A 144,179-nucleotide genomic window follows, 5' to 3' on the forward strand; every position below is an offset into this window, starting at 1 on the left:
TTAAACCCTCTTCAGAGTATGTTTGATTGCAGAGGGGGTCAGCGCCGTGACCGGCTTCGGATTTAACAGGAATCAGAAACTAATAACCAGTGACAAAAAACCATTCATAATTGCTCGAGAAAAAAATAAAAAGTTTATGCTCATAATTGATCCTACACAGCTATACCTGAAGATCTGTGGTGGGGGACTAGATTTCCTCAGCAAATGGAAGCCCAGGGCGATCGCATAGGAAGGATAAGAGAGCGTCCTGGCTGATAAACTCTTCCAAAGAGGGTGAGATTCTTCCCAACAATGAGAGGGCATACAGGAAGATCTTCTCTGGAAACATATGGGTCAATTTCTCGTTAGAGCGAGAGGAATAAATGCCCAGCACTAAAAGACCAAGAACTCTAGGCCTCCCAAGCTTGAATTCCTATGGTCCCGGCTGTTCGATCTACATAGAGACAGAGAGAGAGAGAGAGAGAGAGAGAGAACTGTCCCGCACGCGCCCTCCCCCGCTGTCGCCGCCCCGGCCCTTCCCCGCCGTCTGTGCCCCCTTCCCGCCGCTGCGCCGCCCCCCTGGTCCCCCCCCCCTTCTTTCCCCCTCCCCTGGGGTGGCTCCGCCGGCTCGAGTGGCTCGACCTCTGCCCGACTCGAGAGGCGGCGGGGAGGGGGAGGGGGGGGCGGCGGGGAAGGAGGTGGCGGCGGGGAGGAAGCGGGCGGTAGGGGGAGGGGCAGGGCGGCGGCGGGGAGGGGGCGCGGGAGGCCGTGGGAGGAGGGCGAAACGGTGGCTGGGAGGGGGCCCTCTCACTTTCTCACTCTCTTCTCTCTCACTCTCTCTCTCTTCTCTCACTCTCTTTCTTTCTCTTTTCTCTGAGCCAATCAGAGGCCAGAAGCGCACATGTATTTGCTTTATAGTCGTATAGATGATAACGGCCCTAATTTAAACTCTTTAAATGCATAAAATTGTGCTTATTACGTGAATTAAGTACACAATTTAAGGTGTTATCAGATCGGATCAAACTAAAATTTCAAATTAATATTTTTTAAAAAATATGTATAATGAATAAATAAAAAAAGAGAGCCAGAGAGAGTGAGAGAGAGAGCGAAGGAGAGAACAAGAGATGGAGTGAGAGAGGAAGGACAGAGCAAGATGAGAGAATGGGATAGAGAAAACAAAATATAGAGAGAGATGGAGAGAGAACCAAATATTAAGAGACAAAGAGAAGGAAAGATGGAGAGAGAGATAGAACTAAGGAGAGAACAAAATGTGAGAGAGAGAGCAAGATGAGAGAACAAGAGAGAGAAAAATGTTCTCTGTTACCTGATCCCCCATCAGATTGAACGAATTGTTCAAATTAAAATATATTTTCAAATAAACGTATAATGAATAAAATGAAAAAAGAGAGCCAAAGAGAGAGAAAGAACAAAAGATAAAGACAGAGAGAGCAAAAGAGAGAACAAAAGATGGAGAGACAAAAGAGAGAGAAAGATGGGAGAATGGGAGAGAGAGAGAGAGAAAAAAAAAACAAAATATGGAGAGAGATGGAGAGAGAACGAAAGATGGAGAAAGAAAGAGGAGAGATGGAGAGAGAGATAGAACTAAGGAGAAAACAAAAGATGGAGAGAGAAATGAAAGAGAGAGCGAGATGAGAGAACAAGAGAGAAAAAAATAGATGGAGAATCAGAGAATGAGAGATGGAGAAAGAGAAAGAACTAAAGATGGAGAAAGAGAGAGAACAAGAGAGAGCGTGAGAGAGAGAGAGAACAAGAACCCAAAAGATGGAGAGAGAGAACAATGGAGAGAAAGAGAGACAATGGATAAATCTTTTTGGTTTTCCAATACAAAATAGGTCAAATGTTTCCCTTCTGTACGTACCAAAAGGTAAGAAAATTTATGATACTTGTTTCAAGGATCTGCATGGGAGTGTTGGGTTCTAGGGCCTTGATATGAACGAAAGGTGAGAATGATTCACTTCTAGAGACTTAAAATAAAATCATTACGACAATAACATAACATTGAATCAAATCACTTGAGCACATATCGCGTTTGTGATTCCTTTGATCCCTGAGTGAGTTGTGTGGAGCTGCTTATGTGTGCAACCTCTAGACATTTCCACACGATTCTCGGCATGTAAAATCTCCTCCTTCACTTTGACAAGCTATGTTCATGCTCCGTCGTCATCGTCATGTCGCCTTGATTGCATCAGGAATGGAGATGAGCTAAAGGCTGGAGAATAAGGGAAAGAGTCTTGAATAATTCTGGTCCGCATGAAATTTGTTGAGGGCCTTCCCCTATTTTTCCTAAGAAGGTATTTTTCATAAAAAAACCCCAAACTTAACAAATATCTTTCAATGTCCAAATTACCATTAGCATGTGACCCTCTAGGCCAACTTATCAATCTAGTTAATGACTCTAGTGGCTCAATAACCTTTATTGCCTTCTAAATTAATTAACTATATCATATATAGATTAATTAATGTCGGATCAATAGGATGAGTCTCCAACTTGTGGGATGCCAAGCTACACCTCTCGTCTCGTAGATACAAAGGAGTGTGTATCAACTCACTCGTAAATCATGTTCATCATCGGTTATCATATATGTATTGTCCCTCATCCACTTCATGCTCCTAGGATGACTTAGGGTATTGGTCAACTTTCAAACCCTAAACAGTCATCCGAGTTAGTACTGATATATCGTGAAATCATCGAAGAACTCTTCTCTTATATTTCATTACCTTAGCCAAGGACTTTATGGTATCGTCTTCCTTGAGCTAACACCTATTATACCGAGGGTGGACGATCCCATCTAGACCATTCAATCATCTTCATGAACTTCTTGATGCACCCAAATTAAGACTGTTTAGAATCTCACGATCGAAGACTCGTAGGTCATAGTCAAAGTACAACTCTCCATCCACAATATATCTTTTGTGTCTCAGGTCTATGGACTACTTACACAACTATGAGGTGAATCAACCTGATTGACAGTTTGGTATCATATCCTTCAAGAATTCGTACAAATCAATTCAATGAACTCTTTAAACTAAAGAACATCTACTATCTATCCTCAATGTCTCCACACTAATGGCTATGAGACTGGTTGTATTCATCATATGAGTGAGGCTAGATAGTAGCATTCTATCTAGATACTTTGTTCTCGAGTATCCTGCGAAGAGGAATATTTAGAATACATGCTTAAAGACTAGTGTGATCATGTATTCACCAAGTTCATTATAAACATCACACATGTAATATAATGAACATGGAACAAGATATGAAATGTGTGATTAGTTTGCCATTCACATATATTTCCATCAGGCTATAATGTGGTTCTCCCAATAAACAAAAAATGTATCATCCTCAAATCTAATTAGGGTTCGAAGTGGTGGACCTATTGGGTCGAAAAAAGAGGAATTCTGATTGTGAGATGTCTAATGAAACCATACATGGAATTAATATCTTATTCAAAGAGAAGGATAAAAAATACCTGGAATTTCTCTTTTATTCATATACATATCATCTACTCTACAAGGAACCTGACAATGAAATATTTTATCATCCTCATCTAAGGAATATAAAAAACATAATTGACTTTAATTCAATGAAATATTTTATCATCCTCATCTAAGGAATATAAAAAACATAATTGACTTTAATTCAATAAAGCTATTCAAAATCTTAGGGAAAAACTTGATTTGTTATCTCATGTTTGCTTTTTGTGAGAAAAAAGAACAAAGAACAAGTAGATGAGGCAACTATTCAATCAGATGATGTTCAGGATATTTTTCCTTTCTTTCTCTTTTAAAAAAGGAAGTGTGATACCTATTTCCAAATCTGTGATCAATTTCAAACATGACAATTTTGCTGAGATCTTTCATAAGTTGGGGAAGAATTGACATGAATTGGATTTTTTTAGGCATATAAATACAGAGAGAGTTTAACCTGGTTAGACAAAGTGTGGTTGGTAAACAAGGATTGTTGATCCCTCCCCGAAGCTATGGTTAATTGACCATGAGTACCATAATGAGGTCATATCTTACATGCACACACTATAACATCTGTTAGGCATCACCACTCATTAGAACATTTAAGGGACAATTCTTCTGCAGGTTTTTTGTTGGGCTTGGATGACCCAAGACTTCTTTAATGAAGCATTTGATGTGCTATTGTTTGAGATTAAGAAGACACCCATCATTGATTTTGGGCATGAGTGGCCGGAATCGAGCGGCTCGTGCTACACCATAGGGGATGGATGCAGGTATGTGATGCAAATGGCTAATTGATGCGTACGGTTGAAACCAATGAGAAGCACGACGGAATCCGGGTGACTCGCGGCATAAGCACAGTTGACGACACGAGGGGTCGGGACACGGACATGCTCCTAAAGATCCGAGTGCTCGGTTTGAAGGCCGACGGGGTGGAGGACGTTCACCGTCTATGAGCGTCCACGTCCGTCAAAGCGAACAAAGCTGACCCGACACCGATGAAGAAAACCCTAACATGTTTGCAGTGGCTAAAACCTATAACACGTATTGAAATCACTCAAGGCAGAGTAAGCGATGACGGCACTGACGCCGGTAATTATATTTCAAAGAAAACATATGAAGGAAAAGGCGGAGGAACAAATTGACCTGAGGCCCGGAGTCGAGATGACGAAGCTTGCGCCTTTCGCTCGAGGACAGTGGAACACGGTTGACACATATCATCTGTGCTCGGGCATAATAACCATCAGGGGTGACCAAAAGACTAGGGGCTGTATTCGCCACTACCCCCTTTCCCCTCGATGGGCTTACTCAAGGCAAGTCAAAGAGCTCATCGTTTGATGTGGGGGGCGACCAATAGAACAAAGGGAGAAGCCATCCCGAGTGATACGACTCCTCGACAGCGCCCTGGCTGCGACCGTGTTATAGTGGAGTAGAAGTTGTCTAGGAATCAGTCCATAGGTCGTCCGCAAACACGGTGGGTCGTAGCTTGGCGATACGGGGTTGAGAGTTGAAACGTGTATCAGGCTTGGCGGAACAAACTGGAAGTCGGGAAGGTTCCGCGGGGTCTGCTAAGGAACGTTGATGATGTCGAACAATCACAAACTTTGGCGCACTTGACTGAGTACCGACAGTACCGTACAAGCAGCCCTCCCATTGACTGCTGCATAAAATCGACCTGAACCAAGCATGCGGAAGAGCCCGGTGGGGCTGCTGGCGGAGCTCTCGAGCCTCCTCCAGGCAAATGATGACCTAGGTGGAACACGAGAAATGAGCTAGTCTCCTCCCAAGGGAAAGTGAAGGCGGTGGAAAAACCCTAAAATGAACAAGGCATATCTCTCTTCTTCATGCAAAAGTTTCTTTCAAACAAAAGTCCTAAGCAAGTCATGAGCAGCCCCCTCTCCTTTATAGTAAAAAAAAGGGGGGGTGCTTATAGGTGCCCTAATGGGCCCCTTTAGGGGAAGAAGCGAAGCATGAACTTCCCCCCTGAAGTTTTTGAACAAAACAACATAGAAACACAAAAAAACACATGGGGGAGGCCCGTACACGTGCAGGAGGGAGCCTCCTACCGTCAAAAGGGACAACTATACAATACCAAAACAACACGAAGAAGGGGCCTGTGCATGGAAAGGGCCTCCATAAAACCAAAAGAGGACACAAACACGTAATAAAATGAGGCGAATGTGGTTTCTCAAACCTGGTAGCAGAAACTTGGGTTCTTCACGTCGGCTCTGGCTCCGCGACGTGGCTGATGACGAGTTTGGACGTGCTCAACTGGATAGCCCTCCATCAATGTGTTCATCAGGTCGCCTCATATGAAGGGGGCAGAGCTGTTGTAATGGTGGGATATAATATGTAAATGCTCACATCTAGGGTTAGCAAGGATAACAAATGAACTCCTATTGTTGTTGTGGGGTGTGCACCCTCGGTGCGATTCTTCTTAGTAAGTTGTGCTGTCATGAACTACAAGCACTCCCTGTTGACGATAGAGAGCATTGAGCCACTGATGGCATTGAAGTGGGGGTAGCGAGCTGAGAACAAAGTCATTGATGATACCATGCGAAAGGACGAGGATAGCCACGATGACGTGACGGTTGATTTGGCCAAATTTATTATCTGTTCTCATGGCTTGTGCACCATTTACACACTCATCTGTTGATAGATGAAATACTTCACCAAAAATATCTATTTCTTGGTAGTTTATTCGAGAACATTCCTTTTAAAAAAAAAAATTGGCAAAAAACATGGTGTCGGGTATGGCCAACCCTTCGGTTGTGCCCGTAGACCGATCCATCCGTGCCTAGATGCTAACCAGAGGGATTTTATTTATAAAGTGAAGTGTTTATCAATGTTTATAGGCGTGGAGCGAGTATAAATATCCCAATTACACTCGGATCCCACTCATCCACGCCCATGTGCAGAAAAGGAAAAGATACATAAGTGATCCTGGCAGGCGCTCGGAGAAGTGCTCGCGTTGTCTCACCGGAGCCCCCTTGGCGACGATGATAGAGCAGTGTTGGAGTTGTCCTCGCCTCCGACAAGTGGCAACGATGAAGTACGTGGCGAGGCTCCATTCGAGGTGGGCGTAGTCCACCCCGCTAGCTTGAGATGATACGGCTTCGAATTAGTTGGAGGGATGAGCGCTTCCACCTCGAGTGTTCCACGGAATCCGCCAATCCCGCGGGACTGTCGGCGAGAGTCTACGACGCGTGAGGAGAGTCGGCAAGCTGAGACGGTCGACGGGATAACAGCCCCTAGTTGTCAGAGGGAGCGCCTGCCAAGAAAGAAAAAGAGAAGAAGGGGTTCGTGTGTGTACTGCGTGGTTGGTGAGGGCATCTGCTGTCTGGTTGCCTTTGCGCAATTGATGACGAATGCTAATTGTGCGAGGTCGGCACCGCACGATGTCTTGCCATACACGGTGTAGTCTCCACTGAGAGCATGTACCTGCACGGAGCATGTCACCTAACACTTGTGAGTCCGATTCTACGATGATATTATGAAGGTTTTGTTCCTCATATAGAAGTAAACCATCACGTATCGCCGTAGCTTCGGCTATTGTGTTAGTTTGTACACCATAGAAAGAGGAGAAAGCGAAAAGAATACTCCCTGTATGATCGCGAAGGATACCACCTCCCCCTGTTGGGCCTGGGTTCCCTTTGGACGCACCATCCACATTCAATTTAAGGATGTCGATTGGCGGTGGGAGCCAATAGATGACTTGTAGTTGAATGCGAATGGGAGCAAGGGTCACCGAAATGCCCTAGGAGCGGAGGAAGTCGCATGCAAGTGGTGAGCTGCAGGCTCGAGGGGGAATGAGTTGATGGGTACGTCTTAGCCACATCTTGACCTGACGCATAATATCCACTGCTCGCATGGGTGTACCCAAAAAAAGCGAAGAATTTCACCCCTTCCATATCTCCCATAGTGAGTAAGCTATGGTGATGTGTAGGATGAGGCTCTGTTTGGATCATGTTGGCGAGAGGAAGAGCTTGCCAAAACACTCTAACGGGGTCAGTGGACTATGAGAGAGTGTACGCCAAAGGTGTGTAATTTGGCGCCAACAATTTAAGACTGTCTCACTATGGAAGAAAAGATGTTCCATAGTTTCAATATGGGGGGATGCTGGTGATGGCAAAGCCCTCAAGCTATCTACGTCTTTTTTTCCTTAGGTATAGTTAACTTTTTCATTTTTAGGTTAAGTGTTTTTCCCCTAATTTTCCTCATAGGTCCTATATAAGGAACCCCCATGTAATAGAACGAGAGAGTTTTCCCTTTTGAGTGAAACCAATTTTTGGAAAGAAGAAGAGGTCGAGAGTGACCTAGAAGAAGGCGGCTCCGCGAGCACCTCGGCCCGCGTGCCGCGCCCCGCGCCCACGCGCACGCGCTGCGGCGCCTCGCGGCGCCACCCGCATGCCCTCGCGTGCGCCGCTGCGCGCGCGTCGCCCCGTGGCCTCGCGCACCACCAGCGGCGCCCGCGCGCCCTCCCACGCCGCCAGGGCCGCCCGTCACCCTCGCGCGTTGCCAGCGCCGCCTGCGCGCCCCGCGCGCCGCCGTGCCATCTCGCGCTGTTCCGCGCTGCCCTGCACCGCCCAGCGCTGCGCTCCGCCGTGCCAAGCTGCCCGCGCCACCCGCGCCGCCCGCGCCACCGCGCCGCCCGCGCCGCCTCCGCCATGCCAAGCTGTCCCACGCTGCCCCGTGCTACCTCGCGCGCTGCTTCGCCGCGCCTAGCTGCCCGGCACCGCCCCACGCCGCCCAGTCGCACCTGCCGCGTCTGGCCGGTGAGCTAGGCCACGCCACCGCGCGCCCAGGCTCAGCCGACTGGCCCACTGGGCCAAACGGCCTAATGGGCCGCCGCCAACTGGCCAGGCCTGTCAGGCCCATCCATCGAATCTGCGCCCCGAGGCACCGCAAACCCGTGCCTCGAGGCGCCGTTTACCCTAGCCACCCCGGCTCGCGCCCCGAGGCGCCGCTTCTTTGACCGCCGGGCTTGAGGCTGCCACGTCAGCCCTAAGCCCTTATAGGGCCATCTTATTGGGCCGCAGTCGCTGTTGGCCCAGTAGGCCACTGGACCAGGCCGCCCTGGCTCGCGGCCCAGAACCGCGGCCCAAATCCGGCCAACCACGGCCCAAGCCACGGCCCAGCCGTGGCTCAAGCCCGGCCCAGCCTGCGGCCCCGACTGCGGCCCAGCACGCGACCCACTACGGCCCAACCATGGCCCCCGCCCCTACGGCGCCGCCGCCGTCTCGCCGCGCCGCTTCTCGGCTGCCTCTATCGCCTCCGGCCGCCGCCTCCGGCCGCTGACTCCGGCCGCCGATTCCGACCGCCGCCTCCGGCCGCTGCCGCCTCTTCTGGCCGCCGCTGCCATTGTTGGCCGTCACTGCCATTGTCGGCCGCCACTACCGCCGACGCCGCCGCTGCCGCCGCCGCCACTCGACACTATTGCCGCCGCCACGCCGCCGCCGCCACCGCTCGATGCTCGCCACCGCCGCTCGGACGCCGCGCCGCCACCATCGCTCGACGCCGCCGCCGGTGCCTCCACCGCTCGACGCTGCCGCCACCGTCGCTCGACGCCGCCGCCGCCACCATCGCTCGACGCCGCCGCCGCCGCCGCTCGCCGACCCCGCTTGCCGACACGGCCACCGCTGCTCGACGCCGCCGCCGCTTGACACCGCCACTACACTATTTGCCACCGTTCTCGTCATCCAACCGGTTGAACCGCCCCGCCCATCGGTAGTCGGGTCCACCAGCGCCTCAACGACTATCCGTGGAGCGCCGATCACGTAAAGATAGAGACATCCTTCGGCCCCAACAAATTGAGGACCCACGCAGAACCATTCCGGGACACCCCACCTAGAGCAGGACGTGCCGTCCAAGATCACTGTCCTCAGAGAACAACGAACGGACCACGCTCCCGCTGTAGGACGTCGACGACGTCCGTCTTGCATCAGCTGGACAGCAATGGCAACAGGAACTGATAGAATGACCAAGACGAATCAGTCGGTCATCAGTTGGAAGGCCATGGTGTAGGAGTCTCCAGATGAAAAAGGAGACACGAGTAAGGATCGCTGGATGCCAGATGCGGCGTCCCCAGTGCTGGATGGGGGCTTTCTCATGGAAATGCTCCCAGGAATAACTGCATGAGTACGCTCCATCGAGCGTGAGCGTCCAAATGGCGCGATCGGGATTGGACCCGATTGGAGTACTCAAGACCTGGGATAACGTGGGGGGGGGGAAGGCCATGCTGCTCACACATGTGTTACGTGTTGCCCATAAGCAGTTGGGCCACTATGAGCCGCACTCTATGTGGTACGAAGTGGGGATGGCTAGCGAAGGGCTCATCAGCCTGCCAAGTATCAAACCAGGCGCTTATCTCACCTCGGCTAATATGCCAGCGCGTGACCTTGGCAATCTCAAGCCAGTGTCGTAGCCATGTCCGCCATCTCCAATGGCCTCGGATATCCATCTCTCGTCAAGCCCACTTGCCATACTTGGCGGAGATAAAATTGCCCAATGGCGAGTGTGTGGTGCGCATACGCCATACGAGCTTCTTCTGAAGCATGTCCTGGACGTCCGTGAGGCATTTGATCCCTAGACCCCCCTCGGCTGTCGGCCGACATGCTTTTGCCCAAGAAACCCAATGATGGCGACTCTCTCCCTCAAGGTGACCGGACCATAAGAAACGTGCGCAATCCTTAGACCAATTTTAGTTATCGCTCATCATATTATACTAATTGATTGCATCAATTTCAAAAATATGTTGAACCTTTTACTAAAAAAATTAAGATATAATACTAAAATTTCCTTTAGAAAGACATTTTTGAAAATTCACGTCTGTCTAATATCTATAAACAGATACATATAAAGATTTATGTAGGTATTTTGAAAGTTATAAAGCTATAACTAAGATACATACCAAGATATATAAAGTTTAAAAATCATGTCTACCCAATACCTAATATCTATAAATTACTAGAATATCAAGATTCCAAGAAAATCAAATGGATTATCTAAAAGAATAGAATATCCAAGAGAGTGTACAATTTTAGTTAAAGATTAATAATAATAAAAATAGGATAATCTATATATAGGCAAGTGACAGTATATGATATAAAGTAAGATCGAAGAGGAAGAAAGAGCAGGAGAAGCCATGGTAGGTTCTGGAGGGCAGAAGCTAATGCAGTTGCTTCCTCATCTGGTGAAGACCGCCGGAAGTAGGGCTTCTTCTCCGGCTGCTAATCTTCCCAATCGGACTCTCCCTTCTTTGAGGTGATGCACAAATTCATCCAAATATCCTTGTTTTTCGTTTGATTTTGCTTATTTTTTGATGATATTGAGTATTCAGCTCCTCCTACGATTGTTTCTAAGTTTTTCTGTAGATTTTTTTTGTTTTTTTGATGATATTGAGTATTCAACTCCTCCTACGATTGTTTCTAATTTTTTTCCGCCGATTTTTTTATGTTTTTTGGATGATCTCTAGTATTCAACCCCCCTACGATTGTTTCCAAAATTTCCCGTTTATTTTTTCGATGATCTTGAGAGTATTCAGCCTCCCTACGATTGTTTCCAAAAATTTCCGTTGATTTTTTTATTCTGTCTAATTTTTTCCGCAGAATTTATATGTTTTTTATGATCTCGAATATTGAGCTCCCCCTAACGATTTTTTCTTAAATTTTCGTCAGAATTTGCTTGTTTTTTGATGATCATAGGTATTCACCTCCCGCTAACGATTGTTTCTAACATTTTCGTAGAATTTGTTTGTTTTTTATGATCTTGAATATTCAGCTCCCCCAAACGATTGTTTCTATAATTTTCCGTAGAATTTGCTTGTTATTGATGATCTTGAGTATTCGCTGCCCCCGAACGATTGTTTCTAATATATTCCGTAGAATTAGCTTGTTTTTTGATGTTCTTGAGTATTCAATGGGCGCTGAATACTCAAGAACCATTGTTTATAATTCGTCTGTAGAAATTTTTTTTTTTAATGGTCTTGAGTATTCACCTCCCCCAACGATGGCTTCTAATTTTATCCGTAGAATTTGTTTGTTTCTTGATGATCTTGAGTATTCAGCTCCCCCGACGATTGTTTCTGAATTTTTAGGGGGGCATGATGCAGGCGGGCGTTTTCGCTTTATGACCAGATAAATCTCATCGACAGCGTTCCGGAAGACCAGCTACGATTCCAGAAGTGAGAGAATTTTCCAGCAACTTGACCTTTTGGGCCTCTATGGTCATCTCATAATTATTAAACGGTTCCTGTTTTTTCCCAAAGTTCTTATTTTAAAAATTGCCCCTTGTGTCATTATGAGGCGACACATAATCACGGAAGTTGCTGCATGCGAAAATCGTTTGTCACCATTACCTATTGATTAATCGATAATTCATGGAGATATAAATCCCCGTAGATTTGATGATTCTGATTGAGTGGTGGCAATGGGTGGTGAAATTAAGATTCAGAGAAATGGTAGAACGTTCCTTTTAGAGTTAATAGTTATGGCCCTCAGATGGAACAGGAATGGGAGGGTAATTTCAACATGCCTTTTCCCCCGGTACTTAATCAAAATTTCAGATTTTTAGTTTGCAGGCGATGGTTTACTCGTGGTGATTGAATTTTGTTTTGACGGAAGCAGATTTTTGATAAATAGTTTTTTTTTTTTGAAAACATATGAGGTGGTCACCCAAACAAATCGGTAACCACCTGATTTGATAAATAGTTTATGAAAACATATATTGCTAAAAATAGAGAGTAGTTCAGAACCGGAAATATTGGGGAAACAAGATGGAGTCAGACAGCTGAGAATAATTATTACCTCACCAATCATAGTTTCCTGAAAATTAATGCTAGACTTCACTGAGGTGTTTCGTTCTGTAGTCTGTCCTCTAGTTTTGTATGTAAAAGAATGTTAAATCGTCATCGGGAGGTTCACCGATTCATCGGGTGTTCATCCCTAGTTATAGTTCAAAAAAAAAAAAGAATGTTAAATCGTCAGATTTGACAACTACATTATCGAAAACGTCAATTTTTTCATAGCTTGGTTATTTTTTTCTAAATTGTAATGGGCCAAAAATGCCATGCAGTTGCGTATCACATCACGAAGTCACCGGAGAATATATTATTGTAATGCTCGTTACTAATGGTTACAAGACATCATGTTTCATCGTAATACTTGTCAAAATTTACACCGCTATCAACATTTTTCTCACTAGCTCACACTGTGGTGACAAGAACTGTAAATTATTTTGACAATCTATTAATTATTTTTCGAATGATAATTTCGTAGATTCTGAAATCATGCTACTAGTTATTAGATAAGAACTTTTATTCATCATTCTGTGGTTTCTTATTTTCCTTTCTGAATTGACTATATTTCTAGGTACACTGACACTGGATTCACTGTTAATGGCATAGACTATGAAGGCAGCCTGCTTATAGTTGGTAATGTCGTGACATCTTGGTCCCCCAAGAGCTTTTCTGAGATAACATCTGCGAGGTACTTCTAATTCTTTGACAGTACCGATTCTAATCTTGAGAGCTTTTCACTTTTCGCTGATAACATTTAAGAATCATGTGTTTCTGGCATGCTCACCCTAAAACCGTCAAATATCTTTCCATTCTGTATTGAAACTCTATTATGAATAGGCACTAAATCCTGTCTTTAATTCTGAATGATCTTAGCCTTTTTTTGAGTATGTTTTGAAACTCTGCACCATTCCATCACAGTACTTGTTAGTCAGATTGTTAATTTGTTCTTTCATTGAGGGAATTCTTGAAAGTTTTCTATTTCCACCTTTGTAACATGCATCACGAAATGTATATTGTCAAGCTAAATTCAAGTCTAAATTCAAGTGTAATGTATTGTTAATTTATCACGCGTCCATGTTAACTTAACCATAATTTGAGGGTATGTGACCGTAATAGGCGAGCAAACCTGTTTTTGCTCTCTCGGTGAGAGCTGTGCGACTTACCTCAACGTGAGGACAGTTTTCCTGAATTAAAAGCCACTTGCACATCTACTTCTTGTCCTATGGCTCTAATTTAAGTATCGTATGATTATGTAGATTTTTTTCTTTCTGTTTCTTGTTCGTCGATTTATGATGAAGGATCATTTTTTTGAATGAATTATGATGAAGAATCATAAGGTCAAATGTTCAGCAAGACTAAGCTGGTTAATGCCATTTTTAAATCGTGCAGTCTATCTATGCTCAAACTGATACGCCCTGTACCAGGTACGTTCCTGTTGACATAGCTTGGCCTAACCGTCTATGAGATTTACATTCCCTGTGAACCATAACACTCATGGGAGTTTTTTGTTTCAGAGCTTCGGTTGATTATTTTCATTCTGATTTAAAATGAAGAATTGAGGAGAACATCTTCCTTATTCATGGTGGATGGCGTTCCGCAAGTTATGAAATTGATCTTTGGATGGTACTTGTAAAAAAGGGTTTGCGGATGAGTAACTGATACGATCCTTGATCTAGGCTCGTATCGGAAGGAGGGTAGAGGATGAGGTGAGGTAGAAATTCCCGGGGTAGGGAGGTGAAACGGGAAGGATCAGAGAGGAGGCCGAGCAGAGGGGGTAGGGATCGGCCGGGGACGAGCCGCCTGAAGACGCGGTAGGTAGAGACGATCACGAGGGGAGGGGATCGTTGAGGGAGAGAGAAAGACCAGAATCAGACGAGAAGAGGGAAGACAAGAAGATCTTACTTCAATCAACTTCTTCTTGGCTGCCCTCCTAAAGGGAGGGCATCCCTATTTAAAGGAAATACAGCAATCTCTAAAAGACTGAAATGCCCCTGTGGGCTAATGACAAAGGCACTTCTACTATGTAAAGAAATCATTGACCCAAAACAAAACAAACATACAGAGGATATAAGAATGAGGGGAAATTTTTTACATTGTCGAACTCTCTACCTCAAGTTTGGTATGCATATCTGTCATGCACTTCTTGGACACAAATTTTAGAATCGCTGGACAAGGAATCCCCCACTGCAAAGATGTCAGCAATTTGATCTGCTGGGGGAGCAAACACCGAGCTTACTATGGCTTTTTCTATCGTTTTCTTAACAAAGTGGGCTGAGTTTCTAATTATCTATCCTGTGTTGCTGAATCCTCTCAGGTTGACAAGCCATTTGGTGTGTGTTGGATTCAAATCCTTACCAACTGTGCTAAAAGCTATAGCTGATAGCAAGGTTGCTACTTTTCATCTTTAAGCAGGGTGTTGTTCTTCAACACTCTCCCACAACACCTGCCACTGGCTTATTTATGGCCCTAGTATGCAGTGTGTGGCTTCTGGGATTTGAACCTGCATCCTGGCTTGATACCATGTAGGGAAATATTGCTTCAGCTAGAAGTGAGAGGAGCGAGATGCTCTGTATAGCAGCTCAAGATAATGAGGCCCCCAATTGTGAAGCGATCATGGAGTAGCTCTGAGGAGCTTTGTGGAGGAAAGAGCATGAAAAAGATGGTGTTTCTCCATGGACGAGAGCCCTAGTTTTTATACAGCAAGATAGGGTCCACTTGCCGGCAAATTTAGGATCGATTTTGGAGCAGGAACAAGAAATTCAGATTCAGATGATAAGAAGTATGGTTACAAAGACAGAAAAGGATATAGACACGATATACAAACTTGTAGGGTAAAATAGCAACAAAAGAAATAGTGCTCTGGCGAGAGTGTGGCTTCTGCATCAATGGTTCAGTCATTCATCCATCATTCTTAATTGCATTTCCTGTTATATTTAAGTATACACATTAAGATTCCCAAACTTTTGATGTGCGTTAACTATTTAAATACCTGCATGTCTCCCATCTAGCTTATGCTGACGTTTGGGGCCTATATTTAATTTACCGCTTGCCTGGATCTGACATGATTATTTGTGTTATGAGCATTTACATAATCTATATGTTGATCAGTTAATCCTTTCATCGACTCTAGAGAAAGAATAATCATTTTTTTGGCATCTAATTGTTCATAATAATAACAATTTATAGTTATCCTCTCCCGGTTCCCAGTACTCATTGCTTACTCTCTTGAGCAACTCTTCAACACTGTTATTATCATCACCCTTGTCATAATCGGGAATATAATCGGCCTCTTGTCCCTCTCGAAGTTTGTCCTCTAGAATGATCGTCCAGTAACCAAAATCATCATGGCCAAAGTGCCCATCCCGAGCACAATTCACTGTAGGTGACCATTCGTTGAAATCTGCCAGAGATTTGAAGGCTTGATGAGACGCTTCCTCTGGAAAGGCACTGGTATCGACCAGAGTCGAGGGCTCGCACTGGTTGCATGGGATGCCGTATGCAGGCCCATCAAACATGGCAGACTAGGAGTATTGCATATCCAAAGCATGAATATAGCATTATTAGCAAAGTGAGTGACAAGGATCATGCAACCAAGGGATGACCTCACCATACAGATTTTGGGAGAAAAGTATGGTCGGGGATTGAACTGGGATAAGAAAATAGCCCCAATCAAGGGGGCGTCCGCATTCTGGCAAGGCCTTAGATAAATCTTCCCCAAGGTCCGGGAGTTCTATTCTGTCCGACTAGACGATGGCTCCCTCTTTAAATTCTGGACAGACCCCTGGTCGTAACATGGCCCCTTGCGAGAAGCATTCCCTCGGCTATTTGCACTCGCGCAATGCCTCGAGGCTACAGGAGTTGAATGCTGGGACAGTACCTGGAATCCGAGGATTGAAGGTGCCTTGTCAGACCAACGACTAACTGATTTCTTGGGCTTGCAACAAGCTCTAAATCAGATCCGACCTATCCCGGGGGAATCAGATGGTTGGGATTGGACAAGAGCTCCTTTCTCAGTGGGGAAAGCCTATGCATGGATCCAATAGGACAAGGAGGAAGACAAAAATATGATCCAGGCGAGTAGAACCATCTGGCATCTTTAGGTTCCGCTTAAGGTCAAGATTTTTGGGTGGCTTTTGCTACGAAAGAGACTGATGACCCGCGTCTTTCTCAAGAGGATGTATCCAGATGCCCCGACAGTATGCGTGTTGTGCACGAGAGACGACGAGGATTGCAATCATTTATTTTTTGGATGCCCTTTGGCACGTGCAGTTTGGGCCACCCAAACACAGTTGGCGGTGAACGCGTTATCAGAGGAGGCCTTTTGGGAGTCCATGCAGAGGACCGGTCCCAAATGTAGAGAAGTGGGGGCCTGAGCGCTGACAGTACTCTGGGGAGTCTGGCTACGCAGAAATGAGGTGATCTTCCAAGGAGGGAAGGCCTCTACAAACGGGCTCACCCATGAGATAGAAGGTCTCATAGCATCATGGTTTTCCTCGTGACGGGGATGGAGAGGGAAGAGGAAAATGTATACATGTAATAGATCCCTAGGGCTCGAACCATGTACTTGTCAGGTGGTTACCAATTTGTTCAGGTGACCGCCTCCTATGTTTTTCAAAAAAAAAATGATTTAAGTTTTTTTTCTTATTATAACAATAGTGACTTTAAGACAGTAGCAGCCAGGCCACATTGCAACAAGATTGGACGTACCTTTATCCGTCTTTTTTGTTGTTTGTGCTCGGTTCTTTTAAGGATCCATGAGCTTTATTTACTCCATAAATTGATTTCACATTCTATGCAGAAAACTAGAGAACCATGTTTGAGTTTTAATTCAACTGTTTGGTTACCACCCCTCTATGACGCTTGAGTTTATGCTGGAGTAATATGGGCAGTTTGTGTTTTTTTTTGGGATTTCACCTCACGAAAATAATTTACCCCGACAACAAGATTCCCAAATTGGTGTGCAAAACCTCTGTAACACGAGATGCCGCAAGGATGAGTTCTGCTCCATTATAGGGTTTAGCATTTAGGGTTTGCATTCTACTTATGTTCTTCCCTCATCTCTGAATGGCAATCTCGTCGTTCTCTTATTTCTTCTATTTCAGATATTATAAACATTTTGGGAACTCATATTTGAACGATGAGTCACCGAATGCACCTAATTATTATTTTTTCTTCTACTTCAGAGATTTTAATTTTAGGTTGTGGGAGGCATATCCAACCAGTCAGCCCTGATCTTCTTCAGTTCATCCGGTCTGCTGGAATGAAGTTGGAAACTATTGACTCGGTGGGTTAAAAAGAAATGCTCATCTCATGTATTTTCCAAATTATTGTTCTCAATTATACTTTTTTTTTAAAGCAGCTTCCCTTTTTCTCCATTGGCAGAGAAATGCGGTCTCGACATATAATATCCTGAACGAAGAAGGAAGGGTGGTTGCAGCTGCAGTCCTCCCCTATGGAGTTACTTCCTAATTAAGCATTATACCGGCTTATAATCCTCATCTTTTTTTCCGAATGTCAGTCGTAAATAAACGTTATACTTCGTTTATTTTAATATCTTCCATTTGTTAACCACCTCCGTCGTTGTTCGATGAAACCACTGCAAATTTAATCTGATCATCTTAGCAGTGACCTGGAAATAGGGTTTGAAGATCTGATTGGATCACGCAGATCTAGAACTGAAGATTAGGTCAATGGTACGCTTTTTGATTTATAGTTCTTACTGAAGATTCACTTTATTCATACTTCTTTGCAGTACTCCTTTGTGGAGGGAAATACAAGTGATTCTACCTGCAGGTTAACTGCATGGATGAAGACACGACGAAGATTCCGTCCCAGGATGAATGATTCTACCTGTCCAGGTTCTTCGGACGTTGGATGGGATGGAAGTCCATACCGAGACGGTTTTTTTCATCCCGGAACGAAAAAATCATCCTATCTGAATGCGCTGGATGGCGGACCGAGACGAATGGACAAAATATAGCATTTTTGGGGGAATTCTCTTTTCGGAGAGAGAAAAAATAGGAAGTGAGGGAAAAAGATGGAAGTTTGAGAGAGAAGAAGATAGGCAGGGAGAGTGATAAAAGTTTGAGATGGAATATACAAAAAGAGAGTGAGGTGGAGGTTTTAGAGAGAAGAAGATAAGCAGAGAGAGAGAGAGATATTGAGGTTCTGTCCAAGAGTGACGACGGAGCAGAAAGCTACGGCCGCCAAGAGCGAGAGCCCCTTTAGATAAACAAATTCAAATTTACAATCCCAAATTTTTTACATTTCGGATTTTGTGGATTTTGCGCGGCGTGAGGATGCTCCAGGCAAGACGAAACAAGGAAGAAAACCCATTTTATATTTTTTATATATTAATATACATTTTTCTAAGTTTTTTAGGGAATTACGGAGGAGAGAGAATGCAAAGGGCCATATGTACAATTATTTCTGAGCTGCGTCCGTTTGCAAATTGTCATTGCAAGGCCACATGGCTACATTCAACGTCCGAGACCTTTGGACGGATGGTTTTTTCCTCCCATGGGACAAAAACTGTCCCGTCCGGTGGTCCCCGGGACAAATTTGGACGGGACGATTTTTCCGTCCCGGAACAAAAAACTTGTCCCGTCCGCGTCCCTGCACTATAGTGAGGATGCTCGAGGCGGGATGAAATAAGGACGGGACAGTTTCCAGATGGGACGGTTTTGTAGGACAAGGACGATAATCGTCCCAAAATTCTCTATCATCCCCTCCCAGATGATCATGCAATTTAGCTGCAGGGTCTTGACTGGATCAGTTGATTTGATCAGATCAATCTATTTTATGGACCAGAAGAGAGTTAGATAGATAGAGCGTGAGAGGGGACCAGATAAAATAACATATTTTTATGGCCACAAATAGATATAATTTTCTATGCCAAGGAGGCTTTTAGAAAAGCAGCCTTTCTAGTTGACTTTTGATGTAGGATGGATGACAGATGACGGTTACATACTGGTGGGACATAGGACAGATGACGGAAATCTTGTCACTGCACCACCGCACCTAAGGTTATCCACCTGGTCAAATAATCATTAGTCATCCTCCGTCATCCATGCCGTCATTTGTGACAGATGACTGATGAATCAATCGTCCCTTTCAGTCATCCATCAATCAATTGCTCCGGATTACAGCCGGCGACAAACTCGGACGGAATGGATGCCGGTCCATCATCCGTCCAACGTAATGGATGACGGTTACGTACTTCATTTCGTAGCAATGTAGGACGAATGATAGATGACAGTGGATAGAAATGCCGCTGCCACCTTTGGTAATCCACCAGACTAAATTGTCATCTCTCGTCCATCGCCTGGGACAGATGACTGTTGACTTGAAACCAATCGCTCTAGACGACGACGGATGACAAACTGGGACAGAGCGGATGTTGATCCGTCATCCACCCAACAACCCCACTCCATTTGATATGATCCTAGCCTGGGATCATTTCGTAAAGGGCTGGCCCTGGCAGAATAGACAACGCCAAGGGGGATGAGGGGGGCAAAGAAGCACCAGAGTGCGTATCACCTGATGGAATGGGACTCAAAGAGTGGACTTTGTCGAGAGAGAGAGAGAGAGAGAGAGAGAGAGAGAGAGAGAGAGAGAGAGAGAGAGAGAGAGAGAGAGAGAGAGAGAGAGAGAGAGAGAGAGAGAGACGAAGCACTAACTTGTAAATTCATGTCCTGCCCTCCACCGAGGAGCATAGAGCAGGAACGCAGAGGGGACATGTCATAGCGGGACCACCGGGGATGGGACGGTTTTCATCACGTGGGACGAAAAAACCGTCCGTCCGGAGGTCTCGGACGATGGACGGAGGAATCTGGACGAAAAAACCACCCGATTCACATCTGACGGTCGAGATGTAGCCACATGGCCCCGCTATGACATTTTGCATCAAAGTCCCTGCATTTTTACTTGCATGCCAATTGACGCCGCTCAGATTTAAGTGTACATATGTCCCTTTGCATTCTCTCTCCTCCGTATTTTCCTAAAAAATTTAGAAAAATCTATATTAATATATTAAAAATATAAAACGGGTTTTTTTTCGTCCGGGACGAGGGACGGGACGGTTTTTCCCCTGATGAGACAGTTTTTGTACCGTCAGACGAAAATTAGTCCCATCCTTGGTCCTGCACGGAATCCGGACGTCGGACGGGATGAAATTCTTCCCGTCCCGTCCATCGTCCGCGTCCGGGACGATACGGAACTATATACCAAGGAGGGCTACATATTTAAAAGGAAATGCAAGGTGGAAAGACGATAATGCCCCGAGTGGGTTTACTAGAGAGAATTTATCTTAACACCATTTTGTAGGGATGCGACACCGATGATAGATGACCGATGACGGATGACGGAAATGCCGCGGCTATCAGACCTCAGCTCTTGCTCTGCTTCTGCAATGGGGGTGGTGTGAAATGACGAAATTGCCCCGATTGCATAGCAAAAGATGAGCCGCTTATTTTTGTGCGATTCGTCTGAGTTCTTAGCTCTGGTCCCATCATCCTTAGCCGAGATTCTTTGCTCACCACTACTTTCGCTGCCATTCTGCCAATACCCACTACTTCTCTCTCCCTCTATCTTCATTAAAAGCTCAGTTTCTCAGATTTCCAGCCGGCTTGGAGCCTGAGAAGACTCCATCCGCAACCCGCGGCCTCCCCGGCGACTCAAGTTCCTCGTACGCCCCCTCTCTCTTACCCATCAAGTTTTTTTTTTGAATTTTGCGTTTTTAATCTCGAACACTCGCTTCCTCCGATCTCGGAGCTTTCTGGGTATCCTTGTTTGGTTCTTTTCTTGTTCACGTCGTTCTGTAGTTGTGTCCTTGCATTGATCGGTCTTAATATCGGGAAACTTGCACAATGTGGATGTAATGCAGCCGTTTCGTGCGAATAAGTTGCTGAAATGACTGAATCTTTCGGTTTATTCGTCGAAGATGGCGGCTTACGTTGCATTATTTCTGATTTTTAACCAGATTTAGGCTTCTTGTAGACTTTCAAATCTTATTTTTTGGTCTTAAAATCCAGAGCTCGGATCAGCAGTCTTATAATTTCCACTATTTCCTCCGTTTTATCGAAGTTATGCATTCGTTTAATTTAGGCTGAGCCATGTAAACCTTGAGGGCGTGTGATTGTTGTGGTTTTCTGTCATGAACTTGGGCCCCCATTTCAGCTGTTTTAATTTTCGCCTGTTTTAACGTAGTGGAGAGTGATGATATACTTGAAAAGAGATGATCGAGTGGGACAAGAAGAAGATTGAGAAGAAGCTCTAAATCGAACCGATCGATTTTTTCTTCATTTCATTTTTTGAAAAAATTTATTGAGTTTATATTTTATTATTCTTCTTAGAGTAGACTTAAATATAGAAAAAGGGTCCCTTCATTTTTTATGTAAGGTTTCTTCAATTAAAGATAAATCCAACGCTGATATAATAATGGGATAGTAAAATACTCATTATAACTTAAAAATGTGTTTTTTTTTGAAAAAAAGTTATAGCTCAAAACATGAATAAAAAAAATTAAGATGAAAGTTTCTGTCATACATCCATATGAACTGACATACTCCGTTATTGTTCTTTCCTAAGTTCCGAAGTCTTCCGAGATGGCCGACGTGGTCAAGGATCTGGCGGCAGGAACGGTCGGTGGGGTGGCACAGCTAGTCGTTGGCCACCCGTTTGACACCATCAAGGTGAAGCTTCAGAGCCAGCCGGCACCATTGCCGGGGCAGCCACCAAAGTTTGCTGGCGCCATGGATGCAGTAAAGCAAACACTGTCGGCCGAGGGGCCGAGGGGCCTCTACAAAGGAATGGGAGCGCCTCTTGCCACGGTGGCCGCCTTTAATGCTCTTCTCTTCACCGTCCGGGGCCAGATGGAGGGCCTAGTCCGGTCTGAACCCGGTTCACCACTCTCAGTGAACCAGCAAGTCGTCTGTGGTGCCGGCGCTGGTGTCGCCGTCTCCTTCCTCGCCTGCCCGACTGAGCTCATCAAATGCAGGTAGTTCCCTCAAACACATCGTTCAACTAGCATCTTAGATAAATCTGTTTCATCATTGAATAGCACCTCTCTGAAACCCCCAAAGTAGTGGTTGGAGTATTTATAGATCATAGTGGATAGAATTCTTCAAAAAATAATGGTAGATAGAAACAATGCTGTGAAGAGTCCTATTGAAACTTAGATATGAGACCTGCTTGCCATCCACACCAGAATGCACAGAGTTTTCCAAATAGAACCTGAAAGTGGAGGAAGACCTTCTGGGGGTATAAGACTCAGGGCTAAAGAGAGAGCCAAAAAGGATCTTTGTATATTATCCTGAATAATCTGAAATGTAATCTATTCTGCTTAATGATCTGTTCTATCCATCCTGTCGGAGCAATCCATTCGGGCCTCTTGATCATATCTAATTTGATGTAGCCATGGTCAAGGCACGATCTATCTGAATTTTGGTTGGATTTGAACCTGACCCTTACATCAGTGATTGAAACAAGTTTTTGCAGGTGGCAGGTGCGCATTCTGGATCATAGTCAACCCAAACATTTATTAATAAATTGCTTATAAAATCCATCACCGGAACTAAACGAAATAACTTTAAACAACAAAGATGGAAACTTTTTCTGAGAATCTCAAGTTCTTGGGTGTGTTTCACAGGCTGCAGGCACAGAGCGCGCTTTCTGGGGCCTCGTCCTCGGCGGCCAAATACTCTGGCCCGATGGACGTGGCAAGGCAGGTGATGAGATCAGAGGGCGGCATAAGGGGCCTGTACAAGGGGCTGGTGCCCACGCTGGCGAGGGAGGTGCCTGGAAACGCCGTCATGTTCGGTGTTTACGAAGCAGTAAAGCAGCAGCTGGCGGGCGGCACGGACACTTCGTCGCTGGGCCGAGGGTCATTGATTGCAGCTGGAGGCGTGGCAGGGGCCTCGTTCTGGGGCGCCGTTTATCCGACTGACGTGGTGAAGAGCATGCTACAGGTGGATGATCACAAAAACCCCAAATTTTCAGGCTCATTGGATGCTTTTAGGAAGATCTTTGCCTCTGAGGGGGTGAAGGGTCTGTACAGAGGCTTCGGCCCTGCCATGGCCCGCAGCGTCCCTGCCAATGCAGCATGCTTCCTCGCGTACGAGGTGACTCGAGCCAGCCTCTGATAACAATGCTGATGATGAAAACGATCTCTGCCCATTTCTTTCATACCCATTTGGCCACTAATTGACGTTCGGATATGATTCATCCCAAATGTGATATTGATGTTAAGATCACGATGCCATTAGTCAGCTGGTTTTATGTGTCATTTTCTTCTCCAATACCATATTGATTTAATGTATAGGGATGACCAAAGACTCTGATGATGATGAAATGGGTATCTCTTAATTTTCTCACTCTTTAATCCAAATGATTAACATATGGATAATGCTTTACATCCTCAACCTATCTAGGGGGAGTCTCGTCACGCTAGCTGACAAGGGCGTTTTAGTCATTTGACATATATATATGCTTTAAGTAGGACAGCTCTGCCTTTAGTAGTCTCGTCACGTTAGCTAACAAGGGCATTTTAGTCATTTGGCATATATATATACTTTAAGTAGGACAGCTCTGCCTTTAGTAGTCTCGTCACGTTAGCTGACAAGGGCATTTTAGTCGTTTGGCATATATATATGCTTTAAATAGGGCAGCTCTGCCTTTAGTAGTCTCGTCACGTTAGCTGACAAGGGCGTTTTAGTCATTTGGCATATATATATGCTTTAAGTAGGACAGCTCTGCCTTTAGTAGTCTCGTCACGTTAGCTGACAAGGGCGTTTTAGTCATTTGGCATATATATATGCTTTAAGTAGGACAGCTCTGCCTTTAGTAGTCTCGTCACGTTAGCTAACAAGGGCATTTTAGTCATTTGGCATATATATATGCTTTAAGTAGGACAGCTCTGCCTTTAGTAGTCTCGTCACGTTAGCCGACAAGGGCATTTTAATCATTTGACATATATGCTTTAAATAGCGCAGCTCTGCCTTTAGTAGTCTCGTCACGTTAGCTGACAAGGGCATTTTAGTCATTTGGCATATATATATGCTTTAAATAGGGCAGCTCTGCCTTTAGAACTCTCGTCATGTTAGCTGACAAGGGCGTTTTAGTCATTTGGCATATATATGGCAGATCCACAGCCCGTCCAGTCAGGTTTAGCGGGCCCGTCACGTCCGTGTGCGCCAATAGTATTTCGCCATGTGTGCCACATGGGTCGACAAGTGGACAAGAGAGGGCGGCCACCTCAGCGCGAGTTATGAAGGCAGGGGATCGAGGCGACGTGGCACGATCTGGTTCAACGGAGGGGGAGTTCGATTTCCGATCGGACGGCTGTAAGGGCTTAGAAAAGTCAAGAATGGTAGGCGTCGACAGCGGTGAAGTTACCACCTTCGCAGTTATTGCGTTGCCAACTGTGCTGGCGTCGCTTTCCACGTGAACAGTGTCGTCAGATCCAACGGCCAGGGGTAGATGATGTGGATCGAGGCGTTGAAGGACGGCCGTTGGATTTGACGTGGCCATGGGACGAGGCTCGAGATGGGAGGCATTAGATGTCGGCATTAAAGTCGTGGAATGGTCAAATAAGGCGGGCGGGGGCGGTAAGCTGACCGCCAACGGGTCTTTTTTTTGAATTTTTTCTGAGTCTTTCAAGAATCCGACGGCTCTGATTGAATCCTTGTTAATAAAAGATTCGATCCTCGCCGTTGGACGTGACATATATATATGTATGCTTATATATAGTCTCGTCACGTTAGCTGACAAGGGCATTTTAGTCATTTGGCATATATATATGCTTTAAATAGGGCAGCTCTGCCTTTAGTAGTCTCGTCACGTTAGCTAACAAGGGCATTTTAGTCATTTGGCATATATATATGCTTTAAGTAGGACAGCTCTGCCTTTAGTAGTCTCGTCACGTTAGCCGACAAGGGCATTTTAATCATTTGACATATATGCTTTAAATAGAGCAGCTCTGCCTTTAGTAGTCTCGTCACGTTAGCTGACAAGGGCATTTTAGTCATTTGTCATATATATGCTTTAAATATGGCAGCTCTGCCTTTAGTAATCTCGTCATGTTAGCTGACAAGGGCATTTTAATCACTTGGCATATATACATATATATATATATATATGCTTTAAATAGGGCAGCTCTACCTTTAGTGTGGCAGCCAAGAAGTATCAATACATGTTGTTAGGCTCTCTGGCAATGCCCATTCTGCTACTATCTTCCCTCGGCTAACGTCCAACCTGCAGTACCTCCTTCAAGGCGACATCTCGCCAACACCGTCGACCATTCCGGCGTCTTCTCCCTCAATTCTGCTCCTCTCCCCTAGGGAATGGCACGTCCGGGGCGTGACACCCCGGACGTCATGGGACGGATGACCTCATCACAAACACCTCGTCACACATCACCACCACCGTCACTACCCCTGAATTCTGTCACTGTCAGTGATAACACCTTAAATTAGGTTTTTATTTCAAGCAATTTCCCACAATTTTATGCATTTAATGAGATTAAAAAGGGTTATTATCATATATTTACATGAAATTCATGTTTTCAAGTGATTTCTGATTTTCACTAATTTTCTGTTAATTTTATGAATTTTTAGGGATTTATTCGAGCTTGAAATAATTATTTTTAAATGAAAATGTCAGGTTTAATATTTAATTTCGAGGTTAATTAGTATGGGGATGAATTACTGAATTTTCTATAATTTTCTGGGATTTTCTAGGATTTTACTGGATTTTTTTGAGATTTATTCGAGGAAGAAATGAATTTTTAATGAGGAAAAAGATATATTTAGAAGGGACAAATGAGTGTCAAAGTTATTTTCAAACTTCGGGGGAGTTTTCTTCAATTGGTGTTGCAATTATGCCCTTAAAAACAGCTCTCGGTCGTGCGTGCAGGCGTAAATATATTATTTAAATAGTTACACGGTTTTATTGCAATTATTCAGCATTTTTAATGGTTTTTATGAAGAGGAGAGAGCTAATAGGATATATATGTAAATATTTGTGGACAGTGTCCCTTTGCATATGAGCATTTAATGAGGGACTTGATTGCAAAATTCATGGCCAGTCTCTCTCCAGGAGGTAAGCTCACCTGCCGTGCTATGCATGCAAAGTGCATGCAGGGGAGGTGACGTGGCATCTTATGAATGGCTTAAATTATAAAGAGTGTAGAGGTACGTTCAACTCGCTAAGCATTACATTGCTTTTTTTATTGTTTTCTTTATTTTTGATTCCAGGCCAAGGGGTCCGTAGCGCAACGTGAACAAACCTGCCATTTGAAGTTCAAACGTCATCAGCCAATGAGAAATCGACACATCATTGCTTGTTTTAAAATAACATAATTAAATAAATGGATTTAAATCCAATGGTTAAAATTGGTTTAAATTCATTTATTCATAACTTTTGATCTTGAGGTCCGAGTGAGATGATTTGTTTATGGATTTTCTCGTCTTGACCACCTCTTTCGATCTGTACGGTCAGATCAAGCTACATTGATAGCCAAATTAATTACTAAATTGGGGTTAAATGGTGATTTACACCATGTAACCTAAGTATAAAAGCTGGATTTCGAGAGGGGGAGCTCATTCTGGATGGTGCTCTATCACAGCTGCAAGACAGAGAGGAGCTCCAGCTTGGATCAACTTGTCTGATATTTTTTCCTTCTTTTTATTTGAACTTTTGGTGTATTTTGGATGTTGTTAGTTGAATTTCTTAATCTTTCTTCTTGATCCTTGTCTGAACTTCTAAATCGCTTGGCTTGAGCGGCATGTACAAGCCCTGACTAGGATTAATAGGAGAAATTAAAAGATTTACCTATCTATTTCAAGCGCATATCAAGAAAACTATTAAAAAAAACTTATAAAAAAGGGCTAACTTTCTAGGAGATAAGGTTTCTCATTTTATTATCTAATAGAGTAGTTATTCCTGCATTATCAAACTTACAGAACCAACCAAAACAAATCAAAATTTTTGTCTTAATCTTTCTAATTGAATTCTTTGATCCTTTCAATTGGATCAATTAATTCAACTTAGAGCCCCTTATTTCTTCTACTCCTCTCGTTTCTTCTACCTCCCTCTCTAACCTCCTTGTCTAATTAGGTTGATTTGATCTTCATTGATGATCAGATTAACTCTAATTAGGGTTGAATTATCAAGAAAATCATCAAATTGAATTCCTTACTAGCGGACCTGAGGCCTTTAAAGAATAACGAGCCGTTGGCATTTAATGCCAGCGGCTCCGTTAACCTCCCTGCTTGCCCCGAGGTCGCCTACCCTGCCATGTCAGATCCAACGGCGAGGATCGAATCTTTTATTAACAAGGATTCAATCAGAGCCGTCGGATTCTTGAAAGACTCAGAAAAAATTCAAAAAAAAGACCCGTTGGCGGTCAGCTTACCGCCCCCGCCCGCCTTATTTGACCATTCCACGACTTTAATGCCGACATCTAATGCCTCCCATCTCGAGCCTCGTCCCATGGCCACGTCAAATCCAACGGCCGTCCTTCAACGCCTCGATCCACATCATCTACCCCTGGCCGTTGGATCTGACGACACTGCTCACGTGGAAAGCGGCGCCAGCACAGTTGGCAACGCAATAACTGCGAAGGTGGTAACTTCACCGCTGTCGACGCCTACCATTCTTGACTTTTCTAAGCCCTTACAGCCGTCCGATCGGAAATCGAACTCCCCCTCCGTTGAACCAGATCGTGCCACGTCGCCTCGATCCCCTGCCTTCATAACTCGCGCTGAGGTGGCTGCCCTCTCTTGTCCACTTGTCGACCCATGTGGCACACATGGCGAAATACTATTGGCGCACATGGACGTGACGGGCCCGCTAAACCTGACTGGACGGGCTGAGGTAGCCAGGTCAGACCGCGTCGACTTGGCTACACCAGCAGATGTGGCCGAGTCCTATCGCCACGACTCAACTGAGTCGACTGCCGTCGACTCGGTGAGTCATCACCGCGTCGACTCGGTTGGACTCAGCCGAGTCGAGTGGTTCGACTCGGTCCCTTTAGGCCACGTCGACTTGGTCGACAATGGCCGAGTCGGACTGCCCGACTCGGCCGATTTTGACTGAGTCGACTCGGTCGATTCTGACCGGGTCCAACCGGTCGACTCGGCCGAAACTGACCGGGTCGAACTGGTCGATCCGACAGAGATGGACCGGGTCAAACTGGTCGACCCGGCCAAATCTGATCGGGTCGAACTGGTCGACCCGGTTGAATCTGAACGGGTCGAACCGGTCAAACCTGGTCCAGCTGACCGAATCGACCTGGTCGGCCCGGTCACCTGTGACCGGGTTGACCTTGTCAACGCAGTCAACACTGACCATGTTGACCGAGGTGGAGTTAGTCAATGTTGACCAACCCAACTCGGTTAACGTTGCCCAGATTGACCAAATGATCAACAACGACCAAGTTGCTCCAGGCGACTTGGTCAACCCTTCATTGAGCGATTCATTGGTCACCTTTGACTTGACTGTCCTGGTTAATATTGACCAAGCTCACCATGCTGACTCGGTCAGCATTGACCGCGCCGGCTCGGATAGCATGGGACGTGCGGAGTTGGTTGACCCCAAGGTCAACCACGCCCATGTTGACTCTTTAGTCAACATTGACCAAGTTTAGTCCTCGGTCAACATCGATCAAGTTGACCCATTGGTCAATTCTAGATCGCATTTGACTACTACCCTTGCAGACTTCACCCCAGCGCAGAGTGACCAGTTGGTCAACCCTACACAGCTTGACCCGCCGGAGCCCACCCGAGTCAAATTAAATTCCTTGGCCAATCCTGACCAAGCCAACCAAAGTGACTCGGGAGACGCGCATCGACTGAACACGAGACCCCGTGACCGTCCCACCCCGGCTCCATAATCCCCACTCACACAGTCCGCACCGACCTCACGAGGTGTGGAAACACCTCCCACGACGACTTGGGCAGCGAGAGTGGCAGGCACCTTACCCATCCCATCTTCTACCTCACTCCCCAAACCCACACTTCACCCTCGTTATGCTGATACGATCCCGACGCGGGGTTACACCGACTCTGAGGGTATACGCTTGGTTACCTTCTCTAAGGAGGAGGTAACACGAATGGCAGTGCCATTCACCTACACATTGATCGGGCGGTTCACTACGAAGCGGTCGCTCATCGATGACATCATGAGAGTCTATACAGCACCAGGGCATTTCCTTGGACAGGTGGTTATTGGAGCAAGGAATCATAGGAGCGTCTTCATTCGATTCCAGCTTGAATCTGACTTCCGGAAGGCCTGGAGCCGCACCACTTGGACGATCAACGACTCCACGATGCATACCTACCGGTGGACAGCCGAACAGACGGGGAGCTCACGCAACCATCTTCCCCACTCCGTCCCGGTGTGGATAGGATTTCCTGGCCTACGACCACATTTATTCACACCTATTGCATTGGAATCCCTTGCTAGTGCGGTCGGCACTTTCATACGTGTGGACAAGGATGGCCATCTCTTTAGCCGCCCCGGCTATGCGAGAGTGTGTGTCAAGGTTGATCTACTTGCCCCCATACACCGCATGATACTCGTTCACAATGGCAATGAGTTGATTTATCAGTCCGTTGTGTACGAAAACCTCCCGCGGTTTTGTACACACTGCAGTGTATTAGGCCATACCCTTCACACATGTCGCCAAAAGGCGATGCAGACTCCCTCCACTACGGAGGAGGTATTTCTCCCCCCCTTAGCCTACGATGACTACATTGCCGCAACGACTTGAGCTACCCAGGGGCGACGGCCTACTGAGAGACAGTCATTTGGGCCGCGCCATGGGGCCACACCGGTGCAACCCACCGTTGTATCCCCTTCTACCTCATGAGCCTTAGTGGCAGCTAAGCCTCCAACTGCTAAGCCTACGCCTTCTACCTCACACTGGGTGAAGAAGGGTGCTGAGAAGCGCACAAAATCCCCACCACGGGCTCGAGAAGCCCCCTCCCGTAAGGGAAAGGAGGTCAGTGTCGCCCCACTGACCTCGAATACCTTTGCCCTACTGACGGTACCTGAGGGCCTCGACACTAGCGCTCCCATTACGGCTACACGTTCCATTCGTACCATCCAACCCACCGCCTCATCTCCTCATCCACCTCGCGGGTCTGGCCCTTCCCTCCCATTACCTCCTTCCTCGCGCCACTCACTTTCACCAGTCCCATCATCCCCTCATACCTCACCCTCTCCACCCGCTCCATCATCCCGTCCCGACTTACTTTCTCTCTCTTCACCATCACCCCACGACTCACCCCCCTCTCCTCTCTCTCCACCATCCCATGGTGATGCACCTCTCCCCACCTCCCCTCCCCTCTCATCCGTCCCCATCCTCACACCATTCCTCACCCCCCCACACCCCATCCCTGCCCTCCCACCCGACCCCACCCCTGCTCTTCCACCCGACCCCACCCCTGCTCTTCCACCCGACCCCACCCCCTTGCACCCACCCCCTGTCCCCACCTCCTCACACCCACCCCTTGTCTCCACCCCCGCCCACACCACCTCACACCTATCCCCCACACCCGACTCCACACCCGCACTCCACCCATCGCATATTCCTTCTGAACAAAGGGAATGCTTGACACACTGTCAAGCCACTTTCACTAGTTTGGAGGACAGGGGTCGCAGCACTAGCGGTCAGGATTCCACCGACGAGGAGGATGATGCCTCCCTCTTGGAGGACTCGGATGTGGATACCCCTCCTTGCTTGTGACACCGTTCGAATGCATCACCACCACCTCCGCGCCGCACGTACTACACCCGATCTCGGGTGCGTCACGCGAGCCGATAGACTTTTATGATCCCAAGTCTTGTCTGGAACTGTAGAGGGATAGGTAACCCTCTCACCCAAACCCATCTACTCTCCCTTATCACTAGGCATAGATTAGGCATCGTGGGGCTACTCGAGCCGATGATTACATCGGATCAATCCCCTACCATCGCGAGGAAACTTGGGATGGACCATGCTTACTGCCATCCATCGAATAAGCTCTGGCTTCTCTGGAAGCGAGACTATTCGATCACACTCTTGGCCGAAGGGACATAGTACATCACCTTTGACGTGCTGTGTTGCCCAAAGCCCTACCTACTTACCATTGTGTATGCTCCGCATAGACACATCGAGCAGGAGGCCCTCTGGGAGGAACTCGCCCACCATATCCACTCCCACTCGCAGCTAGTTGAACTACCTTGGCTTATAGCCGGAGATTTCAACTGCATACTGGACACTAGTGAGCGCCAAGGGGGCCGCCCACCTCGGCTACGCTCTATGTAAGCCTTCAATGATTTCATCCACACCACTTCATTAGTGGAACCACCTACCACCGGAGAGAAGTGGACTTGGTGCAATGAACGTCAAGCGGATGCACGTATATACGAACGGCTTGACCGCTGTTTCACTAATAGCACCGCATTGATGCAGTGCACCCTCACTGTAGAGATCCTTCCGAGATTTTACTCGGACCACACACCGATTCTCCTCCTCCCGGATTTGAGTCATCGGGTCCGTCGTCCCCCATTTCGATTCCAAACCATGTGGTTGGAACATAGTGATTTACATAGATATGTACGTAGTCATTGGCATGACTCAATTTCTACATCGCCTATGGAGACCTTCAGCTATCGTCTCAGGAACCTCAAGCTCCACCTCAAATGGTGGAACCGTCATGTCTTTGGAGATGTCCATTCACCAGTCGAGGAGCTAAAAATAAATTGGTTGATGCCGACCGCCACCTATAGGAGTACTGGACAGATGACATGGGAGAGCATCAGCTCTGCCTCAGAGAGCAGCTGGAGGATGCCATGCGACGACAGGAGATTTTTTATCTCCAGAAATCGCGCATCCAATGGCTGCGAGAGGGTGATAGGAACACACGTTTCTTTCACGCCTCGATCCATCATAGAGCGCGCCCAAACTATACGACCCTCCTAGAGACGCACGGACAGGACCCTGCCCAGCTAGCAGGTGCAAGAGTGGAGTATTATCACTCCCTCCTCTCCTCGCAGCCCATTGTTATGAGCGAGGACATTCTCTCCTCCATCCCTTCCTTGGTGACCGACCAAGAAAATGCACTTTTGTTAGCCCCCCCGTCACGAGCGGAGATCAAAGAGATAGTCTTTACCTTGGGCCGTAACAAGGCCCCAGGTCTGGATGGCTTCACTGCTGAATTCTATACGGTGTGCTAGGATGTTGTAGGCACTGACTTGGTACTAGCTATCAAGGAGGCGTTCCAACATAAAGTCTTCGCAAGGAGTTGGAAATCCACTTTTTTGGCGCTCAGTCCAAAAGTGGACACCCCAACTTCCTTCCGTGACTTTCGTCCGATCAGTCTTTGTAATGTATGCTATAAAGTCGCATCAAAGATCATTACAAACCGACTTGGACGTTTCCTTGATAGACTTATCTCGCCAGAACAGTGTGGCTTTGTCAAGGGTTGACAGATCCATGACAGCATCACACTAGTACATGAGCTAGCCCAGTCGATAGCCACTCGTATTCCGGGCTCCAATGTCATCATCAAGCTTGATATGGAGAGGGCCTTTGATCGAGTTGAGTGGAAATTCCTCCTCGAAGTGTTGCGGCGCTTCGGATTCATGGATGCGTTCATCGCACTTGTCGATGATTGCATTAGGGAGAATTACTTCTCCCTCTTGATGGATGGAAATTCCACTGGCTTTTTCACGGCTACGCGGGGACTCAGGCAGGGTGACCCTATTTCACCTACCCTCTTTATATTGATGGAGGAGGCCTTTAGCCGTCCGCTCACACGAGCGATCAACGAAGGCCTCATCCAACCATACTTCACGAAGAGGGGTTGCCCGATTCTTTCGCACTCCTTATTTGCTGATGATGCCATCTTGTTCCTCAATGGATCTAAAAAATCCCTTAAGGAATTTATGAGTGTCCTTACATCGTACGAGCAAGCCTCCGGCCAGCTCGTCAACGCTTCGAAGAGCAGCTATATTGTGGGCCCCTCCACCACTACGAGGCGCTCTGAGATCATCCAACATTACACACGATACTCACAAGGCCAGCTTCCATTCGACTACCTTGGATGCCCTATCTTTCTTGGCCCTACTCGCCACCATTACTTTGATGCCATGCTAGGCAAGCTCAGAAAGAAATTGGCGGGATGGAAACTTCGTTTCCTATCCCCAGGAGGCTGCATTCAACTTATCCGGCATGTCCTCATGAGTATCCCGCTACACACTCTGGCGGTCCACTCGCTATCTCTTACGGTTCTCCGCTCTGTGGAGAGCCTATGCGCGCGTTTCTTATGGTCTGGTCACCTCGAGGGAGAGAGGCGTCACCATTGGGTTTCTTGGGAGAAAGTGTGCCGGCCGACAGTCGAAGGGGGTCTAGGGATCAGACGCCTCTTGGACGTCCAAGACACGCTTCAAAAGAAACTTGTATGGCGTATGCGTTCCACTCACTCCCCATTGGGGAGTTTCATCTTAGCCAAATACGGAGACTGGGCCCGGTGCAAGCTTGATATTTCGGGGCCCCAAGCGATGGCGGACGTGGCAACGCCACTGGCTTGAGATGATTCATGTGACCCGTTGGCATTTCGGCCGAGGAGACGTTAGCGCGTGGTATGATACTTGGCATGCTGATGCGCCACTAGCTTGTCATCCTCAGTTTGTACCACACTGCGTGCGCCTCACTGTGGCCCAGTTGCTTACAGGCAACACACCACACTTATGGGAGCAGCACGGTTTCCCCTTGGATACCCTATCCGAGGTCCAGACTACACCCCTCGATTCTAGTGCTGATTGTGCCATCTGGACACTCACATCCCATGGAGCACACACACGTGTCGTTCCTCTTGGGAGCATTTCCGTGTGAAATCTCCCTCACAGCATTGGGGTCAGCGCATCTGGCATCCGGCGATCCATACACGCGTCTCCTTTTTCCTTTGGAGACTCCTACATCGAGGCCTACCGACTGACGACCAAGTGACTCGGATAGGCTATTCTATTGGTTCACAGTGCCATTGCTGTCCCACCCTCCCGCACACGGAGACGATCAACCACCTTTTCTTCCATAGTGAGACGACAGTGGAATGCTGGCGTCTCATCACTGACTGCCTTCATCCTCTGACCCCGTCTGAGTGTTTTGGCAAGTTTATCCTCTCGCCAACTCGCTCTGCACAGAGCCCCATCCTCCCCATCACCATAGCTTATCTTCTATGGGAGATTTGGAAAGGGCGAAATTCTTCTCGATTTGCAAGTACACCCATGCGTGCTGTGGACATCAAGCGTCGAATTCAGTTGTGGCTTTGGCGCATTCACCCTCTACTCCCACCCCGAGATGGTCGATCAGCGCTCACGTGCGAGCTCCTCCGCTCCATTGGCATCTCGGTGACCCCCACCGCCACCCGCATCCAGTATCGAGTTGTTTATTAGCTCCCACTGCCAATAGGCTTTCTCAAACTGAATGTGGATGGTGCGGCGAAAGGGAACCCGGAGCCAACAGGGGGAGGAGGTATCCTTAGAGACCACACAGGGAGTTTACTTTTTGCCTTCTCCTCTTTTTATGGCATACAAACTAATACAATAGACGAGGCCATGGCGATACATGACGGTCTACTCCTCTGTGAGGAACGAAACCTTCACAATATCGTTGTGGAATTGGACTCACAAATATTGGTTGATATGCTTCGTTCAGGCACATGCTCCTTGTGGTGACTACATCGTGCGTGGAAAGACATCATGCGGTGCCGCTCACGCATAGCGTGCTTTCGTCACCAGCTGAGAGAGGGTAATCAGACAGCCGATGCCCTCGCCAACCACGCGGTACATGCTCGCACCCCCTCCTCTCTTTTCCACTCTTGGCAGGCGCTCCCCACTACGGCCCGAGGATGCCATCGGCTCGATCGTCTTGGCATGCCCTCCCTCCGCACACGCTGCCTCCTCACGAAGCCAGCCCCGCGGGATTGGAGGATTGCGTGGAGTGCTGGCGTTCGCGGCGTGGACAGCGCCTTCCCCGACTAGAGCGTCACCAGGCACTACTTCGAGCACACTTGACGGCGGAGAGGACACACCCCCCGATTAGAGCGTCACCACGCACTACATCGACATCGCGGAGCAGCTCTGGAGGAATGACGGCAAACACACTTCCTCGAGCGTCTGCGAGGTATCACTCATGTATCTTTTCTTTTTCCTACATATGGGTGTGGACGAGTGGGATCTAAGTGTAATTGGGACATATATACTCGTTCCACGCCTATAAACATTGGAAAACACTACATCCTATAAATAAAATCCCCCTGGGTGGCATCCAGGGCACGGCTGGATCGGACTACGGGCACAACCCTGGGGTTGGCCGTACACAGCACCGTGTATTTTGCCAAAAAAAAAAGCTTCCCTTGGACGATACCTTTACTTATCTCTATACATCTTAAGTTAAGGTTTTATAAATTTTATTGTATAAGCTGAAATTGACAACGACAAGGGATAAAATTTAGTAAAATTCACCCCTATTTTTGGCTTATCAGTCACGTCATCCATCACGTTTCTGTCACGGTGACGTGTGACGTGATGCGTGTTATCTATCAGATAATGAGGATTATACTGCGATGCATTTTCCTTGATCTTCAACTAATATTTCATTTTTACATATTCTTCTTCATCCAATGTCAATTTTATGAGAATGTAGGGTACATATAGTGCAGCGACGTGGACGGGACGGTTTTTTCGTCCGGGGATGAAAAATTAGTCCCGTCCAGGGGGTGTGGACGAATTTGCAAACAAAAACTCGTCCACCGGACGATGGGACAGGATGAATTTCATCCTGCCAGATGAAAAATTCATCCGTCCAAAAGTCTTGGACGGTGGACGGACGATGTGGGATGAAAAAAAATGGTGAAATTTGTATTAAATTCCCAAAAAATGTATGGACTTGCAATAAAATATGTAAAAGTCATTATTGAATCCCTAATTAATAAATAATATAATAAATCTTAGTAAATGCCAATTTCATCTTAAATCATTGGATTAAATTGCCAGATTAACGTGTGGATTTATAATAAAATTTGGAAAGGGCAATATTTAATCTCTACTTAGTAAAGCTTATAATCAATTTCTATTCATTCCATTCTCATCATTTTAGATTATGTCTATTTTTTAATCTCACTGGTTTAAAATAATAGTTTAACGTCTGATTAGGGTAAATTAAAGTTTTCAGAGTGGCATCTTTATTTGGATTAGACCTTGATTTTCAGTAAGTCAGCTGCTGATTACACCTTGATTTTTGGTGATTAGACCTTGATTCTTGGTGATTAGACCTTGATTATTTTTTCCACCAGCTTTGTTTTGATTCATTTTCCTTTTTATTCTGCAATGTGTGTTGTCTCGGATTGTCAATTGCAGCGCAAAACCTTATCGACTCCATCCAAATTAAGACATACCCACTAACCTAATTCATTGATGTGCTGATCGGGGCCCCTCTCTCAACCCGCAACCCATTTGATGAAACATCAAAGCAATTAAGTCCTCTCAATAAATCAATGTATAGGTAAAATAAGCCCATAAGTATTGAAGTAAACATGACAAAAGGACGAATTTAAAACATTTTCCATCAACTAATCCATCATCCTTGCTCAGAAAAACACAGATTTCCAATAATGACGGACTCAAGCAATCAAAATACAAACAGTAACTGAATTTCGAAATCATCCTCAAAATGGAAAAGCCAAAAGCCTCAACACAGTTGAATCAAAGGAAAAATTTAAATAATTTTCCATCAACTAATCAATCAACCTTGCGGAGAAAAACACAGAATCCCGAAATAGACTGACTCAAGCAATAATAAATACTAAAGTTAACTGAATTTCGAAATCATCTTCCAAACAAAAAGTCAAAAAGCCTCAACACAGTTGAATCAAAGAACGAATTGAAAACATTTTTCATCAACTAATCCATCATCCTTGCAATAAAAAATACAGAATCCCCAAAATAGTTTTGTTTGCTTCAGTCAAAGTAGCAGCAAAAGAGCAGCACCAATAAACCATTGTGGAAGATGTTTGAATGAGGGCCAGTAAAAAGCGAGGTGAGGTTGGGTCTTTGGAGAGGCCATGACATGCAGTGAGATGACTCTTCGATACTTGCAGTGAACAATAGCCCAAAATTTTTGCACAACAAAAAATGAATCAAAATGCACAACTCAAAAAGGGCACAAAATTATATGACAAGAGCTTCTCGCATGGAATCAAGTCTGTTTTCGTCAGGCTCTTTGATCGATATGTGTCAAGCATGGAAGATATAAAATAAAGATACCATTTCATGGAATGAAATAAATATATCATTTATGTGTTACATGAATATGATGATGTGTCAAGCATGGAGGATATGAAATAAAGATACCATTTATGCGTTAAATGAATATGGAGTGCTAATAGGCAGTTCCATGTGTAGGATTTTAAACCAATAAATTTATGGTAAATGAGTGCATGTCCGTTTGCAGTCATCTAAAACACATAAGATAAGGTGGCATTCTGGTACATGGAATGAATCTGCAAATGAAATAGAGAGAGAGTAACTAAGAAGCGTAACTTACATTAAACGTTGGAGTGTATGAGCGAATGAGACCCGTCCACTGCGATCATGTTGTCCCCCCTTACTCTGTAACATGGAATTGAGAGAGTCACTAAAAAGAAACATGTTTATGAAAAGGTGGAAAATGATAGAGCAAAACGCTATGGTACCCGAGCTGTCATCGTCGTCAGAGTCATCATCGGAGTCGGAGGAGTCCACTCTACACGATGGAACCATGTGTGAAGCATCATCAACATCTCAATGCTGTCTGCATCCAGGTATGATCTTCGATACGTTGTGATGCCTCGGCCGACTGAAAAAAGCCGCTCCACCGGTGCGTTGGTCGGACTCACGGCCAGAAATTGGCAAGCAATTTTTGTCGAATTTGGCAAGTACCGCATCCTAACATCCTTCCACCAACCTAGATGATTATCCTCCTCCTCTCTGCATGGGATGTTAAGATACTTATCCAGATCTTGCCCAGGCGTTGACCGTGGTCGATGATGACTGCACGGACGCGTATATTGTTGTTTGGACAAAACATAATGTGTCGGAGGGTGACTTTTCGACAACTCTCCCTACTCTGAGTCACATTCAGCTGCTTTTGTCATATGAGCATAATCCAAGAGACCGCCAAGATAGGAAAGCACACTTTGGCAATATGATGGATCGAAAACCTCTAATTTTGAGAATGGATCTAATGTCGCCGCTTTAGCGACAATATTATTGCCCCAAAGTACAATTTCATACTGCATCAACTTGTTATGCATAGCACCACATGCTGACTACAGGGCATTCCGTCGGTCAGCATCCAATGCAGCCTCTGCATTTTTTGTAGCATGCTCAAGGTGATTCTTCATCTCCGCGACCAATGACGTTACTTCAATTATTGGAAATTTCTTCACCAAACACACAAAGTCAATTCCTTGACACAATGGGCCAAGGATGCACAAGTATTCGTCAATCAACTCCCAGTACTCCTGACATAGGCCGTAATCTCTGGTGGACGTCGAAAGGAACCTCATAGCCATATGGTCCAGAACCTCTTTCTTAGCAAGAGCACACTCTAACATCGTGAAAGTCGTGTTCCAGCGCGTTGGGCAGTCGACTTTTAATTTGTTCGAATCCGGTGGCTCAAACATTTTGCACATATCAACATATTTTTCCATACGCTGTATGGATCCCTGAATGGCATTGACAATGGCTCTCACGCGTGAAACTGCTTCTCCTAAAGGTGCAACTGTTGCCGTAGTATCTTTGTCTACCTGTGAATTGGTTGGGCCATCCGTGTCCAACGGTATTATTCATCGAAGATCTCGGACACAGATCGTATTACTTCCAGTAGGTTCAGTACATGGGCAATGCATGGTACATGTCGGTCCATAGTGAATTGGGGATTTACTATCTTTAGTTGATCCACAATGGAGGCCATCATTGTTTTGTTGTTGGACACATTGTTTGTGATGATGTCACATATCTTCGACTCGATGCTGTACTGATATGAAACTTCCACGATGATCATCGCTAAGTTCAAGCCGCTACGGGGTCCCTTGATCTGTCGCAATCCAAGAAGAAGCTCACATAGCTTCCAGTCATTGTCGATCCAATGGGCTGTGAATCCTAGAAGGGCGAGATTATTTTGGGATGTCCAAGCATCCACGGTATGTGAGACGCTGGAGATGTTGGCAAACATCTCCACTAGCTTCCGTTGGACTTCTCTGTAAATCCTTTCACCTGTCGCCTTGACCGCATCCGGACCAGGGATGCCCCCGACTACCTGTGTCCCATAGAACCACAGTCTTCGGAAAGATCTCTTCTTCACAAGACGCCAAGGAAGATCGTTGTCGCAGATGAACCTAACGAACTCTTGTTTCGTCTGCTCCACGGTGATTCCACGTAAGTACAAATTGCGTTCTCTGCCTGACATAGCGTGCATTGGTACTCATCCGGGGCAACTTCAACAAATCAATCTAAAACTGTAGACCGATTGCATCTTCCTCTACGAGTTGATATGTTGTCATCAACCTCTACCGGGATGCACTCCGCGGATATCGACAGGGTAGCCCTCGCCATCGATTTTGGGGTAGTAGCAGATGTAGACTCCATAATCTACCAAGGTAATTGGCAAGACACAATCATTTGTAAAATACATGTCACTTACATTTACTTTTAAATCTGTCAAACTGGAGTTTCAGATAATATTTTAGAAACTTACATTTACAATTACCATGGTTGGTTCACTAACATTTACACCAATCCTATAAAATCATAAAATCTTTCAAAGAAGGGAAACAACTTAACACATACTTAAGACCATTTCTTCTTTTCTAACATTTTAAAGTTGTAATAATCCTAGATCAAATTTAGTTCGCTTACTTAAGCACATGCCTTCATACTGCCCTGAAGAGTCCTTTTCATGATAATACATGAAAATCAAAATTTCAAAATACCACGATGAATAACAAAACAAATAGGATCAAAATTAAACAACACAATTCTCCAAAGAAAATAAATCCACCAAAATTAGATAATCAGTAAAAAAATTTACATTAAAATTATTATAGCAATTTTTTTTCGTTACAGTACATGGAATAAGTTCATTTTCAAATAGTCGATTTTAAAAATGAAAGATAATAGTCCTCAATATGAGTTAATCCACAATGAAAATTAAACTAAAAGAGAAATAAAAAAGGAAAGACACTCTTTCCACGGTGTTGAAATGGAGGCATTTCACAGCACACTCAGTATAAAATCTACATATGCATTCAACGCCTGTTCCAGAAATATCTCATAAAAGTATCAAAATGAAATTAGTGTGACTAAGAATTAATCTAGGACAAAAAGAAGAATAAAACCATTGGTCATTCACAGAAGGTGATGGTGTCCACTAGGATCAGATGTACCGCAATGTCAACAAAGATACTGTGTAGAGAATTGGGGAAAAGATATTATTATCAAAAATGGTAAAAATTGGAGCATTTATTGCTTCATTTAAATTCACAAAAGGATACTAAAATGAATTCAAAGGCACGGATAGGAATTACAAAGAGGGGTATCCCATTTTTAAAATTATTAAAATCATCAAGTATCGGTTGTGAATTTCATAAGCGCCGACTTCAAATCGTAAATAAAGAAAAAGAGGAATTAAAGAGCTCCTTTAGCATTAGATTGACAAGACGAACATGAAAAAAAAAATACATTTCTAACCAATAAAATTCCTTGTTGACACACATTTCTATGCAAATTTTCTAATCATGTTTCACGTTGACACACACGACCGGTCAAGATAATTATGACGTCCAATTCAAAATTTTTTAACAATGAAATTACTTTTTCTCAAGACAACGTTTGAAGAAAAAAAATTAAAAGAATAGCTGATGTCGAACATTTCAGGAACATTAAGCCCTGGCAAAGACGTTAAAATTTTCAAACGCTCCCACAATAAAAAAAATTTCAATACAATAAAAGACAAACGCAACTGAACAAACAAATAATTCAGGATAGTCCGAGGCGCTGAATGTGATAGAGAAGTATTAAATCGTCCACTCTAGAAGGCCTCGGCAGAAGAAATAGAAAATCTGTAAATCCTTAACGAACTACGCCTAAAGACCAGAATCAAAGCGATTTTTTCCATTCATAGCAAGCACCACCGAAGACTTGGGAAGATACTATGGCAAAGGAGTGAATACTGCTCTTGTGCAGGGAAACAAACATAGTATCAATGCGATTGAGCAACAAGGCTCAAAGACGAAGAAGCATAGGATCAATTCAGACTAAAATTGAAGATAAAACATCCACGGTTTCACAAAAATGAGAGATAACAACTCCCAATCCGAGTCCCTTGCTTAAACAAAAAAAACCATCAGCATACACGGCGGAAGATGCGGGCCACACACACCTTTGGGATCAAAATCCCTGAAAAACAATCAGAAGGCAGCGTTGATTTCCTTGAATTCTTGGCGAAGAAGATCCGAATTGTAAGTTTCGGAATTCCACAGATTATATATACAAAAGAGGTTAGTGCGATGATCACTACACAAACGCACAAACACACAAAACACTTGATGGCGCAGAGGAACGGAATCTATCGAACTATGAAAAAATTAGATGCAATAAAGAGACGGAATAATTAAGCCATTGAAAGAGATAGAGACGGAGGAGAATATTCGGAGATCCACTAAAGCTGCAAACATACCTCGACGTAAAAGAAGTGGTGTAGGATCGCCCTGTGTCTGGTTGTCTTCTTCTTCCTTCAGAGTTCCAGAGGATGCCCTAAATCTTTCGGGCGCGGGAGCCTTTACGCTTCAAAGAGGAATTGTTGTAATTAAAAATATTAATGTATTACATTTTTTCGTCCAGGACGAAGGACGGGACGAGAAACCGTCCCGAGATTATTGGAGGGGAAGGTTTCTTTGTTGGTGGGCGAAAAACCATTCCGTCATTCGTCCCTACGCTAACAGTGGACGTAAGACGAGACAAATTTCATCCCATCCCGTCCTTCGTCGACGTCCGGGACGATCCTGCACTATTATTGGGTACATGATTCTTGAATAATATTTACACTTGTATGCATGAAAGTAAATATGGACAAAGATAAATCATATTTACACTTGTATGCATGAAAGTAATATGGACAAAGATAAATCATATTTACACTTGTATGCATGAAAGTAATATGGACACAGATAAATTTGATAAATTTGATCAAGTTTTTAGAAGATTAGAAGGCAATGGCGAAATCAACAAGAACCCTTCTCGAGGTAGGGATGTGGAAGGCCATGGCGGAGTTCTTGGCTTGCCCTCTATCGAAGCAGCCTCTTCGTTACTGCGAGCGTACAGGGTCTCTGATCTGCGACGCTTTGAGCGTTTCCTACCCCATTGTCGACGGCGTTCCTCTCCTCGATCCTCGTGAAGGCAAGATCCTCGACGTGGCCCCAGCTCTTGCGGATAATCCCTCTTCAAACGATCCCGAAGCCATCTGATTCTTCAGACAATATCAAGATGAGGTTTTTGATCTTCTTTTTCATCTGTTGATTATTTTTCTTTTATTTTGCGCGGCCGAGTCGATTAATATGGCCGTGTTCTTGGATTTTTCTGTAGAAAATGTTACTGCTCGATCGCGTTTTAGGGTTGCAGATGGGGTTGAAGAGTAAATTCGTGAATTTCGCATACAAAGTTGATCGACTGTGTGAATAATCTCGCTTCGCACGATCTTCTTTATCTGTTGATAATTTTGCGCTGCTGGGTCGATGAATTTGGAGTGTTCTTAGGGTTTTCTGTAGATGGTGATGAACAACTCGATTGAGTTAGAGGGTAGGTAGAGTAATTGATTTTCTTTGGGCCAGAAAAAGGTTGGTATGTTTTAATATTATAAAGAACTATTCAATTGCTGCAATTGCACATGGGACCATGCAGTCATGCTAACTTAGGCACTTCCTCATGTGCTACATTCAAAAGTTGTATACACCTCAATTTGATGCTGACATTCAATTCTAATGTTAGGCCAGGATATCTCACTTTGACATGTGAAGGGACTCTCAATTGTAGAAGTGGCTTTGTTGGATTTCTGGTTGCATTTGTTTTTGTGGGTAGTCCAATCTTTTCCACTAATAAATGCCTTGGGTTTCATGTGAATGCTCCTTCCATGCATTGTAAATGAAGTTATATTTAGTTCGACTGCCAGATGAAGTTGAGTTTCCAGTCAGGTTTCCCTATCTTAGTTAATGTAAACATCTTAATCTCTCTCCATATTCACCAATGTTGCCTGGACAAATCACAACACTTCCTAAGCAAAAATTAGGCTTTCACAATTTGGGTTAGATTTGAGCCGTTGACAATCACATTAACATTTTATTTCAGCTGAGTTGAGGGTTCCATTTAATGAGCTGACAGGCGGTGACAATTTTTGTGCAATCAGTTGGTATGTGTGGCATTGGATGGCTTCTTGGGACATTCCTTTGCACACCTCAAATGTCAGTGGGGGGGGGGCATCTTTTTGTTGCAGAAAGCATGGTGTGATATAATTGGACCACCACAATGTGTGAATCATGTTCAATGGAACCTGTAAATTATACCACACATTTAATTGTACCTCTGGCTATATGTACATTATGGCTTTCCCACTAATGATAAGGTGACTCACGTCGATCGTCACATCAATTAATTATGTCATTGTTGCCCAACATTCTATCGATCAAAATTATGGAATATCATAGTGAAATATCTATGGAGTACTTGGAGCTAATTTAAAATAACTTAGCTCTAGCATTTCATAGTAATTTCACAATGGAAATAATATATTGCAATTTTAAGCTTGTTCTCTTTTCTGCTCATATTATCTACTATCAAACCTTAATAGGTCATCCGATTTAGTACTGATGCGTTCGAAAATCATTGGAGAGCTCTTCTCCGACATTTCATTGCCTTGGCTGAGAACTTTATCACATTGCCTTTCTTGAGTTGTCACCTCTTATGCCGAGGGTGGACAATCACATCAAGACAACTCAATTGTCTTCGTGGACTTTTTAATGCACATGAGCTAAGATTATTTAGAATCCCATGATTAGGGACACATAAGTCATAATCAAAGTATAAATTTCTGTTCACAAGATATCTTTGGCGTCTCATGGCGAAGGACCCATAACACTAGTGTGACATGAATCAAGCTGATTGACAGTTTGATATAATACCATTTTAGGACTCAATCCCGTGAACACTTTCCACTAAAGAGCACCCACTATCTATTCTTAGTGTCTCCACACTAATGGATACAAAAGTAACCATACTAATCTTATGAGTGAGGCTAGATAGTGCTATTCTATCTGTATATTTTGATGCCCTTCTCGAGTATCATTCGAATATGAATATTTAGAACACATACTTAAAGATCTCATCATAATTCACTAAGTCTGATTATGTATTCATGGATTTCATTATAATGATCACAACAACATTATAATGAATATATTGTATTAATGAACAATGAACTTGATGTGGAACATGTGATTCACTTGCTGGTCATATATAAATATGTATTTATCTCTTACTAGAGGAGTCAATTATGAAGATCTAAAATATAAAATGTGGAAACAAGATGATGCTATGGCCCATTCAAGGCTCCTAGGCAATATTTCTGGTGTGTTATTCAAAAATGTTTTCCTGAAAACTGGAAAAGGGATATGGGTTATGCACATCAGAGTGTCTCTAAGCAAGGTATTGATTACCATATATGACATCAGACTTTATACTAACTTAGTGTATGGGGAGAGGTCCATGTATGAATATTTGGCAAAGGCAAATTAGAATGTTTCTTTTAATGTTGTTCTGAAAACTAATTTTCCTAAATCAAATAGTTTTTTGAACTATCTAATCTTACTCAAATACGTACAATGGGAGTGACGTTGTCTCCATATGGACTTGACTTTAGTGGTCGATGTAATACTTGAATTATGAATTAGAAGAATAATGGATAATATTGATTAAAGTAGAACTTAGCTATGTATTAAAATTATGTAAGCGATATAGTGATAATAATAAATTTAACGAAAATGCAAAAAAATTAATTTCAGTAGAAATAAAGCTCCTACAAAAATAATTGACGATGGCAATGATGGTGCTCATTTTTCCTTCCTGTATCAATGGGCCTAGGGAAAAGAGGACCAGCTCTTTTCATATTTGTAATTTTCGGATATCAAACACTCAACTTTTACGAATACAAAAACCTCAGGTCTGCATCATGTTTCTTGCCAGTATAAAACATTCTACCTCAGACTAGATTTGTAAGTGCAAGAGACATAAAAGTCTGATAACAATGTGCAGAAAGTCTAAGGATCATGGTTTTCTTCGCAAGAGATTTAAGGCAAGGGATATGGAATGATGATGAAAAATAAAATATTAGCAACAGATAAAAGCTAGAGTTAGAGTAGAAACACCAAGTTTATCATGCTAATAACTTTTGAATTACTCTACTAATATGGTAACTGACACAAGCCATCGCCCAATAATACACATTAGGAACACATTTTCCAAAAAAAAGGAACGTGCTAAATGTTATCAATAGAGTTGATCTTGTTGAACAATACTCTTAAATATGATGAGTGCCTACAATTCAATGGCAGCGCTACTCTAGGAATGAGAAACGTAGAATCATCTTTGAAAGAGGAGATAAAAATCAATCATTTATTTAAACATTTATCTGCAAGATGGGATGATATCTGGTCCACATTGATCCACATCGACAATGGGCATCACACTCTTCCATTACTTCCAAACTATGGTGAACTATTGAGAGTGCGGATGGAATGTAATGAAAAACAGATGCCATCAGTTCAAAGCTTTGACTTCTGTATGCCCCGTTGCGGGAGACTCAAATCCTCCCAGGCTGGATCATCCACTGGGGCAAAGAACTTTCTGACCATGTCTTCAGTCACTAGCTCCAATATAGATGGCCCCCACTGGATTTTTTTTTAAAATCAGATCATCATACTAATATTTACCCATGCACAGTAATCAAATTGGAAAAAATGATAAGATATGATGGCTCCGACCTTTGGATTCTTATCCTTGTCGATCAGTATGGCACGGCAACCCTATGAAATACGGGCCATGGATCATAGAGCATAACACATGTACATTAATCAATACTATTTAAAGAGAGCCTTCACCTCAAAAAAGTCTTTGCTGATTTCTCCTCGTAGTATGTGAGAAACCATCCTATGTTCCCTGATTAGGCACTGCCCAATATCTTGATGTCTCCCTTCACGGATCTGAATGAAAAAAGATAATTGAACATTAGTAAGTAATGAAACTTTACCTTAAGCTGATATATTTCAGATAATGAAGCACCATTACATCTGACGATCATAGTCATTAAAAATCTGAGACTAGATTTCTAAGCATGCAAAAAGATAGAATTTTTGAAGAGAACACTAATGATCAATGGTAATTCATCATAATAATTATATTATCGGTATTCAAACATAATGATTAGCATTGTTCTCTCTGTACTGTTACTGCTTACAGAAGCTTTTGCCTGGACAAATATATCTGCTAAGTAGCTCACCCATAACTTTGGGTGGGTTGATCTTAGAGATACTTTCCCAGTTTTTCCCTACTTATTCTTCATATTGACCCTGTAGTCATTGAGAATAATGAATACACATGCTATTACTCCTTGCAACATCTAATATGAGTAGGTTTTTGTAGGGATCGCAATAAACAACCCAAGGAACTAACCGATTATTTCTGTTAAGGGTCCAGGACCACCAAAATAGTTGAGGGAATAGAAAAGGCTAGTACTGTGTCTAAGACAAATGGTAGGAAAAGACGAGCTGATAGAAATTTGTATGTGAGAAAGGGAACATGGTGTGGTGAAATATTTGATAAAAAGTAAAAGTCCGGGTCTAACGTTTGTACAATTAAATTTTTAGGGGAAAATGATGTTAAATATGATACATAAGACCCGAAACATTGGCTTTAGGTGATCTAAGAAATGATATCACCATAGGAAAATAATAAAAAATTAGTGCGGCAGCAGTGATGCATTCGTTATTTTTTTCCCAGGAAGCTAAGTATCATGACTAATAACAAGTGATTTACCCATAATTCAAGAACTAGGTTTCCGATAATGTTTAAGACCTTTGGGCTCATAAAAGTATAAATATACTTAAAAGACCTTGAGACTATCTTTTACATTATGAGAAATCCATTTATAGAGACCCTGAAATAAGTTTTGGGTGCTTACTGATCTAAGAGAAATTTTAAGACTCAAAGGTGAGGCTTTCTTTATTGACCGAATAGCTGCTGTAATCCATTCTTCAGAGAACGTCCTTGATTCTACTTCCTGAAGACACCATAGTCTGGATTAATAAAATCAAAAACAGCGTTGTCCTCATTGAAAAGTGAAAAAATAGAATAAAGATGTCAATCAATCACATCAGATAGAACTTAATCTCACAAGAAATATGAGCACACTTTTTCACTTTACATGGGTTGAAAAATAAATTAAAACATTCAATATGGATCTTAAAATGAGTCAATGCAGGCCCAAGCCTACATTGGCTCTCTATCTGTGTATCATCTATTGGTGTAAAATCTACTATAGATGACTCATCAATCAACAGCCAACAAATAAAAAAATTATGGCCAATGACAAAAAGCCAACCAGTACATCTTTTAGTGCTTTCCATCTAATTTGCCACTTGTTGTTTGTTTGTGAAAGCTCCAATCATGAAATTCGCCACCTCAAAAATGAAAAATGTTGGTGGAGAAGAACTTTATGTTATCCTTTTATTTCTTTTTTAGCCTAAAAAGTTGTATACTCGTGTTTATATTCTCCCAGCACATGGCTATTGGATCTATGATTCCCGGATCCACAATCCATTGGGTTGTGGATGTGAGGTAAACCAGTATAAGTATCTGTTATTCAAAGAAAGAAGACAATGATTTTCTCTGGTCATTCAATGACCTAGTGAGCTGCACTCTGCTGCATCAACGACGAGGATGTTTCATGGCCTTTCTCCTGGTACATGATTTCTACTTTCATTCTTCCTTCAAAAACTAATAACAGTGGAGAGGGACTCATGGGATACATCTCAACTATGAAGAGATGACTCATCTTGTTGTGGATCCAACATGCCAGCATATCTGGCAGCAGGGAAATTCTATTAAGCAGGAATATCAGGGAGCCCAACATTGTTATCAAGGTCAATCATTATAGAACCTGAAAGCAAGTCTGTGATCAGCTTAGGATGATGTATTTGAGCAACATTTGTCATTTATGATATGCCAATTGATTGGTAAACATTTTGAGGAGGCCGATTAATTGGTATATCTTTTCTAAGGTAAAGAAAGTTCCTCCTTGGACGAGCATAGAGTTGAGTTAGTTGCACCGCTTGATGATCTGATCTGTAACAAATCATCAGGTCATGCTGGTATGAATGAATATACATCAGAAGGGTCGAGGCTTCCTCCACTTCTTTTAAGAATAAAATGGGCCCACCTGTTTCTATTGAGATAACAGGAAAACTGATCACAAAAGACAAGTGCTCTGACCAGTGAAGCCGGTAAGCACTTTTCCTGAAGCTTTGCAAGATATCAATCGACCCCAAATATTTTAGTTCCAGATTTCCATTTACTATTTTGGCAAGGGTGACATCTCAGATGGTTGTAGAAGCTGTAGGATGTGGTACCCCATATCATACTGAATATCTTTTATGTGCTTGAAGCCGCTAACTTCATTTGGGTACAGGCCTTGTCCATATTATGGTTTATAAAGGAGAGGATGGAATCCCTCTTAAGTAATGTTTATAGCTCATAAACAGGACGGAAGACATAGAAAAATTTAAGTGGCATGTCGCATTCACATCACCTAGAATGGGCTCATATAGTTAGTGATGTCCTGTGCGGTAAGAATACTCAACCTAATTTTGCCAGATAGGGGCCAATTTTAAGCTTCCTACATAACAACTCAGGTACAGGTTCAGGTCCTTTATTTTCCAGTCAGTCTGTCTCTTCAGAATTTTTTTCCCTATCGGTCTGAGGATGGTGAGGAGAGCTGAATTTAAGAGTCACTCACAGAAACTTGAAGATTTCACTCTATATATGGGTATCCGATATGCTCCCTTGGAGGATATTGTTGAACTCTCAAAGAATACGCCAGGAGACTTCATAAAACGACAATAAATGTCTAAGATCAAGAAAATGTGTATCGTAATACTGGAAATATGTCCATAGGATTCTTGCCTGATCCTTGTTTTACACCTGGGTTGAAGACCATGTGTACCACATTGTCTTTTCTTCTTTCCAAATATGTCCAACAGAACACAGTATCAGTATAAAGAATCTCCCAGTCTTCATTTAACTGGGAATGACCTTGGCTATTTCCCTCTTCCATGATGAGAATCTGAAATCACATGCCATATCTATGGCCTGGAGAAAACATTCTGCTGCAAAGACTACAGGTTCCTCTATTTGAAAGAAAAGCACCCAGTACACAAAATGACAACAACACCCTTGCACTGGGATAAGGGGGTCATATCAATACTCCCCCATCCACCACCGGATTGCTCTCAAGGTTGTTCATCAACCTCAAAATCCATCTCCACGTCTAGGTCTGCTTGGGCAGACCGTTCCTTCTCTCAGCAGATGATGCCATTGCTAATCACGTGCTTTCATCATCAACTGTCGAGGTATCAGCCATGGTGATCTCCTCAGGTATCGGCGAGCTTGGTGGCAGGGGCACACACTACATCAGCAGGGGACCGCTGGAGTCAGACAGCTGGAATCCTTGTTTCTAGGCTTTTTGCAGGTGCTGTTTGGCTAATTGGGCTTTGCAAAGCAAGGTTTGTATCCCACATCCTGTGGAGATTCTTTAAATCGGTTGATCCCTTTACCATTTGTGCATTTCCTCATCAATTCCCTCTTCAAATCATCACAACTTGAAACCTCAATCACATGGATCCTAAAACAATTGGTGGGCGCATGCAATGACACCCAGCTGGTCATATGCATTGGGAATTGATACTGGATATTGGGGGATGATGTTGGGGGGGGGGGGTTCATTACAGTGACACTGAGAGGACAATGCTGATGGCAGTGTTGTAGGGTCAGCATCACTCAGAAAGCAACATGTAGGTGTTTTAAAGACAGTGGAAGGATGCTAACAGCAGCAGCAATCAAGGACAAGGGTTACTGGTGACAGGCAGTCCACGGCGGGACCTCAGTCTCATTCTCTGATATCATGAAAGGCTGATTTTCTTCTTTTTCTTTGAGAAAAAAAAAGTGAAAGGCTGAGTTTCTTAAAATTTTATATTAATGACATAGAAATAAATGCATGGTCCTAGAAAGAGAGACAGACAGTATCAATTAGTGTCTCAATTAAATTCATTAACGACGAATGCAAGGTGCAGGAAGCAGGAGCACAAGCGATGACACTAAGAGGCAAGACATATAGAAAAACTATTGTATACTGCCTTGATCTTTCTATCTTGCCAACAGTTTCGTCCCATATTCATACAGATTCTTCCTTTTTCTCTATTCATTCTCTTGCCAACAATATGTTCACATGTGAGACTGCAGCTGCCGATTGTTGAGGAACAGGAAGAATCTAAGATCACAGAAAAAATAATACAAGGAGTTTGTATTCATTAATCTGAATAAAAGATCACATCATAAACTGGCCATTCGAAACTCACCAATCATCACCCAATTTTGAACTTGAAACTTCACAAGTAGAAAACTGATACTCCATGAAAAGTGGGTTTTCTAATCTGATCAAGAAACAAACTTACTAGCTGATGTACAATTTCTTCCACCGTTCCTCTGCAGAAGCATTGATCAACTATATCAAGTCTGCAATAGACAAAGAAGATTCCAACTTGATCAAAAAGAAATGTCACAACCTATTGTTCTTAGCAGCAAAACACAATCATGAATGGTCATCCCGCCGTAATATACACATAATTTCTCTGACTGAGAAAAGTGGGATATCCTTTCCAGAGCAGCTAGCACACTTTCATTATCTGCTCTTGGAATATATTTATGTACGTAGAATCATTTTGCAATATTCAATAGCCAATTTTCTTTACTGGTACACCGGATAGCTGTCCAGTAATACAAGGCATAAGAATGATGCCAAAGACATTTGTTTCATTGGATATAAGAAGCCCAAATTATACCAAAGACTTTTCTCACAAATTATAACAATAAGTTTATTTAAATCTAAAGCATCACAAAGTCATGAATTGAAATAGAGGCTCAGAATTCTTGTTGAAAATTAATGGTCAAATAAGGAACAATCTTCTTAATTTAGGTGCCCGAACATATATGCAGGAAAATTAATTTGCCTTATTTGAAGAAAAATCACTCATCAGACAACTAGAGGGGTTCCAAAAAATTTTGAAATAATAAAACAAAAGATCAAAAGAGATGAAATGAGAATTCGAATGTTGTAACACTTCAAGAACGTTATATTCAACCATGAATGGTCAAATACAGAACTGATCAAATGGAGCATGAGCCTCATCCATCAATGTATGAAACAAATCATATTAATTCATCACCAAAATTATTTATTTCTTTATGATTCCATTCAAAAGCAAATGATGTCAAAAACTGTAAGACAAGACCAGATTTCAAGCAGTAAAAAAAAAATCATTAGCTCATGAATGTCAAGGTATTATCATATATCTGGAAAGGACAATAATATTTTCTTTCTTTGATTATGGATTAAAATTTAATGAGGAAACATAAAAAATGCTTCAAAGACACTATCATTCTCACCGATGGAAGACACTAGATTGTTTTACAGTAGGGGATTCAGAGAATTTGTTGATGACTGCAGAAATTGAATTCGGATCAGCAGTGGTCATCTGGATCAACGACTCCTCCAGCAAAGATAACCTCTGTTGTTGCAAACATTTTACTCAATTAAAGGCATGCTCTTCAACAGAAAAAGTGGAAATTCTCTCAGAAGCCATTCAGAAACATTGAAGATGATACAACTTTTTCTTGATGTGGCAACATAATAAATTAAACACTCTGATAAAAATTTTAATGATGTGGGACTTGCCAGCATATGATTGAAATGTGATTTAAAAAAACATTGAATTTCATACGATTGAAATGTTTTTTGACTTGAAATTAGAGACATCATCCTACCATGGAAGGCACAAAATGTGTTGCTAAGCCACATGCTAGCATTTCAACGCCATCCAGCCTTGCCCCAGTGAGACCAACATACTCTCCTGTTACCACAAAAAGCTCATGAAAATAACGAACTAATGCACATCATCACAAAGAAAGAGATGCCATTAGACATAAAATCCAAGGTGAATTGACATTCCCTTGTAGATATTTTCTTAATAGAAAAACTTGTTGAATGAGTTTCTTTATTTTTCTCTCTTCTATATGTATGTAATAATCCATAAACATGGGTCCATTTCAGACTCTCTCCTCCCCACTAAAAGTACCATGTAATAAACCTTAAATCACACTTATGAGACTTGAGTCTCTTTCAATTCTAGGTTTCTTCAAAACTCATACTCTATTCTGAATAATGTGTCTTCTAGAGATCAAGGTTTCCTATGATTTTCCCACATCGAGAAACAGAAAGACAATTTAATCATATATAAATAAAACTGGTGTTTTATAGGCTATATAATAAACGAGTTGGGTATTCAAAAGAAATATAATGACATAAATATATTTTTTTAAGGGCACAAGATGACATAAACTGTATTAAATGGTTTTTAAATAAAACCATGTTGGTACTCAGTGCCCATCAGTCTCCAGTAGGAGTGATCAGGTTTTGACTACCAAAAAAAATTCAAAATTTTGGCACACAACACTTCAATTACTTCACCAGAAATTATAATATAAGATCAATTGAAAGAGTTAATGCCCATGATCTCTCCTTAGCAATGTAGGACCAAGGAAAAATTACAAGCATATTTCATTATAACCAACGTTGTCTGAATAGGGGGAGCAACCCTCAACTTGATAATATGTTCCATTTTTTCTCTTTGCGTTATTTATCATCTTCTTCTCTTTGATTATACTCTTGGAAGAAAAAGGATTGCCACAGAATATGCAGTCAAAAAGATCCATGGGCCAGAACTTGTGCAAGAAAGAAACAGTCAACTGTTGAAGCAATGGAAAATATAAGGGAAAGTGCAGCGAATAACCCCCAAATGAAAAACCAGCCTCTCAAGCACTTTGCGTTCAAATGGCATTATCTCACAAGCAGGGCAAGATGCAGGTCGGAAGAGTATCATAGTTCCCTGAAAAGTTGGTTAATGCTTATTGGACAACAACTCATTCCTTTTGAGAGTAGAAATCTAGAGCCAGAAATGTTTTGCATGTCCACAAGGAGTTGGCTGATGTCACATACAATTAAGCCCCAAGTTTCATTCAGTCTCAGTGACAGTTGACAAGGAGGTAAGCATGGTGAAAGGACTTCTTTGCCAAAGATGACTTTCTCATCAGATACCTAGGGCTGCACCCTATTATTCATGTCAACAGGTGATGCATGGCAGGAGATTCTCCAAATGGTGTACACAGAAGATCTTGGTTCTCATAGAAGCCAATATTTGGTTCTCATAGAAGCAGACTAAATGTTAAGCTGTTGCACATTCATCTCGTTTGGCACTCCACGCGGGCAAAAGAAAAAGCTAACTTTTCTCAAAGCACAGTCTAATGCTTTAGGGATAGAATACATCAAAGGTCTCTTTAGCTGTGCTTCACAAAGCTAATCTAGATGATGATATCCAAGAACCTGCAAATCCAAGTCCAATTCTTGTTTGGACATCAATCAAGAAGAATATGAGGAGAGTTCATCGGTGCCATTTTCCGGACTTAATGCAACAAGAAAACAATTCTCTCTTTAGCTCAATGCGAATGGAAAACGATTCCATCTGCTTCCAAGGGTGGAAGCCATAAATCCCACTGCGTTGTCGACTTGGATTGTTTTCGCTCTTGGGGCTGGCCATCACCCTTTTTAAAAGCTGATGAGGACTCATTTTGGGACACAAATGGCCTCTTATAGACCATCAACAGGACCCATCTCTTTCACCAAAACACTGCAAGGTCAACAGTGGGCACATTTTCCCGCAAATTTATGGCACATAGTGCTCCTTTTCCTATAATACCCCATTCTAAGAAGAATAGGGTGTCCTATTCTATTACTCTTTTAGCCAAACTCATTCTTTGTCTCTTTCCCTTTATTCATTATTTTCCTCTGGCCTTTCCTTCCTATTTCAATCCATACAAAACCCAGGATCATATAATAAACATACATTAAATAAAAAAACCCAATTATAATTTGAAAATGCAATTTAGTTAACATAGAGGATAGAAAGATTTCTTTAAGAACATACAACAAAGCTGGAAAAAAACCATGAAGAATTAATAAATATCTTCATAAAAAGTATGGAAGCTATGAGGAACAACAATTCAATAGTTTATTGATGCACATACCAAAATAACCAGGCAGCCGAGATAAAAAGTAAGAGGCACCGATGTCTGGAAATAGACCAAGAGCCGTTTCAGGCATCGCAAATACCTTCAAGAAAAAAATTTAATAAATATATGGCATTCCCTTTAAAATTCAGCACTTTATCTTTGGGCTGTCACTGGGAAAAATATCGTTTTGGAAGGTATTAATATCACTCTTTAGTTTTTGAGTGAGGAGATAGAATAGAACAATGGGTGAATTTTACCCACCCATTCCCTGCCTGGATTGTAAACATTTATGTAAGCAATTCAACTCAAGATTTTAAGTTTCATTTTCTTATCAGTTACAGAGTGAATGGGATAGGGCCCGTGGGATAAAATTTAAGATATTCATAAAGTGTCCTTAAAAAAGATTCATCTAACATGAAAACTACAATCCAAAAAAAGAGAATAACAAAACAACATACAAGAGAAACAATAGGAATACATTATTAGAGGGTGTCTAACACATAGCAGTGAAACATATATAGCATTATTAGATGGGTTTTGAGGGGATCCCAGATCGTAACAAGGCCTTTACAAGAGCTACTTTCCCCTTTATCCTCCCTATATTGTTTTTCCTCCTCCTTTGTACCTTTCTTATAATTTATTTTTCTTTGGAAAAAAAAAGATGAAGACCAGCTGATGCCGGACGTCGTCTCGACGGCGTCCGACCGTCACCGAGGGCATGATCTCGGTATCGAATCACTAACTAGTCGGTCCACGCCTACGACGTCAACCGACGAATATGCGGAAACCAGGCGAACATGACGCTGAATGAGATGAGTTCCTACTGTGGTACGTGCTGAGTGCCGACTAGCAACAATGCCGCGCCAGAGCAAGACGGGGTTGCCAAGGAAGTCGGTCCGGCCTCCGGACTCGTCCGAGGTGGGTCGAGGGCGAGCACGCCGTCGAATGGGAAGACTTCCCACAAGATTGCTCACACGCGTCGGGACGTCCCGACTCGTACCGGACAGGACAGACTCTCGTAAAATTCGTCGTTCTCTCGGCCTGTCTCGCGCTCACCTACCTAACCCGAGCGCGGTGGAGGCAATACGAAGAGTACTGAAAGAGATAAAAGACGTAAAGGAGCTAGGGTAGCGGGGTACCTTCGTCGCGCGGCGACGGGTAACTCAAATTGGAGTATCCACGGAAGGAGCCGACGGTGCTGCTGTATGTCCAATCTCGAGAGCACCGGGCAGGGAGAGCAAGCGGGCGTAGCGCCAACGAACGGTACCGGAAGGACGCCGTACGACGGGCGCGGCCAGAGGTGACGACCGGGGGCGGCACTAACGGTCGGGGTGAGGCCGCACGGTGTCCACGGGCGCAGGCAGAGTGGCGTCGGCCTCACGCAGCGGACGGCGTGGACGGCGTAGCACTGACCGACGCAGTCGTCCGGGCTCGCTAAGCGCAGGGGACTCAGCCGCGCTGGTCAGAGGCGGCTGCCGGCGTCAGCGAGTAGGCAGGCGTCGACGGCGAGTCGGGCGGGCGTCGGCGGGTATGCTGTGCGACGATGGCGAGCCGGACGGCCGTCGGCCGAGGCCAGGCGAGTGGCGAAGGCGGATCCGGACGGTGACGACGGGTCCAGGCGGAGACGGTGGTTCTGGCGTCGGCGGGGTGCCGTGCGACGACGGCGAGCCGGATGGCCGTAGGCCGAGGCCAGGCGAGCGGCGATGGCGGGTCCGGACGATGACGGCGGATCCGCCGGCGGCGACAGGCGGGATCTCAACGGGGCTCCTGGCGGGCGACGATGGCGGGTCCGGCGGTGATGAGGGTGGATCCGGCGGCGGCCGGTCGGGCGGGGCCTCCTTCTTCCTTCTCTTCCCTCTCCTTCCTCCTCCTTCTCCTTCTCCTTCTTCTTCTTCTTCTTTCTTCTTCTTCTTCCTTCTCCTCTCCTCCACGACCTGACTCTTCAACTTCCAAGTATAACTTCCAAATTTAGGTCAAGAGTGGGGAGAGCGCCCACCCCTTCCCCTTATATATGGGTGAGGGTGGGCCCTTCCTTAACGTTCAAAACACAACATGAAAAAGGAAAATAAGCAAAGGAGTATAAAATGGGCTTGTCAGGCCCAACATAGAAGGGGGGGGGGGAAGAGTTCCTCATATGGGCCCTTCCCCGCTACACGACAACATGATGACATAGAAAGGGAAATGACGGAATAGAAAGGGAAACACGATAAACATAGAAAGGGAACTGAAAGCGTCGGTATGCTCCAATGGTCGGCGTCCGCGTCATGCCGAATAACGGAATTCGGGATCCCGTGTTACTGCGGCGGCTCGTCGAGGTGGTTGGACTCGTATCGGTGTCGGGCTGGATGGTGACGGCTCCTCGTGTGCTGGGTCGGTGATGTCCTGCTGCTCCTCTGCTGCTGGCTCGATGACGACCGGTGGCGACGCGCCATCACCAGCCAAGATTAGTGATCCTCCCAGAGTCGTATATGTATGCTCAATGAATACTCACAAGAACCAAAGGATCCCCACACCCTCTGATCACAAGTCTTTAAAATATATCCTCATTCTGATGTAGCCATAATCCCTAGAGTACTGCAAAATGTTGTATCTACTCCTCATGACCCCTAGATACACCACTCTGTAAAGAGTCCGCAAGGCCTTCTCTAGGGAGACAACTACCCTTGTGGTTGGCTGCCTGGTTCACACTGTCCTGGCAAACACACATTCAAAGAAGGGTACAAAGGAGGAGGAAAAACAATATAGGGAGGATAAAAGTCTTGTTCACCCTCTGTGCACAAAATGCTGTACCAATTTTTCTGGGAACTATCTCTTCCTGAACACCCCCATCACCAGCCTTCAAGGAGCATATTTAGTTCTCATATGACACGGCGAGCTGGTTTGCTAGAGGGGTAATCAGTTAAGAGAGGGGTTGGCCAGGCGGTGAGGAGAGTTCTAACTATCTCCACATGTAACTTCGGGTGGTTATCGCTTTGCTGGGTGACCACCTTAAATCACTTCTCACAAAAAAAAAATGACACGGCGAGCTCTGGAGGTTATGCGTTCTGTGTACGATCTGTGTGTAAAGCTCCCAAAGAGAGAAGGATTTGCCTATCCACCCCCAATTGTCTTGTGTCCCATGCAATGGTCTCAGATGTGAATGGATTGCATCCTCATATAATCCTTTGCCCACAGGTCTGATAATTTGTTGACCAACTGTGGATTCCATGTACCATCTCAGCAACCCCAAACCGTTGCCTGAGGATGCTGTACCAGGGAGAAAAGTCATGGAAACTCTTCCCTAGTGTACCTCTAGCTAAATAGTCATCTTGAGAGTAGCTGAAACTTGGGGCCAAAAAATTGCCGACTTGATGGAATGCCTGTCTCAACCCCAACTGGAACACGGAAGACCCTCTTATATTAGCAACAGTTTGATATCTATGCCAGATATATACAGGGGATGTTACCAATGACCTCTTTGCCTCATGGCACATCCCTGGAATTTAAAGTGCTCACTCCACAGATAGTCTTGTTCAGAGCCAAAGGTAGCATGTATTAGATTTCCTCCAATAACCTATGTTTCTGGGCCAAACCCCATTCACTCCTCCAAGAAATAGCCTTTGATCTGGAGGATGACGAATCAATACAGATGTAGTGAGGGTTACTAATCTCCCAAGCCACCAAGGTTTGGGCAATACATAGCTGCCACATATGTAGTGAGCCAATACCTAGCTGCTGATACGAACGTTGATATAGGTTCGTATCCGGAGGGGAGTAATGGTCAAGGCCAGGTAGAAGTTCCCGGGGTAGGAGAGTCGAAACGGGAATGATAAGAGGGGTCGAACAGAGGGGGTAGGATTGACTAGGGACGAGCCGGCCGAAGATCCGGTGAGACGATCACGGGGATAGGGGATCATTGGACAGTCAAGGGAATGTGACCGAGACAGGGAGGATCGAGATAGTGAGCCAAGAGACCAATCTTACCTTAAGTCTTGACTGCCCTGCTCAAGGGAGGGCTACACATATTAATAAGAAAAGGAAGCAATCTACCTTAAACATGAGATGACTAAAGTGCCCCTAGTGGGCTAAAATGCCTAAGATACCCTTGGCGGTAGAGGATCATATCAACTGCTCATTGCTGTCTTTCCCTTGCTTCCATCATGCATATTCTACATTATTTCGAGCATAATTATGGATCTTGTCATCTCTAAGAGAATCAGGGCACCACGGCTAATTTAATCGAGATATGGCAGAACTCTGTTAGGACCCGTCCTCCCGGTCAAATATGGGTGGAGACGTCAGACAAAAATTTAACAAAAACAGTGGATTGCCATCCGTAAGGTTCTGAACACTGGGAAACAACAGAGAGATACAGCAAGGGGGAGGAGTGACAAGGAGGGACGCCAAGCCTCAGCGAGAGTCCTTCCTTACAGCGAGCCCTTCGGTTGTTCCTTCGTCTGGAGGGAGAGGGAGAGAGAGAGAGGAGAAGAATGAGTTAGGGTTCAGAAGTCCAGAGAGAAAGGTAGGGGAGGGTAGGATCATACCATTCTTTGCCTGCCTTTCTTCTCCTTCACTCCCCTTTTTTACCGTCGTGCTCGTACCCATGACCTCTGCCCTAATGGGCTCGGGTGTAGGTCGTGGGTCCAATTGTAGCCCAGTGCGCTTCCTCAGGTAGACTTGTATAGGAATCCTAACAAACTCCCATTTGATTGTCATTCCATGAAATTTTTATGCTTATTACTGACAACCTGGTTTCGAGGAAAAGGAATGAGCAGTCTTGTTTCTCACAGGAGAACCAAAGTCACATACTGCGCTATAGGTCCAAGCTAATTACAAGCAATCTGGTTTGCAGTCCAGAATTTTCTTCAGGAGCATGGAATCATGCTTCAGCAGCCCCTGATTTATATAGCAACAATCATGTTGATCTGCCTAACTGCCGCAGTCTGGTCTTCCATGAGTCTAATAAACTCATCAAAATTGACAAAATGTGACAAGTTCCACGCCATCTCATTGTTTTGGTTGCTATCTTATCTGATGCCCAGCTCATTGATGTTAAGGTGCTTCCAAGCCCTATGATTGATTCATCATGTTTCAAAATCAGCTCATAGGAATGTGCTCCAGCTGGAGGATGGGTGTTGTTGAGCATCCTCTTCTCTATTGTGCTATATGTTCTGCCTTTTATCACCTTCCTCATATGAGGGACTGTTCCATTTATGGAATTAACATTCATTATTTTCCATCCCCAGAGTGCTTGAGATAGGGACCTATATGTAATTTGCAACAAGGGTCCCTTCTGCCAACACAAAGGTAGGGAAACCTCTAACAGCTATTGAGGTAGCATTGTTTTCCATTAGCCCTACTCTGTGGGTCGCACGCTATCCCATGCTATTCGACAATCTCACACTCTCCTCACGCATCTGCAATCAATCCATCTGAGTGGATCCTATGCCCATGAATTACCAAAGAAGACAAGGCACAGACAGCACAAGTTACCGGAAAAAAAATCGAGAAACTTTTGAAAAATGAAGGCAGTTCATTTTTGAAAAGTATGAACCACTCAAGAGGGAAAATATCAACTCAGGGTGCAAAATATTAAAAAAACCACATAATACAGAATTTCCGAAGACAAAGAAATTGGTAGATAACCGACTGAGATGTTAACCAAAAAAACACATGCAGGAAGTGTAAACAAGAAAAGAACAATTCTTGATAGCAAATGAAAGAGATTACAGGGTTTTATAGGAAGCCCTAATGGGCTGACTAGAGAGGGCCCTTAATGGGCTAACAAGAGAGAGAAAATAAAGACATGTAATACTCAGATCAACACTCCCCCTCAAGCTGGAGCGTGGATGTTATCCACACCCAGCTTGGAACAGAGCTCCTCAAACCTAGGGGCATGAAGCCCTTTGGTGAAGATATCTGCAAGCTGTTCAGCGGACGGAACATAAGGCGTGCAAAAATCTCCCGATTCAAGCTTCTCTTTGATGAAATGGCGATCGATCTCGATGTGCTTTGTACGGTCATGCTGAACGGGGTCATGAGCAATGATAATCGCCGATTTGTTGTCGCAGAACAGCTGGACAGGGGAGATAACTGGACACCGTAGCTCACGAAGAAGCTGGGTAATCCAAAGTGCTTCACACAGACCATGCGCAAGGGCACGGAACTCCGCTTCAGCACTTGATCGGGAGACCACTTTCTGCTTCTTGCTCCTCCAAGTAATCAGATTGCCGCCCAAGAAGGTGCAATATCCAGATGTGGACCGACGATCAACCACAGAGCCAGCATAATCTGTGTCGGTGTAGACTTCGAGACGCAGGCCGGTATGGCGACGAAACAATAGTCCACGGCCAATGGTGCCCTTCAGGAAACGGAGGAGACGATGAGCAGCATGAAAATGACTCCTGCGAGGAGTCTGCATGAACTGACTCAGAACACCCACTGAATATGCAATGTCCGGACGAGTGTGGGTGAGATAAATCAGTTTGCCCACAAGTCTTCTATATGGTCCAGGCTCAGCAAGCTCCTCATCCGCATCGGCACCAAGTCGATGGTTCGCATCAATCGGTGTCGAAGCAGGCTTGGAGTCCTCCTTTCCAAGCTCACAGAGAAGGTCCACCGTATACTTTCTCTGACAAATAAAGATCCCGCTCGAAGAATATGCCACCTCTATACCAAGAAAGTACCTCAACGGGCCAAGATGGCGAATAGCAAATTCCGACGAAAGATACATAGCCAGCTCCGTAATGGTCGCCGTATCATCACCCGTAAGAATGATGTCATCCACGTACACAAGAAGAATAGCGACTCCCCCTGACGTGGAATGGCGGTAGAAGAGGGTGTGATCTCCATTACACTGACGGTATCCACGGCGCTTCATGGCCATCGTGAAACGACCAAACCACGCTCGAGGAGATTGCTTCAAGCCATATAGTGCTTTCTTCAGGCGACAGACAACAGACTTTGGAGACAACGGCACTAAGGAAGTGTAGCCAGGAGGTAATGCCATGTAGATCTCCTCAGTCAAATCACCATGCAGAAAAGCGTTCTTCACATCATATTGCTGCAAAATCCAGCCACGATCCGCAGCAAGGGCCAATAAGATCCGCACCGTATTCAGCTTGGCGGACGGGGCAAATGTCTCCTGATAATCAATGCCATGTTTCTGAGTGAACCCTTGTGCCACAACCCGGGCTTTGTGGCGCTCAATAGAACCGTCAGAATTATGCTTCACAGCATACACCCAACGGCTACCCACGAGATGCTTCCCGGCCGGTAGAGGAACCAGATCCCACGTCTCATTTTGAGCAAGAGCATGAAGCTCCTCCGCCATGGCCTGACGCCAATGCGGAAACGAAAGGGCAATGTCCACCGTCTTTGGAAGGGAAGTGGCATCAAGTGAGGTGAGAAGGGCATGATAGGATGGTGAGAGACGGTGAGATGAGATGGATGCCTCTAATGGATAGAGAGGAGAAGAACGAGACGATGGCAGCACGGCTAATGAGGAGGTTTCTGGAGGGGTGGAGGAAGAGGGAGGCGGGACAGCTGGAGAAGAAGAAGCAACCCGAGGTTTTCGACGAGCAAGAGTAATACCGTAGCGTTTTTCAGGCGGGCAGCGACGTATAGGAAGCGGTGGAATCGAAGAAGGTGCAGCAGAAGGGTCGAGCGCAGGAGCAGATACTGGAGGAGGCTCCACAGGAGGGACTGAGACGGCGGCCGGAGGCGGGTCGGGAGGCACAATTGCTGGAGGAGCAACAGGCGGAGACACGTCGGGCGGGGCCGGTGAAGAGGGACGAGGGACGAGGATGAGGAATTCGAGTGGATCGGAGGGAGATGGGGACGATGAGGGTTCAGGAGAGGAGGAGGAATAGTAGGGAAGCAATTCATCAAACGTGGCATCTTTGGTGACGACGAACCGACGAGAGGGTGGATGATAGCATAACTAGCCTTTTTGGGTGGAAGAATAGCCAACAAACACACACTTGATAGCACGGGATCCAGTTTATCACGACCAAGTTGGTGGTTGGGCGCATAGCATACACATCCAAATACACGAGGAGTAAGATGAGTTCGAGAGAGAGAGTTGGAAAGGAATGCTGAAGACGGTCAATGGGAGTGGAGTAGTCAAGCACTTTCGAGATGGAAGGCGATTAAGAAGATGGATGGCGGTGGAGACGGCTTCCCCAAAAATACTTGGGCACATGCATATGGAAGAGAAGGCTCCGAGTCATTTCAAAGATGTGACAGAATTTTCTTTCGGCAACGCCATTTTGCTGTGGTGTATAGGGACAAGAAGTTTCATGGATAATGCCTTTGTCTTGGAAGAAGGTGCTTAACGTGGTGTTAACGTAGTCTTTAGCATTGTCGGAGCGGAAGCGACGAATGGATATAGAGAATTGAGTTTGGATAAGGGAGTAAAATTGAGGAATGACACGAGATATCTCCGATTTGTTCTTCAAGAAATATGCCCACGTGAATCGAGTAGCGTCGTCAATAAAGATGCATAACCACCGAGAACCGGAAGTACTATGAATAGGGGAAGGCCCCCACACATCGGTGTGGATAAGGGAGAATGGGGTCGAAGAATGAGAAGACGAGATAGGAAACGTGGTACGATAATGTTTGGCAATTCGACAAGCAGTACAAACAAAACGGTCCACAGAATGGCCTTGAAAGAGTTTAGGAAAGAGACGATAAAGAGTAGCAAAAGAAGGATGGCCGAGACGTCGATGAAGAAGCCACAAACGCTCGTGGGAAGCCGTAAGGAAACTGCCGCAGCAGCAAAAGCAAGAGAACTCGAACAAGGCGAACAAGATAGAGCCCTCATGCTCCTAAGCAATGGAAATCGTCCTCCCGACACCTTATCACGATAAAAACATGAATTAGAGAGACGGTAAGGTCTTGTTTCAAGTCGCGAACAAGGCTAGATAGGGAGAGAAGATGATGAGTAAGGCGAGGAACATGAAGAACTTTAGATAGATGCATAGAAGAGGAAAGGGCCACACGACCAATACCCGCCACGGTGAGAAGATCGCCGGAGGCTGTTTTAACTTTGGAGGAGCCAGAAACGGGTGCATAAGTTTGAAAGGCTCGAGGATTTGGGGTCATGTGGGCGGTGGCACCGGAATCAAGAAGCCAAGTGGAAGAGGAAAAAGAATGGCCAGGAGGGGATGTAGGTGTGGGAAGACTGGTGGACATACCTGCGTGGGCCAAGGAGCATGAGCCCACGACTGGAGGATCAAGCAAGCGGCGTAGACGCTCCATCTCTTCCGGAGTGAAGCTAGCGGGCGAGGCACTAGTCGGGAGAAGACCGTACAGCATAGGCACTTGACCCGGGGGGGGCACGGACGAGGCGGCTGCAGCAAGGTTGCTCGGTTGTGCGCGTTTCCGTTGAAGCTTGTAGCACGTCTCCTTAGAGTGACCTCGCTTCTTGCAGTAATTGCAAAACAGCGAAGGATCACCCTTTGGAGAATCCTCCGTCCGAGCCGTCGGACCACGTGGCAAAGAGCCGGGTGGTGGAGTCGACGGCGATGGCGTGCAGACGAAGAGGAATGAGCTACAAGTGCGCCGGCCGAGTTCTGGGCCTGCTGGCGGGATTCTTCAACCCGCACACTGTGGAGCGCATCCTTGAAGGTAGGACCAGTCTCCCGATGAATAAGCTGAGCTCGTACAACTTCATATTCCGGGTTCAGTCCCATAAGAAACTGGAAAACCCGAAGTTGAAGAGTATATTGGCGGTCCACCGAATGGGGGTCGGGCGGCATGTAGTAGTCAATTTCATTCCACAACGAAATGAGCTCCGTGCTGTACTCCATGATAGACCGGTCCCCTTGACGCAGGTTAGCGGCCCGATGTACCAATTAAATGCAGTCGCAGTGTTGTGCTTCTTGGAGTGGCTCTCAAGTGCTGCTTCCAGACCGCCGAGCCGACTCTAGAGACATGAATTCACCTTTAACACTAGGTGAAATACTGTCCAAGAGCCAACGATGAACTACCCCCTCAACGTCCAGCCAGTCATAATACTTGGGATCGGTCCGGGAAGGTTCGTCTTCTAGAAGATGGCGCATGAGACGCCCTTTTAAAGTTATCTGGACGTACTAGCGCCATTGCAGGAGATTGAATCTAGTAAACATACCATCCGGAGGCATTCGAGGCAAAGAGGATGGTCCAGAGGAGGACGACCAATTCCCGGGCTCGAGAGGCACCGCAGATGCATGTGACGTAGATACCGGCGTCGAGTCTGGCGTAACAGTAGAGGTCTGGGCTTCAACCGGGTTCGTCATGATGAAAGCAGAGTAGACCACAGTCAGAAGGCGCCGGAACGACGAGAAGCCGGGACTGTAGGCGCCGAGACGTCGGGCGCCTGGACGGCGGGAGCCGGGACGGTGGGAGCCGGGACGGCAGGTGCCGGGACGTCGGGCGCCGGGACGTCGGGCGCCGACGCCGGGGCGCTGGACGCCGGGCGCGACGCCGGGCGCTGACGCTGGCGCTGGACGGCGGAGCGCGGGACGGCGGTCGCGGACGGGGCGGCGCTGGACGGCGAAGCGCCGGGACGCTCGCCGGGCGGCGCGAGCCGGGAGGGCGCGAGCCGAGGAGGCGCGGGCCGGGACGGCGGGCGCCGGAGCGGAAGACGCTGGGACGGCGGATGTCAGAACGGCGAGCGCCTGGGAGGCCCGGAGCGAGACGGCAAGAGACCGGAGCGCGAGATCAGGTGGTCGTGAGAACCGCCGAAGATCGGAGCGCAAGGTCGAGCCCAGGAAACCCAGATTAGGGTTAGGGTTAGGGCTCTGATACCATGTAAACAAGAAAAGAACAATTCTTGATAGCAAATGAAAGAGATTACAGGGTTTTATAGGAAGCCCTAATGGGCTGACTAGAGAGGGCCCTTAATGGGCTAACAAGAGAGAGAAAATAAAGACATGTAATACTCAGATCAACAGGATGGGTACAAATTCTTGATACAATACCAGTCCCTATTAGTTCCTCAAAAAAGATATTTTGGTTTTTAGATTCCACTGATTATTCCGTTAAAGAGTATGCACAGAAAAGGCGAGCCGTATGAGGTGAAAATCACATGTATGGTTCTGGAATTGTAATTCTTTGAAGGAAATTGCAGAAGCTTTATAACATTATGACAAAGCTACAAAATACTTGAAAGGTTTGTGGCAAAGATGAAAGGGGAGAAATGTCTGCAACTGACCGAAGTTTCAGTAGCAACTCGAAATCTCCCATGGATAGAAACACCAGCCCCACCTCCCATAACAATTCCATTGAGAAGTGAAACCTGCGCTTTTTAACACAGTTAAAATTGTCAAAATTAGAACATTTATTATAGTAATAGTGAAATTTAAGCGAAATATTCATGCAATGTGATCATAATTAATTCAACAGAAAAAAGAAGTACCTGGGGCTTATTGAATGTTGAAATTATATAATTTAATGTGAATTCCTTACGGAAAAAATTGACACCTTGGCTCCAGTGATCTGTAAAATAACATCACACATTATATGGTAAACTAAAGAAAGATAAAAAGAGAACTACATTAATATGGACACTTCATTATAAATCTAGAGAAATGAATAACATTGTAATGATCTTGAGTTTCCAAAGGATCCTGTTCGGGAAACTACGATAAAGTAAGGACGGAAAAACTAATGATTCAAACTTAAAAATGTTCTAAAGCCCAATTCCAGACCATTACTTCATTAAAAATATTCTTCAACCTTCATTAAAATCAGGATAATCAAGGTCGAATATGAGCTTATCAGTGTACAAGTATGATTCTCTTTGGATTCAATCAGTTGTTTTCCAAGAAAGAGAAAGACATTAAACATCTGTTAAGGATCCAATTCTAAAACAAAGATTGATGACAAAATCAAACAGTTCACTTCCAAGAAATGCTCCACAAGAAGAAAGTTCAGACTTAATTTCCCTCCCTTCCAAATACTGGAAAAGGTCACTCTGAAAAACTGTGAAATCAAGAGGACCGAATCAGTATTCTCTCAATGTATGCCAAGATTCGAAGATCGTTGCTTGCCCGAGAGAAGGATAATCTCCTGCGGGCTGCCAAAAGTCAACAGTATTGAAAATCTCATTCCCCCTTTTGACAAGTTCCTCGTCTTTATTTTATAGACGATGCTTCCTGCTCCTTGTCCTTATTTTCTTTCAGAACGTCTCTCTCGTCTGCGACTTTTCCGAGACATGATGGCTTTGGTCAAATTTCCCACATATTCCTCGGCTGCATACATGTGATGATGTTGCTATATTTTGGTGTTATGATAGGTCCATAAAGGTATCTTATCAACATTTGGAAGCCATATCTTGAGAGAGGAGCCTTGTGAAGCCGTCTGAGAAGAAGAGAGAGAAAAAAGCAAACGTAACCTTTTAATTCCTATGTTATTTGCATAGTCAAAATTGGGTTTGTTGAAGACCAAGTACAGAAATCCAGGAGATAAATGTAGTTTGGCAAAAGCCCAAAAGTGGAGTCTAATAAGTATTAAAAAATAACTAAATAGGGAGCACGCATTGCAGAGGACAAGTGGGGACCCTCAAAATCTGGCTACAATAAAAGGCAAGCTATCGATGTCTGCCAGGAGAAGATATTTCCACAGTTTCTTGATGTCAAAATAGTGCATGAAAAAGAAATGAAAACACTGTCTTCTATGTTTTTTTTTAAAAGTTGAGGACGATCACCCAAGAGCACTTTTTGGTCGGATGCTTTAAAATAAATGAATTGTCAACACACTTGATGACCAAAATAACCCCCCTTCAACCCCTTCTAAACCAGTATGGCACAAGAGACTCCATGTCATGAATAACGTTGTAGGTTGAGGCCTTCCTTTCCTTAAACACCACCTAATTGTGGTGCAGTCAGATTGCTCATAGTACTGCGAGAAGCATTCCCTGTTCTATCTTTCTCCTGGATCTAACTGATACGACTCCGACGTATCTAGGCTCTTTTCATCCTTGGGCATTTAGGTCATTTGGACCTTTTGTAATCTCTTTAAATAGAACAGCCCTCCCTTGAGGAGGGCAGCCAAGAAGTATCATCAAGAAATGTGTTTGGCTCCCTCCGGTGACGTCCACTCCGCCGGACCCCTCACGTAGGCGACGTCCATTCCGGCACGCCGACGACCATCCCGGCGCCTTCTTCCTCTCTTCCCGTCTTCTCTCGATACGAACCAACCGGGTTTGTATCACTAACTTCCCTGATAGAGTCCCAAAAGACCTCGTTAGAAGAGACATCAACCCCTGGGATCTGCTGGGATGTCTATATTACCTGGGTAAACTGATGTACAAAAACGTGATGAGAGTGTTGGGATATCAAGTGGAATGGTTAAGCATGTATCACACAGGCTCTAGGGCCCATGTACCTCTCGGGTGGTTCCCGACTTGTCGGGTGACTGCCTTTTATTTGTTTCAAAAAAACAATAAAATTGGAAGGTTGTGCTTCCCCACTACTTGCCCTTGAAGAACTCTTGGACTTGAGGAAACACATGCCTCAGGCCCTAGCAGAACGCAAAGGGCACTCAAACAGAAGCGCCCGAATCTCTCAGTCCAAGCTAGATCCATAATTGTCCTTCAGAAGCCTTGTATCCATATCTGTCTCCTATCCCATGTCCGCCCACCCACTTGGCTAGTAATTCTATGTTCATATCTTGCATATCCGATAGTCCTAGCCCCCCCAGCAAAGCAGTCTATACACTACATCCAAAGATTACAAAGGCCATCCCTCTTCCTTCCTCCGACCTTGAGCTTTTCTTTAGGAATCTTCTCATCATATCCTCTAGGCACTTGCCAACACAACTTGTAATTTCAGCACCAAAAGGTAGAAGATGGGTATCGCTGAGAGCACATGTCTTAATAACACCAATCGTCCCCCATCAACAGCACTCTGGCCTGTAACCTTGTATTTTTTCTCCGTCTTCTCCATCACTGGTTGGCAATTGTGTTCTTGATACAAACCCTGGTCAATGGCAAGCCAAAATATCTTATGAATAGCGTCTCAATCAGTTTCCCCAAGGCCCTGGAACATTGGGCCTCCTCTTGCGGTTAATGTGTAGTTCCAAAAAATTTGCCAACAGGTTAAGCAGTATTGATAGATTCCAGGCATCCTCTGTTCCCTCCATGGAAAATGTTGTATCATCTGCATATTGTAGTAGAGGGATACCCGTTGGGAATTTAGGTACATTTCTGAAATTTGATCATGCTCCCTTCGGCTCTTGGATCTTGTTCCATGGATGCTAGCACCCAATTGCTGAACGACACCTTCCCTCCTCCCTCTCGCTCTCCCAGGCTGTGACCTCCAACCCCTTCGTTCTTGCAGGTGGATGTTGCCAGCCCGAGAGTGTGATGCCCTCCTCCATCTTTCCGGTTAAGATCCAGAATCCTGGGGACCTTGATTTCATTTTAGACATACATTACTCAAGTAAACGACACTTCAGAGTTTGTCAGAAAAAAGAGAGAAACAAATCAACTTCAGCATTTGATTATGGATTTGCTGGCCCACGGGCAGGCCATTCAATAATTGGCATCGGGTACAGGACAGACTCAAAGTCAGAGTGTAAAACATAAGTAACAAGTTATGCAACTTAATGCAGGACCATTGTAATAGCAACACACCTTAATGCAGGCCCATAAGAACATTAACACAACATATTCTAGGCCCATAAGCAGAGGCAGGTAAAGCAGTAATATAAAAAAACACAAAAGTGATCTAGAGGCATATAGGCTAACAAAATCTTGAAAAAGAATCAAAAATTTTTACTGATGGCATATGCTTGGTACAAGATTTTAATTCAGATTTAACAACATATTTAACGTGTAAATGATACCTTCAATAATTGACTTGGCAACAGCTGCAACATCGCCCCCCGCACAAAATGCTCTTCCTTCTCCCTGCACCATACAATAAACATTTTATGAAATAAATTAAAGGTTAAGTAGAAGAGAGGCACAGTATTTTACGTATCCATGACAAAATAACGTTTGCACTGATTTTTTTGGGGGGAAGTATTGATACGACCCCAACGTATCTAGGCCTTTTTCATCATTTAGCCCAATAGGGGCATTTAGGTCATTTGGATCTCTTTGTAATTCCTTTAAATAGAGCAGTCCTCCCTTGAGGAGGGCAGCCAAGAAGTATCATCAAGAATGTGTCTGGCTCCCTCCGGCGACGTTCATTCTGCCGGACCCCTCTCGTCTACTCTGCCTGCCCCACCTGCCGTTGTCCATCCCGGCACGCCGATGACCATCCTGACGTCTTCTCCCCGATACGAACAAGCCAGGTTCGTATCATTGGTATCAGAGCCGTTGTCCTGGAGTTATGGAGTCGTGCCTTCAGCGCCTGGAAGAACAGGCTATAATAGACAGGAGAGAGGAGACAATACTTCTAATACGGTACATGCTCCAACATTTCATCAACCATTTGACAGAAGTGCTCGGCGACGGAATTTAAGGATTACTGACACTGAATTACAACAAAGAAAAGACAAGGGACTCTGTTACTACTGCAATGATCGATTTACGCCAGGGCATCGGTGTAGAAAAAAATTGAATCTTAATCTCGTTCAAGAAGGTGATGAACAACTTCATGACCCAGATGTATTCAATGATCCTATGCGAACAGATGATGAGCCTATTACTGAAGGAGCTCTATTTCTAGCACGAGTTAATACGAGACCTGCCAACAGGCAGCCCGTGTCCGGTTCATTGAAGATGATTGGCAATATTTGGGACTTGAAGTGGTCGTTCTCATTGATGGAGGAGCTACCCACAACTTTATTAACCCTGTCATATTATCGGTTTTGGACATACCCATATTTGAAGGCCCTCACTTCGATGTGATGTTGGGTGAAGGTTACCTGAGGACTTCGAGGGGAATTCGCTTCAATATTCCTGTATATATACAAGGACTGACGATCGAACAAGACTTCCTACCATGACCCATTGGGGAAGTGGATGTCATATTAGGAGTTCAGTGGTTGAAATCTCTAGATTGGTTTATCTCCAATTATAGACTCCTAACTCTAAAATTACTTTGGAATGACCGCTTATATACCCTGCAGACAGATGAAGTGTTCAGGCCTGTTGATTTCCCCGCTACTTCTGACGCCCAAGCTATTGTGAGGAGCAAGCATCAATTTCGACGACTCCATGCAAAATGCGACCCGGTGAAAACGGTGGTATTATCTCTTGCATTATCCCATTATGTTGATAAACTTAAGAGCTCTGATCCGTTCATTTTTTATGAGTCATTACATTATCTCCCCAAACGCTCTTGTGATCATCGCATCCATATTCTTCCTGGATCTGAACCTGTGAATGTATGATCCTACTGCCACTCCTACTTACATAAAAATGAGTTAGAATCTATTGTAAGAGCTCTACTTGAATCTAAAGTTATTCAGCATTCCTCTAGCCCAGCTCTTCTGATTAAGAAAGAAGGGAGAGGGTGGCGCATCTGTATCGACTATCGAGCACTAAATCACATTACAGTACCTAACAGATTTCCAATTCCAGTGGTGGATGAATTGTTAGAAGCACGAAATGGAGCCAGTATTTTTACCAAGTTGGATCTTAAATCGGGGTATTAACAGATTCGTATGTCTGAAGAAGGTATTCACAAGACAGCTTTTAGAACTCACCTGGGTCATTACGAATTTACCATCATGCTGTTCGGTCTTTCTACTGCACCTGCAACTTTTCAGTCCTTGATGAATTCTATTTTCAGACCCTATCTCCGAAAAGTTGTATTAGTTTTCTTTGATGATATTTTGATTTTCAGCCACAGTCCTGATTCACATGAACAACACCAAGATCTCGTTTTAAACCTTTTGCATCAGCATTAATTAAAAATTAATCTCCACAAATGTCAATTCCTCCAACAACAAGCTGAGTTTTTGGGGCATTGGATTTCAGAACAAGGAGCTACAGATGCGGAAAAAATTCTGGCTATTCAAAATTGGCCGACTCCTAAAAATCTGAAACAGTTGTGTTGCTTTCTGAGTCTCGCAAATTATTACCGTCGTTTCGTGCTGCATTATGCTTCCTAAGCCCAACAGCTAACGAAACTGCTCAAGAATAACTCCTTTCCATGGTCCGCAGAAGCAGAAACAGCTTTTCAAGCACTCAAAGCAGCCATGATTACAACTCCTGTGCTTAGTCCACCGGATTTCTCAAAACCACTTAGTGGAAACGGATGCATCGGGCTACAGAGTGGGTGCTGTGCTTATTCAAGATTCACATCCCATTGCCTACTTTAGTAAGGCTTTATTGCCAATGGCTCAGTCCAAGTCTGCCAATGAACGTGAATTCATGGCTGTGGTATGGTCTGTCCATAAATGGAAACATTATCTTCTTTTCAAGAAATTTTATGTTCATACTGACCAAGTCAACTTAAAATTCCTCAACGGTCATATAGAGATACCTCAACAATTCCACAAATGGATTTATAAGTTATTGGGCTTTGATTTTGAAATCAAATATAAGGCGGACAAAAATAAGCACAGACATTGGCGCTCTTTCTCGTACCCCGCATGATATCTTGCTACATCAAATCTCCGTCAGACATTGGCTAGACAAATTGCAATTGGAACAAGACTTGCTACAAGATGAACGATTATCTGCTATTCGCATGGCTGTTGAAGCTCTCGATGTAAAATATCCAGATTATTCTCTCCATCAAAACTTATTATTTTATAAAGGGCGTCGAGTTCTACCGCACAAATCAGCATTGGTCTCCGTGGTCTTAAGAGAGTTACATAAAGACCACACTGACACTGAAAAGTCTGATTTAGATTGCCAACATATCCATTGCTACTTACAAAATGTCAGTGTGAGTTCAAAAACTGGGATCTGATGTAAGCGTAATATGAACCATAATCCCTATGCCAAAGATGTCAAGGTGATACGATACTTGTACCATGACGGAGAAATCCAAACTATTTCTTTCAAAGAATATCCAAAACCCATTGGAAATCCGTTTTAATTCTCAATAAGAAAGTATCACACACTAAGGAGAGGATTAAAGACAGAAAGAACAAGAATAGAGAATCTGTCAAGATTCTCCCCTTAACTCCAGATAAAAAAATTTACATAACACGCCACAGATCAAAAAAGATTAGCTACCTCAAAAAATAGCAAAAGCAAAATTTTAAATTCTCTATTACCTTCATAATTAACAGCTTCACAGCTGGGTCAACATCAAAGGCTTCAAAAAGCTTCAGTAACTTTGAAATCTGACAAAAGAGTTCAGATATCATCAACATCACAGTTTACATTTTTGTGTTCGTAAACAATTATTTATCTTTTGCAAAAATATAACGTAATGTAATTTTGGAGCTCCCATGATCCAGAGTCCATAGGAGTGTAGGAATGACAAAGAAACCAAGCCACACATGGCTGTCCAAAGGGAAATTTAACTTGGATATCCAAAGGGAATCTCCGGAAATATGGAGGCTGGTGAACGTGGAGAGAAGAATAAGACTTAATTTTAAGGAAATAAATAGGAAAAAGGAGAGGGAGAGCTTGAGAAAGGACCAGCCTGTGGGAGATAAGGGTGTACAGGTTTGGAGGCAAGGAAAGAATTGTAGAACAATACAACAAGAAAATATGAAGATTACAGAGCAACAACAGCAGCTACAGGCCCAAATTGGCGCCTACCCTTCTCTGAGGAGCTTATCATAATCTGACCCCACCCTACCTTTCTATGGACCATTTCCCCTGCTGGAGCAGCCTCATTCCACTGCATCTCCTCCTCTTCCATCCTTGCCAAAATATCAGGTTGTCCCAACATAATCTTTTTTTTTTAAATTAAAAGAGGGAAGACCACCCGGAACTCGGTGGTCAACCCAGAAATATTATAAACATATGTGATCGTGACATAGTACATGCCCGGCCCATCGAGTCCATCTTCCCCCCGTTATGTCCAACTGAACAAGTGGGATATACATTTCCCTACATCATGTAGCACCGATTCCAGAGACACAGCTTTCCCCTTGATTACCACCTCTTTGCGGTGAAACCACAACATCCATAGCACCGCAAGAACCTTTCCCCAGCTCGTCCGTCTGCTAGCCGCGCCCTCCTCCTAAGGGACTTCCAGCATGCTTCATCTGACGTCACGTCCACCGCTCTCAGCTGCTGTGCTCTCCAAATGGCCTGCGCTAAAGGACACTGATAAGCGATTCCACAAGGCATATCAAAGGCATCAGCTTCACAGGGCGGGAAACAACGCAACAGGCGTCGTTTAACATTCTCACACATACCTATAAATAAGGATGAAACGGAGGAAACAGGGGACGATTATTTCTTGAGAGATTTCCATCCTTCTTTTCGACAGCCACGAGCTGGAGCTGAAGGGCCGGAGCTGGAGCAGTCGGAAGGAGTTTTCCCGACAGCCAGGAGGGTTCGATCCTCTCTGCATTACTGCTTTCCCCTATCCCCATCCTTCTTCTCTTCACAGAGTTAGCATTTCAGTTTTGATCATACAATGTTTTGCAGAACAACATTGTTATAATTTGGAGTTATAACAATCCGGTATCAGAGCCTCTTTCGACCTTGGAAGCTCAACATGGAAGATCAGAGGTCAGATATGGAAGCCAATTTTGTGGATCCAACTCTAATCACAGATGCCCTGACGCAGATTTTGAAGCAGCTGTCCCTAATGAACTCGAAGATCGAAGGGAACGCAGCGACAACTTCGAATGCTGCTCCAGTGGCGAACGGAAATGCCCCGAGGTACGGCAGGGTACCGGTGATCCGTGAAAATACAGCAGAAAGCAAGACACTGTTCGGAAAGGGGGACTTGCCTATCTTTTCCGGAGATCAAGCACTGGGCTGGGTAAACTGCGTCGAGAGATTCTTTCATGTCCACATATTGACAGACGCCAAGAAGCTCAAATTTGATTTCTTTGCATTTGGAAGGAGCAGCGCAAGGGTAGTTCATATATGCAGAGAAACAGTTTGTGTTAAGGACAGAGATACTAACTATTGGGCCCAAGGCCTTGTAAATGTAATAGCCTCACCCTAGGGAAAATAATAAAAAACTAATCCCTCTAGGTTGAGTTAATGGGCCTGTGCAAGGCCCATTAACAGCCCATTAAGGGCCCATTAGTGGGGGACCCTTAGGGTCCCATATATTAGGCCCATTAAGGGCCTAATATGTCTGGGCCTGATTTACATAGGCCCAGCATCCAACGGCTATATCTTTAAAAATATAGCCGTTGGAAAGGAATATTTCCTGTCAGGGAATATTCCTTTCTTACAACAGCTTCTTTCTGTCTTTTCTCTCAATGTCAGGGAATTCTGGTTCAGTAATAAAGTATCTTTTGTGTGCCCTTAATTCTGTCTCTCTCATCCTGCGCACTGTTTCTCTCTCTACTTCCTCTCTTCTCAGAATTCTACAGTTTGGATTTGAATATTAGTCTGACTTCAGAAGACAGTTCGAGCGCAGATATGGTTTTTCGTCAAAATCTTTGGGATAAAAATTATTCAACCTGCAACAAGCAGGAAATGTTTCAGAGTATCATGCAGAATTTTAACTTCTGGTGGCCTATCTTCCCCCTATGGATCAGAATGTGTTGGAAACAGCCTACCTGAATAGTTTGAAACCAGAAATTCGTTCCAAAGTCCCCAAGTATCGACCCTTTGGCATCCAGCAAGTGATGGATGTCTTCATTGAAGCAGAGGCAAACTTGAAAGTCATGTGGCAAACATGGCCGACGGGTCAAATTGAGACAGCAATAGCCCAGGCCAAAGATCCACGTCCACGGCCCCTACAACCCGCGGTATTCTCATCATCCTATTCCAATTTTCTAAACAAGTCAGGGGTAGTACTATATCCAGAAAAGTCACAGTCATCTTCAGCTGAGAGGGCCATCGAAAACTTCTCACACCTCCTAGGAAGAAGATCATGCGCTTAACCGATGAAGAATTTCAGTCAAGAAGGGAGAAGGGACTTTGTTATCACTGTAACGATAAGTATCTTCCAGGCCACCGATGCAAGAGAGAACTTAATATATTCTTAGTGCGAGAAGAAGACAGTAGTGAGGAAATGCCAAAGAACGAAGAAGATTTGATGCAAACCGATGAAACGCCTATCTTGGAAGGATCCTTGTGCGCCGTCCGCATGGCCCCAAGACCCAATGGGTCAATGAAGGTCTGGGGTGAATTACTGGCACGCCCTCTGATTATTGTCATCGATGGAGGAGCTTCCTACAATCTCATTCACATGAAAGTGGTCAGAGATTTCAACATTCCAATTGAAGGGGCAATGCGCTTTGACTTCATCTTGGGAGATGGCTCGATCAAAAAGGCTATGGGGTTATGCATAGATGTTCCAATTTCCATCCATGGTCTAAGTTTTCACCAAGACCTCATTCCATTCGACCTGGGCGACATTGACATCATCCTCGACATTCAACGGATGAACAGATTGGGGTGGTTTTCGTGCAACTATGATAAACTAATGATTAAGATTCTCAGGGATGAACAGATATTTACTGTGCAAGCAGACCAGACACTCAACCCGACCAAGGTTTATCCACAAAATCTGGCATTAGCTCATCATGATTGGCTCTTATCGCCGGAGAAATCGCTTAGGGCCGACAAAAAACGCACACGACAGCCGGGAGGTATTTTCCCTTCATCTCGAGCTCTGCATTTTCATGTTGCAAGACAAGTTCCCGACGGTGTTTGATAATCCAACATCATTAATGATACGATCCCGGATCTAGGCTCATATCAGAGGGACAGTAGAGGACGAGATAAGGTAGAAATTCTCGGGGTAGAGAGAGGTGAAATGGGAATGGTCGGGGGAAGGCCAAGCTGAGGGGGTAGGGATTGGCCGAGGATGAGCCGCCTGAAGACGCGGTGAAGGAGAGATGATCACGAGGACGGGGATCTTAGTAGTAGGTGGAGCTTGGACAAGACGAGAGGAAGGGAGGGGGAAGAACCACTCAATATCAACTTCCAGTCTGCCCTCCTAGAGGGAGGGCTGTGCTATTTAAAGGAACATAAAACCAAACATGACGAGAATGCCCCCAACGAGGGCTGGGGATCCTATCATAAGCTCATCATGATTGGCTCTTATCGCCGGAGAAATCGCTTAGCGCCGACAAAAAACGCACACGACAGCCAGGGAGGTATTTTCTCTTCATCTCGAACCCTGCATTTTCATGTTGCAAGACAAGTTCCCGACGGTATTTGATAATCCAACATTGTTACCCCCACAACGTCCCATTGACCATAAGATACATCTGATCTCAGAAGCCAAACCAGTCAACGTCTGACCCTATAGATATTTGTTGATATGATTATTACGTTTCTTTATTTTTCTCTCTCCTGTTAGCCCATTAAGGGCCCTATCTCTAGTCAGCCCATTAGGGCTCCCTATAAAACCCTGTAATCTCTTTCATTTCATTATGAAGAAGTATTGTTTTCTTGTTCACATGGTATCAGAGCCCTAACCCTAACCCTAATCTGGGTTTCCTGGGCTTGACCTTGCGCTCCGATCTCTGGCGGTTCTCACGACCGCCTGATCTCGCGCTCCGGTCCATCGCCGTCCGCTGTATCCTGCACCGGGGATCGCGTGCAGCAGTTCGCCACGCCCAGCAGCCAGCCGCCCGCCGCGAGCAACCGCCTGCCGTACGCAGCTGCCAGCCGCGCACGGTCGCCCGCCGCGCGCAGCCTCCCGGCGCGCGCAGCAACCAGCCGCACGCGGCCGCTCGCCGCGCACAGCCGCCCGGCGTGAGCAGCTGCCCGCCGCGAGCAACCGCCTGCCGTGCGCAGCTGCCAGCCGCGCACGGTCGCCCGCCGCGCGCAGCCGCCCGGCGCGCGCAGCAACCAGCCGCACGCGGCCGCTCGCTGCGCACAGCCGCCCGGCGTGAGCAGCCGCGCCGTGCGCAGCTGCCAGCCGCGCGCCGCGGTCGCCCGCACGAAGCCTCCCGGCGCGCGCAGCAGCCAGCCGCGCACAGCCGCGTGCTTCGGTCCGCATCGACCTGCCTCGGTCCGTGCCGCGAGCCGCATCCGCCGCGCCGTGTATCTGCCTCAGTCGAGCCATCAGCTCTTGCAGATCCCACCGCTCGGTGCAGTTGTTTCTTGTGGCTGGTTCAGCACCTTCTGACTGTGATCTACTCTGATTGAGCCACCGGATTCTACAATGACGAATCCGGTTGCTGCTGATTCGCCAGAAGCACAGACCTCTACTGTTATGCCAGACTCGACGCCGGTATCTACGCCACATGCAGCTGCAGTGCCTCTTGAGCCCGGGAATTGGTCGTCCTCTCCTGGGCCATTCTCTCTGCCTAGGATGCCTCCGGATGGTATGTCTACTGGATTTAATCTTCTGCAATGGCGCCAGTACGTCCAGATCACTTTAAAGGGGCGTCTCATGCTCTTGCGCCATCTTCTAGAAGACGGACCTCCCCGGACCGATCCCAAGTATTATGACTGGCTGGACGTTGAGGGGGTAGTTCATCGCTGGCTCTTGGACAGTATTTCACCCAGTTGCTGGATGAAGGCCATTCACCCAGCGACTCTGTACGAATTGGTGCATCGGGCCGCCAACCTGTCTCTAGAGTCGGCTCGGGCGGTCTGGGAAGCGGCACTCGAGAGCCACTCCAAGAAGCACAACATTGCGACTCTGTACGAATTGGTGCATCGGGCCGCCAACCTGCGTCAAGGAGACCGGTCTACCATGGAGTACAGTACAGAGCTCATTTCGTTGTGGAATGAGATTGACCACTACATGCCGCCCGACCCTCATTCGGTGGACTGCAAATATACTCTTCAACTTCGGGTTTTCTAGTTTCTTATGGGACTGAACCCGGAATATGAAGCGGTACGGGCTCAGCTTATACATCGGGAGACTGGTCCTACCTTCAAGGATGCGCTCCACAGTGTGCGGGTTGAAGAATCTCGCTTTCAGCAGGCCCAGAACTCGGCTTCGGCACTTGTAGCTCAGTCCTCTTCGTCTGCGCGCCCATCGACGACTACACCCCCCGGCTCTTTGCCACGTGGTCCGACGGCTCGGACGGAGGATTCTCCAAAGGGTGATCCTTCGCTGTTTTGCAATTACTGCAAGAAGCGAGATCACTCTAAGGAGACGTGCTACAAGCTTCAACGGAAACGCATGCAGCAGAGTAACCTTGCTACTGTCGCACCTGCTACCGGTCCCGTGCCTACTTTGGGTCAAGTACCTATGCCATATGGTCTTCTCCCGCCCTCGCCCGCCAGCTTTACTCCGGAAGAAATGGAACGTCTACGCCAATTGCTGGATCCTCCAGTCGTGGGATCATGCTCCTTGGCCCACGCAGGTATGTCCACCGGTCTTCCTACACCTCCATCCCCTTCTGGCCATTCTCCTTTCTCTTCTACTCGGCTCCTTGATTCCGGTGCCACCGCCCACATGACTCCTAATCCAAGAGCCTTTGTGACTTATGAACCCGTCCCTGGATCCTCCAAAGTCAAAACAGCCTCCGGCGATCTTCTCACAGTGGCGGGTATTGGACGTGTGGCTATTTCCTCTTCTATGCATCTACCAAAAGTTCTTCATGTTCCACGTCTTACTCATCATCTTCTCTCCTTATCAAGCCTTGTTCGCGACTTGAACCAAGACCTTACATTCTCTCCTACTTCATGATAAGGTGTCGGGGAGGACGATTTCCATTGCTGAGGAGCATGAGGGGCTCTATCTTGTTCGACCTCGTTCGACTTCTTTTGCTGTTGCTGCTGCGGCAGTTTCCCTTTCGACTTCCCACGAGCGTTTGTGGCTTCTTCATCGACGTCTCGGCCATCCTTCTTTTGCTACTCTTTATCGTCTTTTCCCCAAACTTTTTCAAGGCCATTGTGGACCGTTTTGTTTGTAATGCTTGTCGAATTGCGAAACATCATCGCACTACGTATCCTATCTCTTCTTCTCATTCTTTGACCCCATTCTCCCTTATTCACACCGATGTGTGGGGACCATCCCCTATTCACAGCACTTCCGGCTCTCGATGGCTATGCATCTTCATTGACGATGCAACTCGTTTCACGTGGGCATATTTCTTAAAGAACAAATCGGAGATATCACGTGTCATTCCTCAATTCTACTCACTTGTCCAGATTCAATTTTCTACATCAATTCGTTGCTTCCGCTCCGACAATGCTAAAGACTACGTTAACACTTCGTTAAGCACTTTCTTTCGAGACAAAGGCATTATCCATGAAACCTCTTGCCCTTATACACCCCAGCAAAATGGCGTTGCGAAGAAAATTCCGCCACCTCTCTGACACGACTCCGAGCCTTCCCTTCCATATGCATGTGCCCAAGTATTTTTGGGGGGAAGCCGTCTCCACCGCCATCCATCCCCCCAACCACCTTCCGTCCCGAGTGCTTGACTATTCCCCTCCTATTGACCGTCTTCAGCATGTCTTTCCCACTCTCTCTCTCGAACTAATCTCACCTCGTGTATTTGGATGTGTCTGCTATGCGCCTAACCATCAACTTGGTCGTGATAAACTGGATCCTCGTGCTATCAAATGTGTGTTTGTTGGTTATTCTTCCACCCAAAAAGGGTATTTATGCTATCATCCACCCTCTTGTCGGTTTGTCGTCACCAAAGATGCCACGTTTGATGAATTTCTTCCCTACTATTCCTCCTCTTCTCCAGAACCACCATCGTCCACATCTCCATCCGATCCACTTGAATTCCTAATTCTTCCTCCACCATCTCCTCCGTCATCCGTCTCTAGTCCCTCTTCGCCGGCCCCGACAGAAGTGTCTCCTCCTGTTGCTCCTCCAGAGATTGTGCCTCCCGACCCGTCTCCGGCCGCCGTCTCAGTCCCTCCTGTGGAGCCTCCTCCAGTATCTGCTCCTGCGCTCGACCCTTCTGCTGCACCTTCTTCGATTCCACCGCTTCCTATACGTCGCTGCCCGCCTGAAAAACGCTACGATATTACTCTTGCTCGTCGAAAACCTCGGGTTGCTTCTTCTTCTCCAGCTGTCCCGCCTCCCTCTTCCTCCACCCCTCCAGAAACCTCCTCATTAGCCGTGCTGCCATCGTCTCGTTCTTCTCCTCTCTATCCATTAGAGGCATCCATCTCATCTCACCGTCTCTCACCATCCTATCATGCCCTTCTCACCTCACTTGATGCCACTTCCCTTCCAAAGACGGTGGACATTGCCCTTTCGTTTCCGCATTGGCGTCAGGCCATGGCGGAGGAGCTTCATGCTCTTGCTCAAAATGAGACGTGGGATCTGGTTCCTCTACCGGCCGGGAAGCATCTCGTGGGTAGCCGTTGGGTGTATGCTGTGAAGCATAATTCTGACGGTTCTATTGAGCGCCACAAAGCCCGGGTTGTGGCACAAGGGTTCACTCAGAAACATGGCATTGATTATCAGGAGACATTTGCCCCCGTCGCCAAGCTGAATACGGTGCGGATCTTATTGGCCCTTGCTGCGGATCGTGGCTGGATTTTGCAGCAATATGATGTGAAGAACGCTTTTCTGCATGGTGATTTGACTGAGGAGATCTACATGGCATTACCTCCTGGCTACACTTCCTTAGTGCCGTTGTCTCCAAAGTCTGTTGTCTGTCGCCTGAAGAAAGCACTATATGGCTTGAAGCAATCTCCTCGAGCGTGGTTTGGTCGTTTCACGATGGCCATGAAGCGCCGTGGATACCGTCAGTGTAATGGAGATCACACCCTCTTCTACCGCCATTCCACGTCAGGGGGAGTCGCTATTCTTCTTGTGTACGTGGATGACATCATTCTTACGGGTGATGATACGGCGACCATTACGGAGCTGGCTATGTATCTTTCGTCGGAATTTGCTATTCACCATCTTGGCCCGTTGAGGTACTTTCTTGGTATAGAGGTGGCATATTCTTCGAGCGGGATCTTTATTTGTCAGAGAAAGTATACGGTGGACCTTCTCTGTGAGCTTGGAAAGGAGGACTCCAAGCCTGCTTCGACACCGATTGATGCGAACCATCGACTTGGTGCCGATGCGGATGAGGAGCTTGCTGAGCCTGGACCATATAGAAGACTTGTGGGCAAACTGATTTATCTCACCCACACTCGTCCGGACATTGCATATTCAGTGGGTGTTCTGAGTCAGTTCATGCAGACTCCTCGCAGGAGTCATTTTCATGCTGCTCATCGTCTCCTCCGTTTCCTGAAGGGCACCATTGGCCGTGGACTATTGTTTCGTCGCCATACCGGCCTGCGTCTCGAAGTCTACACCGACACAGATTATGCTGGCTCTGTGGTTGATCGTCGGTCCACATCTGGATATTGCACCTTCTTGGGCGGCAATCTGATTACTTGGAGGAGCAAGAAGCAGAAAGTGGTCTCCCGATCAAGTGCTGAAGCGGAGTTCCGTGCCCTTGCGCATGGTCTGTGTGTGAAGCACTTTGGATTACCCAGCTTCTTTGTGAGCTACGGTGTCCAGTTATCTCCCCTGTCCAGCTGTTCAGCGACAACAAATTGGCGATTAGCATTGCTCATGACCCCGTTCAGCATGACCGTACAAAGCACATCGAGATCGATCGCCATTTCATCAAAGAGAAGCTTGAATCGGGAGATTTTTGCACGCCATATGTTCCGTCCGCTGAACAACTTGCAGATATCTTCACCAAAGGGCTTCATGCCCCTAGGTTTGAGGAGCTCTGTTCCAAGCTGGGTGTGGAAAACATCCACGCTCCAGCTTGAGGGGGAGTGTTGATATGATTATTACGTTTCTTTATTTTTCTCTCTCCTGTTAGCCCATTAAGGGCCCTATCTCTAGTCAGCCCATTAGGGCTCCCTATAAAACCCTGTAATCTCTTTCATTTCATTATGAAGAAGTATTGTTTTCTTGTTCACAATATTCTCACCAGCATAAAAATATATTGGAAGGATTGATACAGGAACTATTAGACAGTAATGTCATTTAGCATTCTACGAGTCCATTCTCCAGCCCAGCATTGTGATAAACGTTTCAACAAGGCATATCAAAGGCGTCGCTCCCACCGAATGGGAAACGACGTGGCTGGCGGCAGTTAATTTACCTTAAGCTATTATCAATAAGCCTGTGAAGGGGAATGCAGGGACGTTTTGATTTCCAGAGAAAACCCAAGCGGCGGGCCGACGTCTGGAGCAGTCGGAAGGGGTTTGCCCGACGGCCAGAGAAGGAGATCGGGCTCGATCTTATCGCACACTTCATTCTCTACTCTTTCCATTTCCTCTCAGGACTTTGTTATCCGTTTCTTTCTTCTTGTTGGAACTGGGAACGTATTGAAGATCCATCATTGTTATCGTGGAGTTATAACACATTGTTAATAAAAAATAAGAATGGAAACTGGCGTATGTGTATAGACTACAGAGCTTTGAATAAAATCACTATACCCAATCGTTTCCCTATTCCCATTGTGGATGAGCTACTTGAAGAATTGCATGGTATGAATGTGTTCTCCAAACTAGATCTTCGATCTGGAAATAATCAAATAAGAATGGACCCAACTGACATTTACAAAACAGCATTCAATACTCATCAAGGCCATTATGAATTTATATCATGCCATTTGGCCTGACAAATGCCCCAGCCACATTTTAAGCGTTAATGAATTCCATTTTCCAGAAGTTTCTCAGAAAATTTATCCTGGTATTTTTTGACGACATTATGGTGTACAGTAAATCAGAAGAAGATCACAAGATCCACCTAGATATAGTATCCCAATTGCTAGCAGAGAATCACCTCAGGTCAATACCCAGAAACGCAGATTTTTCCTACATCAACTGGAGTTCCTAGGACATTGGATTTCCTCCGAGGGAGTTGCCACGTCTGCATCCAAAGTTGACGCTATACTCAAATGGCCCATACCTAAAACAATCAAAAAACTAAGGGGTTTCCAGAGTCTGGCTGGTTATTATCGCAGATTTGTATCACTGTACGCAGCTTTGGCACAACCACTCACGGATTTACTTATGAACAATTCATTCAAGTGGTCTGATGCAGAAGAGTAGTCTTTTACACAACTTAAAACTGCATTAACTTCCACACCTATCCTAGCTCTACCAAATTTTTCATTACCTTTGCCATTTTGACTGATGCATCCGGCAATGGTATTGGGGCCATATTACTACAGCAGTCAAAGCCTGCTGCCTTTTTTAGTCAAGCACTCTCTCAGAATTCTTGTTTTACTTCGGCTTATGAACGAGAATTTCTGGCAGTAGTTAATGCAGTTAACAAATGGAAGCACTATTTTTTATTTCAGAATTTCTCATCTTCACTGATCACTTTAGTCTCAATTTTTTAACTGAGCAAAAGGAAATTCCATTACAGTATCACCGTTGGATGATTAAACTCATGGGTTTCAGTTTTGAAATTCAGTTCAAGTCCGACAAGAAAAAATTGTAGCTGACCCTCTCTCTAGATCTATAGACGATTCCGCAGAAAAACTGGGAGCCATTATTGTGTGTCACTGGCATGGTGGTCCCACCGTTGAGCGTGTAATTGCTGCAGATGATAAACTCTCCCAGATTGAAGTTGATTGTTCATCCCTCTTCGAACATCCCTCTTCGAACATCCCTCTTATTCTATTCGTCAAGGCCTCCTCTGCTACATGGGCCGTATCATTTTACCACCAAATTCATCATTGATCCCCTCTATTTTGTTTGAATTTCATGATGCCAAGGTTGGGGGTCATGGCGGTTTTCACAAAACTTACAAAAGAATCTCTCTGCAACTTTTTGGACAGGTATGAAGACAGCTATCAAGAAATATGTGGACCAATGCGATATTTGTCAAAGACATAAATCATTACATCTCTCACCTGCTGGTTTACTTCAACCTTTGCCCATTCCTCATTCGATCTGGGAAGACATCAGTATGGATTTCATTGAGGGTCTGCCTAATTCTCAGGGGTATGACTACATTTTAGTCATTGTTGATAGACTCAGTAAATAGAGTCATTATATTCCCGTCAAACACCCGTTCTCGGCAGAAGTGATTGCTCATATCTTCATCAAAGAAACTATTCACTTACATGGTCCACCCAATTCTATAGTTTCTGATCGGGGTTGTCTCTTTATTATTCAATTCTGGAAAGCCTTGCACAAGCATCAAGACACCAAGCTATTACTCAGTTCTTCCAATCACCCTGAGACAGATGGGCAAACAGAAGTCACAAATCGTGGTCTCGAATGTTGCTAAAGATGTTTCACAACGGAGCACCCAAAACATTGGGTCAAATTTCTTTAACGGGCAGAATACAGCTACAATACGTCGTTCCACACATCCATTGGCATGACTCCTTTAAAAGGCAGTCTATGTCTAAATTAAAACGTGCATTAGGCCCAAACATTCATGCACCATCCATCCCACCGTTTCTCATTGATGATTATGAATGGAAGGTCACTCCGGAAGCTGTTCTAACATCCAAGATTACACCGGCAGGATTATCTGTCTTAATCAAATGGCAGGGTCTTGATGGGAGACCATCTCGCCATCAAGACAGATTGACGCCAGCAAAGCAACCTCATCGAGCCGCACGAGCCCACGCCCGCGACACGTCGTTTTAATTGTATTACTCCGCACGAAGATGAAGCCCATATTAGTTTTCGCTATTTCTCTTTTTTTTATTGTTGTAATTTCTTCGCCGAATTCTGGACGGGGGCCGTCATGTTTGGGCCTCGTCCATTTCGAACCTTTATTTTCTCGTCGTTTTGAGAGAACCACTCGTCCTGAGATGGCTCTCTCCAATTACACCCAATTGGGCATGCCCCGGCCCTATATAAGGACGGCATGGCCAAGAGGACAAGATAGACTTGAACTTGGAAATCAAAGTGTTGTTGTTTCTTTCTTAGTTTCCTGGCAATTACAGAGTTAAGAACCTCCAAGAACTTGAGTCTTTGGAGGTCAATTCGTGCAAGATCGCCCGCAATCACTACGGTTGAAGATTCTTGAATCAGTCATCGCCCAGAGCAAGGCCACGCACGACCGCTCTAGTGTGCAGTGCTATCCTGTACGCACGCACATACTGCTGTCCCGCCGCCCAACGCCCTTCCTGCGCCCTCGCGACCTCACTCCGTGCGCCCAACGCCGCCACCGCGTGCTCTGCCGCGCCCGGGACACCTCACGTCGCCTCCGCGCACGTTGCCGCATCTCCACGCGCCAGGCCTACCACTGCGCCCACCCACGCCAGATCTACTTGCTCGTCTACAGGTCCCAGCAAGCGGCCACCCGCCCACACCAAGCCAAACGCGTAGCTGATTCTACATCGAATACAACGGATATCCGCCCACAGGTTCTATTGTTTCTCTCCTCGACGCAGTTCACTATTTCCTAACCAGTATTCGTCGATTATTTCCGCGCCTTTAAGTGTTAGGAAATCCTTCTTATTGCCCCGTCTTAACTCAAAATAGCGAGTGAATAGGATTAAATATTCCTGTGTTACAACATTAATTCATTTACTAGGAGGATTGGACGCCGACGAGTAGTGGATTACCCCTCATCTTACGCGTCTAGTTGGTCCAAAAGGATGTTGGGAAGTCGATTGTGTCTAATCGAACTTCGCCGACTTAGTTGGCTGCCTTACTTTATTAGTTAATTCGTCATACTTGTCGTTAATTTTCAAGTTTGCATCAATTCATCTAGAGAAGGTCATTACATCAGACGTCATCTGTGGTGTAATATGCGCCAAACGATCCCGGCTTCTAGCGTATTACATCCGGTTTTCTAGCTTATGATGCGACTTGGGAAGACGCCACCAGCTTCAACTCGACGAGTGAGTATTGACAAGCGATTCCACAAGGCATATCAAAGGCGTTAGTTTCGTAGGGAGGGAAACAACGTAACAAGCGTCGTTTAATAGTCTCACACGTACCTATAAATAAGGATGTGACGGAGGAAACAGGGGACAATTATTTCTTGAGAAATCTCAAACGACAGAGGGGGGGAGCCGGATCGGTCAGAAGGAGTTTTCCCGACGGCCAAGAGGGTTTGATCCTCCCCGCACTTCTTCTTTCCCCTATGCCCATCCTTCTTCTCTTCACAGAGTTAGCATTTCTATTTTGGATCCGACAACGTTTTGCGGAACTACATTGTTATAATTAGGAGTTATAACACACTCAAAAAACAAGTGAGAACAATCTTCTTCTCCAAGGTCGCACATGGGACACGCGATTGGCGTGTCTGGGATCATGCGCCTTCAGAGAGTACATGTCATAACTCAATGCTAAACCTGTGAAGCCAACCAAAAATTCTGACTTCCAACGGTACCTTCTGTTTCCATAGGCATTCACATGTGTGTATAAAGTATGTGTCTTCTATCGTGCTCCCCCGGATCTGTTTATGCATGTCTCTCGAGCTGACCACTGAGCTCCCCTCCATACCCAACTGTCCCTTTTTTCATACACGAACCTTAAGTCTACTATTTTCTGTTGCATGTTCAAGAGATCTTCCACTCTCTGTTCGGACAGTGCATCTTGCAAGTGTGGATTCCATGTGCCATCCCAACAATCTCTCTTGGAGGCTTGTGGGGTCCTAGCCAGTGCAAATAATCGAGGAAAAACTTCCAACATCGAACCTCCTGTGGACTAGTCGTCCAACCAATAACGAAAATATGCTCCATCCCCCCTAATTTGGGTACAAATTACCCTTGGCTTTGTTGGAAAACTTGGCCCAATCCCTGCCAAAAGCCAGAAGCCCCTTTGATTGGCCTCGATCGCAACTCCCAATTCAAACTTGCGTTGTACATATCCCATAGCACTCTCGTGACCATGTCCTCCTTCAGGCCCATAATCTTGGTTACCCATTTAGTTTGCTGCGCTACATTCATGGATTTCAGATGTGGTACCCCATATTCCACTAGTCTATGCACCACCTCCGAGGACAACCATGCTGATACCCCCCCAATTGCCAATCCAGGCCCGTTCTAGAAAAAATGCCTCCTCAGAGCTTCTAATCGCCGACCAATCCCCTCAGGCAACCTAAAGACTAAGAGGTAAAATATTGGTATCGCCGATAGTAGCAATCTCACCAAAATCAGACGTCCCGCTCGTGATAACACCCGACTATGCCAACCCTCGAGTTGCTTCTCCACCTTTTTAATCAAATGGGACCAATCTGTAGAGGTTAGTCACCCTTCTTTAGGGGTAAACCTAGATAACGCATTGGAAGTGTTCCAATTGGACTCCCAAAGCTTCTGAACCCTAGACCTCCTCCTCCGGTCTAAGGCCCACTCCCACAATAGCAGATTTGGAACAGTTGATCTATAGGCCAGAGAAGTCCGCGAAGAGGTCTAACAGCATTGACAAATTTCGGGATTCCTCCACTGAGCCTTTTATGAAGAATCCTGTGTCATTGGTGTGTACCTCATATGGCTTGTAAAATCTGGGCAGTCGGAGCACCGGTTCACTAGAGACTGCACTCTTTCAACTCACGGAATGCTCTTTGACATCGGTCTGTCCACTGCCACTTTACATCTTTTTTAAAGAAGTCCGCCAATAGAGTAGCTACTCGGGAGAAGCCTTTAACAAACTTTCGGAAGTAATTGGCCAGCCCAAGGAAAGACCTCAACTGTGGCACTCCCTTTGCGCTGTCCAATTTTGGATGCCCTCCACCTTCGAGGGATCCATGCGCACACTTCCGATCCCGATTAGGTGTCTGAGAAATTCAATCACTTGTAAAGAAAACTCGGATTTCTTCGGGTTGAGGCAGAGCTCATGCTCCTTCAGCTTGGCCATCACCATCCTCAAGAGCCTCACATGCTCATCTAGGCTCCAGTTGAATATGAGAATATCATCCAAGTACAGAACAACCCAAAAAGATATTGTTCATAAGGCAACAAAATGTGGCAGGAGCATTCATGAGCCCAAAAGGCATCACGCAGAATTCAAAAGATCTGTAGTGCGTCACGCATGCCGCCTTCGGTTCGTCCCCCTCCTTGATTCGCACTTGGTGGTACCCGCCTTCGGTTCGTCCACGAGAAATTGTGAGCGTCCCCGAGCATGTCAAACAACTCTTCAGCGTTGGGCATAGGATATTTATTTCTCATTGCTACCTTGTTCAGCGCTCGGTAATCTACACAAAGTCAGAGCAGCCGACCTTTTTCTTTTGGAATAGGACTGTTGTGCCAAAAGGTGCCTTGGACGATCGGATAAGCTTGTTCTCCAGAAGTTCTTGAAATTGTTTCCTCAGTTCCTCTAGATAGGCGGCGACATCTTGTAGGGTGACGGGTACTCAGGAGTAGTTCTATTTCGTGGGGATCGCCCCAGCAAACTTGTGTAGTACATCCATAGTCAGCCCCAGTAGTCCACTCGCGAAGGCGTCAGGGTTATAGTGGTTGTCACCCCAACTAAGCGCAGCCAAACGGGCTGGTGCACAACCCTACCTTCCACCCTTTTTCTAGGGTGCTGGCCCTCGTATGGTAATGAGGTCTCTTCCCCTTTTTTTGATCTGCCCTTGATTTGCATGACGGACAGAGGAGCGGTGTTCCGTAGTTTCTGGACCCTTTGGTCTCTGAAAAAACATGAGTGAGATCCCTCCGGAACACTATACCGTGACACTGGAAAAAACACAATTGCGCGTGGTTCCATCAAGACGTCGAGACCCAGGATGACCACAAATTCATCCATGGGACACCAGAAGTTTGTCCGGCCTTAACTAGGTGGCATTCCCTACTGTTAGGCCCCTAACTAGGCGGCATTCCTTTTCCAGAGGCCTGCGTGCTTATTGGGAAGGAATGTCCGTGCAATTTTGGCTCACGACATTTAAGGACTGACTCATAATGGGTAGTGATGCCCAAATACATGATCTTTCAGGCCATTGCCACTGTACGTGGTGATACATTACAGACCGTGCACGTGCCCGTCCATGCCCAAGGTGGGATGGATCAGGTACGGTTTGCGCGTGATGGGCGCGCTAGCGCCAACGCTACCCGCCAGCGTCGAGCGCTATGTGCGGGTGCGGGACGCGCAAGCCGGGCGGCGTGCCGCGGTTGCAGCGCGCGGAGTTGTGCGGGGTACCGCGCAGGCAGCGAGCGCATTGCATGTGCGGGGCGCGGGGCCGGGAGACATCCCGCCAGGAGACTAAGGCATGTGGCGCACAGAGAGCGCCGAGACGGCACAGCGGGCGCGCAGCGCTCTTGCGAGTAGTGCTGGGCGCGTAGCGCCCAGCTCGGGGGCGTCGAATGTGGCGGCCTCGCGCGGGCTGCACGCTAGAGTGTTGACACGGGTGCTGGTGGTGTGTGTGATCGTCAATGCAGGGGTAGCACGTGTGATCGTCAGGCCCGCGGGCGCACGGCGCTCGGCCCGGCGCACGTGTGTAGCGGCAGAACGGGCGCGCGGAGCGGCGACCCTGAGGCGATGTGGCGACATTACCTCGGCGCAAAACGCCTCGTCTCGTTTGTTGTATCACCCCTCGTCTTCCCCATGTCATTATCCCCAATGATGATGTACTCTTTATGATATGAATGCAATGACCCTATTCCCTGACGGTGCTGAGCACCACCATCTCCTCTAACCCTTTCTATGAGATCTTAAGCAATCCACAAAGCTTCCGCTCCAAGAGATCAAGGCTGCTCACTGTTTCGCCCTGAACATTGAGGCCGACACACGCCAAATTCAAGCAAGAGTCCTAGCTCAGTATTTGACCGTGTGACAACTGGTATCAGAGCCAGGTTGGATCGCCTACCCTTGTGCTTCTGACTTCGGTTGAGGAGATGGAGTCGTTTCGCGCACAGTTAAGCGAAGAGAGACGACAGAGGGAGCAGAGGCTGACTAATCGCCTACTGCACAAGAACGTGATGGGTTTGAAGACCCACGTTGATAAGAACTACGACGAGCTAAAGTCGGATGTAAGAGAATTGCGGGTGGAGGCCCGCCAGAGGCATGAGGTCCTCGAAGAAACTATCAGACAACACGAAGATACTACCCCGGTAGCTGACCGAGATGGTCCTGATTCTAAAGCTCAAGATGGAGAGGCTGGAAGAAGGCACCAGCTGTCGTCCTAGCAACGACGACGAGGGGAAGCACTCACTACCCGAACCGCGGTTCGACGGTTCTCGCCGGGAAGACCTGGTGGCAGATTTTCTATACGATTGCGACCGGTATTTTGGCAAAAGACGACTTTCAGATGATAGAAAAATACTAGAAGCTAGTTACTTCCTCACAGATAAGGCGAAGTCGTGGTGGCGACAGAGGAAAGAGTGTGGAAATTGGCCACCCCCGACATACGAAGAGTTCGTGCGGGAAGTAAAGGAAAGCTTCATGCTGCATAACACGGCGTGGATTGCGAGGGGAGAACTTGAAAACCTCAAGATGACGGGCAATCCGAGGGAATATGTGGGCCAATTCGTGTCCATAATCCGGAGAATCACCGACATTTTTGAGGCGGAGCAGCAGACGTCGACGAGGGCGAGAACCGTCTTCCCGGCGTCTTCCCGGCGATCCATCCTTCTGAACTAGAGAAGGGACTGGTCGAGGAACGAATAACCTCATGAGTCAAAAGCTCTTGAACAGCATTTTCTAACTCGTTGTTATGGGAGAGAATATCGGTAAGGCCTGAGGTTGATTGGTTTGGCACTAGAGAGCAAATGTATGCAACGGTCTTGGGATCTTTTGGGTGGTAATTTGAGGGATGTTTGAAAAACAGCAGAATATTTTCTTTGTAAATTCTCAATAAAAGGTAACGGTGTGAGATTGAATATTGTGGCATTGGCAGGATCACAAGTTCTGTAGATGTCTCGGTATTGACGCTTTCTGTTGATAAGCTCCTGAGCACAAGTGCTGGACTGGTAGTTCCCCAGTGGGAAATCAGGATCAGACTCAATCTCATAGAGCTGCCTGCCCCTTCCAAAGTGCCTTAAGGATAAGTGAATTGTAGTTGCTGAGGAACCACTCCAACGTTTGTAACTAGCGAATTCACATTACCATGTCCAAATCACCCATTGTAAGAGGTAGGAAATCTTGAGTGAATTCCATTGCCTGCAGGTATACTGGAACATTTAAACATACCCTTGACGATGATGGTACCGTACCATTGGCTAATAAGATGTCAAAATTTTCTCCTTTGGCGGTGGGTAAATTTAAGGATGATATTACTTCAGGATGGATAAAATTATGAGTAGCACCCCATCGATCAGAACTCTCGCCCGAAAGCCCAATATACTTCACCATAATTTCAGCATGCCAATTTTTGGAGTCTTGTCCATCGAGTGTAGAGCAACTTGTGCAGTAAAGACAGAGCCATGTGTGATAGGTGCTTCATTGGTTTGCATCATGTCGAACTCCTGTGGAATTTCCTTATCATTCTTCTCCAGTACCATTACCAAATTGAGATCCTTTCGACATCTGTGTCCTGGAGCAAATTTTTTGTTGCAATGATAACACAACCCTCATCTTTTCTTTGTTGAAATTTAGCTTCAGTGAGTCTAAGGTTGCGTCTCTTGAGTGGCCTTTCCAGGGCGTGCGTCTGATTGGAAGACATATCTTGAGATCCAGAGCTGCTCGAACCAGTATAAAAGTTTCTTGGTTGTCCTAAGGTTGAAGCTTGATGACGTTGATGAATATGTTGATTTGGTGTTCTCTGAATAGCCAACTGACCTGGTTGAAGATTAGGGACTTGTGAATTCTATCCTGTTTGAGATAAAGTCTACAGATCTATTTCAGCTTTGATAGATAGGTCCATAATTTTCTTAAGACCATATGGACGATAATGTTGCACCTTGCATGCAAATTTCAGGCTTAAGACCACGTAAGTATGCGTTCTCCTCGACAGCAGCAGACAAATCAGGAATTTGTGTAATCAATCTTTCAAACTGAACAATATTCGGTAATTAATCCTGCTTGTTGTATTTCAAATAGATATTTGCGCATAGCATTTGCAGATAGTCCACACCGGCTATAAAACTGATTCTTGAAATCCATCCAATCTTGAAAGTCAAACTCATCCTCAGCATAGAAAAACCAATCCAAGGAAGTCTCATCCAAGTGCAAAGAGATCAAATGCATCTTGTCCCGATCAGACATAGGATTCAGTAGAAAAAACTGATCAACACTTTTGATCCAACCTTCTGGGTTTGTACCTTGGAATGTAGGTAGATCAACTTTCTTGAACCGTAGATCCGAATCATGATGATATTGAACTGGTGTCGCATCATTATGACGATAAGGATGACGAAGGTTGGCTTGTGGTGTTGGAGTTGCCGGAGGTGTATTTTGCATAGTCTCCAACCGCAAATTAATAGCTGTTATTTGCTCCATGAGATGCTCCAGTACATTTGTGGTTCTAACCGAATGCAGAACTGGATCCATTCTCTGATTTTTATCCGCCATAAGATGCGCCCCAAATTCCATCGCTCCGATCTGTAATGTGGATTTGATCAGCTCTGATACCAGTGATAAGATTACTTGTTGATCTCACGAATTCCCGAATCAAGAATCTCAAGGAAATATGATAGCAATCTATATAATCCCATATCTGAGTTGTGAAGAGGGAAAACTTGGAATGTAGAAGAAAATGTCGTGGATAAGAGAGTAAGGATAGAGTTGGAACAACTCTAGAAGAGATAGAGGTGGATCAAGGTCGGTTCGGCCCCTCCCAAATGCAAGGCTACCACAATTTTGAGGGAAACATCCAAGAAGGGAATGAAAAAAAAACACACCTAGACAGATTGAGGATTGTATCAATATCTAATGTGAAATAATCAATTAAGCAATCACCTTCATTTGGAATTCATGCAGCAAATGCGTACAAGTTAAATTTTATGAATGGGGAGGCAACATTGACACTCTTAGGCCATCAAATCATGCGAGTCACAAAAGTTTGGTCATGAAAAAAAACCGTGTATGATGATATCATATACAAATATATTAGTTTTTACCATTTCATATGACAGCGCATTGAGTTGGCGAGGCCTGTTAAGAATAATAACCCTCACATGATTTCTTGCTTCTACCAATACCTGGTAAAAAGGCATCAAGTGATCAGTAGGTTTCAGGCTGGTTTTTTCATGGACCTCCAAGATTGAAATAATCAAGACAAAAATATAAAAGAATCATTCTGAAAATGTTCCACACAATATTGCCAAAATATTTTCATTAAATCATAAAGTAAACACATGGAAAATATAAGATCAATGAAAATAGAAATAATCAACCTGAGAAAAATGGTGGGGATGAGAAATGGTGAGTAATAAATTCTCCGACCTTGCATAAATGATATGGTAATATTAGAGACAAGTTTCTTAAAATTTTCCAGGATGATGATGATGAGGGATTCATTTCTTATTTACCAAGTGACAGGATTGTGATACAGTCTTCTCAGGAATGTTCCAATTCAGACGAGAATAAATTAAGAAGATAGAAACGATATATATATATATATATATATATATATATATATATATATAGATCAGAGTAGAAGATACAAGTATACTGACATGATCCCATGTCGGGTCTACGTCCGTCCAAGGCCCAGTAAGGAACCCAAAGGGAAGACAGCGGCCCAGATCCCTGAAGAAGTACTTAAACCGCTACGTCCATTTGGGTTAGGGCAAGAAGTATGAACCCCAAGTGAGTTTCCTTCCCTTTGGTCCAGTCATCTTCCTCAACCAGTCGTACTCGTCCCTCTCCCCTCTCGCTTGCAGGCCATCAAGCTGCAGGCCACGGCTGTTCTGGGCGCTCCGTCGTCCTTCTGCTCACCCCCCTTGTTCCTCCCTCGTTCCCGAATTCTCCTCTATCCCATTTTCTGTTACTCACAGACATTGGAGACAGACGTAAACTTCTGTTTGAGTTCTTGTGTTTTCATTGGGAACATACCATATACAAACCCTTTCGGGCAGGATCTGACCCACTAGACGATCACTCGCCTCCCAATCTCTTAAGGATTAACTTAAGAGCCTTAGGAATCACTCCTTCTCCTTGAGTGTTTTCCGGCCCTTTACAACACTTATCTACAACTATTTATACTATCCTAATTTGGGCAGTTATATTGTTGCTTCAGTTGTCCTCTTCGAACATATCCAAGGGTGGTGTCTGTTGGACCCCTCCCCTGGATTCTTCTTCAGGAAATGCCTCAATTGACTGTGTCTCTTCAGATGCATCAGTTGGTTGGGTATGCTGTCTTGATGCCCAGGGAGATTCTAATGATATATGTGAGTGGCTGCCATAACTATCATAACTGTCATTTTTCATAGTCAATATCGATTAATTTTTTCTTTTGTATACTTTAGGAAGATTCATATCAGATTGCCACTTGGGTATTTTTGTCATTTTTACCCGTGATACATCCTTGATAACATATCAGTCAATGATACCAATGTATTCCATTATTGGAATGACATCTTGATGCTCAAGGAAAGAGGTTCAACGACAGCTAACGAGTAAATGGGGAGAGAGGAAAAAGAAAACAGATATAGGAAGAAACAAAATGTGAGACACCATTGACTCTATTTAGCTGCCTTCTTAAAGGGAAAACATGTCGAGGAAAAAAATGACAAAAATACCCCTAAGATGTGATGGGGATCAAATCAATACTCCTCCCTTCAGCGACCAGCTTGTCCTCAAGCTAGTTGGCATCTGCTGCCCTGGTGGGCATGGGATAGGCGTGACATGATCATGAGCTTAGCTGCAGTCAAAGAATGTGCTCAATTATGGCTGATCTACTACTTGATCACGGCTGTACAACCGCTTGGGCCCAGTTGGACCACTCCTGGGCATTGGCCTGGTCCCTAGCTGTGTCATGGGCTGAAATGGGCTCTGGAATATGCTGGGCTGCAATTGCTCATAGATAGTTAGCGATTTTTCTGATGTCATTCCATGATTGTTCCACAGCCTGTCTGCGGACAGTCCTCTGCAGTCCCTGGTTGGTTCACAATCAGTCTGCACGGAAACTGTGGTTGGTCTGTGGTCTATCCACAACGTGTCAGATGGAAGTCTGCGTCTGAGGATGGTTATGTGGTTTCCTACATTCATCTATGGAGATGGGTCGGGGGATTCGATGGCCCTTTTGGGAGGTCTGCTGATTCTAGTGTTCTCCAGGAGATGGATCCTCCATATCTGGCAACTGCCCAAGGGTCGGGACTGGGGCCCCAGGAGAGGCTAGGAGGGCAGGTCGGCAAGTTGTCCCAGCAGACCTGTAATGGGTTTTCAGGCTGTTTGTGGAGGATCCCCAAGCTCCTTGCAGAACTACAAGATCTTTGGAGGTCAGTGGGTCTGTGGGTTTTCTGCAGACTGGGCTGTCCAAAGGCAGCAGGCCATATTGTCAGACTCAGCCGCTGAAGGTAGGCCCAGCCTGGGGTTTTGTCTGGCCAGAGGCAGATGACCCAGACTGGCAGCCAGGGTTACTACAGCCAGGGCCTGCCAGGCAGGCCAGCACTCTGTAGAGCAGGGCAGCCCGAAGTGGAAACCCTCTGTTGTGAACCATTAGGGTTCACAAAAATGGACCCTTTCTTCGAGGTTTCACTTCTAATGGTAGTTTCAGCCGGCCCGACAACAATGTTACCACAAATAGCGACAAAAGGTGGCACGACAGCAGCAAACGCTTTACATTCTGTAGCCATAGCAGGTGGTCCATTAATGGATCTTACATTATAGGTGCAAGCATAAAGAACATACCACCTTTGATTTTTGTCATGATGTAATCAGTCCTAAAGGGTCCTCCACTTTAAAATTTTCAACCAGCAGAATTAGAATGAAGCTGTTCTTCAACTTGACACTCATAGCTTGGGAATGGAAGGGCTGGCTCTCTGTCTGGCTTGGTCTCACTCAAGAACCTTTATAACCTCGAAAATATTTCAATATACAGAGTGGGGGAGGGTGGCGGTGGAGCTGCAATGGCAGTTGTCCGCACCACCTCTGTGAACAAAGATGGGAAAAGACCAGCAACTGCCTACTGAAAGGTTTGCCAGGGCAGCCAATCCTTCCCTCGATCAAATTGCCAAGGTTTCATGGGTTGGCAGCTGACATCATTCCACTATAGCAGCAATGATACTAGCAGGCATGGTGACTACTGCAGCAGTGATGTTCCCGTGACTCCGGTGGTGGTGGTGGCTAAGGTTCTCCTGTACAGCTGAGCAGCACCAGAACAACGATACTTGGACCAGGGTGCCCACAGGCCATGCCAGTGCCTGTTACAACAGTGGGTTTCCTGGCTCACCCACAGCATGTGACTCCCTTGAGTGGGAAGGCAGTGGACAGGCTTGACTTGCACTGGGGTTAGGCTAAATAGGTCAGACCAATCTGGCTGGGCCACTCGATGCACCCAAAAGAGTCTTGGAGTCCCATTGGGTGTCAGGTGCAGGATTAACCCTCCCAGGTGGTGCTCTAGTATTTCAGGTCCAGCCCCCACAGGCTTAATGGACAGGCCATAATCATTAATGAATTGATGGACTAGCTTGCATCTGGTCGCCACATGTTGAATCAATAAACCATCAAGAATGCAGTTAATAAAGTCCCTTCCCCCTTGAGGTCCCCAAACCAGCAATGACTGCAATGTTGCTGGTCACAGAACTGCCAGGGGCAGTGGCAGTGGCAGTTGTGATGGCGGCAGTGGCCACAGATTATCCAAAAATGGCTGATGAAACTGCCAGGAGCGATCCCCCTTTCTGATAAAAATGCCAAAGGAAATGTTGGAAGTGGTTAGATAAGTTGCCAGGAAAACTGTCCCAGTTGATGAAGATCTCATTGGTAATCTGAGATGTGGCTCAAAAATGCCACAGGATTATCTAGATGTGGCTGAAGAAGCTGTTGATGTGGCACCTCTGATTTGGAGGCAATCACTGCTGTTGCAACCCAGGTGGGGCACTAACATTTTTTTTTGAATTAAAGGTGGGGCACTAACATGCTGACATGCCGCCACGAAAACTGATCTGTCACTGCTGAAAAGGGAGTCTGCTGTGGTGCCTCTGAGGTGTTGCCCCTGACCTGCTTCATCTGACATGGTGATGCTGAGGTGGTACCTCTAGAAGGTGCTGACGACATGGGAAGACTGTCAACCAATCAAGGACTGCTGATGAGGCTAGGGCTCTTAACATGGCAAGGAATGGCACCTCATGAGCTTCAAGATGGCGTTTTCAAGAACTGAGATGTCGACGATGATTACAATGCCATACATGCTGCAACAATCACCTTGAAAGGCGAAATAGCTGCCACTGTCATTTGGAAAAGTGAGAATAGTGGCCACCCTTGCCAGCTGGAGAGAAATGGCTACCATCACGTCAAGAAGAGAAAGAAGCTGCCATCACTGTATGGCATTTCATCAAACAGGCCAGTGGGTCCCCAAACAGAGAGTCACAGAAAGACCAGGACCTAGCTCGGACCTAGGCTAGGGTTCATCAGGAGAACTCTCGCAGAGGACGCAGGCTCACACAGAGGAGACAATTGTGCAGAGGAATCACGTAATTCTGAAAATCCTGTGGCAGGATTAACCAGATGTTTTTCTCCCGGAATTTTCATGGATTTCAAGAGTAAGTCATCGGAGAGCTGAGTACAAATAATCTAAGGCTTGGAGGGAAATCTGGATATCCAGCAAGTACTTGAACAGGGTGAGCAAACTGGGGCACGAACAAATAAAATGGAAGAAGAATGAAATTTGAAATTGAAGAGAAAGCACGCGCTGCCCTGATCTAGCAAAGATCAATTTCCCTTAGACGATGGATATAAATTAATCTACCGGTGCCCACAAAAATCATAGTAGGCCCCGAGAACACATACGCGCAGTGGATTTGTTTGTTACCGATGTCTATACTGATTGGTGATTTCACGCGATACAACGACATGTAGTCGCCGAACTTAAACATACGGAATACTCTCTTTGCCACAAAGAAAATCAATAGCGAGAATGGCAAAAGATCCGAGATGCGGCATCAAGTTAAGCTATCTGAAAATTAATCAGGCACGTATCTGGCTCAAAGAAAAACATACGAACCATTTTTACGAAAACTCAATTGCAGATCAAACAACTTCGATAAAATCAAAAGCTCCAGGAAAGTGCGATCGAGCAGAAAAATACAAAATTAACGACACGCAAATAAAAATTCTAAATTCTCAGCGACGAAATTCAGGGCCCTAACACAGGATGATGATCGATACCTGATTTGTATCATCATTTTCCCCTTTCCAAGAAGCCATCGGGTTTCGTCGAAGCCCTCGCGGATCGCCCACCGTAGCTCTGAAGCTGTTTGGAAAGATATCAGTCGTTTGAACTGTCCATTGGGATTTTTTCTCTTTATATAGGCTTGCTCCCAACGGTCAAATGGATAAAACATAATAAAATGAAAAAAATACTTAATAAAATAGTTTTTTTTCTGAACTAGTTGTTTGGAAAGATGCAATCTCTTTTTTATATAAACTAGTTTCTACAGAGAGAATAAAATCATTTGTTGGTCCTAGCAAATTTCCAGTCTATTATATCATTTCAGTTGAATTTGAAAAAGATATAGTTATGAATAGTGTGACTTAAATAAAAGTTGAGTTGGAAATGATACATTAGGAACAGAGAAAGTTGGGTCTGGTGAGATTTAATGCTGACCAAAGAATTTTAAAGGTTCAGTAGGCACGAGTACTGAAGAAAACATCCAGGGGAATAAAAATACTTGGAAAATGTCATGAAAGGAAATATTAGACAAGTTAAGATTTTGCAATTTAATAGCTAAAATGAAGTACTTTAATGGGAGCCATAGGGCGATTATATGTTCTTAAGATGCCATGGAAATCGCAAGCAAAGCTTGATAAGGGGGAAATTTTCAAAAGAAATAAAGCAATATATATATATAACATTTTGAGGTTTTATTTTTAATGTTTAATGAGTGAATGGCACATAAAAAACATCAATCAAAAATATAAATGCAGTTCTCCTTAACTCCAATGAATCAATGCACAACATGCTGGTAATGAAGGGATTGATTGACTCAATCAGAAGTCAATTGTGCATTGGAATATCAAATCAAAATACAGATCTGAAAATTAAAATCACGGGTAGAACTGAAAACATCACCTTTGCACTGATAAAGATTTTGATATCTTAGTTCCTGGATTGAGCTTATTCAAACAGTTTAGATATCCAGCCTCTAGATGTATCGTTGTGATGTTCAGAGCACTGTATCTGTTGTTATTTACTCGTTCTTCATTGCTAGAAATCTGATTTTTATCCATCACGGTACCTCCCTTTGGATTCATGGACTTCATTCCAAAAATCACACGGCTGTAATAAAGAACAAATCTTTTTCAATGAACTTTATCATGGCATGGTTGTATGAATGGCTTGACGAATACACAATATCTATCACCTCCACTACTTAAACTCTATAAAAAATTTTAATTAAAGTCCTTAGAAACTTTTCACAAAATTTGCTGTCCATGGGAACACGTCACAAATACCTCCGAATTTAGAGTATATCCACCAACGTCCATACACATGACCCATTTAGTTAATAAATTTATGGCCCAAAAATATTTATGAGACAATCTTAATTATTATCTCTATTGACATGTCAATTAATTAATAATTAATTTAACCAAATGGATATGTTATGTTTTCAACGTGTTGGATGCAAGTTAGACCGCGTGCTCTAGAAGATACAGAGTAGTGATTGAACTCTCTCATCAAACCTGTGCTGTTTGGTTATTGTATATGTATAATATTTCATTTACAGTAACCAATAATTGTCGAATGACTTGTAATAAGGTTAATTATCAAAAGCTAATCTTGATAGATATTGCGTCCATCAACCTATAAGTATTATTTTGAGAGTATTGATTGATTTTGAAAATAAAAGGCTCCAAAACGTGAAGATATAGTATAATTAAATAATTCAAATTTTTATTTAATTAAATAATTTATAAGTTATTTTTATAAGGGTTAAATAAATTCAAAATTTTGGAGAAATAAAAAATAATTTATTGACTTAAATGGACTAAAACAATAGTCCGCATGAAAGGCGTAACGATCTGGGAACTGTCTCGGAGAGAGACTCGGTGAAATAGACATGTCTGTGAAGATGCGGACTACCTGCACCTGGACACTAAGACCCTATGTGTTTGGGGTTAATAAAAAGTATCAAATATATTTTTATAGATTTATTAAATATAATAATTAAAGAGTTAAATTATTTTGCGCATAATAAAATTCTGTAAATCATTTTGAACTTTGAATAATAGTTCTGAAATTTTAAGCTTGATTGTCATGTTTAATTTAGCAATATTTTAATTTATTGAAATTTGGCATCACATCAGATCACTTATTTTGATTTTCAATTGTGATATGAATATGTGGTATGATATACAATTGTGAAAAAACTAAACAACCTAGATGGACTTAACGTAAGTACCCCTAAGTTTTGTCAACCAATGAGATTGGATTTTGGGGTTATGTAAGATAGTCAACCGACACACATGTGATCGCATACCACATGGAAGGCATACATTATATGTCCTAGTTGAAAGCATGTGTTGATATAGGATACAACACAATGCTTACATCATCAAAGAGACCAAAGTAAACTCCTCTATCAAAATCTGAGCCATGGCGTGAAGGTGAAAACTGGAGTGTAATCCTCCTTCCTTAAAAAGCATTCAGATCCAAATCCTTTTTTTAAGTTGGGTTGGTGGGCATACTCTAGGCTTGGTGATTCAAAAGGAGGGACTAAGGACAAGTTTATGATACAAAATAGGGATACATACAAAGCTATTCCTGTCGAGTGACTAAGGTAAAACTCAGAATAAACTCAATGGTTGGTGACGCATAATCCAGGTCGCATGAACATTGGGGACCGAATCACGATCAGATACTACACCAAGAGATAAGTGTTTGACATATTATGTTTGGTGGATCTTACTCCAAGTCATAACACTAATGTTCATATTTTGGTTCTCTAGTAGGTGATTGCCAGTTTCTCCGCTTCCATACACTTGATATGTGTATTGAATTTTAACTTTTAGTGGAAGAAAATTCTTTATTGATGAACATAGGATCTACATGAAAATAGTGATTCATTAGAAATTTCTCCCGAAAGTAAATATGTTGTAGAGTAACTAAATACAACACCATCATAATACCAACTGTGTAATAGGCCCAAAGAGTCTTAAGTATGAGTACATAGCTATGTCCCAGAGTGATTACCATCTTGAGATTACAATTTATGTCACTAAAGGAGAAATAATAGAGTATCACAAGTGGAAAGATGATTTCATTATGGCCCAATGCTACATGTTTTCTTCTATGTGTAATGAGTTGTACATGCGACATGAAGATATGAATTTGAGGCCCATTTCTGCTTCATATGTCAAAGTTATTTGTTCAGAAGAGTAGAACATAGAGATATAAGATATCAAAGAGTCTATTTAGAGCTTGGATGGCCAAATCATCATTTGTACGAAGTCATGTGCTGAAGATGATCTTGTGGATCAAGAGTTTGGCAGTTTAATTCCCTTTGGAGATGAACATGGACATGATTCTTCAATCCTTACCTCACTCATTCTGTAGTTCATTATTATCTTCAATATGAACAAGCTTTAGAATACTCTCTCAAATCTATCGAACATGTTTATCAATACTGAGGGGAACCTTTAGAAGGAGAAACCCGAAGTATCCTCAGGAGAAAGGTGATGTCTACCTCAAGGAAGGACATCTCTATTGAAGAAGAAAGTGAAAGAAACTCTAATGAAGAAGGTGATGGAAATATGTAGGACAACTAGGAGATGATGGGATGGGACAACAATTGGTGTGGGATGTTGGGCGACTAAGGAAAGGGTGGGGTAAAACCAGACCACAAAATCACACGGTCGATTCTGAAGAATTAAATTCGATGAGATAGTGGTGGTGCAGCCCCTTTCCTCGTCGAGGGCGGGAGTACTGTCTTCAACCACCGCGATGATGCTAAGCACCAAAATCAATAAATTTGAACGGTCCCCCACTTGAAGATTCAAAAACTTATTCAACTAGTCGCTTGAAAATCCAAAATCCAAACAAACCCAACGGCGGTGGATGAACTCTTGAGGAGTACTGGACGAAGAACACGGGACACCAAAGAGTTTAGGAGTACCTCAGCACCAGATGGTGCGTGACGAGGTTGCGGAAATTCTCAAAGTGTCATTGACGAGTTCAACGAAGAGATGATCCACCGACGGAGCAAACAAGAGCTAGTGGCCGTGAGGATGATGAGGGCGTTGGACGTGAGTGGTCTGGTTGCAGGGTGTTGACCAATAGTGGCGACCAGGGATGAGCGTTGGCTGTCTGGGCACCGGGCGGAGGGCAGGGGAATGAACGGCCTGGACGTTGGGGCGTCCTGGGCGCTGGGTGGCGGTCAAGGGGCGCGGGCGGCAGCCAAGGAGCGCGCGCGGCCTAGGCGCGGGCAGCCCTGGCACTGGGCGGCGGCCAAGGGGCACGCGTGGCCTGGGCGCGGGCGGCCTTGGGTGGCGGCCAAGGGGCACGCGCGGCCTGGGCGCGGACGGCCCTGGCACTGGGCGACAGCCAAGGGGCGCGCGCGCCCCCTAGGCGCAGGGCAGCCCTGGCGCTGGGCGGCGGCCCAAGGGGCGCGCGACCTAGGCGCTGGGCGGCGGCCAAGGATGAGTGCAGGCGGCCTAAACACCGGACGGAGGGCAGAGGAGCGGACGACCTGGGCGCTGGTGTGACCTGGGCATTGGGAGGGAACGACCAAGGGGCACGGGTGGCCTTGGCGTTGGGCGGCAGCCTAGGCGCGGGGCGGCGACAGTAGTGGCAGTCCAAGGGGGAAAGGGGGCTAGGGCAAATCTTCCACGAAGAAAGCTCAATTCTTGAAGATAAATTCGCCAAATGTTTCTCGCAACATTGGCCTACATATAGGCCTTGGAGGGAAGAGAAAATACGTGAAATGAAATAAAATAAAAATAGACGTTGTGATATTGTGTCACGTCAAAGGGCAGTTCTGGATCTGGCGTTGACAACGTGTCATGATGCGTGACGGGGCGTGTGTAGGTGGAGACACGACTGATGCTGGTGCATTGATTTGGTCGTTGTTAGGCCTGTTCTGCAGTTGATGTTGGCGAAAAGTCATGATGTGTGTCGTCTTTGGAGTTGGTGGTGGCGTGTCCGCAGATTCGCCACCAAAATATATGTGGAAAACAAGAAGAATCATATATTTAACATCTCGTTCCATTTCATTAATACATATATTCATTTTCTATAATGCATGTGTGATGCATATGATGAAGCTCATAAATATATGATCCGATTAAGTGAATTATGATGAGATCATAATATCAAGATCAGTCGTCTTTAAATAAATTTTATAAATATTTCAATTCAAAGGATACTTGAGAAGGACATTAAAGTATCCAAATATAATAATAATATCTAGTCTTACTCATATGATGAGTATGGCTAGTCCCATATCCACTATTGTGGAGACACTAAAGATAGATATTAGCCACTCTTTATCAAAAAAAAAAAATCACCGAATTGATCTATATGAATCTCTGAATTTTATTATACCAAACTTTGAATCAGGTTGCTGATGGAAATATATGTGGCCGACAAGCCAATCAAACATTCCATATCTCATTCCATGTTCATTAATAGAGCATACTCATGATAATGCATGTGTATGAAGTCCATGAAAATATGATCGGACTTAGTGAATTATGATAAGATAAAAAAACACAGAAATCACTACTTTTTAAGCATGTGTTCTAAATATTTCTATTCAAAGGATACTCTAGAAAGTCATCAAAGTATATGAACAGAATAACACTATCTAGTCTCAACAGTATAATGAGTATGGTTGGTCGCGTAACCATTAGTGTAGGTACACGAAGAATTGATTGTGGGTGCTCTTTAATGAAAAGAGATCACTGAATTGACCGATACAAGTCCTTGAATGGTATTATAGAAAACTATCAATCAGGTTTATTTAGATCATGGTTTTGTAAGTGGTCCTTAGACCTAAGACACCAAAGACATCTTCTGAATGGGATTTTGTACTTTGACTATGACCTATGAGTCTCTAATGATGGGATTCTAAACACCAAAGCATCAAGAAGTTCACGAAGAAGATTAAGTGGTCAAGATGGGATCGTCCACCCTCAATCTAAGAGGAGACAAATCAAGGAAGATGATGCGATGAAGTCCTTGGCCAAGTCAGTGAAATATCAAAGAAGAGTAAGTAACCCCGATTATTGATTAGGGTTGAGAGTTGATCATACCCTACTTCATCCCAGGCGCATCAAATGGATGAGGGAATATACGTACATGGTAATCGATGATGCATAGATTCCATGAGATAGTTGGTACAAACTCCTTTGAATCTTCCATTCTACAATGTGTAGCTTACCAGCCCACGAGTTGAAGACTCAGACGATCGATTACTAAAAACAAGGACTTTTATTAGCTTAATCTGACCATATTTACATTGAATTGAATTGAATTGTTTATTTTCATTGAAGTGACTATATACTAAAGTTTAAAATGATTAAGCTTAAAATGATTTTTTAGAATCATTTACTAAAGTTTATGCATTTTACATATTTATAGGGATCTTATTGACATCAAATTCTAAAAGACTTGAATTTTTTAGGTCAGTATATAATTTTTCTGGAATGTTTCGACATTAAATTAGTAAATATATAATTTTCATAAGCCGAAATACATATTAATTTTTTTTTTTTTTTTGGGTCGCTAATTGATTTAATATGAATTTTAACATAGTTTTTTAACCCTTCCTCTCTACGATGCCACGTGTAGCCGTTCAATTGATCAAATGACGACCAATCATGATTGGGATAATGATCGACGAGAGATGATCATTAATGTAAACCATTATGGCATCGGTATTAGTGATTCGATTATGGCATTTAAAGCTTAAAGGTTTTACATTTACTTTTTCTAGCACCTGGCGATGTGGATCAATCAAAGGGGATTTTTTGCAATTAAATGCAGCGCAAGAACTGAGCGAGGATTTTAAAAGTGATGTTTTCTTTTTCTCCGATTGGTCGACAAGTGTGGATGTGCCCACGCGTCATGACACATGTGGTGCCTCATGTACATGTCGCACACATGTGTCACTTTATGATTGTTGTTAGAAGGAAACACATTAATACGGTATGCATTGACGCACCACCGCATCAGCTCCAACATACTTATTAAATATATCATTATTACTCTGTTTTGTCTTTTCATGGGTGACACATGGCGCGACAAGAGTCGTTGATTGCAAATGACAAGTGATGGAGGAACATCCAGTCGATCGCGGCCTGACCCGTCGCCAGCCACGTCGCGGAGCTCGAGCCGACGTGAAGAATCTACAGTTCCACTATCAGGTTTGAGAAGCGGCATCGTCTTATCACTTTGTGTCGTGTGTCTTTATGTTCTTTTCTTCCTTTTGTTGTCTTTGGATTATCGGGAGGCCCCTCCCGTGTGAGTACCGGCCTCCCCTCGTACGTGTTTTTATTTTAATTATGCTTAATTGTCATCTTTAGGGGGAAGAAATCCATGTTGGGATTTCTTCTCCCCCCTAAAGATCCCTTTCAAGGGAAGCCCAATAGGCTTCCCCCTTAAAAGGAGGCCCAATTGGGCCTCCCATAACTGCCACCCCCCCTCTATAAAGAAGAGGGAGGAGTGGACGTGGGAGTTAGGCTTGTTGAATTGTGAAACTCAGATCTCGTTTTGTTCAGTGACAGTTAATTTTTTTCTTTTCTATCGCGACGCCTTGTTCTTGAAAAAAAGAAGAAGAGTGCACTGTTGAAGAAGCAGCAAGGAAGATCGTATCCTCTATTGCTGAGAAGGGTAGAAGTCGTGCCATTGGGTCTTCTTGTGGAAAAAAAAGCTTACGGTGATTTCTGAGTTTTTTTTTATCGATCACATATTCCGTCTTCTTCAAGGAGATAACGTTGTTTCCATCTGCCTTGGATTACTCTGTGACTGAAGATTCCAGAATAGGAACGGAATTCATTATCTGTTCCATCGTCGACTGCCGTCGGATGTCGCTATTCTCAACTTGACGGATCAACTCGCCCGCTGCTATCTATCCTCCGATCACGCCATGGTCTTTCTGTTGATGACGGTTAAGATCGACAACCCCGTCACCTATTTCTGTGGCTTAATCACGTCTTCAGAATATTTCTGTTGTGCGGTCTATTCCTTCTCATTGAGCGTGCTCACGGTGGAGTCGCCGGCCATCTTGTATTAATTGTGGGAACATTGACTCCTTTTTTTTTTTCTGATTCACGATTTAATCATTCAACGCCAATAATTCCTTTTCATTCTCGCTGGAGAAAGCCTCTTGCATTACGCAGGAATTTCCGAGGTGATGCTTGTGATTGTATATTTGCTACCATTGATGGCCTTGCTTAGTCGGGTGATGAACGAAATCCCTGCTGCCCTCCATCTGTCTGCCACGGAGATGTTGCTGCCGGATTTCACTTCTTCATAGTCTGAACTAGTAGCCCAAGCTCCCGGGTTGATCACAGCCGTTGGATCTCTTGATCCCCTCCGCTGAACGATTCAACACTGTCCAGAATACAACCCTAGTCCAGCTTTTATGCAATCGGCCATTGTCTCTCCCCAGCGACGCCAAATAATTTTCTTGAGCTTTGAGACCACAATTGAATTGTTTTGCGGGAACCTCGCCAGCTGCACCTAATTCTGACGAGTAAAGTGCCATCCGTGGATATCACTCGACAAACTTATCATCCTCATACGCAGGTTCATTTGTACCCCTTCCACTTACAGTGTTATTTATCTCTTTCAGTAGCGGTCTCTAAATTGTCAATTACGTTGGGTTTGATCAATTACGTTGTCAGTGTGAACGCTCTTGGACGAGATCGTTCTCCATTCATCATTTTTTTATCTGCTCACACGGGTCATTGGGAGCTTGCTCGTGACAAAACATGGCACATGTCGTCCAATTGAACTGCATCTCGCATCGTCCGATGACTGACACACTTTTACGTTAAATTCTCTTAAATATATGTATCACTATCTTGCATTTTCTTTGTCATTTTCTCAGCATAATATTCTGTGGTGAACACGACCTGGACGAACCCAGTCGTTGTGTTACATCAACAAGGAAGCATATGAGCCAATTGTCACATTAAATGCCAGGATGAAACAAAACCCTTACAGAATGACATGACAGTGCTGATGAGGACGATAAGAGAGAAATATATTGATTATATCAACTACTAGGAATCATCCAAGTTCCTATCGTGATATCTCACGATCCAAAACTCTGATTGAGATGAAATTTTAGGGTATCTTTGTCTTTACGTCCTCTCTCCATATTTATTTATGCATCTATAAAACGAGCTCCAGATATCTGTAGAAAACATATTTAAGCTCACTTCCTCCTAGAGAAACATATCAAAATAAAGTGAAGTTTTGAAGGTCCATCAAGGTTGTTCTTGGTGTCTCAAGTGCTTAGAGGGGTCAATAGAGAAGTGGGCAGGTCGGTCTGCATCAGGAAGATGCCTTGATCCATGCAGAACAGGGGGATCTAAGGTTAGCCCCTTGTCTTACATTGATTCTTCCAACATACTTAGGTAGTTCGAGTATAATTCACCATCCATCACCATCCCTATCTAGCATCACTACCATCCACTTTACATGTCACCTATGTTTTCTTGATCCCTTCTCATCTTCCCACTCTCCTATATTACATTAAACCCTAAAGTAGAAAACCCCAAACCATTCAACACTAAATCAACTACTTCTTATCAGTAACTCTTAATCTCGTCTCACACCACCGTTCACGCCGACCTTTATCCTCTAGTCCTAGTTACTGGATAACAATCCTCTACTAGTACTATAATTGTCCCATCTTCATAAATTACTACTGCCTCCCTAGTGATTACTACCTTCACCTATTCACGATCTTTTGTGCTATACATTATCCTTCTATCCTTCTCAAATTCGCTCGATAGAGAGAGCTCTTACCCTAATATATGTTTCCTATGGAGATGGCCCTTGCTCATCACTAACTAATTAAATATTTTATGGGTAAATATTTATAAGTATTAATGATTAAACTCGATTTCATGATGACGTAGTCTTACCCCCTAATTTTGAGTTTATCAATAGGTTTAAATCGATCTGATATTAATAAATCTATATGATGACATAGCTAATTAATTTGGAAGACCAATAAAGGTTATTGGGATGTTGGAGTCATGAACTAGATTGATAAATGGACTTGGAGATTTTATGAAATACCTCTTAGTATAAATAGGGGAAGGCCTTGAACGAAATTCACCTAGGCCAAAAAATTTTATGGGCCTTCCCTTTCTTCTCCCTTCTTTGCATAGCTCATCCCCATTCCTAATGCCATCAAGATGACGTAAGAATGGCGATGGAGGGTGTACATAGCTCGTCAAGGCAAAGGATGAGATTCAATGTGCCAAGAATTGTGTGGATATTTCCAGAGGTTGCACACATGAGTAGCTCCACATGACTTATTCGAGGATCAAAGGATTCACGGGTGTGATCCGTGCTGAGGTGATTTGTTTCATATTTTGTTGGTGTTTTCACAATTTTGTTCAAATATTCTACTGTGAATCATTTTTAGTTTTGCATCCATGTCAAGGCCTTAGAACCCAATAGTTGATCCAGATCACATTTATGCGAGTGGTCGCCTGACCTGAGATGTTGAAAATGTCTTGTAGACAGAAGGTTATACTTTGACTATGACATGCGAGTTCCTAATCATGAAATTCTAAACAATCTTTGTTTGGGTTCAATAAGAAGTTTATGAATATGATTTAGTGGTCGAGATGTGATCATCCACCTTGGGTATCAGATCAGATAGTTTAAGGAAGACGGTGTGATGAAGTCCTTGGCCAAGATAGTAGTATATCAAAGAAGAGTTCCCCAATGATTTGTAAACCCAGTGTACTAAACCATATGACCTATTAGGGTTTAATAGTTTAGCATACACTAAGTTTTTCTAAGAGCATCAAGTGGATAAGGGACTATGTGTACACAGTAATTAATGTCATACAAGTTGACTGACTAGATCAATACACTCCTTTGTATCTTCTAGAACAAGAAATGTATTTTGGCATACCACAAGGAATAAAACCTATATGTTAAGTTAAATCAATATGCGATTAAATAATCTATATGATATAGTTAATTAATTTAGAAGGCCAATGCATATTATTGGGCCATTAGAGTTGTTAACTAGTCTGATCCATATGCCTAGAGAGTCGCACACAAATGGTCTTTTAGAAGCCATAATATATACTTATATTTGAAGTTTCTTATAAAAATCCCAACTGAATATAAATAAGGGAAGGTCCTTAATAAAATTTACTCATGCCCAAATTGTTCAAGGCCCTACCCTTATCCCTTCTCCCTTCTTACTTAGGCTCCTCTCCATCCCCAAGGCGACCGGGATGGCATAATGATAATGATGGAGAATGAATGGCACTTGTTTAGGTTAAATAGGATATTTGACGTGCCATGAATTGTGTAGGTACATCTAGAAGCTGCACACTTGGGCATCTCAATATGTTTCATTTGATGAACAAAGAAATCACATATCTGATCCGTGAATAGACGATTCGATTTCTGGTTTTTGAATGCTTCAGTCTAGAGATTTCTTGTTTCTATTACATTGATTTTATAATCCTAGAATAATAAATAATATCTTTTATGTTTCTTTTTAGGATAGATTGGTGATATCATGAATACAATTTGATCTATAAATTTTAAGTATAAATTGGAAATTTTAGCACCATTAGTCAATGTTAATATATTATGGATGTTTCTTCCTATAATGTTCAAGTACATATTTCTCTTAGGAATAGTACCTATTAATGACATTTCCTGATTGAGCATATTGGAAATATAAAACATTTAAACATTACCTATTAATGGCATTTCCAGCATGAGCGTGTTGGAAATAGAAAATTACTAAAGTTGTATAAAGATGCATACCTGGATACGTTTGATAAGAATCATATGAAATTTGTGAATAATGTTTAATAGGTAAGCTACAAAAATCACCATTATTAGGGAAATAAAGGGTGTGCCAAAATCACCATGATACAGTGTTATGTATGTACTCCAATTCCTATCTAAGTAAGGGCATATGTTATTACTTCATTACTTTCACTAATTATGTTAAGATTGGTGTACTTGATGAAGTATAAGTATACCGCATGTGAAAATTTTATGGAGTTTAAGAATGAAGTAGATAAATAATTAAAAAAGAGTTTCAACTATATTATATTTGATTTACGAGGGAAATACTTAAATATAGAAGATAAGGTAGTCTTTGATTTATGACTTAGACTTTTTTCAAGACCACTTTACTCTTTTTGTATTCTCATAAAATAGATTCATGTTCTTAGAAGATATTCTCAAAAGAAACTTGTGGATACTAATGTTACCACCCTCAAGGGAAAAAAGATATCTCAAAGAGGACATATTTTTAGAAGATGAATTTATTCTATGAGAGTACAGAGAGAGTAAAGTGGTCTTGAAAAAAAATGAAAGACTTACTCATCGGACTAAGCTCAATTTCATAACTTGTTGAACTTAATTCATAGGAGCTTCATAATCTAGGAGGATTAGTAAGATAACCTGATTAATATGGTAGACACATTTTTATGGGTGAGATTGAGACATCACACCTTACAATGAGACAGTTTGAGATTTTAATTCTGAAAAAGGGAAACAATGAAGTTTTGAAATTCAATCTATGTACCAATACCAAGTATTACTTGGTTGACACTCCTGAAGTCATAGCCTCTCAGGTTTTAGAGGATCTTAAAGGAAAACATCAGTGTAGATGGTCACATTGACAAGTAAAAGACAACTTTACTTACAACATGTTATTGGTAGATACATGAAGTTGATTATGATATAATATGTTAACCAGTTGATATGATTAAGCCTATCGGACTCCTCACTATAGCCAGACAATATGACTATGAGATCTAGAAAATTGACGTCAAGACCGATTTCTTCAACAAAAACCTGAAGGAAGAGGTGTACATGATACAACTTAAGAGTTATGCATCTAAGAGTTTCCAAAAAAGTGTGCAGGTTCCCAAGCTTCATTTATGGGTTAAAGAAATATTTTAAAAGTTAGATCATTAGATTTGATGTGTTCATCATACTATATGACTTGGTTAAGAAATAACAGTAATTACGTCTGTACGACAACACAACTTGGAGTGTAATCACTATTCGAAAGACTTATAAAAATGCATGTCATTCTACTACTTTTGGGAATGATGTAAGATTGCTATCGTTAGTAATTGTGTGTTTGTTTGGAAACAATTACTTTAATTATTTTGGAGAAGAAACCTACATATTATAAATAATAATATATCAAGAAGGGTCAAGGAGGTTGTCATGATTATCACAATCCATTTACACAAACACCATTATCCAAAGGTTTGGCATTCATATCTCCAATAGAGGTCTAGATATGGAGTCCAAGTATCCAGTGACCATTCAATCTGATAACACCCTAAATTTGGTATTTAATTGAAGTAATTACCCTAACTTTATGCATTTAAAGAGTTTAAAGTAGGGTTGTTATCATATATTTACATGTAACTAATGTTTTCGAGTAATTTCTGATTTTTCTATAATTTTCTGTTAATTTTATGAATTTTCTGGAATTTATTTAAGCTTAGAATAATTCTTTTTAAATGAAAATGACAGGTTTAAAATTTAATTTTTGATGTTCATTAATGTGGGGACAAATTAATGAATTTTATAGAATTTTATGAAGTTTTATTAGAATTTTTGGGAATTTATTCAAGGAAGAAATGAATTTTTAAGCAAAAAGGATATATTTACAAGGAAAATATGAGTTTTACAGCAATTTCTAATGTCAGAGTGGTTTTTCTTAATTTTGTTTGCAATTATGCCCTTAAAACAACTCTCGGTCATGTATGTAGGCGTAAAGATACAACTAAAATAGTTTCAGGGTTTTAGTAAACTTAATAAGAATTTTTGATATTTTTGGAAAATATGGAGGAGAGAGAAAGTGAGGGGGCATCTACATAAATACTTTCTGGGTGGTGTCCTTTTGCACTCACATATTTAATCAAGAACATTTCTACAAAATGCCAGGGAATTCTCTCTCCGAGCGATAAGTTCACCTCCCGTGCGAGGCATACATAGCACACACACGATAGATGATGTGGCGCTTCGTGATTGAGGCGCGGCAGTACAAGGGCACAAACACGTGAAAAGCGCTTTGTACAATATATACTTTTTTCTATTTTTTCTTTATTTTAATTTCAGGACAGAGGTACGTGGCGCACAAAGAATGAACCTGCCATTTGAAGTTCAAAATGTGCAAGCCAATCAGTCATCGACACGTCATTGTGTGTAATGAAAAAAGTAATTAAGAAAATGAATATTGATCCAACAGCTATGATTGGTCAAAATTTATTTATTAATAACATTTTATCCTAAAGTCTGATTGAGGTGATTTTTTAATGGATTTTCTTGTCTTGTATCGTTGGATTATTCAGATCAAGCCTACATTGATGGATCACAATTAATTACTAATTGGGGGTAAATGATAATTTTACCATTTAACGTAAGTATAAAAGCTAAATTTTGAGAAGAGGAGGTCATTCTGGAGGTGGTTCTTTCACAACTGCAAGACAGAGAGGAGCTTCATCCTGGATCAACTCTATATGGTACTTTTACTTCATTGTATTTGAATTTTAGTGTAATTTGGATTATGTTTTAGTGAAGTTTGTGATTTTTCCTCTTTAACTTGGTCTCCATTTATAAATCACTTGGCTTGAGTGGCATGTACAAGCCCTTACTAGGATTGAGAGGAGAGATAATGAAATTGACCTAGCTATTCCATTTGCACATTAAGAAAAAATTATAAAAAATTTTAATTTCTAGGATAAAATAGATTTTATTTATAATATAATAGTTAGTGAATTTGGTTGCTAAATCCCCTAAAACTAACTAAGACAAAATTTCCTTATTAACCCCTCTAATTGACCCCTTTGATCCTTTTTATTGGATCAAAGAAGTCAATCTAGAGCTTCTATTCATCCCATCTCTTCTATCCCCCTTTCTAAACTCTTCATCTTATTAGGGTAATTTGATCTTCATTGAAGATTAGATGAACTATAATTAGGGTCAAATTATTCAAGCAGATTATCAATTGGATTCCTTACTAGCTTCCCTTGGACAATACCCATACTTATCGCTATGCATCTTAAGTTAGGGTTTTATAAATTTTATTGTATAAGCTAAAATTAACAACGACAAGAGATCATAAACTTGAAAAATTCACCCATATTTTTGGCTTATCAGACTCCTAAAGATAGAGTGTGGTAGAAAGAGTCTTTTGTGCTTTCACAATTCACTCCAACATGTAACAAAAGCTATATACCAGACCACATGTACACAATTCAATTTGTTGCATGCATGGCACACATATCTTAAGTTTATTTTGGCATAATTATGTTTTCATTATCTTAATTTTTAGGTGAATTTATAATTCATGGATTAAATGGGCCGTAATGTGAGCAGAGCCCAAACAGACAGTGAAAGCCCATCATATAATGGCCTATACACACGAATTGGGTAGTACATGTTTAATTTGATTTGTCATCTTGAAAATAATTTATATATATATATTACTTCATAATCTAATTTTTCTTTGATATGGGACCTATAGTTAATGAATTTCTCTCATCCCAGTGCTAGGTAGGGCCGAGAAGAGGAAATTTATGATGGGGATATGAGCCAACCTGGCCCAAAGCCCAAGTCATAACAAGGTGATTTGGTGGCGATGACATCAACGCACCAACATCAGACGCGCCACCTACGTCATCCAACGCGCCGGGCATGCAGACTCGTCATCGACATCAACTTAATAACCGTCAAACTTCGGACGTGCCACCACCGCTTCCTGAGACGTCCTGCATCATGACACGTCATCAACAACAGATCCAGAACTGTACTTTGACGTGACACGATTAGACGTCGCCCACATTTTAATTTTATGTCATTTCTCGTATTTTCTCTTTCCTCCAAGGCCTATATGAAGGCAATTATTGTAAGAGACACTTGGCAAAGTTTATTTCAAGAATTGAGTTTTCTTCTTCGAAAGCTTGCCCTAACCCTATCCTCGTCAGACCGTCATCGCCACCGCCGCCGGTCATCATCACCATCTCCGTCGTTGGCACCCTCGCCCACACAGACCGGCTGCCAGCCGCCCATGCCAACACTGTCTGCGCATGCCGCCAACCCAGCCGCCCGCGCCAGCCATGCCCGCACAGGCCGCCACTGGCCGCCTGCGTGTAGGCCGCCAACCCGGCCACCCGCGCAGGAGCCAACGTTGCCAGCGCAGGCAGCCAAGCTGATCGCCCACACCAGCAACGCCCACGCAGGCGGCCACAGGACGCCCGCGCCTAGGCCACCCGCACAGGCCACCAATCCGGCCGCCCGCGTAGGCACCAACGCTGCTCGCACAGGCCGCTACCGGCTGCCCGCGCCTAGGCCGCCTGCATAGGCTGCCAACCTGGCCACCCACGCAGGCAGCCCAGCCGGCCGCTCGCGCCAGCCATGCCCGCGCAGGCTACTGCCGGCCGCCCGCGTAGGCCGCCAACCTGGCCGTCTGCGCAGACGCCAACGCCGCCCGCGTAGGCAGCCAGCAGACCGCACGCGTCAGCAACGCCCGCCTAGGCTTTCCCGGCCGGTCGCCCACGCTAGCGACGCCGCACATGCAGTTACGCCGACTCCTGTGAAGGCGCCGTCTGTCTGACTTTGTTCACTTCTCGTCTGCCACACCCAAGCACTCTGGTCACCGAGCAATCAGGCTTAATGCGGCCTTCCCATCGCCAGGGCGGCTGAACGCCCGGACCGCAAAGCTATATTATCCAGGTGGGGCCACACAACGCCCGAATCACCGAGCCGAGTCACAACCAGAATTCCCCGCGGACTCAACATGCACTCCGGTGCTGAAGTACACCTGAACTCTTTGGTGGCGTGCGTTCTTCGTCTAGGATTCCACGAGAATTCTTCCACCGCCATCGGATTTGCTTTGAATTTCTTGGAATTTCAATGACTAGTGGATTAGGTCTTTGGTGAGTTTTCTCGCACACGTGAATTTAAAGTATTGGATTTGGTGCTTAGGCATCGTCACGGTGGTTGAAGACAGTACTCCCACCCTCAACGAGGAAAGGGGGCTGCACCACTATTATTTCATCGGATTTAAGTTTTCAAAACTGATCGAGTGGATTTGTGGTCTGATTTAGCCCTCCCTTCCTAAACCATACCAGCATCCAGAACCTACCGTCGCCCTTCCCATCTCCTCAGTCATCTGCTCCCATTCATCTAGCTGTCCTGCATCATTATTTAAGTAAATGGATATCATCTATGCTGTTAGATCTTCTAAAGGAAGATCATAATGTCTGATTTCCTTGTATATTTCTACTTTCCAGGGGACCCTTCGATAGGCTAATCACAATGAAGGATCGCTGACGGGACCCACTAACATGGCTCTTGATTTGTCTTGGGTGAACCAAAATGTAAAAGAGGTCCACAACTGTGATTTAATCACAGCCATTAACCCCTTACAACAGCCATTAATCCAATGGCCACGGGTAGATACATCATCTACGACCTTTGATGTTGTCCTCCTTTAGCCGAATGTTAGTTAAGGCCTGAGGAGGACCCCCAAGGATGGTTCACACCATGAGAAGTGGAGGAGGTCCTGATTTGAACTTAAAGTGGCCTCCTCAATCCCCAAACCACCATCTTCTGCTCAAATTCTAGAGTGGCAGTGGGAGATAGGTCCGAAGTTCGTCCAACTGAATTGGAAGTTGTGACACATCCAAGAAGGCTTCGCTTTCTCAGAAAGACACCAAAGGAGGACCAGAACTCCCAGGACCTACACCAGCATTGAGAAAGACGAACATAGACACATACCAAAGTTGAGGGAGCAGCAAGTAGTGCTCCTACTTGTGCTTGTCTGAATGAGGGAAATCTGGTTCTGTTTGGCCTCATTCAGGCATTTTTAAAAATACTTTCTGGGCACTAACTGTTTTATCAGATTTTATCTTGATTTTAAATGATAAAAAATTAAAAAATTGCTTGTCAAATATATAACATTATATAACCTTTATTTCTAGTATTATAAGCTACCCCTAGCCATTTCATGCTATAAATTAATGCATCATATTACTCTTAAAAGCCTCTCTATCTTTTCCTATCACATACATTTCTATCCAATTACTAAAATTATTTAAAATGTAAATAAAATATAATCTGCATTTATCTATATTAATCCATAATTCCTATCATATAATCTAGTTCACTCCATTCATCTAAATATAGTTATTAAAACATTTTCTTACTTAATTTGACCCATTAATTATTATACCCTTTTTTCTCTACATCCGCTTATATCTAACTAAAATACAATAATCATATTCACTTACTCCCTAACATCAATATTCATTTATTTACAATATATCCCTCCTATCTTGCACATAATATATTATTAATTAAACTAAAATAATCATACTAAGTACGTCACCTACTAATCATATTCTCCATACTAATCTCTCTTCATCTTATTATTCCTAAATATTAATTAAAATCCAAAAGACTAATTCTTCCACTACTTCTACTGTATAAAAAAAGTATTACTCCTAATAATAATATAAACAGATTACCTCTGTCTTTCCCTATTCTCTATCAGCACTTAGTATTGCTTATTATTATATATAATCCTAATTTCTCAATCATCCTAATACTTTTTTCTATTTATTTATGTTCCACCTTTTCACTACCTGCTCCTTACATCACCTTCCCCTTACCCTTACCTTAAAAAATCATTATTTTATTTTATTATCATTATTATCATATTATTTTCCCTAGTCCTAACTCTCATATTAGATCTACCTCTAACGGCTAGTCCCCTATGGAGATGACCTCACACCTATTATACATTTTTGTATGAGTTTCTATAATTACAAATTTTTTATTGACAAAATTAAATTTACAACAACATTAAAATTAACACCATAATTTTCCTCTGCCAACCCACTAACAATCAAATATTTCTTGTTCAAAATATTGGATTGTTGAATCTGGGCGATTTATTTTAGTCCAAGAGGAAAATTGATTGATAACATGTGGTCGTCAAACTATTCACATTTGTGTCATTTTTAAGTTTATAGAATTACACAATTTTTTTTATTAATCATCTAGGGATGTTTAAAATAAAGTCTTTAAATATATGCGACGACTTATGGCTCCTAAAGCACTAGATTTAATTTCATTTTCACTCATATATAGCACATAGTAAACGAAGGTGATTAAGGGTTTAAAATATTAATATACACGATGGCTTAAGATATGTATTCGATGATCCCCATTACACGTTGGTACTAACTAGAATGACAAATTTGGGATTCATGGTTAATCATACCTTAACCCATTCGTGAGTTACATGCAGATGAAGCATTATATGATGAAAAAAGTTCCATGACAGAGTTCATTTACTAGTATGTATCTTCCAAAGCATGAGATGTAGCTTGGCACTCCAAGGTATGGAACTTTGGCCTATCAAGTATATTATTATCTTTTAAACAATATTTCATTAATTAAACCATATGATGATATAAATAATTAATAATATTAGCCAATAAATATTATTAGGCAATTAAGTTTATAAACTAGACTAATATGTGGTCCTACATGGTCACATGAATGAGATCTATGGATGTTAGAGGATATACATGAAAATATAAGGAATATTGTTAAAAGTAATAAAATTATGCACCTCGTTTAAGTCACCGTGAAAACCAAATCTGGGAACCCCATGTTTTATTCCCTTCTCAGATTTCTCTGACTTATAGTGAGACTAGATGCTGAGAAAAGCAACTCAATTTCAAGAGGGGTTGAATAAGTTCAAGAGGATATCCATTGTTAGAAAACACATAGAAATCTATCTAGAGGTCAGTCATATCAATAACTCGGAGAAAATTTTTCTAGAGAAAAAAAAAATTAGAATCAGTTACACACAATGTGATGAGATTATTTTTTATTTTATAGCCTAAATATGATTAAATTTCAATGATTTCTGATGTATGCATCAATTTTGTAAAGTTCAACAAAGCCCTTAAAACCGTTGTATCCTTCAAGCTTTTAGCTTTAGTCCTTATCTACTACATAATCATACTTTTTAGATCTATCTAATATTTTTCTCCTTGGTAAGCCTAATATCTTCTTGAAATAATTAGTCTAGATGGTACATCATGTCTGGTACATAATAGTGTGCACATTATTGCTATATCTTCCGGAGTGTTAGACAAATATTCCGTAGATACTTTATTATTATTATTATTTGGCAAAAAACATGGTGCCGGGTACGGCCAACCCTGGGGTTGTGCCCGTAGACCGATCCATCCGTGCCTTGGACGCCACCCCGGGGGATTTTATTTATAAAGTGAAGAGTTTATCAACATTTAAAGGTGTGGAGTGAGTATAAATATCCCAATTACACTCAGATCCCACTCGTCCATGACCATGTGTAGAAAAGAAAAGATACATAATTGATACCTGGTAGGCGCTCGGAGAAGTGCTCGCATCGACATCTCACCGTAGTGTCCCGAGTGACGATGATGGAACAGTATTGGAGCTGTCCTCGTCTCCGACAAGTGGCAATGATGAGGTGCTTGGCGAGGCTCCATTCGAGGTGGACGTAGTCCACCCCACTAGCTCAAGATGATACAGCTTCGGATTAGGCGGAAGGATGAACGCTCCCACCTTGAGTGTTCCACGCAATCCGCCAATCCTACGGGCCTGTTGGCAAGAGTATGCGACGCGTGTAGAGAGTTGCCAAGCCGAGACGGTCGACATGATAGCAGCCCCTAGCTGTCGGAGGGAGCGCCTACCAAGAAAGAAAAAGGGAAGAAGAGGTGCGTGTGTGTACCGCGTGGTTGGCGAGGGCATCTGCTGTCTGGTTGACTTCTCGCAATTGATTACGAACGCTAATTGTGCGAGGTTGGCAACGCATGATGTCCTGCCATACATGGTGTAGTCTCCACTAGGAGCATGTACCTACATGGAGCATGTCAACTAACACTTGTGAGTCCGATTCTACGATGATATTATGAAGGTTTCGTTCCTCACAGAGGAGTAAACCATCACATATCGCCGTAGCTTCGACTACTGTATTAGTTTAGATGCCATGGAAAGAGGAAAAAGCAAAGAGAATACTCCCTGTATGATCGTGGAGGATACCCCCTCCCCCTGCTGGCCTTGGGTTCCCTTTAGCCGCGCCATCCACATTCAATTTGAGGATGCCGATTGGAGGTGGGTACCAACGGACAACCTTTAGCTGAATGCGGATAGGGGTAGGGATCACCGGAATGCCCCTAGAGCGAAGGAAGTCGCACACGGGTATTGAGTTGCACACTCGGGCAGGGATGAGATGATAGATGCACCGTATCCATAACTTGACGCACTGGATGATATCCACGGCACGCATGGGCGAACCTTCAAAACGAGAAGAATTTCGCCCTTTCCATATCTCCCATAGTAAATAAGCTATGGTGATGTGTAGGATGGGGCTCCGTTTCAAGCACGTTGGCGAGAGAACTGACGTAGGATGACTAAGGATAAAGGGCGACTGAGGAGATGGATGGATGACGACGGGTAAAGGGTGGTAGACGGGTTTGTAGGGAAGGATAAAACAACCCACAGAATTCACACGGTCGGATTCGGACTTTAAAACTGATGAAAATCTGGTGGTGCAGCTCCAACCCTTATCGAGGGCGGGAGTCCTGTCTTCCCCCACCGCGACGATGCCTAAGCACCGAAATCAATATCCGAATTTGCGTCGCGAAGAAACACTCGAGAAAGAGAGAGAAGAAGTGGAAATCCAAACCAAATCTAATTCTAACGGCGGCAGAAACTTCTCAAGAAAACACTGGACTGAGAACACTTTCGACACCAAAGGGTTCAGGCATACCTCGGCACCGTAGTACGTGAAGAGGGTCTGGGAAATTCCGATCGTGACGAGGCTGGATGAATCCGGGCGTTGAGCAGCCCACTGGACGAATAGTCTGGGCATTTCGGGCGTTGTACGGCCCTGGTGGAGAGAGTGGAGGTCGAATGGGCACGGGTGGAGCGATGGATGAGGACACCAGTCCCGGGCGGTCTAGGGCAAACCGCTCTGTGCGGCCTGGGCGGTCGGGAGGGGCAGCCAAGGCTACCTAGGGCGGCCTTGGTTGGGCGGGCCTTGGGGCGCCTGGGTGGGTGGCCAAGGGGCTGCCCTGGGCGGCCTAGAAGGGGCAGCGCGGGGGGCCCTTGGGGCGGCCTGGACGGGCAGCCAAGGGGCTGCCCTCGGCGGCCCTAAAGGGGCAGTGCGGGCAGCCCTTGGGCCGACCTGGACGGGCGGCCCTGAAAAGGCAGCGCGGGCGGCCAAGGGGCTGCCCTGGGGCGACCCTGAAGGGGGCAGCGTGGGCAGTCCTTGGGCGGCCTGGACGGGCGGCCAAGGGCTGCCTTGGGGCGGCAACGGAGGTAGGCTAGAGCGGCCCTTGGGTAGCCTGGATGGCGGCCAAGGGGAGAGCGAGAGAGAGAGAAGGAGAGAGAGAAAAGAGAGTGATGAGAGAGGGAGGAAGGTCGAAGGGGTGGAAGGCCGGAGACGTGAGGCGGCGGCGACAGCGGCGGCGGAGGTAGGGTTGAAGAGGAGATAGGGAGGCTTGGGCAGTCCTCCAAGAAGAGTTAAACAAAAACTTAATTCTTGAATTATGACTGCCTAACTGTTTCTTGAAACAATGGCCTATACATATAGGCCTTGGAGGAAAGAGAAAATACAACTTTAAGACGAGAAATTAAAGACGAGTTGTGCTTCATGTCACGCCAAGGGGAAGTTGTTGATCTGCCGTTGGCGATGTGTCATGACGCGCGAAGGAATGTGTGTGCATGGATACATACGTAGTGGAGACGGTCGCGGCATGTCCGGAGCGGGAGTGTTGACGTGCGTGCATGAAGACGTGCGTGGCGGAGACGGTTGCGGCATGTCCGTAGCGGGAGTGATGACGTCGGTTGACTATGGCGGCGTATCCCTGGCGGAGACGTTGACTTCGGTTGACCGTGGCGACGCGTCCGATGGTGATGTGTCAGCGTCCTCGTAATGAGAAACACCTTGCCAAAACACTCGAACGAGGTCAGTGGAGTATGAAGGATTGGGCGCTAATGATGTGTGATTTGGCGCCAACAGTCTAAGGTTGTCTCACTATGGAAGAAAAAATGTGTCATGGTCTCAATTTGTGGGGATTTGGGACGACAGTGGCAATGAGAGTTGAGAGAGTGACCTAGACGGATCACTCGATCATCGGTCGGAAGGCCACGATGTAAGAGTCCTCCACAGGAAAAAGGAGACGCGAGTAAGGATCGCCGGATGCCATATGCAGTGACCCTAGTGCTGGATGGGGGCTTTCTCGCGGAAATGCTCACAAGAAGATCTGAACGAGTAGGCACCATCGAGTGTGAGCATTCAAATGGCACAGTCGGGATTCGATTCGATTGGGATAGTCTGGACCTAAGATAATGTGGCTGAAGGGAGCCCATGCTGCTCCCATAAGTGTTGGGTGGCACCCAGAAGTAATTGGGCAACTGTGAGTCACACTGGCTGTGGTACAAATTGTGAGTGGTGAGCAAACGGCTCGTCCGCATGCCAGGTATCAAACCAGGCGCTAATCTCTCCTCGACCAATATGCCAGCGTGTCACCTGAGCGATCTCAAGCCAATGGCGCTGCCCCGTTCGCCATCTACAATGGCCCCAGATATCTATCTCTTGACAGGCCCACTCGCCATACTTGGCTGAAATAAAATTGCCTAATGGCGAGTGTGTGGTGCGCATACGCCATACGAGCTTCTTTTGAAGCATGTCCTGAATGTCCGTGAGGCGTCTGATCCCAAGAAACCCAATGATGACGACTCTCTCCCTCGAGGTGACCGGACCATAAGAAACGTGCACATAGTCGTTCCACTAAGCAGAGAACTGTAAGAGATAGTGAGTGGGCCGTGAGGATGTGTAGCGAGATACTCATGAGGACATGTCGAATAAGTTGAATATGTCTTCTAGGGGATAGGAAATGAAGTTTCCGTCCCTCTAGTTTCTTTCTAAGTTTGCCCAACAAGGCGTCGAAGTAATGAGGCCTAGCGGGCCCTCGAAAGATAGGGCATCCAAGATAGTCGAACGAGAGGCATCCTCATGAGTAGCGGGTATAGTGCTGGAGTATCTCAGAGTGCTTTATAGTGGTGGACGTACTAACTATGAAGTTGCTCTTTGAGGCATTGACGAGCTGTCCCGAAGCTTGCCCGTATGGTGTAAGGACACTCATAAATTCCTTAATGGATTTTTTGGATCCATTGAGGAAGATGATGGCATCATCAGAAAATAGTGAGTGCGAGAGGATTGGGCAACCCCTTTTCGTAAAATATGGTTGGATGAGGCCGTGGTCGATCGCACGTGTGAACGATCGGCTGAATACCTCCTCCATCAATATAAAAGGGGTGGGCGAGATAGGATCACCTTGCCTTAGACCTCTCGTGGCCGTGAAGAAGCCAGTGGAGTTTCCATCCATCAGGAGAGAGAAATGATTCTCTCTAATGCAGTTATCGACAAGATCGATGAACGCATCTGTGAATCCAAAGTGCCTCAACACTTCGGTAGGGAAGTTCCACTCAACTCGATCAAAGGCCTTCTCCATATCTTTCGACCCTTTGACAAAACCACACTGTTCAGGCGAGATAAGGCTATCAAGGAAGTTCCCTTGTTGATTTGTAATGATTTTGGATGCAACTTTCTAGCATACATTACAAAGACTAATGGGGCGAAAGTCCCTAAAGGTAGTTGGGGTGTCCACTTTTGGAAGGAGCACCAAAAAAGTGGATTTCCAACTTCGAGGGAAGACTTTTTGCGTAAACGCTTCCTTGATAGCAAGCACTAAATCTGGGCCTACAATATCCCAACATGTGGTATAAAATTCCGCTGAGAACCCATCTGGTCCCGGAGCCTTGTTCCTATCCAAGGAAAAGACAACCTCCTTGATCTCTGCTCGAGTAGGAAGGGCTGTGAGGAGGGTGTTTTCTTGGTCGGTCACCAAGTGAGGGATAGATGCAAGGAGGTCCTCGTTAACAACAGTTGGCTGTGAGGAGAGGAGTGATCGATAAAACTCCACTCCTGCGCTTTCTAGCTGGGCGGAATTCTGATCATACGTCTCTAATTGGGTCGTATAATTAGGACGGGCTCTATGACGAATCGAGGCATGAAAGAAATGTGTGTTTCTATCACCTTCTCTCAGCCATTGGACATGTGATTTCTGGAGATAGAAAATCTCCTAACGCTGCATAGCGTCCTCAAGTTGTTCCCTAAGTTGAAGCTAGCGCTCTCCCACGTTGTCCGTCCAAACCTCTTGCTTAAACTCCATGAACCATTTGTATGAGGTCTCTCTTCCAATTCTCCATGCTAAAACTTTTGAAATAGAGTATGGATGTTGTCACTAGTAAATGTATGCCTACAAAAGAACTTCTCCGTGAAGGATTTTGTGGAAGCCACCTACGTATTGAGAATATATATATATATATATATTGAGATGGATCAAGAAGGATGCTAGGGTTATCCAAATGCATATATATAGAGGATAAGAAAATTGATCGCAGGCCCTTTGGTATTCTTAAAGATGCATGCCTACAAATAACCGTGATGTGAAATATCTAGTAGGCAAGAATATACCACAGGTGTACCTAAATCATCACCATTATTTTTTATGTTCTCTCATGTTCTCTCATTGAGGTGTTTCTTTTATACTTTATTAAAATGATTTTGATTTTTATTGTGAAAATGTTCTTTTCGTGATCCTGTCCTTAACTAGGGCTCTTTCTGTATGCCTCTTCTCCGTAACCTTTTGGTGCCAAACATTTGCATGAATCAAATCCATGATTTCTTGGTCCTTGAGCTTTTTGGAAGTTTTCCCCTAGATATGTCCATGCAATATTTAGATGATTACATCAACTCATCATTTTCTCGAACTGTTTTGCCAGAAATACAATATTTTCACTTGAGCAACCACTTGAGGGGAGAATAGTAGAAAGGGTAGGACAATCATGAATGACTTGCATGGGTAGCCAATAATGTGTAAGGGCCTTCATTTATACTCACTGGAATAATTTCATAAATAATATGAAAACTTTTCTTCAAAGTGCACATCCATAGGAAGTTTTCTTCAAACAATTAAAATCAACTAAGTGAGAGCTCCATGCCCATCTATGAGTATAGTCACATAACTAAGGATGAATTTGAAAAAATCGATAGGTCAAGCTGCCAGCCATAGGGTGCCAAACTATACTTGTGCTCTACCATATACAACATAGCCTGTCGATTAAAAAGTTCTTTCATAAAACCTTTATTATCATTGGTTACCACACATGTATAATTATTGATCTTTATAGGACTCTCAAGTGACTTAAGTTTTGTTTATCCTATCAGGTTCTACGGCCTTGATCTGGATGAAACACAATGGATTCCAACAACAGAAAATGGATAACAAAATTGAAATGACGTTTGATCAAATCACGCGGCACAAATCGGATTGATGACTTCTTGGATCCTCGATTGAGATGCGATGTCTGCTCAATTGTGCAGGGCCCAGACATAGCCACACAATCCATGTCAGGATGAACATCCTCCTTCACCTTGATGAGCCCTGTTCACAGTCCAATATTCTTGTTAGTCCATCTGATCACATTAGGAATGGAGAGGAGTTAGGAGAAAGTAGAAGAGGGGAAATATACCTGAAAAATTCTGGCCTAGGTGAATTTTTTTGAGGTACTTACTCATTTATACTAAATGTGTATTTTTATGAAAACCCCTCAAAGTTAAAGTATATCTTCTGATGTCCTAAATTCTATTTGCATCTGATCTTCAAGGCCCACATATCTATCTAGTTAATGACTTCAGCAGCCCAATAACATTTATTTGGCCTTTAAAATTAATTAACTGTTTCATTATATATGTCAAATAATGACAGACTGATTCAGCTGAATCAATAGGTCGAGTCTTCAGCCACTAGGGTATCAAGCTACACCTTGTGCCCTATAACATATAAAGGAATGTATTGACTCACTCATGGAACCTGTCTGTCATTGATTATGGTGTATGTCTAGTCCTACATCCTCTTGATGTTCCAAGTATGACTTAGGGTACGGTTAATTATCAAATCCTAATTTTTCTCGTGCGTTGGTAGTGATGGCTCAGAAATAACTGAATAACTCCTCTCTAATATTCCACTACCTCGGTCAAGGACTTCATAGCATCGTCATTGGCATATCGAGGATGGAAAATATTACCTTTACCACTAAATAGTCTTTGTGAACTTTTTGTTGAACCTAAACTAAGAATGTTTAGAATTCCATGATTAAAAAACCATTGGCATGATAAAAATATAAATGTTTGTCCACAAGATGTCTTTGATGTTCCTATTCTAAGGACCATTTGTAAAGCCATGATGGGGATCAGTTTGATTAACAGTTTGAAACCTTCCATCCTGATTACTATTCAAGGATTTTTACATATGAAATCAATGAAATCTTTCCACCAAAAATCTCATATTATCTGTAGTGTCTCAAAAATAATGGCTATAAAATTGGCTGTACTCATCACATGGGTGAGACTAGAGAGTGTTATTCTATCTGGATACTCCAACACCATTACTTAGTATCTTTTAAATACTAATATTTATAACACAGGCTTAAAAACTACTGACCTCTGTATTATGTTATCATCATAATTCACTAACTCGGATAATGTACTGATGGCCTCCATTATAAGCATCACACATGTGCCATAATAAATACATCGTACCAATGAAAAATGAATGATATGCAGAATGTGTGATTGGCTTGAATGTTCTATGATAACTCTACTTCTATGTACGGAGGATTCAATTGAATGTTCTTCTTCAAATCAATGTCTCTCTATAATGGGGGTGGATAATCCTATCTTGACCACATAATCACCTTCATAAAAAATGTATACATCCAAGTTAAGGTAATATATGCATCTCATGATTAACAACTATTACCACATAATCAAAACACAAATTGTCCATCCACATGTAGTGTCTCAAGTCGAAGGCCATTTATAACCCCATGAGATGAAATAATATGATGATTAAGTGTACTCTCTACAGTACTTGCTACTAGAGAGTATCAGGTCAGAAACCAAATATTGGATGTCAATATTGATAAGGGTTTCAGTCAAACTTCATTTGGTATTTGGGAATCTATTTATCAGTATTCGTTATCAGATATCAGATATCCATAAAAAATATTTCCATTTGGTATCCATTATCAGGTCAACTATGTATGATATTTTTCATTCTGATAATTTTCATTTTTCAATATTTAATATCAGAAATGATATAAGATATGGAATATAATTCCCATGTCTTAAATTTTTCTTCATGTCAGTTTAAAATCTTACCATTTGATGACTTGTCATCTAGCTTGTGGCAAGGAAGAGACTAAGATGAAGAGAGGATTGGTGAGAGAGCAAGAGGGATTGGTAAGGAAATCAAATGGGGGGAATAGATGGAGAGCGAGTGAGACAAAGATGTAGGGAGAGAAAGAGAGAGAAAATGAGAGAGAGTGTGTGTGTGTGAGAAAGAGTGAGTGAGTGAGAGAGAGGTACAGAGAGTGAGAGAGAGAGAGAGAGAATAAATGAGAGATAGAAAGCTATGGAGAAGGAGAAGGAAGACATTCTCCATCTTCAGTTTCATTATTTTTATCATTATTCAATAAAAAAAATTATATCAAATATCATTATCCACTTAGTAATCTCCATATTGATATCCTTTTTAACCTAAAAATAGTTATTTGATATGACTGACATTCATATTTTTTAGACTAATAAATATCATGGTATTTGATAACGGGTATCAGATACAAATATTTTTAGTAGTACTCTATTTTTATTAAACTATTGGATCAGTCATACACATCATTTTGAAAGGGATTAGACATTGTTATTCTTTCAAGATACCTTCATATCTTTTTATAATTATCATTCAAATTGGAATGCTAAGAATAATTTTTGAAAGAAAAGTGAAAAAGTGTGTTACAATCTTCTCATTATTCACTTAGTTATTATAAGTATCCATAAATTTTATTTGTAATTATCACACTTGCTTTATGATGAATATTGAAGGAGATGTAAAAAGTGTGAGTGGCTTTTGGGCTACACAAGGTGTTAATGTAATCTATTTTCATTTTCAAGTTTTCCAAAAGATTTTATTTCCACTGGATATACACATGAATCCTGAAGTAGAGTTTTTACAATCAAGATCCAATTAAAATTAAAATTTTGGTAAGACTTAAGTTTTTCAATTATTAACCTCCATGAAGAAGAAGTATATCCTTTGTAATGCTTAAGAACTTAAGAATAAATCTGAACTCCTTCCAATGTTCCTCTAATATATATTTTGGAATTTTCTCAAAAACGTATAGAGCATAGACAACATCGACCATTGTTTATGATATACTAAACATAATGAATGAGGTATTATATTTGATGAAAACATCTCAGGGATCCTTACTCTAAGAATAGTGTGAGTGTAATCACTTTTTTAGTTTTATATATGGATGGCATTCTAGTCATTGGGAATATTTTATGAATGTTATTGGTTTTAGATACATGGTTCTCCAAAAACCACCTCACGAAGAATTTTAGAAAAGCAACTAATGCATTGAGAATAATTGTCTATAAATTTGATCGAGAAGGTTGTTAGGATAATCCACATCAATGGACATATATACAATTGCCAAAAGGTTTTTAATGAAGAAGTTTAAATGCGGTCTTATACCAATGACACGTAGAGTTCTCGAGTAAGAGTATATATTTCCGAGTCTTGAAGGTAGAAAAATGATGGAGAAAATCCATATATGTCGGCTATCGAAACCATCGTGTACCCAATGTTATGTAGTATACCTTATGTTCTATTTCATTTGTGGTGAAAGGCTTCCTCAAGTATTTAAGGACTAAGGATTTATTTCAAGTTTATATAGGAGAGGTTCTTGTGAAAGATTCAGTGCCAGACTGACTCAAGTTTCTAGTGAGAGCATTACTACACACTCAATGAAAAAGGCTCAATATTACAGCAACTAATATCTCCAAGAAAGAAATGAGGTTGAAGAAATACATCACCAAACTTGACATTATTTCTTTGATATCATAAGAAGTCAAAGCACATTCTAAGTCACTTTCGTTTGATTAGGGATATCACTGCTCAAGGAGATATTATGACAAAATAGTTATTTATTAAAGCAACACCGTAAACCCACAAATGAAGCCTCTAGCTCAAGAAACTTTTTAGTGTCACTATGACATAATGTGTTTGTTAAGAAAAAATTTAGTTCCTTGAACTAAATATTGATTTCTTTTCTTCACTTGTGATGTTTTGAATAAAGCCTAAATACACATAGTGATTGAGTGTATTATGATGGTATTTAAATATGTAATCTAGATACTCATATTCGATGGATAATCAAGAGGGACAAAAATCTATGAAAAAATACTATCGTTTAAAATTCTACTTTTACGATAAGTGCTGGTTATTAACATAGTGACACTTTGGCCAAATACTAATTGTATGAATCCTTACATGGTAGTAGATCTTAAATCCAATCATGTTGATTAATGTCACAGTATATAAATATTTTGTAGACTTGAGACACCAAAGACATTGTGGATGGATGGTTAATTAACTATGACACTTGAATATTCAATCAAGGGATTCAAACACAAGTTAACTCGGATATAGGAAGAACTTGGCAAAAGTGATTTATGACTCAAGGAAGAATAAGTATTAAATTATTGACTAATATATACATATATATTTATATTTCAGGTGACATTCTCCAATGATCCTCATAACACATTAATACTTAGTTGAATACCATGCTAGGGTTTGACAGGTAGCTATACACTAAGTCATTCGATAGCTTCACAAGTATAAAACATATAAAATAAGCAATTATGGTAAAGGTCCCATGAGAGAGTTGACAAAGTCTTTTGTATTACCTAGCACACAAGCTATAGTCTGGCACTCCATGGGTAGAATTCATTGATTAATTAATCTACCTGATAATATACTTAATAAAGAAGGCTAGCCAATAAATAATATTGAGGAATTAACATTATTAACAAATTTAATATACGAGACTACATGATCCCACACATGAGATCAATAGATGTTGGTCAATATATTTAATAATTATGAGGGCTTTTTATGAGAAGCATAAAATAATTATAAATAAAAGGGGCAACCATTTTAGGTGCCCAGGCAAGCAACACCTAGGCAACTGTCCATTATTCATTTTTTCTCAATACACTATCTATTGAGTGAGACTTGATGGCCGGAAGATCCATTAGATCTCTCATGACAATCTAAGAACAAGACTAGATCCATCATTGCATACATGGATACATCTAAAGGCCAAACATGTGAACTAACTTGAAAAGATTCTCTCAAGATGCAAGTCAGGAGTGAAATATGTTTTATTTTAGGTGATAAGATCACCAGTGAGGTTACAGTTCACCCTGATTTAATTTATATTGATTCTGGCATAAGACTAGATGGTGAAGACATGAAATTTTTAGAGACATAATTCAATGAAGAGGCAATCCAATGCTCTAAACATCACATTGATTAATCGAAAGACCACACATCTGAACATCTTGAAGAGACTTGTCCAAGGAATCGACATGTTATAGTTTTGATCTATGCAATGATGTGATCACTTCTGTTTTTTGTTTAAAGATCAGCCTTTGATCCAGTCTTTTTATTAAACAATATTTATTTGATTTAGTCAGTAAGAATATTACCTGTTTTCAGAAACTCATGAAATAATTAAAAAGAGGAGCGCAAATATTATACAAAGATCTCTTAAATAAATTAATTTAAACCATGCACATTTTATGAAGAATTTTTAATGAGTACAAAACTACACACTGCCATCTTGCAGTGAATAATTAGGTAGTGATACAACCCTATGCCCCTATTTTTGGTATTGCACCCTACCATTTCTTTTATGCCTTCCCTAAAATATGGCAATTTGAATACATAGATTGGTCCATCAACACACTGTCTTTGATGCCTCAATTCTGAGGGCCAATTATACAACTATGACGCGAATCAACCTGGTTAAAATTTTGGTCCAATGACATTTACGAATTTACCAAAAGCAATTGTCTAATGAATGATGAAACTAATATATGCATAATCCAGAGGGAGAGGATGAGGGGAGTGATGTTCAAAAGAGATAGATACAGCAAAAACCATTGCCAGTAATAGTGCAAGTAAGATAATTTGTCCGGTGTCGGAATGTGAATGCCGTGACGAGAAGTAATAGTTTGGTTTAGTCGCTGTTTGTTCAAGAATTGGATCAGATAGAGATCTCTTTTCCTAGATGCATAAAAATTATGACTCTCTCATAACTCCTTGATGATCTAGAATACTCCCCATTAATTCAGTCATGTAGATCATCATGCTTACATGATGATCTTCTCGGTAGTACTCTCAGATAAAAGGATCGTCCTGACTTGGAATCATCCTCATACTACAAGAAAGCCGAAAAACTTGGCTATTATGTTTCAATATAAAAAATAAAATCGATGAACAATAATTTTATTTGATTAACGTTATCTGAGATTTAGAACTTCATCAACCTTGTAGATGCAAAGAGAAGCAGCCCATTTATAACTAGGATTTAGAACCCCAATTTTGCATGCAGTATCAGGATTTTCATTGCCAACTTCCCCATTCACGTCTTAAGATTTTTTGCAAAATCACATCAATAGTTTAAACCTACTTTGAAAGGTTTTCAATTTCCCAAGAACTCACATTTTGAACCCAGAGGAAAGTTGAATAATGAATGTTTTTTGTTGAAAGATGGTTGAATAATGAATGGGGGATTTAAGCAATTGCCGAAGCAAAAGGGTCTTCAAAACCTGGGAAAAAGCTAATATAATCTTGAACATAATAAACAATTGTCGAATTAACTACAAAGATCGCCATCAACAAGTCAAAAGACTGAAAATCGACTCATCCAGATCAAAGTTGAGTGACAGTCGGCAGATAAAACTCGGAGAAATTTCCCAAGAACATGCAAAAAAGGTACCTCTTCTCACTCTCTCCCGGTTCTTTCACCTTCCTGTTCTTGTTCTTCCCTGCAGGCAAGCGCGATTTCCGGGTTCTTGGAGATGATACTGTGGAAGAAATCGGCGAGGCCGATCTCGATCAAAGTTGAATGACAGCCGGTGGATAAAACTCGGAGAAATTTCCCAAGAACATGCGAAAAAGGTACCTGTTTTCACTCTCCCCCTGTTCTTTCGCCTTCCTGTTCTTGTTCTTCCCTGCGGGCATGCGCGATTTCCGGGTTCTTGGAGATGATACTGTGGAAGAAATCGGCGAGGGCAATCTCGTAAGACGGCATTTTGGCGTACCCGGGGAAGTAATTGATGTCGATGACGAGGTAGCGATCGCCCAATTTGGCGTCTCTGATCATATCAAAATTGAAGAGATGCAGCCCCATCGCCAATCTCAATCCCCTGCCCACCTCCGTCACGAACCCTAATGGCGGCATCTCCGCCTCCTCGATCATCGCGTTCTCGCCATTCTTCGAATCCGCAGTCAAATTCGAGATCTGCGAGAACGACACCGATCCTTGAAGCATCTCCAGCTTCTCCTCGCAGACATCCGGCAAAGACTTGCGCTTCACGCATCTGACCAAGTCCCCGACGACGTAGACCTTGAAGATCACACCGCCATGGTTGACGAACTCCTGAAGAACAACCGGCGGTTTCTGCTCCAGCAATCCGCGGGGATGGTGCACGATCGCCATCTTGTGCGATCTGGCGCTGCCGTCGGCCACCAGCGGCTTCGCGATCAGGGGAAATCGAAGGGAATCGACGGCCCCGACGTCGACCAGCGCGGCCTTGTCGTAGATCACGATCTGGTTGGGCACGCCGAGGGATTCGCGGCGATCGGGCGAGATGCTGAGCTCGGAGACGAACTGGAGCATGGAGATGCGATTGTGGAGCCGCTCGATCGACTCCGGCGGGTCGACGATCGGTACGGAGGGGTTCGCGGCCGAGAATTGCTCGAGCTGGGATCGCCATGGCTTGCCGGAGAGCTTGTGGATGATACAGTGGAAGGGGCCCTGGCTCGAGAGCGGAGCGTCGAGGTCGATCGGGACGAGATCGATGCCGCGCTCCGCGGCGCGATCGACGAGGGACGGCTGGATGAAGCTCTGCCGCTTCTTCGGAGCGAGCGCGTAGCCGACGTTGAACCTTCGCCGGAGCTCCGCCATGGCCGGCCGGCTAGCAGAGCTCGAGCTCCATCGCCGAGGCTAGGGTTTCTCGCGGGGAGCCGATCGCCATGGCCGGGGAAGAAGAAGAAGAAACAGATAGAAATTTCTGCCAGGGTAGACCGGCCGAGGGTAGAAGAAAGCGTCGTGACCGTCCGATCTTCATATGGAAGCGGGATCTTGGAAAATGGACGGTCCTCGTTATCCCAGATGTTGAGGCTCTTGGATGGGACAAACGGATGACGGAAAGGGGTGGTGGATGACGATTGTGGATGCAGAGGAGAGTAGAAGAGAGCGTAGTGACCGTACGATCTTCATCTGGAAGGCGGATCTTGGAAAATGGACGGTCATCGTCATCCCAGATGTTGAGGCTCTTGGATGGGACAAACGGATGACGGAACGGGGTGGTGGATGACGATTGTGGATGCAGAGGAGAGTAGAAGAGAGCGTAGTGACCGTACGATCTTCATCTGGAAGGCGGATCTTGGAAAATGGACGGTCATCGTCATCCCAGATGTTGAGGCTCTTGGATGGGACAAACGGATGACGGAACGGGGTGGTGGATGACGATTGTGGATGCAGAGGAGAGTAGAAGAGAGCGTAGTGACCGTACGATCTTCATCTGGAAGGCGGATCTTGGAAAATGGACGGTCATCGTCATCCCAGATGTTGAGGCTCTTGGATGGGACAAGCGGATGACGGAGCGGGGTGGTGGATGGCGATTGTGGATGCAGAGGAGAGTAGAAGAGAGCGTAGTGACCGCACGATCTTCATCTGGAAGGCGGATCTTGGAAAATGGACGGTCATCGTCATCCCAGATGTTGAGGCTCTTGGATGGGACAAACGGATGACGGAACGGGGTGGTGGATGACGATTGTGGATGCAGAGGAGAGTAGAAGAGAGCGTCGTGACCGTCCGATCTTCATATGGAAGCGGGATCTTGGAAAATGGACGGTCCTCGTTATCCCAGATGTTGAGGCTCTTGGATGGGACAAACGGATGACGGAAAGGGGTGGTGGATGACGATTGTGGATGCAGAGGAGAGTAGAAGAGAGCGTAGTGACCGTCCGATCTTCATCTGGAAGGCGGATCTTGGAAAATGGACGGTCATCGTCATCCCAGATGTTGAGGCTCTTGGATGGGACAAACGGATGACGGAAAGGGGTGGTGGATGACGATTGTGGATGCAGAGGAGAGTAGAAGATAGCGTAGTGACCGTGCGATCTTCATCTGGAAGGCGGATCTTGGAAAATGGGCGGTCATCGTCATCCCAGATGTTGAGGCTCTTGGATGGGACAAGCGGATGACGGAACGGGTGGTGGATGGCGATTGTGGATGCAGAGGAGAGTAGAAGAGAGCGTAGTGACCGTGCGATCTTCATCTGGAAGGCGGATCTTGGAAAATGGGCGGTCATCGTCATCCCAGATGTTGAGGCTCTTGGATGGGACAAAGCGGATGACGGAGCGGGTGGTGGATGACGATTGTGGATGCAGAGGAGAGTAGAAGAGAGCGTAGTGACCGTCCGATCTTCATCTGGAAGGCGGATCTTGGAAAATGGACGGTCATCGTCATCCCAGATGTTGAGGCTCTTGGATGGGACAAACGGATGACGGAAAGGGGTGGTGGATGACGATTGTGGATGCAGAGGAGAGTAGAAGAGAGCGTAGTGACCGTCCGATCTTCATCTGGAAGGCGGATCTTGGAAAATGGACGGTCATCGTCATCCCAGATGTTGAGGCTCTTGGATGGGACAAACGGATGACGGAAAGGGGTGGTGGATGACGATTGTGGATGCAGAGGAGAGTAGAAGATAGCTTAATGACCGTCCGATCTTCATCTGGAAGGCGGATCTTGGCAAATGGACGGTCATCGTTATCCCGGATGTTCAAGCTCTTGGACGGGGAAAACGGATGACGAAACGGGATAGTGGATGACGACTGTGGACGCCTTGTAAAGTAGAGTGATATACAGATGCGATGGAGGGTATAAGAAAGTGTCGTGGCCGTCTGATCTTCATCTGGAAGGCGGATCTTGGAAAATGGACGGTCCTGGTTATCCCAGATGTTTAGGCTCTTGGATGGGGAAAATGGATGACGGAACGAGGTGGTGGATAACGATTGTGGACGCCTTGTGAGTATAGTGTACAGATGCGGCAGAGGGTAGAAGAGAGTGTCATGGCCGTCTGATCTTCATCTGGAAGGCAGATCTTGGAAGATGGATGGTCCTCGTTATCCCAGATGTTCAGGCTCCTGGACGGGGAAAACGGATGATGGAATGAGGAGGTGGATGACGATTGTGGACGCCTTGTAAGTTACCTACAAGGGAATAAGCTGGGATGAAATAGGAGGTTAGGACAGATGACTGATTGAAAATAGCCAGCATCGATGATGGAGCAGGATGGGATGGAACATAATATGTGGAGGCCCTCAGTCTGTTCTCATTTTGAGCCATACCGATGACTGATGATGGTAAGGGAATAAATGGATGACGAGTGTGGGCTTACTGTAAATCGTCGGCGTCGATGACTGTGTGGAACGGGATGGAATGGAAGATGTGGAGGCCTTTGTTCAGCTCTCATTGCGAGGTCAGGATGGATGACTAAAGATGGTAAGGGACAAATGGACGAGGATTCTAAATTGCCGTCATGGATGACAATTAGGAAGGAATGGAACGGAAGGCGTGGAGACCTTTGGTATGTTCTTATTTTGAGGTCAGAACGCATGACTAATTATGGTAAGGGATGAATGGGTGATCATTCTAAATTGTCTGCATTGATGATGGAGCGAGACGAGACGGAGCAGAAGACGTGGAGGCCTTTGTGTTGGAAATATGTGTGGCCTGCAAACCATTCACACATTCCATCTCTTGTTCCATATTCATTGTTACAATATATATTTATTTATAATGCATGTGCAATGCTTATAACTAAAGTCCACAAATATGGAGATCACTAAGTGAATTTTGACAATGTCATAATATGGAGATCACTAGTATTAAAACATGTGTGCTAAATATTCATATTCGAATGATACTCGAGAAGGACATCAAAGTATTTGGATGGGATATCACTATCTAGTCTCACTCATATGATGAGTATGGCCAGTCCCCTAACCATTAGGATGGAAACACTAAGGATAGATAGTGGGTGCTCTTTAGTGGAAAGAGTCAATTAAATTGATTCGTACAAATCCCTGAATGGTGTTATACCAAACTGTCAATTGGGTTGATTCATGTCATGATTATATAGGTGGTCTTTAGACTTAAGACATCAAAGACATCTTCTGAATAAATAGTTGTACCTTGGCTATGGCACATGAGTTCCTAATCAAGAGATTCCAAACTGTCCTAGCTCGGATGTAGCAACAACTCCACAAAGGTGGCTGTATGGTCAAGATAGAATTATATGCCCTTGGTATTAGAGGAGATTGATCCAAATAAGATGGTGTAGTTAAATCCTTACAAAGGTAACTGAAGTATTAGAGAAGACATTCTTACGATGGTGTGATTTCTCCAAGCATCACTACTAATTGGAATGACCAATTAAGGTTTGACGATTCACCCTACCCAAAGTCATTTAGGAGTCCTATGGATGAGGGATTATACATACATAGTTACTGATGATGGTAAATGTTCTATGAGAGAGTGAACATAGTACTTTGCATCTCCAAAGGCACAAATTGTTGACTGGCATCCCACATGCTGACAACTAAACCAATTGATTAGAATAAATTCGTTCTTGATCAATTAATCTATTTGTGATACAATTAATCAATGAGTTCAGACCAATAACAATTATTAGACCATTGAAGTTATTAATTCATGGCCTTTGAGGGTCACAAGTGCAAGGTTTTTTAGATGTTGGCTGATACACTCAAAGTTAGGGGAGTTCTATAAATTTTTCATGAGGACAATGACTTTATGCAATTTTCCCCATACAATACGAATAGAGGGGCACCCTCATTTGATACCTATCCAAGTGTGCTTGAGTGCCCTCTCTTTCTTTTCTTCATCTTCGCCGAGTGTTGCTTTTTGTGGAGGCTAGATGGAGAGGAAATAATATTTCCAATACCATAGTTCATGGAAAGAAGAAAAGATCCAATGCTCTGAAGATCCCATAGATACGTGTAAAGGCTGGACATATGAACGACTTGAAGATACTCACAAGAGGAACCAACAAATCGCAGATTTAATTCGTGCCAAGGTGATGTTATTTGTTTTTTCTATGTTCTTGGTTTTCAGATCCGTTTTCGATTTAACATTGCATTGTGGAATCAAGTTTCGACCTAGTTGATCGAAGCCCCAAAATTTTCCAACACTTTGTTTTGTTCATTCTCTAACATCAGGATATATGACAAATGATGGTGAGGGACTATATACACAAAACCTACTAGTCTCAAACAAGTGATGAGGATGTTTGTAAAACTTACTTTTGTTTGGGTTTTGGAGGCATTGATATTGGTGAACATGATGATTCCATGTAGCAGAAGACTTATAACGAAACCATAACTGCATCAACAAAAACATGAAATGAATCACCTGTGCACAGATTGCTTCTTTTATTTCATAGATCCTCGAGCAAGATGTGATGGCGAGGCCCTCAACTTATCTGTACTTTTTCTCTTAGGCATAGGTGAATTTTCATCCTTTTTTTTAGGTTAAATTGTTTTTCCCTTATTTTCCTCAAGGTTCCTATAAAAGGAACCCCACATGTAATAGAACGTAGACTTTTCCTTTTGAGAAAGAAATTTTTGGAAGAAGGTCCGAGTAGCCTAGAGCGGCTTTGCCGCCGCCGGCCTCGTTCGCCTGCCCGTGCTGCCTGGCCGCGCTCCGCGCCGCCTCGTCCGCCTTCCCTGCCTCCAACGCCACGCCTGCGCCGCCCTCGCCGCGCCAGCGCTGCCTCGCCGTCGCCTGCCCTGCAAGCCTTGCCGCGCCTACGCCTCGCCGCGTGCCCGCGCTGCCCGCGCGCCGTCGCGGCGCCCGCGCCGTTCAGCGGTGCCCGCAGCTCCCGCGCGCCCCTTCTTCCAGCGGCGCGCTGCTGCTGCGCGGCGCCACGATGCCGCGCCCCGTGCGCTGCGTGCCGCCCGGCGTCGCTGCGCGCCCTGCGCGCGCCGAGTCACCCGCGCCGCCCGGCGTCCCCCTGCGCCACCCGGAGTTGCTCCGCGTCGCATTGCGCCTCCCGGAGTCGCCCGCGCCGCTCGTGCCGCCCGGTGCCGCCTGCGCTGCCAGGCACCACCCTCCGTGCCGCCCGCGCCGCTCAGGCGCACCCGGCCGCTAGACCCAGGCCGTGCCACCGCGCGCCTGGGTCCAGTCGACCGGCCCAATGGGCCCTTCAGCCTAATGGGCCAGTTCCAACCGGCCATGCCCACCAGGCCCAGCCGCCGAACCCGCGCCCTGAGGCGTCGCTCGCCAGCTTCTAAGCCGCCCCGGCTCGCGTCCCGAGGCGCCGTTCCTTTGACGGTTAGGCACGCAACCCGGGGATGCCAAGTCAGCCCTAGCCCTTGTGGGCCTGGCTTATTGGGCTGCTTCCAGCCGAGCCATCGGCCCAGACCGCGGTCCTGCCAGCGGCCTAGACCGCGGCCCAAACCGCGATTCAAACCGCGGCCCAGACCGGCGGCCCAGCGCGGTCTGCCGCCGCTCGCCGCCGCCACCGCTCGTGGACGCCGCTTCGCCGTCGCCGCCACCGCTTCGCCAGCGCCGCTCTCTACCGCCGCGCCGCCGCCGACGTCGCTCGACGACGCCGCCACCGCCGCCGCTCGCCGCCACCGCCGCCGCCGCCGCTCGCCTATGCCGTTCGTCGACGCCGCTTGTCGACGCTGCTCACCGTCGCCGCTCGCTGACACCATTCCTCGACGCCTCCACCAATGCCTCGCCGACTATCCGAGGACCTTCGCCCACACGAAAATACAGACACCCTCCAGCTCGACGAAATGAGGATCCTCACGCAGAACCATACCGGGACATCTACACCGACAAGCGGGACGTGCCGTTCAAGATTGTCCCCGAGCCGGACGAATTGGCCCGCACTCCTGCTATGGGACGCCGACGATGTCTGTCCTGCATCAAGATGAGTCAAGCTGCTTATGTGTGCATCCTCTACATACATCCATGCAATCCTCGTCACAGCGAATCTCCTTCATCACCTTGGCAAGCTCCGTTCAACCTCATTCATTGTTATTGCATCATCTCGATTACATCAGGAATGGAGAGGAGCCATAAGGAGAAGGGAAAAGAAGGGGAAGACCCTTGAACAATTCTAGCATGGGTGAATTTCATTCAGGGCATTCCCCTATTTATCATAAGTGGGTATTTTTCATAAAAACCTCCCAAACTTTGGTATATCTTCCGACAACTAAAAGATCATTTGTATGTGAACCTCTAGGCCCATGTATCACTCTACTTAATGACTCCAACTGATGGGGGACCATCTCACCAATCAAACATCGGGTTGCCAATAACTTTGCCGTGCAGCTCGAGCCGACTCCGCAAACTCGACATAGCAAACGGCTGTGAGCTATGACCTTTTATTTTATTGTATTTTGGTTTTCCTGAACAATTTGGATGGGCCCCCGTGTTTGGGCCTCGTCCGTTGTTATCTTCTTTTATTTTATTTGATGTACGTTTCAGGGGAAACCTCGTCACGAGACAATTTTCCCCTATTTTCGGCCCACTTTGGCATCCTACCTCCTCTATAAAAAAAGATAGCATACCCAAGGAAGCCTTAGAGTTCATTTGGAAATTTGAAAAGTCATCTTCATCTGGGCTCCTGCCTCCTCCCATTGGGAGTTATTTTTTGCTTTCTAGTGTAGATCATGGGCCAGTCGTCGGGATGGCACCAACTTCACCACGTGGAAATCATTGTGAAAGAACCACACATCTCCGACACTGCCTTGTCTTCGTCTTGATTTTCTTGGAGCGGCTTCAAGAAGTCGCCATTCCAAGATCGCACAGCCTGCAAGAAGCTCGCCCCCGGCTACCTTCCTGCTCGCCTTCATCACGTAGTCACTCTGGATGATTTCTGTCCCGACCCATCCACCAAGAACCCATTTCTTGAGCAGATGAATTCCCCAAGAACACGCTTCTTGGGTCATCTTGGAGGCTCACCAAAAGTTGCTTGCCCGCACACCCTCAGCCTCATCGCCTCCGTCCGCACGAGCCCACATGCCCTTGCCTGTCAACGTGCGTGCTTGTCTTATGCCTATATGGCTCCTCGTATTCGCCTGTCCCAGCAGCCGTGCGTTGGCACCCACTCGCGCTCGCCCGGCGCCAGTATCCCGTGCGGCCGCACCTGCCCCCACTCGTGTCGCACCCTGCGCTCGCGTGTCGGTGCCCCTTTCAAGCCATCCGCGTGCCACGCGCCGACTGCTCTTCATCTGACCGCGTGCGCAATGCGCCTAGCCGCGGACACCACCGTCTAAGCGTCAGCCACTGATTCTTGACTCTTGCACGCTCCGCGCGATCCATACGTGTTTTGCGCAGGACCACGCCCACGCCGACATCCTGCCCACGACCTCCATTCATCTTCCATGAAACGACTCCTCGCCACAGACTTACAGATTTTGACCCCATTAGGTATCATCGTTCCCCCCTCTTTAAATTGCGGTATGATTACTTCTTCTAGTGCCATCTGTCGTTACACGCTCCTCTACCATAGATAATATCTTGTATAGGATTAGCCTTTTTGTCGAGAGATAGGAGTTTCTTGTGATAACCATTAGGTCACCTATCAATAGAGGTCGTGGATGGCTCTAGGCCGTCGTGTCCCTCACTTCATTGACGTCTAGTTGATCCTATCAGGTCATTGGGAGTCTGGTCATGACAGTCCACTCATGAATCTTTGGTCTGTCGTCATACTATCCAGTTATTACCGCCCCATTTCTCATTTGGTTTTCTTGACACGTTGCATCAATACATTCATCTCATTCATTTATCGTATGTCCAGTGTTGTAACACGAGCCGTCTTATCCGGATGGCGACCACGACGACACACCAATACCGTATGTGCCTCCACCTTCACATGAGACTTCCCACGTCATGATACGTCGCCAACGCCAACTTCAGAACTGTCCTTTGATGTGACACGTTGACACGTCGCCAACTTCGATTAACATTAGGTTTTAAATTAACGGTTACCTTATTTTCTCTTTCCTTCAAGGCCTATACATAGGCCAATGTTGTAAGAAATACTTGGTGAATTTCTTTTGGAATTGAAGTTTCTTCTTCTAAAAGGAAGCTTGCGCTAGCCGTCTTCCCTTCCGAGCCACTCTCGCTGCCTCTTGCCGCCGTCGCCGTTGTCGAGAGAAGACCACTCGCCCTCCTGCGCCTGCGCACGCACATCCACCTACCACGTGCGCCGCACGCATAGCTGCCCGCACGGGCCTGCTGCACGCACGGCTGCCCACTCGTGCCTGCCACGCGCACGGCCGCCCGTCCGCGCCCGCCATGCACTTGGTCGCCCGCCCGATCCTGCCGCGTGCACGGCCGCCCATCGCGTGCAGCCGCCTACCCCAAGTCGCCCACACAGCCACTCCTCGCTGTGCATATAGTTGGATCCGCGACATTCTGTGGAAGCGCACGTCCCTCGCTCGCGCCAACAATGCATCAATAATTACCCACATCGCCACGACGCACTGCTCTAGTGTCGAGGTAAATTCTGCCCTCTTTGGTGTCGGTATTTTTCCTCTAGTGTTCTTTGATTGTTTTTCCACTACTGTCGGATTAGTTGATTAGGCTTTTGAATCTTCCCGTGAGTAGTTGATTAGGCCTTTGAATCTTCTCGTGATCGACCGTTCGATTTATTGACATTGTCACTTTGTTTTAACCACGGTGGTTAAAAGACAGTACTCTTGCCCTCGATCGAGGAATGAGGCTGCACCATCAGTATTTACACCGGATTTAAATCTTCAAATTTGATCGTGTGAATTGTGGTCTGATTTATCCTACCCTAGTCAAGTTAGCCTGCCCTACCCGGTCAGTCCTATCATCATGCATCAAATCCTAGCGCTCATCGTGTTACATCACCAACGGCCCAATAACCTTCGTTGGTCTTCCAAATTAATTAAGTATACCATCATATAGATTAATTAATGTCGCCTGACTTTAATTCAATCGATAGGTTGAGTCTCCAACTCGTGGGGCGCCAAGGTACACCTGGTGTTGTAGAAGATACAAATGATTTTATTGACTCACTCATCAAATATGTTCATCATCGGTTACAGCATACACATAGTCCCTCATCTACTTGATGCTCCTAGAATGACTTAGGGTATGGTCAACTGTCAGACCCTAATCGGTCATCCGAGTTGGTACTAATGCGTTCAGAAATCATTAGATAACTCTTCTCTTATATCTCACTGCTTTGGCCAAGGACTTCATCACATTGTCTTCCTTGAGCTGTCATCTCTTATACTGAGGGTGGAAAATCCCATCTTGAGCACTCAATCATCTTTGTGAACTTCTTGATGTAACACAATTAAGACTCTATAGAACCCCACAATTAGAGACTCGTAGGTCGTAGTCAAAGTACAATTGTCCATCCATAAGATGTATGTGGTGTCTCAGGTCTAAGGCCCAGTTACACAATTATGATGGAAATCATAATGTTTGACAATTTGGTATAATAACATTCAGCAATTCATATGGGTCAATTCAATGAACTCTTTCCACTAAATAATGCCACTATTTATCCTTAGTGTCTCCACGCTAATGGCTACGGCCATACTCATCATATGAGTGAGGGTAGATAGTGGTATTATATCCAAATACTCTGATGTCCTTCTCTAGAATCCTTCAAATAGGAATATTTAGAAAATATGCTTAAAGACTAGTGATCTCCGTATTACGATCACATCATAATTCATTAAGTCAGATCATGTATTCATGGACTTTATTATAAGCATCACACGTGCAATATAATGAACATGTTCTATAACTGAACATGGATTGAGATATTGAATGTGTGATTGGCTTTTCGACCACATATATTTCTATCATAACTCACATTAGTAAAAAAGGGGACACATTCATTTACTTATAATCTCTAGGATGGTTTCATAAAAGTCATGAAAAATTGTCTTAAAAATCACCAAAGTTATACTATATTGATAAAAATATATGTATCTTGAAAGCCAAAAACACATTTCATGCCTCATTCACTATTGAGTGATACAATAGATTTAGTATAATTCAGGTACAATTTTTATGAAAATGTCCATGAATACATATAATGACTAAATTAATTATGATAAGAGCATAACAGAACTGTATTTGAGAAGGATGTCAAGATATATGGATGGAACAATACTAATACAATGAGTATGATGAATCATGCACCCAATTGTGTAAAGACATGAAGGATAGATGATGAAGGCTATTTAGGGGGAAGTTTTCAGTAAATTGATCCGATTTGTTAAATAGTATTATACCTAAATCTCAATCAAGGTGATTCATGGTATGTTTGTTTATGCGGGCCTTAGGAATTAGACTACATAGAAAAGTTAGGCATGGTCAGCTTTTTTCAATATGATTTGTGGATTCTTCGTCACGATATTCAAAATATTATTTGCTTAAATATAGGAATAAATCCATAAATATTATTATGCAGTTAAAACGGGGTCATTTTCCTTTAGTATAATAGAAGATTGACTTAATGAATATGAAAAGGTCGTATTCTTTATAGATAGTAGTTGAATATTACAGAAGGTGTTCTCTAATAATTTCTTTAGACATTAATACTAACATGATTGGTTAGGGTTTGAAAATTATCCATAACCTAAGTTGTCATGGTATTGTCAGATAACAGTAGTTAACCATAAAAGAGGTGAATCTTCTAAAGCATGAGGTCTACCATATCACCTGACGGTCAAACCTCTCAACCTCTTGACTGAGTCAAAATTAATAAATCTATGTTGAAAATTTTAATTAATAAGACTCGCAAATAAATTTGATTTTTCCATTGGAGTGATTAATTAGACTATTTCATCTTCCTAGAAAATCACATCCAAAATCGTACATTAGTCATTGGAAGATATACTCTAATTTTAAATTTTGACCTAGATCGATACTTTAAGCTTTTTCATTGTGCA

General features: G+C 44.1%; 5 protein-coding genes and 2 long non-coding RNA genes across 12 annotated transcripts; 4 read left to right on the forward strand and 3 right to left on the reverse strand.

The window, feature by feature from the left end:
- Window positions 1-10,583: 10,583 nt before the first annotated feature.
- LOC144711905 (uncharacterized) lies at window positions 10,584-17,836 on the forward strand. Its single transcript, XM_078586042.1, has 6 exons — window positions 10,584-10,731; window positions 11,579-11,650; window positions 12,837-12,953; window positions 13,655-13,689; window positions 17,449-17,549; window positions 17,648-17,836. Exons 1-6 carry the CDS (start codon window positions 10,613-10,615, stop codon window positions 17,732-17,734), a joined length of 531 nt encoding a protein of 176 aa, XP_078442168.1. The 5' UTR covers window positions 10,584-10,612; the 3' UTR covers window positions 17,735-17,836.
- Window positions 17,837-20,767: 2,931 nt separating this feature from the next.
- On the forward strand, window positions 20,768-23,637 carry BOU (Mitochondrial substrate carrier family protein). Its single transcript, XM_078586375.1, has 3 exons — window positions 20,768-20,951; window positions 21,854-22,262; window positions 22,914-23,637. Exons 2-3 carry the CDS (start codon window positions 21,871-21,873, stop codon window positions 23,404-23,406), a joined length of 885 nt encoding a protein of 294 aa, XP_078442501.1. The 5' UTR covers window positions 20,768-20,951; window positions 21,854-21,870; the 3' UTR covers window positions 23,407-23,637.
- A 13,539-nt stretch (window positions 23,638-37,176) lies between these two features.
- LOC144712362 (uncharacterized) lies at window positions 37,177-42,284 on the reverse strand. 3 transcript variants are annotated; one of them, XR_013583777.1, is made up of 5 exons: window positions 42,030-42,284; window positions 40,690-40,756; window positions 38,005-39,943; window positions 37,857-37,921; window positions 37,177-37,403 (listed from the first exon to the last, which is right to left on the reverse strand). It is a non-coding gene; the product is annotated as an uncharacterized LOC144712362 (long non-coding RNA). The 3 variants fall into 3 exon arrangements; XR_013583778.1 differs by lacking the exon at window positions 40,690-40,756 and adding an exon at window positions 41,733-41,749 and having other exon boundaries at window positions 42,030-42,283; XR_013583776.1 differs by lacking the exon at window positions 40,690-40,756 and having other exon boundaries at window positions 42,030-42,283.
- A 245-nt stretch (window positions 42,285-42,529) lies between these two features.
- On the forward strand, window positions 42,530-43,960 carry LOC144712424 (Trm112p-like protein). 3 transcript variants are annotated; one of them, XM_078586686.1, is made up of 2 exons: window positions 42,530-42,840; window positions 43,694-43,960. In XM_078586686.1, the coding sequence occupies exon 1, from the start codon at window positions 42,565-42,567 to the stop codon at window positions 42,814-42,816; it is 252 nt and encodes an 83-aa protein (XP_078442812.1). In that variant the 5' UTR covers window positions 42,530-42,564; the 3' UTR covers window positions 42,817-42,840; window positions 43,694-43,960. The 3 variants fall into 3 exon arrangements, with proteins under 3 accessions (XP_078442812.1, XP_078442811.1, XP_078442810.1); XM_078586685.1 differs by having other exon boundaries at window positions 42,531-42,840; window positions 43,752-43,960; XM_078586684.1 differs by lacking the exon at window positions 43,694-43,960 and adding an exon at window positions 42,935-43,236 and having other exon boundaries at window positions 42,531-42,840.
- A 2,024-nt stretch (window positions 43,961-45,984) lies between these two features.
- Window positions 45,985-98,940, reverse strand: LOC144711586 (3-hydroxyisobutyryl-CoA hydrolase 1-like). Its single transcript, XM_078585555.1, has 14 exons — window positions 98,835-98,940; window positions 93,626-93,706; window positions 72,944-73,012; window positions 69,608-69,671; window positions 66,177-66,256; window positions 65,973-66,056; window positions 54,809-54,893; window positions 52,493-52,578; window positions 52,115-52,236; window positions 51,124-51,184; window positions 47,577-47,675; window positions 46,498-46,599; window positions 46,381-46,422; window positions 45,985-46,287 (listed from the first exon to the last, which is right to left on the reverse strand). The coding sequence occupies exons 1-14, from the start codon at window positions 98,871-98,873 to the stop codon at window positions 46,162-46,164; spliced, it is 1,140 nt and encodes a 379-aa protein (XP_078441681.1). The 5' UTR covers window positions 98,874-98,940; the 3' UTR covers window positions 45,985-46,161.
- A 7,427-nt stretch (window positions 98,941-106,367) lies between these two features.
- LOC144712044 (uncharacterized) lies at window positions 106,368-107,729 on the forward strand. Of its 2 annotated transcripts, XR_013583716.1 has the most exons (4): window positions 106,368-106,546; window positions 106,642-106,905; window positions 106,993-107,418; window positions 107,517-107,729. It is a non-coding gene; the product is annotated as an uncharacterized LOC144712044 (long non-coding RNA). The 2 variants fall into 2 exon arrangements; XR_013583715.1 differs by lacking the exon at window positions 107,517-107,729 and having other exon boundaries at window positions 106,993-107,502.
- A 24,012-nt stretch (window positions 107,730-131,741) lies between these two features.
- Window positions 131,742-133,214, reverse strand: LOC144711976 (inositol-tetrakisphosphate 1-kinase 1-like). Its single transcript, XM_078586142.1, has 2 exons — window positions 132,097-133,214; window positions 131,742-131,998 (listed from the first exon to the last, which is right to left on the reverse strand). The coding sequence occupies exon 1, from the start codon at window positions 133,099-133,101 to the stop codon at window positions 132,103-132,105; it is 999 nt and encodes a 332-aa protein (XP_078442268.1). The 5' UTR covers window positions 133,102-133,214; the 3' UTR covers window positions 131,742-131,998; window positions 132,097-132,102.
- Window positions 133,215-144,179: the final 10,965 nt, after the last annotated feature.

The sequence above is a fragment of the Wolffia australiana genome, chromosome 14, assembly GCF_029677425.1.
Source record: "Wolffia australiana isolate 7733 chromosome 14, ASM2967742v1".
In the NCBI taxonomy this organism is placed as follows: Eukaryota; Viridiplantae; Streptophyta; class Magnoliopsida; order Alismatales; family Araceae; genus Wolffia; species Wolffia australiana.

Coding starts and splice junctions, on each gene's coding strand:
- LOC144712424 (XM_078586686.1), top strand. CDS start 42,565: ATGGCGAAATCAACAAGAACCCTTCTCGAGGTAGGGATGTGGAAGGCC.
- LOC144711905 (XM_078586042.1), top strand. CDS start 10,613: ATGGTAGGTTCTGGAGGGCAGAAGCTAATGCAGTTGCTTCCTCATCTG. Junction 11,651..12,836: donor GACCAGCTACGATTCCAGAA/GTGAGAGAATTT, acceptor CTATATTTCTAG/GTACACTGACACTGGATTCA. Junction 12,954..13,654: donor TCTGAGATAACATCTGCGAG/GTACTTCTAATT, acceptor TAAATCGTGCAG/TCTATCTATGCTCAAACTGA.
- BOU (XM_078586375.1), top strand. CDS start 21,871: ATGGCCGACGTGGTCAAGGATCTGGCGGCAGGAACGGTCGGTGGGGTG. Junction 22,263..22,913: donor ACTGAGCTCATCAAATGCAG/GTAGTTCCCTCA, acceptor TGTGTTTCACAG/GCTGCAGGCACAGAGCGCGC.
- LOC144711976 (XM_078586142.1), bottom strand. CDS start 133,101: ATGGCGGAGCTCCGGCGAAGGTTCAACGTCGGCTACGCGCTCGCTCCG.
- LOC144711586 (XM_078585555.1), bottom strand. CDS start 98,873: ATGGCTTCTTGGAAAGGGGAAAATGATGATACAAATCAG. Junction 66,257..69,607: donor TGCCAAGTCAATTATTGAAG/GTATCATTTACA, acceptor GTTATTTTACAG/ATCACTGGAGCCAAGGTGTC. Junction 47,676..51,123: donor AAGAAATTGTACATCAGCTA/GTAAGTTTGTTT, acceptor TGGTGTCTTCAG/GAAGTAGAATCAAGGACGTT.